This window comes from Rhamphochromis sp. 'chilingali' (genome assembly GCF_963969265.1).
Source record: "Rhamphochromis sp. 'chilingali' genome assembly, chromosome: 22".
Lineage (NCBI taxonomy): Eukaryota > Metazoa > Chordata > Actinopteri > Cichliformes > Cichlidae > Rhamphochromis > Rhamphochromis sp. 'chilingali'.
In genome coordinates this window covers 13,807,627-13,923,927 of record NC_137950.1, presented here as the reverse complement: position 1 = coordinate 13,923,927, position 116,301 = coordinate 13,807,627, and the positions used below count along the sequence as shown (strand labels likewise).

At 39.5% G+C, this 116,301-nt stretch overlaps 6 protein-coding genes and 1 long non-coding RNA gene across 11 annotated transcripts; 2 read left to right on the top strand and 5 right to left on the bottom strand.

Annotated features, from left to right (window-relative positions):
* Positions 1-3,238: 3,238 nt before the first annotated feature.
* LOC308391005 (stonustoxin subunit beta-like) lies at positions 3,239-6,230 on the bottom strand. 2 transcript variants are annotated; one of them, XM_080873417.1, is made up of 5 exons: positions 6,100-6,230; positions 4,675-4,707; positions 4,473-4,538; positions 4,236-4,378; positions 3,239-4,021 (listed from the first exon to the last, which is right to left on the bottom strand). In XM_080873417.1, exons 1-5 carry the CDS (start codon positions 6,146-6,148, stop codon positions 3,593-3,595), a joined length of 720 nt encoding a protein of 239 aa, XP_080729543.1. In that variant the 5' UTR covers positions 6,149-6,230; the 3' UTR covers positions 3,239-3,592. The 2 variants fall into 2 exon arrangements, with proteins under 2 accessions (XP_080729543.1, XP_080729544.1); XM_080873418.1 differs by having other exon boundaries at positions 4,473-4,535.
* A 2,828-nt stretch (positions 6,231-9,058) lies between these two features.
* On the bottom strand, positions 9,059-28,208 carry LOC308390908 (uncharacterized protein). The gene is made up of 10 exons (XM_080873269.1): positions 28,158-28,208; positions 14,025-14,190; positions 13,525-13,779; positions 13,169-13,414; positions 12,349-12,590; positions 11,383-11,640; positions 11,161-11,267; positions 11,037-11,079; positions 10,156-10,413; positions 9,059-9,762 (listed from the first exon to the last, which is right to left on the bottom strand). Exons 6-10 carry the CDS (start codon positions 11,567-11,569, stop codon positions 9,554-9,556), a joined length of 804 nt encoding a protein of 267 aa, XP_080729395.1. The 5' UTR covers positions 11,570-11,640; positions 12,349-12,590; positions 13,169-13,414; positions 13,525-13,779; positions 14,025-14,190; positions 28,158-28,208; the 3' UTR covers positions 9,059-9,553.
* A 3,145-nt stretch (positions 28,209-31,353) lies between these two features.
* On the top strand, positions 31,354-55,668 carry LOC308391252 (myosin-binding protein C, fast-type-like). Of its 4 annotated transcripts, none has more exons than XM_080873815.1 (30): positions 31,354-31,512; positions 34,933-34,947; positions 36,782-36,802; positions 38,001-38,021; positions 44,694-44,762; positions 44,870-45,018; positions 45,119-45,236; positions 45,348-45,396; positions 45,587-45,643; positions 45,756-45,928; positions 46,109-46,241; positions 46,776-46,900; positions 47,040-47,145; positions 48,778-48,944; positions 49,290-49,455; positions 49,568-49,674; positions 49,771-49,800; positions 49,906-50,048; positions 51,278-51,437; positions 51,574-51,678; positions 51,764-51,952; positions 52,064-52,198; positions 52,316-52,483; positions 52,643-52,731; positions 53,011-53,206; positions 53,313-53,452; positions 54,350-54,509; positions 54,904-55,040; positions 55,128-55,314; positions 55,509-55,668. In XM_080873815.1, exons 1-30 carry the CDS (start codon positions 31,491-31,493, stop codon positions 55,529-55,531), a joined length of 3,360 nt encoding a protein of 1,119 aa, XP_080729941.1. In that variant the 5' UTR covers positions 31,354-31,490; the 3' UTR covers positions 55,532-55,668. The 4 variants fall into 4 exon arrangements, with proteins under 4 accessions (XP_080729941.1, XP_080729940.1, XP_080729942.1 ...); XM_080873814.1 differs by having other exon boundaries at positions 37,998-38,021; XM_080873816.1 differs by lacking the exon at positions 38,001-38,021.
* Positions 55,669-55,851: 183 nt separating this feature from the next.
* Positions 55,852-63,100, bottom strand: LOC308391253 (testicular acid phosphatase homolog). The gene is made up of 12 exons (XM_080873818.1): positions 62,974-63,100; positions 62,366-62,499; positions 61,215-61,310; positions 60,175-60,261; positions 59,067-59,213; positions 58,730-58,828; positions 57,731-57,826; positions 57,157-57,289; positions 56,841-56,923; positions 56,620-56,726; positions 56,174-56,355; positions 55,852-55,967 (listed from the first exon to the last, which is right to left on the bottom strand). The coding sequence occupies exons 2-12, from the start codon at positions 62,453-62,455 to the stop codon at positions 55,858-55,860; spliced, it is 1,230 nt and encodes a 409-aa protein (XP_080729944.1). The 5' UTR covers positions 62,456-62,499; positions 62,974-63,100; the 3' UTR covers positions 55,852-55,857.
* An 11,661-nt stretch (positions 63,101-74,761) lies between these two features.
* On the bottom strand, positions 74,762-85,280 carry lrrc4bb (leucine rich repeat containing 4Bb). The gene is made up of 3 exons (XM_080873478.1): positions 84,818-85,280; positions 80,263-80,864; positions 74,762-80,144 (listed from the first exon to the last, which is right to left on the bottom strand). Exons 2-3 carry the CDS (start codon positions 80,503-80,505, stop codon positions 78,168-78,170), a joined length of 2,220 nt encoding a protein of 739 aa, XP_080729604.1. The 5' UTR covers positions 80,506-80,864; positions 84,818-85,280; the 3' UTR covers positions 74,762-78,167.
* Positions 85,281-90,368: 5,088 nt separating this feature from the next.
* On the bottom strand, positions 90,369-93,976 carry LOC308391371. Its single transcript, XR_013970601.1, has 4 exons — positions 93,884-93,976; positions 91,483-91,671; positions 91,217-91,389; positions 90,369-90,772 (listed from the first exon to the last, which is right to left on the bottom strand). It is a non-coding gene; the product is annotated as an uncharacterized lncRNA (long non-coding RNA).
* A 3,130-nt stretch (positions 93,977-97,106) lies between these two features.
* LOC308391166 (heparan sulfate glucosamine 3-O-sulfotransferase 2-like) lies at positions 97,107-101,392 on the top strand. The gene is made up of 2 exons (XM_080873634.1): positions 97,107-97,627; positions 100,752-101,392. Exons 1-2 carry the CDS (start codon positions 97,131-97,133, stop codon positions 101,368-101,370), a joined length of 1,116 nt encoding a protein of 371 aa, XP_080729760.1. The 5' UTR covers positions 97,107-97,130; the 3' UTR covers positions 101,371-101,392.
* Positions 101,393-116,301: the final 14,909 nt, after the last annotated feature.

The following is a 116,301-nucleotide window of genomic DNA, read 5'->3' as shown; positions in this document are numbered from 1 at the left end:
TTTGAAAACAGGACATTGGAGAAAATCCAACTCTCATCATATCACGCTCCTACGGGAAGATACATAAAACGTTCTAACATTCAATTCAAAAATATTTAAAGGGATATTTTAAATTCTGTCTGTATTGTTTGCAAAGCATGTTCACACAACAGCAGGGATTGCTGGTCATTCCTCCCACCCTCACCCTGCATCCTCCTTATGCCATGCTATATGTGTGACCATATGTGCCATTTGCTTTATAGCATATATCACTTTGCTCATTACACCAGCAGAGAGTTTCCACTCTTCCAACTCTCATACCTATCATATGATCACATATACACATCCAAAACACGCAGTGAGGTGACACCGTGGGTTTTATTACTCTTGGATCCAAGTCTCCGGTTTCATTTTCTTTGGTCAATGATGGATGTTTGTACCTGTCATATCGGTTTAACTGTACTGGCTGTAAATTCTTATATATACTCATCACAAGAATCACACTGAAATAGCCTAAATAAACTAAGCTAAGCTCAATTTGGTTGGTGTTTAACTGCCTAAAGCTAGAGGTGCAGTTTTTGAGTATTACTAATTAAGAATAAGTAAATGGATAAAGTACAGAAAGCATTGATTTGACTACACGTGACTTCATTTTGACCCCCTTTGAAGAGTGAGATTTCTACTGACCTGCTTCTGGAAGGGTAATGTCTGTATGTCCTCTGCTGTCTCAACGCTGACATGACTGTCATTGTATGTACAGTATGCAGAAGCAATGACAACAGTTTAAGTGTGTCAAATACCAGTGGCGCGGCTGCCCCTCTGTTGGTCTTCCATGGTCTCTTGTGTTCTGGGGGCCTCTGGATGTCTGGAGTTTTGATCTCCTCCATACCCGCTTCACACCCTGGAGGACGGGGCTGTGGCCCCCCCACACTCCCTAGCAGATCATTACATGGAGAAACCTTTGGAATGCAAGCATGCTGATCCACATAGGTATGCACACATGGGTATTCACAGACGCGGACTAAAGCTTTCTTGGCTGCTGCCTCAAAGCACACTGTGCGCTGTCTATCTTGCGTGCTGCACAATATCGTTTATTATTTAGTAAATATTGATATCTATGACTAGCTAGTTTATTGTGATGGTGCTTTGTTTTCTCTATTATTATGTTGCTCTTTGTTGTTTGCTGTCTCCTCTGTTTGTTTTTTTTTCTCCATACAGGTGACCCAGGAGTTCTTTTTTTTTTTCTCTCTCTCTTCCCCCCCCTTCTCACCGTCTCTTCTCCCTTTTGGTTTTCTTTCTTTCTCTCCCCCTCTTTCTCTCATTCATTCCCCCTGTCCTATTTATTAAAAAAAAAAAAAAAAAAAAAAAAAAATGACAAAGGATGAACTGAAGCTCTGCCATCACGTAATGTCGCATACTGCTGTTTCTGATGTCATTTAGAAAAAAAAAAAAAAAAAAAAAAAAAAAAAAAAGTGTGTCAAATACCTGATTGACTTGAATGCATTGCTTACTGGGGCTTTTCTTGGCACTTGTTAAATCTATATCAATATGTCTAACATCCAACTGGGGTCTTCCAAGGGGTCAGTATCTCTGTCTAAATATTACATTACATTAAAAAAATTGCAGCATATTTAGCTGATATACCACTGACGTCTGTGGGTGCCTTGTGGGCAGGATAACAGTTAAATGAGTGCCACTTTTAGTTCCTATTAAGCTGATGCTTTAGTTTTGAAAGCAGTGGGAGGTAAGGTCAAGCTGTCAAAGACAGAAACTAATGTTCGAGCTGGAGCATCTCACATGTCAAAGTGAGCCCCTTTAAACTCCAGGGAAGCAGTTTCTAGTCAGTCTTCTTTACTGAACAACACTGAAGGAGTTTTATGTTGTGCAAACTTAACACTGTGCATACGACTTTATTTTAACTACTTAAAAAGCTTCAGACATTTGGTTGGTGTTTAACTGCCTAAAGCTAGAGGTGCAGTTTTTGAGTATTACTAATTAAGAATAAGTAAATGGATAAAGTACAGAAAGCATTGATTTGACTACACGTGACTTCATTTTGACCCCCTTTGAAGAGTGAGATTTCTACTGACCTGCTTCTGGAAGGGTAATGTCCTCTGCTGTCTCAACGCTGACATGACTGTCATTGTATGTACAGTATGCAGAAGCAATGACAACAGTTTAAGTGTGTCAAATACCTGATTGACTTGAATGCATTGCTTACTGGGGCTTTTCTTGGCACTTGTTAAATCTATATCAATATGTCTAACATCCAACTGGGGTCTTCCAAGGGGTCAGTATCTCTGTCTAAATATTACATTACATTAAAAAAATTGCAGCATATTTAGCTGATATACCACTGACGTCTGTGGGTGCCTTGTGGGCAGGATAACAGTTAAATGAGTGCCACTTTTAGTTCCTATTAAGCTGATGCTTTAGTTTTGAAAGCAGTGGGAGGTAAGGTCAAGCTGTCAAAGACAGAAACTAATGTTCGAGCTGGAGCATCTCACATGTCAAAGTGAGCCCCTTTATACTCCAGGGAAGCAGTTTCTAGTCAGTCTTCTTTACTGAACAACACTGAAGGAGCTTTATGTTGTGCAAACTTAACACTGTGCATACGACTTTATTTTAACTACTTAAAAAGCTTCAGACATTGACCACAGACAGAAAACGTGCAATTAATTTCATTTTCAGTATAGAACCAAAAACAAATCTCAAAAAGATGAATTGTATGTAATCCCGAATTTATCCAAATTTGAATATGCTGCATGTTTAATTAATTTAAATTATACCGATTATATTAGATAATAGGAATAAAGAGAAAGTCTTTCTGCCAGGTAAGAAAATAAGCTTTAATTCAAATATTTAGATTCATCATTTTAATTCTGTTGCAATATCCCTTTTGGATTTTATTTATTTATATTTCATTTATGCCAATTGAAATTTTACACCTACTACACAGTTAGACACCAGCCTTATGTAATTTCCATAGCAGCACTCTGGGGAATCACAATTAGATTTGGGACTTGGTCTGATTTTACAATGAGTCTAACATGCACCTTGTGAGTGTACTACTGTACTGCTTAAATCCTGATTCTGTCCCTACTTTTTGTTTTTGTTTTTTTGCATATTTTTGCTGTCTTCATACTATAGCAACATTCACATTAGCAAAAAAAAGAAAAAAAGTCTCCTTTTTCCATACTTTATTTTTGATTAACATTTTTTCATATTTAACATTTTACATACACTTATGTCTAACTAAATATACATTCTTAGCAAACAATAACAATAGAGAAATACAAATACACACATATATATTAGTATAAACCTTGAGTGGTCCTGTGTTTTCAGAAAAATCCAACAGTGTGGACAACATTCAGAAGGTGACTCCTTTCTGAATATCTTCTAATTGCACTTTGCTCCCTTGATTAAAATGTTTTTTTTTTTTAAATTTCTGTTTTCCTCAGAGATACTGTAGTGTTTTGGTAAAATATAAAACAGCCTTATTGCAGCTTTATTGCAATAGGATAACAGCTACTTCACTCCTCACCCAACAAGAGTTCAGCTCCACTCAATTTTAGATATGATTATAATCTGCCTCTATGCTTCCACTCCTTTATTCCTCCTTCTTTTTGATTACACAGTCAGAGTTTGTTCCTACCCATAAACCTGGCATCATTTTCTCCTTTAAGGAGCTCTTAAACTGCTTCAAAAGTTTAACCTCCTTTTTCCCATTGCGTTCTCCTCCCTCAATCACATCCTCCACAGCATAAAAATCAATGACACCAACAGGCTGGTCAACATATACACCTATTGTGGAGCACCTGGGAAGCTCCACAATCTGTGTAATGCGACCGTTGTGCCAGGCATGATAGCTGGAACCACTCCAGCCGACACCCCAGGACTCCTCGTTTTCTCCCAGGCCACAGGGCCCATCCTTGTTCCTTCTTCCAGCTCCTTCGTATGCGACTCCAATCACAACCCATCCAGAATACTCCATTTCCCAGTAGCCTCGTCTTCCCAGGATTCCCTCTTTGCAAAGAACCTTATGCACAGAGGTGATAATGTCACTATAATACAAGCAGCATTGCTTTCTCCTTTTGGAAATACAACACCAGTAGGTTCAGGTTTGAAATAAACTTGGGGTACATACTGTTTCCAAGCACATCTAATTTTACACCATTGTAAACATTTAAAATGAGCAGAAAATACATTTGTAATGTATGCCATTTCTGGCTAAATGCATCCTCATACTCTACCTGTGGAGCGTACTCATATCGCTCTGGTCTGTCCAAGACAGGACACGTGAGGTTATCAGTCATTCTGGCCACTTTGGCACCACCTTCTGTGATCCACAGCATTTTATTGGCTGTTTTGTCATCCAGAGACAAGTTAATCCAATCTGACAAAGCAAAAAATAAATAATAATAAACAATAACTTAACAAATGGTGCTTGGAAAGAATTATAAAAAAAAAAACTGCACAATCAAACTTACATTTGATAAGATCAGCTCTACATTTGGGTTCAGGGATATTTGTCTCATACCCTGGGATCTTCTCTGCTGAGTAAAATAACAATAAATATCAGGAGATACTAAACGTTAGATGAACCATAGTGGGGCCAGCCTTTAAAGAAGGCATGATTTAAAAAAGAAAATCAAAAAGATAATCCAACCTGTGGTAGGATTCAAGTCTTACCTGTGGGCGTTTTTACCACTTTGGCCTTTTTTCCTGAAACCAAAGAAACCTTTATTAACATCAATATTCTTAACTGGTATAAATATTAGGTGACAGGTGCATCTCAAGCGGTGATGAAGTGAACCACAGGAAAACTGGGTATACTTAGAAAAGCATCTGCCTTTGTCAGATCATCACATCAGAGATTGCATGCTTTCCAGAGTCAGTGGTGGATTCATGCCAGGCAGTTGGAATGACCAAGATATCTCAGATGCTGTTGGGGTTGGCTTCAGTCACACTAGAGTGCAGCGTGAAGCTCAAAGCAGATTATGAGATGAGAAGAGTGACATGATCTGTCTGTGCAAATCAGATAAGTTGGGGATCTAGATCCTAAGCTAGCTTATTGCCACAAGATCATAGGAAAGTCATCCAAGTGTCAAGTCACACCTAGCTGAATTAAAGTCAGAGTTAATGTGAAGATAATGGATTGCAACACATGCAACATGGGCATCCCTAAAATTAATAATGCAGAAGGCTGATCTTAGCAAAATCACTTCCCTCTTAATTTCTAACTGATTAATTGTTGCATAACAGGCACTTAAGCCAGATATGAAAGTGATATTTTGCTGTCACGCATAAGGATGCAGTCTCAGTGTTTTGGTAAGGACACTTAATCTTCACTGCATTAAGATATGAACCTTCAAAAACAAAAGTAATGGGATGTATTTATATCAACACGCATCATCTCAGAATATTAATCTACAAACATGTAGCTGCTCATATTTAAAATATCTGCTGCAATATATCTGAAAATTGTGGTGACAGAAAACAGACTAGACAAAAAACAGTAGATGATACCTGGAATTGTAATACATGTATTCTTTTTGGTTTTTTCTAAATTATAGTACTGATTCATTTACTGTGTTTCTGTCGACCCTTTGACTTTTGTTTTGCATTAGTTAAGATGAGTACAGACAAGTTATAAGCTATGATAAGATCTGCAAAGACACTATTTGTAAAGACAGTATCTGTTCAGTGGAGGCTGAAAACATGTGACCATTTTCGAAGCTGTTCTTGTAACTTACAGTATAATACATAAATGCATTCCCATGGGTTACATCTGGTTCAGGCAGATGATGCTTTTTGTTTTTAAACCATTGCTCCCAGGGAATAATACCATTATAAACCCATCAACAACAAGCAGAAATGTGAAAGTATTGTAAATAAATATAGGTTTTTTTAAAGACATTTTTATACAGACAAACTCTGGTCAACTGTTCTCTCAGGATCTGCCTGTGAGGATGAAAAACACTTCACTGCTGAAAATGCAGTTTGGTTCACCTCAGTGAGTACATTTAAAGCATATCACTGTAGTATGTACATGCTGGAAAAAGGAAAGGAAAAAAAAGTTATATATCTTTAGATTAAATATATTTAAAAAATCACCTTTTTCTGCCTTCCTCGTCTCCGAAATGATTCTGTTGGTGTTAGGCATCTTGATACCAGCTTGCTATTTGAGTAGCTTGAGTCTATCTCGACCTGATGTGGCTGGTCTCACTGAGGATGAAGAGTATTCGTTGACTGGACTATGTGACAACTTAATGCAGTGCTTATATACCTTTGGTGCAGGACAGAGATGAAGGAATCATCATTGGTGGTGACATAAGAGATAAAAGTTACCAATAGAAAAGAAGGGGAGGCAGGAGGTTTGTAATGAGAGCTGTGTATGTATGTTTTCCTTTTAAAGTATAGAAGGATTCTTCGGCGTCTCTAGGACGCCCCTTTTACCAAGTAAACCCCACCCTATTCTCTCTACATCACCTCCAGTGATCTCTGTACATTGCCCACTGACAGTGCTGATGTACTTATGGTGGATGTATGTGGGAGCAAAGCTATGCAAACGCACACACATACAAATTCTAAGTACCAATCTAAAAAAAACAACTTTAGCTTTTAGATATGATACTTTATGTCCTTACAGCAATACAAATAATAATAAAAAACTAATAAATTCAGTTACAAGTAGCTTTAGATATGAATTTAACTGTTTTAAATTATTATCATTACGAAGGTTGTTACTATGGTAAAATGTTCTTAAAATTCTGTTACTTAAAATACTAATGCAACCTGAAAAGAGGATAGATTCTTTTTGTTTTCACTTTTTAAAATGCATTTACAATTGCTATGCAACATCCATATCACTGTACATATCAGCACACATGCAAAACTAGTTCAAGTTCAAGTTTTAATCCTGAAAACCGGATTTAATGTGACTAAGTGTGACCCAAATACTGCGACAGGGAGTTGCCTGAGTGGAGGTTCCTTGGTTCATCGTACCAGGCTCAGCTGTGCTCATGCCCCACATCACTTCCTCATAAACCGTTCACCATTACAGATGCCTCAATGTGAACAGGTCGGGTTAAAAGAAAAAAGCATGTCGCTGATTGTAAACCCGTTCTTGTGATCATCTCTCTGCTCTCCACGGCAGACTGAGGTGTTTACTGTTTCCGGCAACCTGCCAAACCTCATGTCAAGGCTGCCTCATGATTCTTGTGTTCCTGCATGTGCAAGCAGATGACTCACTGAAGCGCTGATTGCAGTGCTGACATTAAATAGTACATGCCGTGCCTGCCATGCACTGTGGTGTCAGAAGTGTCCCAGAGTGCCCAAGTGTTTACATCTGTGTCTGAAATACTTTGTTTCATCAATCACATGATGATAATAAACCAAATGCATTGATCATTTGAAACTTTTAAATAAATAAATATAAGTATGTTTTATTAATGTTGCTTAGTGGGAAAAGACCAAAAATCTACCAAAAACAGTATATAAAATGGGAACACAAGTTCTATATAAAACTAGTAATAAAGGAATAAAGAAAAATGTGTTTACTTTAAAGTAATGTTTTTAAAACAACAGTGGAATCTGGTTCCACTTCAAATGAAACCAAATAAACCAGATTTATCTTTTTATCCATCTCCATCTCTAATAGGCCCCCTCTGTTCTGGACAGGATGAGCACATTAATGAACATGATGGTATTAATTATATCTCTATTATGTAAAAAAAACAACAAAAAAACAAAACAAATCAAAGCAACTCAGCTTAGAGGTGGAAACGTGGACTCTGGAAAAACCCGGCACTCACCCGGACCATGACAATCAGTATGTAGTGTCACTAACACTGTGGGCCTCTATAGGGTTCTCTGGTCCCTTCCTCAATCTTGTCCTTCAGTGCTGCAACCACTGCATGTCATTAACGTTCTTCTCGTTCCAGGAGATTTTCCCCTTCTCTATACTCTCCTGGGAACGTTAATCCATCAGTGTCAGATGAACTGTTCAAACTGTACCTCAGCTGCCTGACCTCTTCACTCTTAACCTTACCTTGTTAACAGGAAGCAGGGGAGTTAGTTAGAGGATTAGACGGGTGACATGAAAGCAGATCCTGAGAAGTAATGAACAAGGCTGTACGCGTGCACATAGATATGATAGGCGGTAAATTAGGCAGAAGGTATGGACCCAAACTTAGTGCTGACATATGTTCATAACACTGGAATAAGGATCAGTAATTACAGGATTGCACTGAGAATTTTCATGAATAAACTGCACGGGGATCTGTATGAAGTCTAACTGAAGTCATAATCTCAGCATTATTATTATTATTATTAGTAGTGGTAGTAAAACCAACAAAATAACTTAATTAAATATATCTTCTTTTACTGCTGATACTGTGCCATTGTGACTCCTACTATAAACTGTCAAATAGAAATGTGGACCATGCTTTATTTGTGGGTAAGGAAAAGCTGTCTCTGTCTCCCCCTACTGGTTGTCATTAGGAACAACATATCCCAACAAATCTGGAAACTGTAATAGCTCCTCTGCAATACAGCCAGATGTTCAGCAGTTGTTCGGCTTGGATGGACATATTTTTGCACCATAGATTAGTCTTTAAAAATAAAAGCAAACACTACAAACTAAAATTTTGGATCATTTGAAGACATCAGGGGTTTTATAACAATATTACATAAAAGTAAACTCCTATAGAGCCGATTTGGAACAAGTTTTTCATCATATTAATGTTACATGGTTAAACAGATTTCTTGAACATGAGAGAGCGCATGCTTTTTAACTGCTTCGATTGCAATTTTTTCCCCCCTCTTTGAACACAGGGTGAACTTTTACAGTAACATTCCCATCTTACTGATCACAGGACATTCATTCTAATGCTTCTAAATTTTTCTTTTTTTAAATCTATCAACATGCAGTGTTTGAACAAGGCTCAGAAGGTGATAGATGCAAACAGAGGACATGGGAAGTATCATGAAATTTGCAACACTGAGGGTTATGTGGAGAAGTAACACAATTGTCTAAAAAAGGAGACAGTGAGACACAATCACGAGCAAAAACAAAAGGTTTTTATTAAAGATGAATCTTAAAGTAAGTGCCGGGCTGCTACTACTAACTAACACAGGAACAAACACAGCAGAGACCGGTCAACAAAGCAATTCACAGATTCTCCTCAGAGAAAGCCTAAGCGGTCACAAACACACACAGATCACATGAAGCAAAGTCAAAAGGCACTTTGGCACTGGCAGTGTCTTCTGCATCAATTTGTGCCAAAGCTAAGTGCTGACAGGACAGCTCCTCAGATTACATTTCCTCCACGGGAAAAAGTGTGGTTTCTAAGACAGGGCAGAGAGCGCACTAAACTAAACTAAACTAAACTAAACTAAACTAAACTAAACTAAACTAAACTAAAACAATACTTTCGCCATATGAAACTAGTACTTTTCTTGCCTAAAAATGAGTACTTTTTAATCTAAATTGAGTACTTAGAGTACTTAGTAGAATATTTTTTATCTAGTTTTTAAACTAACCAAGTACATAACTGGTCTCTTCTGCTTAGAAGTCATGCTCGGTGCCAAGCACTGTGACATTGTCATAGTCTTCATATAATTCATCTCCTCCTCCATCACACTTGGTCATCTCCATGGAGACAGCTGGATTGTTTGTCATCTTCCTGCTCCAGTAGATAGACAGAAGCAGACCAGTAGAAAAGCAGTAAGGACTGAAGACCACTAGATGGCGGAAGAGTCTCAGCACAAATGAACCTGAGTGGGCGCCAGTTAAATTTAAATTAGGGATGTTTTGTGTTGTAGCATTGAGACAGACTATTTATGTTTTGTCAAATTTAATAGCTGTGTCAATGAAATGGCATTTAGGGACAGTATACAGTGCTCTCTTTATGACTTCTAAGCTTTTTGCATATTTGTTAAAATGAGGTTTTTCAGATCACACATTTCATATTAGACGAAGATAACTCAAGTAAATTAACTTCTAAAGGGAGCAAAAGCATTATTAAAATACAACGAAGTTAAAAAATGTAGAGGTTTATTTTTAAACTTGAGTGAAATGAAACGATTTGTAATCAAGTCAAAGTTGAAAATACTGTATGTTGTTATGATTACAAGCAGTAACATGGTAATGTAGTTACTTTTACTCACCCCTTGGATCAGTTTGGCAGTAAAACACATGCGGTTCAGAACTCCTCACCCCAGACAGTGAAGTTACAGACACCTTATATTTTTTGGCAGGTTGGAATCCATCGATTATGATCTCAGTTTCAGGACTAGCTACTGTGTGAGTCTTTCCAGCCACATTCACCTCCGCATTGGTCCACTCGCCCTCTGGAACTGTCCATTTAATAAGAACAGAGTATCCAGCTGCCCAGTACTCACAGTGAGCATTTAGATTAGGAGGAACTGAGTAAAACAAGAAAAAGGTTTTACAGTCACAACTAAAGCAGAAAATATATGACTTACAGTGAGTATAATTAAACTTTTTATACTATAAAACAGAGTCTATGAAAAGTGCATCATTTTAAAATTTGTTCTCAAATAGAAAGATTATTTGTTTTACTTTTAATTCAAAGCAGTACCCTACAGTTTATAAAGTTTATTATATTTTTGGAATTTTCATATAAAAACTAAAAATAAAGACCTCAACATTGACACATTAGATATTGAAAGAATTACTCATTTTCTGTTTTAACCTTTTTAATTTCTTGAGCTAATTCATCAGAATGAATTCTTCAGTTAGTAATAAAATGATAGTTAGTTAAAGCTCATATATTAATACTGAATCATATTATGTAACTGTGTTAACCTGTGGTATGTAGGTATGTTAACAAAATTATTTTTCTGCAATAAACCTTTTTAAGATTAAAAATTGAATGCAAGGGTGAAAACTAAAAATTAAAAATTAAATTAAATAAATTCACAGATAACCTTTCTGTAACCAATATGAGTGAATACTTTAAGATCTTAAAAACTAATTTACAGATTAAAAATATGCTAGTCCTTCAAATGGTTTCTGTTGTACTCACGAATTGTTAATTTGTGTTCACACTGCAGGAAAACTCTGGAAGACTTTTCATAGACAAGAGAGATGTTATAGGTGGCACCAGGGTAAAGTCCAGTAAACGACACATTTTCACGTCCATCACTGACATGAACGTTAGATCCATTACGGGCCGTTGCGGTCGAAAACAAGCCTTCAATCTTTGCTTTGATTGATGAGTTGGTAACTTTCCAGTCTGCACTGGCACAGTCTATGGCTGAAATAGAGGAGAAAACAGTTATATGCAAGAACCTGCTTCTTCTTTTTTACACAACTCATTGAAAAGAGACAAGAAAAAGTTATAAAAGTCTAACAGAGATAATTTTTTTTACCTGTTACTGTGAAATTCGTATAAGGAGTGCTCCTGAGTCCAGCGAACACTGTGGTTAAGCTGAAATCATACTGTGATCCAGGCTGAAGAGATGTCACTACTTTTCTGATTGTATCTGAGGAGACGTCTGACACACTATCTGACACACCACCATTGATTTGAAGCTCGTATTGCCAGGCTTTATTCATGTTCTCCCACTCTAGAGTTATGCTGTTAGCAAATCGTTCAGTCACACTGACCCAAGGCACCACTGGTGGAACTGAAAAAACAAAACTCAGAAGTGGAATTTGTTCATCTTTTTCTTTTAAAATGAAATACGGGAGCATAGAGCTAGTTCAGTTATCACAAGCTTTTACATACTTAAGTCTGAGTAGGTGTGTGAGCTAAATGGCTCAGCATCAATGTATGTTTCCAATCAGGTGATCAGATCAGTCAAAATTAAATAAATAAATAGTGTGTACTAATAATATAATAATTAGATAATTATTGTATAAAATATAATAATTAAGCATGCTGCTCGCTAAGAGCACATTATCCATATTTGCTGCTCTATCACAAGCACAAGCCTATCATCAGGGTTAGATGCACACTTCCTTCTTCACAGAGATATGGTTGGTGGGTGGAGCCAGGATGAATAAATGGCACTGCAGGCCAGAAGGAAAATATAGAATATCGACTTGGACTTATATTGTCCATTTAAATATATTATATCAGGAGCTAAAGATGAAATAAAGACAATTTTACAAAGTCTGATTCACAATGTTTCATCCTTAAGTAACCATTGATGTTTCCTAAGCCTTTAGAAAGTATAAAAGTTAAATTTCAAATTCTAATGTCCCCTGTCTAATGTTATAAATGTACATCAGACAAAAAATAGGAAAATTTAACAAATGTTTATGTTACGAGAAGCTAGTATATAAGCATGTTCCCCCAAAAAATGAGAAAATATAGAGAAATTACATCTCACCAGTGACTGTGATGCAGTTTACTCCACTGCTTCTGACATTTCCAAACACAAGAGAGTGAAATTGTATCTGGTTCCACTGGTCAAATTTAACACTCTGTATTCTTTTTCAGAATTACTAATGTTGATCTCTCTTTCATTAAACACAAGAATATAATTGTCGATGTTGGGGACTGTTTTCCACTCCAGAGTTATGCTGGTCTCATCTTGTCCATTTTTCTTAAATTCGTCAGCATTACGAGGAGCTAGAATAGAAAAACGCACAAACAAGAAACTGTAACAACATTTTCTGTCAGAAACAGAAACATGGAGCGAGGCTTCAGTTTCAGTATTTTTATCGGTCCTTTTGAAAAATATTAGGTGAGCTACACTCTTCTGTTTCTGAGAAACCTTAAACATCATTATAGAGCTCTGCCCTTGTTCATGTTGTAGAGGAGCATCAACTGTGGAACATTTTAAAGGACTATGACTGTTTTAGATGTTTTTAAACTGTTAACCTCCACCAGGTTAGCAGTAAGCAGTCTAGGATTATAGGTCGGGTTAGTATTTGACATATTCAAATTGGAAAATTTAGCAAATGTTTATGTTATTATTCTGTAGGATGTATTCTGGGATGTTTTTAACCTTGTCCCACTCCAGTGGTATACTCATCTCATTTTGATGCACCACAGTCACATTATTAACACTTTGTAGAGCTAAAGATAACAGAGGAAAGTGGCTTTGATTAAAAAAAAACAACAACTCTCCATCAGCTAAAGTTTCAAGTACTAATGAGCCGGTCCATCCTGGTTTATCTGTCTATGTTAGAGAAAATATATCTTACCAGTGACTGCGGTGCAGTTTACTCCACTGCTGTTGACATTTTTAAACACAGTGAGGAGAGTGAAAGTGTATTTGGTTCCATCGGTCAAATTTGAGACTGTGTATTCTTCTGTAAAAGTCTTAATGCTGATCTGTCTTTCATTAAACAAAAGAATATAACTGTCACTGTTGGAGACTGTTTTCCATTGCAGCTTTATGCTGGTCTCATTTTGACCAACGGCCTTGAATTCTTCAGCATTACGAGGAGCTACAATAGGAAAAACACACACAAAAGAAACTAAAACAATGTTCCCAACAACATCTTGTATTTTGTTTATGTTTTAATTAGACTGAATGTTTTGTTCAGTGCTCACTAACCTGTCACAGCACTGAATCTGTATCCACTGCTATTGAATCCCTCAGACGTGGTGAAGAGAGTGAATGTGTAGTTTGTCCCAGCAGTCAGAGAAGTGACCACATGTACTATGGGTCCTTCTTCAGTTTTATTAATATCTTCTGTTATATTACCATATTGCAGTATGTATGTTGAGATGTTGTTAACCTTGTTCCAGGTCAGAGTTATACTGTTCTCATTTTGTGTGGTCACATCCACTCTGGCAACATTATTTGGAGCTGGAAAAGAAAAGAGGACACACAGTGGTTGTAGTTACAAAAAAGTTTTAAAAAGAACAAGAACTGAAGCACTGACTATACTGCTTTCATTCCTTTGTACCACTGTGCCTTTTGTTACATCATCAGGAGCTGTGATGAGTTGAGAGTGGTGTTCACCTTTTACCACAATAAAAACCCAGAATGATATTCACTTCAGTTTTACCAATAACCAACAAAAGTTAAAAAAAATAGTGTTTCATTCTTACGGGCTTTTGCTGTTGTAGATGTTGTTTGTTCTGTTGAAGTTTGTGGAGTGGGACTTGTTTCAGCCAGTGGAATAAATTTTTGTGTTGTTTTTGCTGTACTTTTCTGTCCTGCTGTCACTGTCGTCGTCACTGTTGATGTGATTGTTGTATTGGAGTCAGTTGTGCCCTAAAAGCAGAAAAAGAGTGAAAACTACAGAATCTAAAATCTGTGAAAAAAAATCACCATTGAATACCCAGTTAACACGAGTCTGTGGCAGAGTCACAGAGCGATGTTTGCTGCTTTTAATTTCACATCTACATTATATCATAAACATTATGTGAACAGTAATACTTCGAGATATCCTCTGAGCTTTCTGCTTTATAAGAACAAAAACTTTCACTAAAAATAAAAAAAATAATGTGCAGGAAACACTTGGCTGAAGCTAAACCTTAGCTAAAAGCCTACCAGCCATTTGGCAGCTCTCCGGGTTTTATAGGTAGAAAAGCCAAATGGCTGGTCTCTGGGAGTTTAAGTATTAAGTCAGTGTCAAATTATTTTAGCATTTTATGTGTCAGCTTCTACAACTAGCAACATCTGTAACATAAAAATCACAGAGCTGGCAAAAAATCTATTAATTAAGTGTTTGCTTTTACTAAAAATGCAAATCATATGGGTGGTTACTGTCCAACACAGACTGTAATTCTTAACTATGCTCCTCTTGTAACCATATTAGCAAGTGGTGAAGTAAATAGCTGCTTCTCCTTTAGGGCCTCGCATAAATACAGAGACCTTTGCCCCGCCCATTTCTTCATTATTAACTGTCTGCTGCTTGTCAAGGGTACATTAATCAAGTTGTCTGTTTTATGTGTTTATTAAAGGTAATCACTTTACATTTTCTGTAACTGCTAGTTCATGCTGATTGTGTATTTAGATATAAATAAAAATGGGTTTTTACTGGGTGTTATTTTACATATTCTTTGATTTAGTGTTATTCATGTCATAGTCTTGTTTCTCAGTTATTCTTTGTAGTTTCTAGAATTTAGGTTGTGTTTCTGTGCCTCTCCCCTGTGTTCTTTCTTTCATACCTAGTCGTCCTCGGTCCCAGTGTCAAGTCCACATTTCAGTCTGTGTCTCATGTTTTCTGTTTTATTTTGATAGTTCCTTGTCTGGTATGTAGCATGTTCAGTTCTGAACATGAACATGTTACACACCAGCAGTATATGTTTGTTGTCATGAGCAGTGTTGGGTAAGTTACTTTAAATTATTAACTCAGTTACATTACTAGTTACTTCTATCAAAAGTAACTCAGTTACTTCAAGTTACTCGTTACTTTCAGAGTAACTAGTTACTAGGGAAAGTAACTTTGGTTTTACTCAGAATTCTCTTGTTAATGTGTTGCTTCCGTAACTGGATACCCAGCAAGATTGCCAGTCTTCTAGCTTGCTTACTTGCCACAAGTGCACTGTGCCACCTACCAATAGAAAGGAAAAGATAATGTGCACATTTCCACGAGAGAAATCCCACGCCTGATTCTATCCTAGCCTGCTTTTTACATCCAACACAAAAACTGCAGTCGTGGTGCTTTCGATTGTACTCAGAACTCGGAAATTCTGCCTTCCGAATAGGAAGATGTAGGTAACACCAGACTGCAGATGAGCTGCATACAGGGCTGGACTGGGACAAAAAAATCGTCCCGGGCATTTTGACTAGAGACCGGCCCGCCATTATAGGAAAAATCATAAAGCCTTTGAATGAAAATAAACACTGTTGTGACAGTGATGTACACTGTTCTGATGGTATATATGTATCAATCTATCAATTGTTTGTTGTAAGACTCAGATAATTATTTTTTTAAAAGTGAGACATTTTAAATGAGAATAAGAAAGTATTTCCTTGTGCCCCCCTTTCCCTTTTAATTCCCTACATGGACCCCTGGCAACACTTTGCTAGATCCGCCCCTGCACAGTTACCAGCTGTCAGCTACTTAGAAAAGGATCCTGGTGTTATTTGTCTCTCAGAAACAGTTCATAACTTCCCTTCAACTCATTCATGTTAACTAAAAGGTAAACCTGTTTCTCCATCACAGCTCTGATGATTCAGTAAGGACATCTCCTGGTTTCATCTTCATGTTTCCCTCTCACCACATATTCAAACCGATATCATGACCAGCAGGTTTACAGCTGTGGCTCCAGTCAACATCAACTGATACTAGAAATTAATATTAAATAAATTCTAACAACAGCTGATCAAGCTTAAAAGTGCTGCTGTTGTTTATCGCGACATCCGCTGGTTTCCTCTTTCTGGCGCAAAGTGGGCGATAAATACAGTGGAGCAAAAAAGTATTTAGTCAGCCACCGATTGTGCAAGTTCCCCCACTTAAAATGATGACAGAGGTCAGTAATTTGCACCAGAGGTACACTTCAACTGTGAGAGACAGAATGTGAAAAAAAAAATCTATGAATTCACATGGTAGGATTTGTAAACATGGAAAATCTCTGGCTCTCACAGACCTGTAACGTCTTCTGTAAGAAGCTTTTCTGTCCCCCACTCGTTACCTGTATGAATGGCACCTGTTTGAACTCATCATCTGTATAAAAGACACCTGTCCACAGCCTCAAACAGTCAGACTCCAAACTCCGCCATGGCCAAGACCAAAGAGCTTTCGAAGGACACCAGGAAAAGTATTGTAGACCTGCACCAGACTGGGAAGAGTGAATCTACAATAGGCAAGCAGGTGAATGACCTGCAGAGAGCTGGGACCAAAGTAACAAAGGTCACCATCAGTAACACACTACAACGGCAGGGAATCAAATCCCGCAGTGCCAGACGTGTTCCGCTGCTGAAGCCAGTGCATGTCCAGGCCCGTCTGAAGTTTGCCAGAGAGCACATGGATGATACAGCAGAGGATTGGGAGAATGTCATGTGGTCAGATGAAACCAAAGTAGAACTTTTTGGTATAAACTCAACTCGTCGTGTTTGGAGGAAGACGAATACTGAGTTGCATCCCAAGAACACCATACCTACTGTGAAGCATGGGGGTGGAAACATCATGCTATGGGGCTGTTTTTCTGCCAAGGGGACAGGACGACTGATCCGTGTTAAGGACAGAATGAATGGGGCCATGTATCGTGAGATTTTGAGCCAAAACCTCCTTCCATCAGTGAGAACTTTGAAGATGAAACGAGGCTGGGTCTTCCAACATGACAATGATCCAAAACACACCGCCCGGGCAACAAAGGAGTGGCTCCGTAAGAAGCATTTGAAAGTCCTGGAGTGGCCTAGCCAGTCTCCAGACCTCAACCCCATAGAAAATCTGTGGCGGGAGTTGAAAGTCCGTGTTGCTCGGCGAAAGCCCCAAAACATCACTGCTCTCGAGAAGATCTGCATGGAGGAATGGGCCAAAATACCAGCTACTGTGTGTGCAAACCTGGTAAAGACCTATAGTAAACGTTTGACCTCTGTTATTGCCAACAAAGGTTATGTTACAAAGTATTGAGTTGTATTTTTGTTATTGACCAAATACTTATTTTCCACCCTGATTTACGAATAAATTCTTTACAAATCCTACCATGTGGATTCATGGATTTTTTTTTTTTTCACATTCTGTCTCTCACAGTTGAAGTGTACCTCTGGTGCAAATTACTGACCTCTGTCATCATTTTAGGTGGGGGAACTTGCACAATCGGTGGCTGACTAAATACTTTTTTGCTCCACTGTAAACAAGAGACAAAAGCCGATCAGCTGATCATTGATCAGTTTCATGATTGAAGTAGAAACAGGAGAGGGGGGAGAGAATGAGAGGAGAAGAGGCAGCTGACAGCGTAAAGACGCAGAAAAACTCCAGCTTTGTGTCTTTTTCCATTCTAGCTGAAGTCCGGGACAAACTGTTCCTTTTCACCTCAATAAGAAACGCGTAATATTTTCTCTGAATAGAGACGATTCCATTTTTTACGGGACGGTTGGCAACTCTAATAATTAACCTTATGAACAAAATAAAGTTCAACATCAGTAACATAGCACCCACCCAGCTGTAAACTCCGTCATGCTAGCTAGAAAAAGTCAGCACAACGAAAATAAACTCCACCTAAACTTGGTTCATATCTGACCCAGATGGACTGCAGGTTATAACTTCTTACGTGAAGTTCAGTTCACCTGACACTCGGACCAGTGGCCGCTTCGGGTCTCTCCTCTTACCTCCCTTTTCCTTCATCCACCTGCTGGCCTCCACCACTTGCTAATGTTATTGAATCTGTGGAAGCTCCGCGATAGCCACCACACGAAGTAACGAATAACGAGCCTATCTAAATCCCAGTAACGAGTAACGCGTTCCTGGTTTTGGCATAATAACTAGTTACCGTGCTCGTTACCACAATAATAACGTAGTTACTGTAACGCGTTACTTAACTCATTCACTGCCATTGACGTCTATAGACGTCAATTACGTTTTTCAATGGGAGGGGCTAGAATACATTTTATTTTTTCATATATTTGTAAATAAATTGTTTTGATAAAACATAACCTTTCTCAGTGTTATTTCTGTTTTATAGAAGTGAATAACTATTTTATATGTTAGAGGTGTCACAGAGCAAGAAATATTAGTGTCAAAGGCACTTTTCTCCCTTTTTTTGGTCAAAACAGGCATTTTTGGTGGAACCCACCTCTCCTCTACAGCTGATTACTAAAGAATGGAAAATGGTAGAAACAAGCTTTTTTTTTTGGATGAAAGAAGAGAGTCTGTTCTTCATTTTGGTAGGTTCAGCGTTTATATGATCATAACACACAGTTTTCTGTGGCTCTTCAAAAATGAGTAAAAATGCTCAAAAACCCTGGCAGTGGGGAGTTACCTGATTTGAAAATGGCTGGCAGTGAATGAGTTAATAACGCGTTAGTCCCAACACTGGTCATGAGTTTGTTTTGGAGTTTGTTTCTACAGCAGTGAAGCTGCCTACTTTGTTGAGTCCTGCGTTTGGGTCCCCATCCTGCCTGCTACAGCACTGGACATGACACAAACAAACATTATGCATTATTTTGATGCCATTGCCATTATATTATATATTTGGATCACAGAGAGGTGTGGAATGGAAAACAGCAGACATCACTCTGACTTGATGGAACAGAGTTTATTGGCCAGTCTTTTACACCCACACACAGAAACTTCCAAAATGGCAGCCTATCCATTTCTTCTTCTTCTTCTTTTAAGTTTTATTGGCAGTTGGCAAACAACAAAATGGTGTATTACCACCACCAACTGGAGTGTGGACTAAAAGAGGTGTTGACTCCCAAACGATTTTCTCTCTTTTCTCTAAGTCCACCTTTATACCCTTTCAGACCACGCCTTCTCAGTTCAAACCGCCCCATGACATAATCCTTCCAGAGAGGGACAAACAAAGAAGATTAGTTTTCACAAATAATCCTAACATTATCAATCACTTGTCAAAAATGAAAGTAGACGTGTCATGTATGAAAATACATATTTTAAAGGTCATTTTACACATCTCTAATGACTAAATTTCTGCAAATGGTTGACCAACCAAACTCCTACTCTTGCCAGCCCATTTCCTATAAAAGAGCTGCATTTGAGGCAGTTTTCCTCTTTACCACCAAGACAAGATGGCCTCCAAGGAAATACAAGGTCTTAAATAATCAGGCCCAATCTTATCTTAATAACCTTGTAGTACCATATCACCCTATTAGAGCACTTCGCTCTTGCACTGCAGGCCTACTTGTTGTTCCTATATTATTTACAAGTAGAATGGGAGGCAGAGCCCTCAGTTTTCAGTTCACTTCTGTGGAACCAGCTTCCAGTTTGGATTCGGGAGACAGACACTATCTCTAGTTTCAAGATTAGGCTTAAAACTTTCCTTTTTGCTAAAGCATATAGTTAAGGCTGGACCCGGTGACTCTGAATCCTCCCTTAGTTATGCTGCGATAGACGTAAGCTGCCAGGGGATTCCTGTCATGCATTGAGTTTTTCCTTTCCAGTCACCTTTCTCACTCACTATGTGTTAATAGACCGCTCTGCATTGAATCATATCTGTTATTAACCCGTCTCTCTTCCACAGCATGTCTTCCTTCTCTCACCCCAACCGGTCGCAGCAGATGGCCGCCCCTCCCTGAGCCTGGTTCTGCTGGAGGTTTCTTCCTGTTTTTCCTTCCTACTGTCGCCAAAGTGCTTGCTCATAGGGGGTCATATGATTGTTGTGTTTTTCTCTGTAGCTGCTTTACAATATAAAGCATCTTGAGGTGACTTTTGTTGTGATTTGGCGCTATATAAATAAAATTGAATTGAATTGAACTGAATTTATTGAGCTGGGTAACTTACAAACATTTTGCTTTTATCTTGGTGCACAGAGGTGTGTTTACACATTTAAAACAAAAGCCACCATAGGTGAGATGGGGCAGGACTTGGTGCCTCCTAGCAATGTTATCCTGAGAGTTATGCTACTAAAAACGAGGAAAAAAAAGTCAACACCACATTTGAAGCATTGATTATGCTGCTTTCATTGTTTGTTTCACTGATTACTTTCTTACATTACAAAGTCCAGTAGATTTCACTATTGGTGTATTTGCTGCAGTGGGGTCAGAGGCACCCTAAGAGCAGAAAAGGGGTGACATATGTATACGTTTTCCTTTAATATCCAAATTAAAACTCCATACTGATTAATTCTGCATAGACTACAACATGTAAGTAGTCTTTAAGATATCGCTGCATTTAGATTTGACATCATTTCCATGTTCATGCTCTTTTTCTTCTTAGAAGAAAGGATAGTAGATTAGTGACACTGAGACAAATTGTTTGCACTGTGTAACACTTCTTTGTAAATTGTTGATGCATTTTAAACACCAACTAATATTTAAGAGATCATCATTTTGACTGCATAAGTTCCTCTTAGCAGGGTAACTGACAGTGAGCTTTATCTGATCATCACGATGTGTAAAAACAAAGTAGATTCAGGAAGTTACACAGCATCAAGTGGTCACAACTGAAAGATAAAAGCTTCATATGAATCTCAAATGACACCACATATTTTGAACTGTACAAATTCCTTTGTTTTCCTAAGATAACCTTGAACAAGCTACATGATATTCTAACAATAATAATTTCTCTGATCCTGGGATATTACAGCTCAATTGTTAACTTTATAACTTTTGGTCTCTTTTATTGGCAAGTGACTAACTAAATAGTTACTTCTCCTTCCGCGCCTTGAGATCTTTCACCTCCATCTGCTCATTTCATGTTTATTAGTGCTAGTTAAATTTGGTGCCAATATTAACTTATTTTCATATTACATATCTTTCATATTTTTAAACAATTTTAAAAATGATTTGGGTCTAATGGCTTCTTAGGAAAGTAGAATGTGGTGGAAACTAAACTGTCTGGTTTACTCTCTGTGGCTGGTTTCTCTGACGCTACGGTGAAACGTGTTAACTTTTTTTTGTACAGTCTCAGCAAGCAGCAATATTTATAGCACCCTTATGCTTGACATCGGTAAGCTTTTTTTCAGTTCCTCCATTTTGTTCATGCCATGCATAATACCCAGCTCACTACCATCTTGTAAACTTTTCCTTTTACTCTTTCTAATCCCTTTCTGTCACAAATCACTCCACCTTGCCTGTACCTGTCATCTGTACTGTCCGTTGCTTTGAATGATCACCTCCAGATATTTTAACTTATCTTAGATCAAACATATGGGTAATGTTTGAGGTCTTCCAACAGTGATATGGACTAACTTTGGAGAAGACTGAATGCAATATAAAGGACAGGCAGTGTGTTCTGAAATGTAGCTGTGTGGCTGACCACATGGTAGTGTTATTGTGAGAGAAGCTGAGCTGATTGAACCTTTTAAAAGTGGTTTCTAGGAGATGTTTCAAGAGTCAAACTTGTTTGGAACAGGATAGAGCATTTCAAAAGTTTTTTAGTTAACCATAGGAAAATAATACAAAATATCAACAAATCACACAAACGTGCAAATTGGGACAAGAAAACAGGGTATCTGTTGATATGCTTTGTCAGCATTGGATGGAATATGTTAAATGGAGAGTCAAAAGTATGTTTTGTCCAAAAGGTTACACTGTTAAAAGTGGGACCTCCACTTTTTCTCTTGTATTGGAGTAAATGTTTTCTTGTCTTAATGAATCGAAGTGATACTAAACAAGACTAGAAAAAGTTCCTGTGAAAATGCAGCGTGAATGCAGTGTAGCGGAAATTATCTGCCGAAAAAAGCTGAAAAAGGAGAAATATCTGCCGAGAAGAGGTGTAGAAGCTGAACTGTTTGCTGAAGACAGCTTTATTTGAAAGGGTAAAGTGAAGAGTGTCAAGAATGCAGAACGAGCGCTAGCAAGAAAGCTGTGCAGCAACTGCCACGAGCAGTGGCGGTCCTAGCCTGTTTGGCGTCCTAGGCGAACACTCCCTCTGGTGCCCCGATACCCTCCACCCCACCCCCCAACCACACATAAAACATATTAAGGATTGTACATTAACATATTTTATTGTAAAAACTGTTGTCAGAACCATACTGAATTTAACCAGAGAAACACACACACACACACACACACACACACACACACACACACACACACACACACACACACACACACACACACACACATATGTATGAAGAGAGAGAGAGTATGCATAGTATGCAAACGGCTAACAAACAGCCGTCATAATTCGTCACACAATGAGAATAGGACAAATCAACAACTGACAATCACTAATTAATATTGTGCTGAACACAGTCCGAAAGATTCAGTAGGCTACATCAGTGTCTACTGTTTACTATCATAGCCAAGTGGCTAACAAATGTAAACAGAAGTTTTCACTATCCCTACTATTTAATGTTCTATCTCGGTTGTGGTCAGTGCTATCCTCTATGCTGTTACCTGCTGGGTCAGCAGGTTGAGGGTCACAGATGCCAACAAACTAAATAAACTGATCCTAAAGCCCAGTAATGTTGTGGGGATGGAGCTGGACTCTGTTAGGGTGGTGTCTGAGAGGTAGATGTTGTCTAAGATAAGGACAATCATGGATAATACCTCCCACCCACTCCATGACATGCTGGCTACTCACAGGAACATGCTCATGAGAGACTGAGATTACCAAAAAGCACCACGGAACAACACAGGAAATCATTCCTGCCTGTGGCCATCTCCCTGTACAACTCCTCCATCTAATACACTGTAAACACTGCAGTAGTTACACCCTTTTTACACACGCTCTTTTCTACTCTGTAATATTCTTGGCAATTTTCTTGATATTTATTTATAATCACAGTCAATCCTGGATATTTATAATTGAGTAATCTGTATATATTATTGATATTTCTTAAATGTCTAAGACCTGTAACATAATGTATTGTTTGGAGTTTTATCTGTTACTGTTACTATTTTTACCATTTCTTCTTGGAGCAACTGTGACCCACATAATTTCCTTAGGGATTAATAAAGTATTCTGATTGTGATTCTGATTGTTTCAGGATACATAACTGGAGCCTCATCGTCTCGTCTCTCTATGTACTGTACTATATGAAGCGGAGATGACAATACAGTTTACTTTGACTTCAGTAGCAAGCAGGCGCACCGAAGGCTCTCGCGCTCACTTTTCGCTTATAGAATTTCGAAAAAACATCAATTCAAATTATAAATCTGTATCATTATGTCTCGTGTTTGTTGGGTTTTATTTTATTTTGTTTTATTTTGCGGGTAGGCTATTAGATGCTGCGAATCCCCCGGCGCCCCGCCCTCTCCTCTCTGTGCCGCAAGCAGCAGGCGCACGTCGCAAACGGAGGGCACCCTTACTCCCAGCAAATGGGTGATAGAAAACTGATCCGTGCCTATGCCATCCCCAAAATTCGCTGGCATGATTTCAGGGCAGCATGAATACGAGCGACTTTTTTTGCCCATGTCCTTGATGCCACCCCCACCACGATGCTGCCCTGGGCAACCGCCAGTATCAAAAACCGCTACTGACCACGGGTAGGACTCGAACCTGTGTCGACCAGAATCAGGGCAGCTGCTCATCTCAGTGAGCCAAATCAATTCACATTTCAAAAAGAGATATGATGACACAAAAAATGTGCAGGGTGCAGAACAACCTGAACTGTCTGCTGAAAACAGTTGAAGAAGCTGAAATCATAAAAACTTTGCAGAATTTTAATAAAATAGCAGAAATATTAAACAACCAAAACAGTCCGCTAAAACAAGCTGAACAAGCTGAACAAGCTGAAGTTCCATTTAAAGTAGTAGTTGCTGAAAGGTGAAAAATTGGCACAACATGAAGAAGCTGAACTGTCTGCTGAAGACAGGTGTAGAAGCTGGAGTCCATATTAGAAAAGTTGCTGAAATCATAAAAACTTTGCAAATTGTAATAAATTAGCCAAAATCCTGACCAAGCAAAACAATTCGCTGAAACAAACTGCACAGGTTGAAGTTCCTTCAGCTTGAAGAGTGCGCTGAAAACATGCTGCCATGGGCAAGATTCGAACCCGGGCCTCATGCTCTTAGAAGGGCTGCTCAAGTCTAGGTAACATTGATGAGACCTCATCCACACCCTTCTTCCTGGGCAACTCTAACTGTAGGCTGCCTCCATGGGTGCCGGATAGGTTTAGATATTTAGCATCTAATGTCGGAAATATTGTATTAAAGCCTTTTATGGGTGTGACTTCAACAAAACACTATTTTAACCCCATGTAATAGTACTTGCATTTTCATCTTGGATTTTAAACATCTTTTCTTCCCTGGCAGCTCCAGGACCATTGCATTTCATGTATTAAATGATTTTTAATAAACTGTGCTTCATCAGCATGAATGTCCCATATTTGTCAATCTGTAATAAAACTGGTTTGTTACTGCAGATGAGTAATTCCCCAGAGAGCTGCAGATCGTTCTTACTATCTTACTATTTTAATAAGATAAGATAAGATAAGATAAGATAAGATAAGATGTCTTTATTAGTCCCACAAGGGGAAATTTCATGTTAAGGCTGCCGACCTTTTGCACGCAATGGAGGCGCCATCTTACCCTCCGACCATACATGCATTACACAAAAACATCACATGGGGAAGACAGGTCAGAGAGGTATAACAATGGAAAATGCACCACATGAGGAAAGATAAGGAGAAAAAATAACTCCCCCAGACTGAGCTCCAACAGGGGGTTCAGTTTGAGAACAGAAAAAAAAACACCTCTGCACATAGCACATGAAAAAACTCTTAATACACCAAAGAAACACATGACAAGCAACAGGGGTGGGTAAAGGGTGAGAGACAGCCAGTGTAGACAGTGCATCCGGGCCTGCAGCATAAGCGCTGGCCTCCTTGATCCACCGTCAGCATTGGAGGGGATTTCTCTCTCTTCACCGTGTGTCAGATTCGGTAACTTTCTGAGATCTCTGGCTCTGCTGTACGACTCTTTTCAGGTATTTGGGTTTAAACATCAAAATAATATTGGGATAGTATATTCTTTAAAAAATAATCCAAATTGTTTTTTGCTACTGTTGGAAGGCTTCAGGACCTGCTGCTATAGAAGACACTCTATAGCAGCTTGCAGGTGCTGTGGAGGCACCTGTCTGTGAAATACAACATGTGACAACTCTACAGCTATAACCATCCATCCAAGGAGGCTATCCCAGCACTGCGACAGACTGGCGACCTGTCAAGAGTGTACCCACCTTTCGCCCTATGGTGCTCTAATGACAACTAAATGGACTAAATTAAGTGATGCAGATTCAAATGTATATATTGCGAGACATGATTTTTGATAAGTGCTTTATGGCTTCACAAAACATGAAAAATGCATCAGAACAACAACAAATAAAAATTATAATTCAGCCCTGTGCTTTTAGAAAGGGACGTGGGCAAAATTGAAAATTTGGTTACTAATATTTGTAGCATCAGATTTTTATTTTGGAGTTTCACTTGATGTGCAATCTTACTGCAGGCCCACAATTATTTTATTGCAAGAAAATGCTCACATTTGTTCAGTCAAATGCACAAAATGTACTTAAGTTCAGGCTGTGAATGTTATGTATTTGTATGTATGTGCTTTACCATAATAAAGTTAAATGTAAAACGAAAGTAAAGTCTAAAGTATTTGTTTGTGCTTGTGTTTTCAACTGAGCACCATCATGCAAAATATCTTGAAATTTGAATCTTGATAGGATGAAGCCCTTGCAATTGAGCTGTCCGATGGACATTTAAATTCACTCAAATTACTCAAATCTTTCATAACTATCACTGATGTACTGTCAGTACTTTCAGTCACCTGAGTTGAGTTCTTCATAGTTGTATTTGACATTTCCTAATATTACCACAAGATGGAGCCATCATGCCACACATTAGCCGGAGGTTAACACAATGAAGCCTTTAACCAATAATTTTGCAATCATTTGCTGGGATTGTTTCAATGTTATGTAAAAATAGTGGGATTATAAAAAGACACTTTGAACTGGAAGATACAAACTCAGACATTTTTAATGCCCCAAGCTGTTGACATATTTTCCAGATGACTGACTAATGACTCTGCTAATGAAAAAATATTGATATCAATTACATTTAATTTAATTACAAAACATTTCAGGCAGAAAATGCCATTAGACTTATTGAATGTAGATGACAGAGTGTTCATTATGTGAATACTTGTAACATAAACCTTCATTTGTCTTAAAGGTACAGAAAATATGGGTTGCTCAGATTGTATATAGTATTAAGACACCCCGTGAAAATAAATAGATTTTAAAAAATATATATTTATATGCACTTAAAGTAGGGAGTTACCATAACAAAATAAAATAAAACAAACCCTAATATATTTATATTGCCCACCAGGCAGTGAAGTGATTGGTCAGTCTTTAGCGTAAATTACCAAGCTGCTGCAGTGCAGGGAAGTACTGCTACTGAATTTTATGTTTAAATTAAGCCATCTAATTACAGACGGTACAAAAAAGATTCTGTTCCTGTTGCTTTGAAATTAATTCAATGTGTAGAAGGAGTTAGAAAAAAAAATTCATCTTTAGGCAAATCTTTTGGCACGACAGCCATAGATTACAGTTATTTGTGTCTTCAGCAGTAACCACGGGGCTCCTCATAAAAGCTTATCAACAACTGCAAGTCAGACAGCTAAAGCAATAAAATCTGGTAAATCAGAGTGATAATATATTAGCAGATGTTGAAAGATGTGCTTTTCTTTCAGGAGAACGAAATGCAAATTACAAATTACATCTGCGACTGTCGATCAGTAAAAGTCCTTAGATAGTTCAAGTTTCCCTCCGTTTCATTCTCTTATCAGATTGTTGAGAGTATTTGAAGAAATCTTGTATAAGTTTAAAAATTATTGCCGTAACACAAAGTCACGAACGTCAGAATCATCTGCAAACTTCTGTGGCTCTAGATTAATAAAAGGGGTAATATTAAGTATGTCAATATCTGCAATACAGTTTACACTGTTTAGATAAAAACAGTGAAGCATGCAATTCAACATGTAAGAAGGTGAAAAAAACCTAACAGGAATAACACAAAGCCATATAAGAGAGCATCCCCGGCCTCCTGAGGGTTTTGTCAGTTTAACAGCTGTTGAATGCTAGAGGCATGAAGTGGTAATTTCAGCATTTCTTCTTAAATGCTGCATCAGCTAGAATGCTTTCAATTCAAAATTTAAATTTCTGCTTGCAGACACTGCCTCAAAAACTCTATCACATATTCCTGAATAATCACTGACTAATAACATTAGCTACACTGGGTGCTGAGTGGGAAGGGTTATTTTCATGTTGCCAATTAATCATCTCATCACTATTTAAAATGCTTTTTGCAGCGCTAAACTGCGCAAAGTGTTCTCTGAGAAACTTAATATACATGCTGGACTTATCTGTCTCTTACTGCACATGCACACAGTCATTCTAGCTGCCAAGCGCAAACTTCTTTGTAATTTTATTTCTTGCATCAGGGTTATTTTAAACAGCACAGTCTACTTTCCATGCATGAGCTTTACTATTCACCACTTACATGCTGTTATCATAGTGCAAGGAACTGTACTCAGTTATATCAGCTTTTGACATTATAAAGAGTTTAAAAAAACAATTGCTTCAATATTTTGTAAAATAGGTATCAGCATAAAGATGCCCTGTCCAAAGCCAAATAACCATACATCAGATAAATTACCTGAGTCCAATGATCTTTTTCCCTTTCTAGAGATATGCCAGCCTCTACTGCAGAGTAGGTACTAAAGTTATATTAGGTTAGGGACCACCTGTCTTACCACTAGGCTATCTAACTTGCAGACAGTTGGGCCCACAGATGACATTCCTGTCCCTTTCAGGGATTCACACTTTGACCCCAGGGGCAGAGGTCTTGTCTCCAAATTGACTCTAGCTGATGCATGCACATTTCTGATAAATGAAGGAGGAGAAGGCATCCATTGATGAAGATATATATAGTATCTGAATCTATACAAACAAATGTATGGGAAAAGAAGATGCTGCAAAGGGTAACTCTATAAACCCTATAAAAGCATGCTGCAACTGTTCACACCAACATGTAAGCTTCAGGTATTGACCTGTATTTTAAGTGTTGCTTTCAGTTGTCTTGAGGGAAAAGAAAAGCCACGTTTTGGAGCACTACAATACAAACTAACATTACTTTAGATGACAACATGTTGGTACCTTTGCTTATGTAAGAACTTGAGCGCAATTCTTGAGGGAAATAAAAGGAGATGGCTAATGAAAGGAATGTTAGCAAAGGGTTAGCTTAGCTTAGCAGGAAAAAAAATAGCTTGAGCCTCTCAGTAGGGGAAAACATAGGGTTGCCAACCGTCCCTTAAAATACGGAATCGTCCCGTATTTCGAAACAAAAGTACACGTCCCGTATTGAGCTAATAAGGGACGCACTTTGTCCCGTGAGAATCAAAAGTAGTCTATAACTTTTAATGGAATTAACGCTTTGTTTGAAAACATAATTCCCAGCCCCTCTCCTGCTTTGTGACCAATGAGCTGACAGCACACTTATGACAATTCAGATTACCGCTCATCTCATTGGTCGAGGAAAGGTCGCTTACGGAGAAAATACCGGAAGACAACAGATGACCACAACAAGAAGCATGGCCAACAGGGAAACAAACGCCGACACGGCGGTGCAAGTCTCGGACGACAGTACACCTAAAGCTGGGCAAACACTGTGCGATTTTTTCAGTCACGTTATTCAGCTCCTGCTCAAACTGCACGATTGACTCGCAGGGGTTAGAAGTTGGTAGGTCACGATGCAGGGTCTCACACTATACGGCCCGATGCTCTGATGCGACCTGAGTGCTCACACTGTGCCTCCATAACATGAAGGTTATAACAGAAAATCTGTCGCTCGCTCTCTCTGTCTTTCACTCACACAGACACACACACCACCACCATCAACTTTGCTAAATTGCTAATGAAAAACATGATCAGGCAGCTGTGATTGAGCAGCAGTGTAAATCCAACTGTTTTCACGGTTGTTGTGGTCGTGATAATTTTGTGATGCCACATCGAAAAGGCTCGGATGAGCTTTCCAAAGTTCTACAAGTTGTGCCTCCATCGCTTGTGTCCAGATCACACGCTGCACAGCCGTGCTGCTCCATCTTTTACACCAACGTTTACGTGTTTGCGCGCGAGCAGTGTGAGCGGCTGTGATGAGACCCTCACGAGCGATTGATGATCGGGAGCTGGTCGTGAGGTGTTAATCACTTCTCGTTACCCCACGTATACTACACGATGCACGATGAAGGCCAAAATCGGTCAAAAATCGGCTCAAAATGGGCCTAAAACCGCACAGTGTGAGCCCAGCATTAGAGCAGCAATGTTTGTTCCCCTCAGAGAAAGGGAAGAATGGGAAAAGGAAAACACCTGGCTGGAAAAAGTTAATATGGGCATGTGCAATGAATATCAGCGCTATGTGGCCAGAAGTGTGATAATATAATTTATTTTGTGTAATAAACAACTGCAAGGATAGATGATTACAACAAATAGATGACTAATACATAAAAGTAATACATAGATGAATAATGATGATGAGTTAAGATGCGTAATCATGGGAACAAGCGGGTTTACAAACAGGAGCAGCTGATTAGCATTAGAAAAGCTGAAATAATATTTCAACTGAAGCCGATTGTACTAAATGCACTAAATGTGCACTGTTACAAGAATATTTTTCTTTCTATTGTTTTCTATTATTTTAAGTTAAGCAGGACAGAGTTCTTTTAAAGAAAGATTTACTTATATTCTCAAAAGTTAAGCATGACAGGCTTCTGTTTAAGAAGGAGACCTGTTTTATGTGTTAATGTTGTCATTTTGAGCTAAAAATAAATGGCTAAATGATCATTTGTTTCACATGTGTTCGTATCACAAAGAATACACATCTACTTAAATCAAATTCAAGTCAAAGGGTTAAAAAAATAATTTCACACACAAAAAAAGAGCTAGAAAATTCACCACACTGGGAAGGGTGAAGACAACTGGGTCGCCCGGCCCTGGCCACGAGGTGTCCCTTATTTATTTTTCAGGGAGTTGGCAACCCTAGGAAAACACCAAACACATGCCACTGCTAATAAAGAAACCACAATTTTTTTATGCTTACTTTATATGCAAATTGTCTTGATTTTATGAAATTAAAGACAAATTGTTTTTCCTTTTTGTTCTATCTTCGTGCTAAGGTAAGTAGCTTCTCTCATATTTAAAGGAAAGTAGCTTCTCTCATATTTAATGATTTTGCACTTTCTCTAATTGTCTGCTAGAAAGCAAATGAAGTATATTTTCTAAATATTCTTACACAATCTTATAAATAGTTGTACTCAGTGTAAAAATTTGCAAATTATTTAGGTTTTACAAGGATGCAAGGCTAGATGATTGCTAACTTGTTAAATTCTGAAAAACTGTAGGCATCTATCAAATATATATAATTTAATGTATGTTAGGTGGGTCAGCCATGTATTACCATATATAGCTACATAGCTTACATCTAAGGGAGTACAGCATATCTAACAAAGTATTAAGTGAGGTAAAATAAACCTAAAGATAATCTTTCAAATGCTTGTTGATCTCAATTTTAATGTGAGCATAAAAGGTGATAAGTGAGAGATTAGTCTGACACTGCAAGGAGCTAGATAAAGTGTCAAAAACTTAATCGCCTAGTACTCGTTTCAGTGTATTCTGTATGTGTCCAGCAAAGTTTCAAAAGCTCAACAGGTTTAGTAAGCCTATTAATCTCGTCATCCTGCAAATGTGACCCTTTTCAACATCACATTATCCTCTTTTGTCTCCACCTTAACAAGGTCTCACTCAGGGTGCGTCTCTTTTTGAACTCCCCAAGGGTGTCATATCTCCAAAACTCTTCGCTCACTGGAGGGCGTGGGTGACTTGAGTGCCAGGAAAGCTTTGAATAACAGAAAGAGAGAGAGGGGAGAAATAAAAAGGAAAAAAGCCCCACAAGCCCTCAGTCTTCCAGCAGCAAACAGAAGACACAGGAATAACCATGCCTGAGCCAGTCCCTGAAGGTATGCAGATACTTTTTGTAACATCATACTTCATTGTAATTAGTTTAGAGAGTTTCATTATACTGAGGTGTGTTGACTTGAAAAATATAAATAACAGTAAATTCACACGAATGTTGTAGAAATTAATGGATAATGTGAATTGTTCCCTATATTTTGTTTTCATTTTTTCAGTGTTAAATATATAATCATTACATAGTGCACTAAAACTGAGAAATTTTATTTTAAAAATAATATATGCATATTTATTTACACTACACATATCCTATAGGTTGTGAAAAACAAACAAGAGTACTATGAAAGATGGTTTTGTAGTATTTTGTGCAGCATGTCTGCTGTTATGGCAGAAAATACAAGCAGATGACCAAACTTAAATGAGGTGAAAGTGGCTTTGGTATTAATGTTATATATATTACAAAGCGATTGATACAAAATATGATGGAAAATAGCCATCATTTTTTATTGATAAATGAAATAATTCACTATTGATACTACGCATTTGTCAAGGATATTCCCATTTCACCTGTCTGCTTTCTTGTTATCTGTCCATAAAGAAGATTTGAGACGGAGTAAATAATGACGTAGCCAGTTGTTATTACATCACTAGACTGAATATCTTTATGACATCAGAGCACAGATTGCTTTCTTGTTGGCTGAACTGGCAAGCTTCCAGCTGCAGCAGCTCCATAAGCAAATACTGCTGGAGCTTTACGTGAGTCCTATATGAAGGTCAGCTTGTGTCACTGTAGCTGACTCACTTCATAGAACATATACACAGTACTTGTTTTCAATGCAGCATTCAGGGTAAAAAACTGTTGTTGCTATTATATATGATAATCTGCATTTTGGATTATGTAATGCCCAATAGGATAGGGATTTGACATCCTTGATTGCATCATGCCTTCTCATATATAATTGCCTGTTGACCTTCACTACTATCTTCCACATTGACCCATTCAGTATCACCTTAAATCAACCGACTAAGCTGATAGCAGGCTCAGGTTGCAGACAGTCTCAGTTGCCCTGATAGATCTCTTGGGATAGCCGAGTTTTGTAGGGCAAGATTGTGCTGACGGGTGTTGAGCCTCCCAAACCCTTTCCCCCAAGGGGTCTCCCGCTGACCACATTGTGATAGTGAAAGTCATAGGCTTTGCTGGAGTTGTTCACACATTATTCTTAATTCGACTGTGTAATATTTGATTCTGTTTCCCAGCATCTGTCCTTGCCCTAATCCTTTTAAAGATCTAATCATGGCCCTTTTATTTTTATCCCAGAAACCTAACCAGGCACTGCTGTTATTCACCATATAGAGCCAAAGTGTTATGAATATGATTCCACTTTGCATACTCTGCCTGCACCACCCACTGCTCTGTCATTCCAAGCCAAACTTAACTGCAAAGCTTCAAATACAAAGATCAGATAACCTGGCACTTTTTCGTTTTTAAGCTGTGCTTGGTGCTTCTAGGAAATATTTGACGGAATATATTTTTTAAATACTTTCTCAACTAATACTCTTGTTGAAAAGAATTTTGGTGACATTTTGTACCTAGCGTGCAACACCACTATTTACCCACAAACTGAATTACCTTTCACATTTCCACATTAGTTCAAAGATTTTCTGTGCTACTTCACTTAACAGCACTCAGATCACACCCTCAACTAACAGCTGAAAATACTCTGCAGTAAGCCCTGACCTTTTCTACTTTCATAGAGTTTCACACACCCTGACGTATCGGGTTTTGCCTAACAGTTTTGGAGTCCCGGCTGAGATAAATCATTATGTAATCTGTCATTTTCACCTAAAGAGTTCCTTCTTGGTCTTCAGGTCTGATGCCCTCTTTAATGTGGCACTGCTCCAGAGCAGTCAGTCAAGTGTGTGACAGTTTTGTAGTCAGTGGTTGGAAGCAATGGTATGATCCACAGTCATAATTCCTTTCATCGCTGTGTCCTGATGAAACACGATGAGCGCAAGCTGAATCAAAACTGCTCTGTGAAGTTTCTCCAATCCCTCTGCGCTGTTTATCTTCAAAAGGGTTCAAAAACCTCAACTTAAAATGATGAAATGATTAATGTCCACTTGGCGAATGAATACATTTGTCTTTAAGTCACTCTTGATGGCAAAATCTGTGATTTCATAATCCATATAATAAAGTACCACCACTAGAAACCACTGTCACTTCCTCACTGAGTGGCAGAGCTTTCATTAACTGCATATATAACACAATAAGCAGCTTAATCGTCAAAATTTAGCAAGCACATGCAGATATTGTGGCATGAGGCAAGAAAGGTTTTTTTTTTTATCTTTCCTGGCAGCAGTGCTGAAGCAAGACATCAGAGAACGTGTTTGACTGCCTGGTGCAGGGAAACGTCCGGGTTATCCATTTATTATCCATAACCATTCACCACAGTCATTTGGACGACTTCTGCATCAGCTGATGGAGGAATCCAAGCAGTGCATTGATCCAAACTGAATTCAAATAGCAGCAGCAGTGACGGGAAAATTCCCTCTGAAAGTAATACAGTGGCATTCCACAGCTAGCTGTTCAATTTCCAGGCCCCAGAAATCAATTCCTTCAAAGTAAGATGTCCGTGAGTATAGTAAGGCTAGCTACTGAAAAAAAATTATCAAGCTGTCTCATTTTTTCCTTTTGTTAGAACAATGTCATATGAGATAATGCAGTTGTAGCATTAAATATAATGTTGTTATGAGGCATGCAGGCATGTATTAGTATTGTATTCTACACATTTAAGATCTTTTAAAAAGAGAAACACAATAAATCATGATTATATTTTCTGTCACAACACCTGTTTTATCCAGAAATTTACAACATGTGGACAGTAAACCACACCAGGTCAAGTTGGAGTGGCTATTCAAGGAAACTTTGTGTAGCTAAGAGAATATGGTATGACTTCAGGGAGGTCATAAGATACCATCCCTGGCCTTTAGCAGCTACTCCAGTGACCCCCAGCAAGACACTGTGGAAGTCGGGTGTATTATAAGCCTCTATTTCCATTGACAAGTTGCTTTTACCATATTTAGGCTTTAACAATCACATTGGATGTGATTGTTAAAGCTACTTTTTAAAAAGTGGCTACTTTGTATGTAAAATGTATCTTCTTACCGTATGCCATATTTAAAATTTACATTCTGGGATTAGTAGCTTCACTAATAAATAAGATACATGGTAAACGTCATCATTTTGTAGAAAGCCATTACCCTCAGACAAACAGGACCTTTAACCATCGTCAGACTAGGTGTTATTAAAGATGCAAAACAGTAAGTCTACTAAAGATATCGTTTTCCCTGAGAGGAAGGATCCTTTGAAAACAGATAAAGGATTCTTAAATGTAACAGATCACAGTACATTTCTATAACTTCTGAATATATTTTTCTAACCCTTTTCCCCTTTTTGTGTTTTTCAGAGAAACCAGCGGTGGGTAAGTAAACTGCTCCACAACTGACCTTTTGCGTGTCTTACATTATCACATGGTGACATGATTATAGCTCTCACATTTTCACTTTTCACTCATATATCATGTCAACTGCATGTATCAGACAGAGGCAGGCTTCAGCTTATAATGGCGTGTAATCAGTGTCCACTGATATTATTTATTCATAAACTTTTTATCAAGCGAGTGAGCATCTTCATTTTATTCCTGCATGCCTACATGCGACTGTGTGGTCTCTATTTTTATCTTATAGTGTTTGAGAATATTTTATGAAATGCATTATGAAATTGTTGTTTAACCAATGTCTTCAAATTATGTAGCCATACAGAAAGAGCTCTGGCAGAAGTGCTTTGGTTTCCACAAGCCATATTTTAGTGTGGCCATGTGTCTCTAATGTTAGTTTTCCTATGGGACTGTCATGGTTTTATTTTTTATTTTTCTATGTCCAACAAACATCCACTAATTGTAGCCCCAGTGGAGGCCGATGAAGAAGAAGAAGAAGGACAATGACTTTCTTTGCTTCTTTTTTTGAGACTTTTGAGGATTTGTGCATTGTTGATAAGTGACACAGAGTGGGTTTGAGTTGAACTGAGTGTTGAAAAATGCATTTTAACTAATCTGTAAAACTAATTACCTGATGAATACAGAACAAATGGTTTTGCTATTGCTAGATAATGAGTTGAGCAATTACTGAGTCAAGAAGACAGGCCTAAAATTCAATCACATCATGAGACAACAGGAAACTGCTGAATGGAATAATGAAATTGTTGTGCCACTCCCATTTAGTGTGTTTGCGTTTTTTAGCTGGCCTATCACATCTCATCACCAGAGCTAACTACAAGCAGACACTTTAATATTACACTGTGATTATGTAAAATCAAGGAAATTACACCATGTTATCTGCACATGAATGCAGTGTATGTCAAAGCAACATGCTTGTTTGTTTATATTCATAACCATTCTAATTAGAAATAATCATCGTCTTTACTCCTTCTTTTGCTTTTCCTTTTCAGAACAACTGTTCTTTTCTTTGTTAATATGAATAGTTTTGGATTGTACAGAAATGAACTGTGTGTGTGAAGCAGACAGGACAAGCTGTCTTTGAGGATTTTAACATAGTTCATTGACTGACTGCAACTGGATGCATTTTCCACATCTGTAGACTCTGAGTTCTCACTGTGACCTTTGGTTTGCATTTCACTGCAGGCATGCACTGTATGAGTTTTTGTGAGTTTTTGGTTTTGTTACATTTGCAGCGTTTCCAAATATAACATTTTCCAGGTCTCAACATTTGTTGTTATTAGTTACTTAACCATTATTCATTTTCCCTCTGCCACATCCTGAAGAAGATGTGGTGGTCTATTAGTGTCAGGGAATAATACACTATAAGGACTAAAGTATATCCATTCATCCAGCCATTCCTTTCCTTCCTTTTATGTAATTCAGGGTCACGACACAAAAGCACATACATTATATAATGAAGTATAAAATCAAGGACCTAGGAAGGACATTTCTTACCTCCTGGATAAACCATGATCAACTGTAAATAGTATTATTGCAAAGTCGGGTCGAGTAGGGTCACCGAGTTCTGAGATTGTGCATGAAAGTTTCCATAGCTCTCAGTAGCTCCCGAGCTCCAAATCTCCTCTGCCATGAACATCAGCATAAAAACTGCGCACCAGGAGCTTCCATGCCCTGTAGGTGTAATGTGTAGGTGCCCCAGTGTCTGTCTAATGTACAAAGACATTCTTTTTCACTGCACCTAGTAACTATTTCTAGTGTATATTGGAACTCCAAGTTAATGTCCCTTCATTTTCCTTAGATGCACCTGCTGAAGATGGAGGTAAGGCAGAATCGTGGGAATGAACTGACATGGAGGCACTAAATTTACCTTGAGTGTTATATTTTAATGTATATGCCTGTGGTATCAATTTAATGTCCTCACATATGAGTTCATATGTGACATAATGTGTGAAAATTACAGTATGTGCATGATTCCTTCAGGTTGCAAGTTTGTAGGTTGGTCTCAGGTGATCCTCGCAACTTTTTGTTGTGTATTCTCGAAATGGGCTAAATCTTCTTTTTTTCACAAAGATTTTTCTTCACAGAACTAAGCGATACGTTACCGACTGTAACATATCTGACTGCTGTGCTGTTATGACATGAATAACAGGATTATTCATTTCACATGTTGTGATAATTTTTCTTACCTGGCTCTTTTTTTAATACACTTTATATACATATACCTTATAGTATATGTTATGTGTGAAATTAAAGTGGACCTACTATGCTTTACTTTTTGCCTCGGTACATGGTCATGGTTTCAAATACCGAGGTCACCATATGTACATGTAAGCAGAGCTCTCTAAACTGCTCTGCTATTAGATCTGTATGATGTCATAGGAAGGAAATACACTGCTCTGGTAGTGAGCACACCAGCTCCCACCTGCTTTTCAAATCTTCTTCTTGCAAGGATGAGTTAAGCATTAGAAAGTTTTCTTAAAGGGAGGAAGGTGTTAAAAAGGGAGGAGCTGCTTCAAACAGAGGGTGACCAATGTGGCTGCACCAAGGCCTAGTTTGAAATGAATGAGGGTTGTTTTGAACCATGAAACATGTGGAGCTACTCTAGAAGAGTTTGAAATAAAGCTGGTAATGAGCACAATAGGTCGACTTTAACCTTAAGCTTTATATGCTAAACATGTGAAACACATGTAGCGAGTAAAACTGCACAGTTTTGTTATTTACATCATTTAAAAGTATGTTTCTGTTTCTATTTTTTTAAAAATTCCATAGTTAATGTGTTTATCTACCTAGCAACTCTGAATGTGTTAATAGGAAAATATTTGAATTTGCATATTCAAGGTGGATTGGATGTTAGCGAATTTTAATGAAAAATGTGACAGTGCATGGTGCTTGTGTTACAGCCATGTTGCTGTGTTGCTTGGTCTCTGTTGCAGCAATAAGTGGTTTTTGTGCAACAATAAGCATTTTTGCTTCATAGCTGCTTTTTTCAGTTTTGTTTGCTTCCTTGTCTGCAGCAGATACAGAAACTGATGGAGATGGTAAGAAAAGAGCAGCATTTTATGTTGATGTGTTTGCTGAAACTATAGTTTTCTAAATCATCTGTTTGAGTGTTAAGATTAATATCAGTGAAATATCGGTATTATGTGCTAGTCAAACTGTCACATAATATATCGTTTAGTGAGCCTGGGTCCAGTTTATTAGATGAAATCATTTGATTACTTCAGTTTGGACAGATTTAATGCTTTTTTTAAATTTTTGGAGGTTATTTGTTTTCCTAGCATTTGCATGTGCCTCATTCTGTCTGTAAACGCAATTCTGATAAAACTATGTAGGGTTGTAGAGTTGGGTCATGTTAACAGTCAACAAATGTTTTTCTTACATCCACCAAGGCCTTCAAAATAAACTTTATGATTTCTGGATGAAAATTGACAAAAAGCCTTATAACTTGGAAAGTACAAATCTTAAAAGTATTGTCGACAAAATATCATGTAAAGATTTCACCTCTGACCTCTCCTTTAACATCAATAGTTTGATCTGAAGATCAGTCATAATTATGCCATACAGAGCTATGCTTTACTTTGACCTCCAACCTCTTCTTTAAGTTCAATTAAGATAAAAAATTTCATAAAATGTATTTTTTTCTTTAAGTTTGTTTAAAATTCTACAGCATAGTTATTATCCAAATATTATGTCATATTTGACCTCTGACCTCATTTTGACATTTCACATCTGCCTTTCTTTCAAGCTGCCTTTAAATGTGCTATATCTTTAAAGAAAGTTAGAAATATACTGTAGTATAATATTTGTTTTTATTCACGTCCAATTATTTACAAATTAATATCTATTAGCCATTATGTGCTCCTCCAAAATATTTATATCAAAATACAATATTCCCCTAAAAGAAAACACTGCCTAGAGAGGGAGCTGCATTGTTGGAGGTTTTGTGGTGCTTTTTATTTTTTCAGTTTTACAACATATATTATTAAAACCAGTTGGTTGCATACAAAACTTCTTTGGATTGAAGTTGTTTGTACACAAGGTTCTTGGTCTGCGATGAGACTGCTGTCTGCCAAGACAAAGTATCACTCACTACAGACCTCATAAAATGTGCATGAAGCTGTTTGACCAAAATTCTGTGGTATGCCACAGAGCTCCTCTTGGGGATTATAAAAAGAGATTCTACTTCTCTCAGTGCTTATCAGCCATAAGTTTTAAAACAATAACCTAATATTGTACAGTTTCCTCCGACCTGTCATGGGATAGACTTAGCAGGACGGATTCAGTTACCTTCAGAGATCCTGAAGGCACTTGAATACCTTGCTCCTGTCAGGTATAGTAGTAAAGTGTGAGGTAGGGTCTTCATAGTTTTGACTTGTTTTCTGGGTTCATCCCACAGATGTTTAATCAAACTGGGAACTATGGAGTTAACACTCAAAACTCCAATGTTTAATTCATGAACAAATTTGAACGTTCTGCTGTATGCAATGTTTGCCTGAAGGTTTGCCACTTCTGTCAGGTAATAACATTACCATAACTTGTTCTACTTTGTCTGCAACAATGTCGATTGACGGGATATGTGATACGAGTCAAACATGTACACGAATGACACATTTTCTCATCAGAACATTGCCCAGAGCGTCACACTATCGCCACGGGCTTAGCTATTTCCCATGGTGCAGGATTCTAACTTGTCTTCCCGAGAGAAACCCAGACAAACAGATGGTTGCTCGTGGTTTTTTCTGTTTTTCACACACTTTTCACTTTGACTCACTTATTAGGTTTAGGCACTAAATGCCACATATTTATCTTTAGGTAACTATTTGGTTAAGGTTAGGAAAAGTTTAAATTCACCCCATCACACTAGATGGGAGTGACAGGCACAAATATTTGTGCATCATCCATCACCTTAAAGGGCACGTTGTGTCTAACTGCATGGTCCAACCTTCACTCTGTAAGTGAACCTTGGGTGCTAGAAGGTTGTCCTTCTCCTGAAGTCATTGGTTACACTTTGTTTGGCAACCCACGACTGGATCCCAGAATGCTGTCATATTGGATATGTTGAAACCCAGTCAGCTTGGCTCCTTTTTATTTTCTCTTTTCTTCTCTGCCAGCAGTATGTCATCCTGATATGTCAGATCATTTGGTGCCTAACTTTTTCTCCCAGTGTTTTTAAAGATGGCTTGTCTGTGTATCTATCTCAGTAGCAGCTTCAGAAAGAGAAAACACTGTAGGCATCCTAGTGTGTGACAGCGTTCTTATGTCATTCATCCATTTCTGTCCCCTACTGGTGGTATCCACTGATGCTACCAGACAACTCACAGACAAATTATTTTGTTTATGTTCTTTCAGCAATTTAGAATTTGTTTCTCCATGTGAAAATTATTGTCTCTCCATCTGTGACCTATGATACCAACCCTCTTGTGCTTCTGTCCCTCAGGCAATTTAAACAATGAGAGTGGAAACACAGCTGTGGTTCGTGTGCGGCACTCATTGGGGCACAATAGCAGCTGTTGCTGTTAACGTGCCAAGTGTCATCTGATGTTATGACACTTTTTATGGTTGCTTCTCAAATTTAACATCATGCTGTATTAGGAAACTGCAAGGAGAGGTCAGGTAGTGAGGTCATCCAAGACATTATCAAACGCAGTTCCTCCAGAGAGCATGTGATCTGCATATAGGCTCATGTGTTGTCAGCTCAAAGGATCTGAGATGTTTGACTAACTAAACTTCGTTAAAGTGTCATAAAGGCTAAATCTAAAAGTGTTGCTACAGCGCTGCAGCTCAGGTTTTACAAGAAAAATTTAAGAGCTCTTGATACAAAGCTGTCCCCATCTGCCTTAGTGATGCCAGAGTGATCAGTTGAACGTCTGCTCTATTTTGACTAACTAGATCAGGGGTGTCAAACTCAAATACACAGTGGGCCAAAATTCAAAACTGGAACAAAGTCGCGGGCTAACGCTAATATTTATTGAAAAACAAAATCTTCCTCCAGGTATAAGAATGAATCTTTTCTTATGGACTCAAACAAGTTTTGCTGAAAAACTGAATATGGAACAAGCAAAGCTTAATACTAAACGATATATATATTAGCTGTATAATACCAGTAGGCCAGCTCTAATAGTAATTTGGTATGGCTTCGCGGGCCAGAGTTTGACACCTATGAACTAGATGGAGATTGCATGGAATGGTTCTGGAAGGGTGAAGGCCCCAGGGAGCTGAAGGTTGCTAATTCCTTGGTGTACTTTTTCAGACGTGTGCAAAATGTCCAAGACTTGCTGTGCTTAACAGGGAAACACAGCACTTATAAGGGTTTTCCTTTTCCAATTTGAACATCTATGTGTTCTTAGTATGAGGTAAGGTGCAGCATTAGTGGCAACTGAGAAATGTAAACTCTTTCCTGCGGTGTATGTTGTCATATGTTAGGAATATGTTTGGAGTTAAGACTGGCAGACTGGACCTTGGGAGCGATGCCAGTATTACCAGGACGATTGCCAAAGTGTTTCTTTTTTGGACTGTTGGAAATACACAGATGATGGACGTGGAGGTATGCAAAGGAAAGATGAGAAGTCACAGACTCTATCAAACGTGTCAAGACTGTTTTGTGTCCTCACAACAAGGCAGCCATGTAGGGAAGGCTGGTTGCTGTGCTGAATCATACCAGAAAGTAGTGGCCTGCCAAGCAAAAAGTGGGCTAGAGAGTCAATATGAGGTCATGAATAATAAATTGGGCACCTCTATAAATTTCCTGTCAAATGTGGCCAGCGGTGGATGTATGACCACAGCTTTTTCCTTTCCTACCATTCATAAGTGTGCATCTCCTCTGATGTCATGAATGCCCATCGCTGAATGTGGAACTCAGCAAGCTACTCCTGCTGTGACAACATTTGCCTAGAGGGAGGAAAGGTACATTGTACTGCAGATGATCCAGACACAGCTCAGCATGGCACATATATAAGAGAAGAAAGGGTAAGCTTAGTGGTAGAGTGTGAGTGGGAAAAACTGGAGCATGAAACAAAGACAAAAAAACCTTGAACATGTGCAAAACCTTCAAAGGGAAACATAAGAACCACTGATCTTAAGCTGTCGGCCATATTTCACCCCAACACTGGGAGTACAGTTTCTCATCATCACCATCGTCCACCACGAATCCACCAAGCCACACCATTCTGGTTAGCAATACAGACAAACGCAGCCAGGATGAAGATAGAAACAGAGGGAATCTGAAGAAATGTACCAAAATCAGCCTAATGTAGAAGCTATGATGTCTATATCAAATTCTAGACTAATTTATCTTAATAATTCAACATAATGTCACTAAAAAATATATTTTTCATCCTCATTAAGTCAGATCTGAGAAGTCTTTTTTTTTTTTCAAAGATCAATGTTATTAATACATCAGGCTGAACAACATCATTGACTCAACACTGTGGCATATGGCTGAGTTTGTGCACTGATTTAGTCATGCAGTAATTACTCAGGGCATTTAAATTTAATTTCAAAGAATCATCAGGGGGGTCAAATATCTTTTGTATACAGTCCACATTTTAAATATAGATTTATAGATTTTTAAAATATTTTCAGGTCTGCCGTTTCTTTGATCCCCTGTCCTGGCTACAGAAAGTTTATTCCACTCCTCTGAGTTGAGTTTGCCTTTAATGTATCTCTTAAGAGTCAATTTCTGTGTGGGAAGTGCTTATCATACCAAGGCTGTTTAAAGCCATGCTCACAGGGGTATAATGTGTGGGGGGATTATCATCACTTGGCCAACTGCAGTTTGTTTCGGGGCTCTCATACTAGTAATGGATGTCTGCAAAAAAGTTACTGCCAATTAAAAAAAAAGTATTGGAATCCAACATTCCCTTGGCTGAATTTATTGCAACAAAATTTATACTAAGTTTATACTACGTATTAGATTTATAACTTATAAGAACAGGATATAAAAATAGATTTTTAAGTTAAATCTAAATCACACCTCAATGATTTATTTGGTGAAGTATGTGAGATTAATGTTGTCGTTTGATTCTATTTAAAAGCAGTATATAAATTATAAATTCAAGTTCTTTTAATTTTTGCATTCAACATTTATTCACATTTAACCAAGCGCATTTGATCAACAACACCTGGTTGCTACTTACCATCTTAATTCCCATAGAAGCACTAAGGTGGCGCTTAACAAATTGCTTCTGCTTTTTAACTTACTTTTTACAAAAAAGTAAGTTAAAATGCCTTTTTAAATTATTATTTATTTAATTAACAAATTGTGGGACACTATAATATGTCATTAGTTGTATTTAAATAATTTAAGAACCTGATATGGACTGTGTTATTTATAATTATTATTATATAATAATGTCCTAATAGATAAAACCTTAGCATGTGCTTTCTGTGCCACTTGACTGGACATCACTTCTTCTCAGTTGACCGCTGTAACCCACACCTGGATTCTGATCTACCTTTTTTCCCATAAACACTTGAGCTTTTTTTTTTTTTTTTTTTTTGTAAATACTAAGCAGTTTGAATGTGAATTAAACTCAGTGCTGGCTTGGGATTTTTGTGTAATATTTGTGGGGGGGGAGGGGGGGTGTTGTTATTCAGGCAGCATGGGGTGTTCTGTTGTTGCTCTGTGTGGGGTAAAGTATCTGATTTGATTGCAGCCTTGGAAATCAGTCCAGCTGAAGTAATCAAGATAATTTCAAATATTAGATTCGATGTTTGATGATTAAACTGATTATTTGAAGCTCAGATCATGACTACTGAGATCATGATCTTATCATTATGAGAGAATCGTTGCATTTTACTGTGTGTTGTTTCGATGCAATGACTCTAAAATAATCATTGTGTAACTGTTGTTTACTTACCTTGAGTTTATACAGACTTATGGTACAGTATAACTTAGAAGTGTTATACTTTCAAATGTGAAAGTGGGATAATTGTTTTTTGTAGCAGACCCTGCACTGGAGGGAGAATGAGGACGATGTGAAAGCACAGTGCAGGACTGTGACAATGCAATGCGTGAAAACGTGATGAAATTCAGATGTGTGCCAGCTATGTGTTGGTCATGCTCAAAGAGGAGATTGTATTCCTGAGTAGCTTCTCATGGCTTCCAAGCCAAGTCTTGGCTGTGATTGTTTAGTAAACTGAATTTATTAGGCACATTTATTTTCCCTGTCAGAAAACAAAGCAGAGAGCTGCACTGTAGAGTAGGACGCAACAAAAGAACCTAATGCCAATTACAAGTGTGCATTGTTTATAGAGTAGCACCTTGAATGCCAAATCTTGGATGATGGTAGAAAAAAGCTGATGCATAAAGGACACCAGGTGCATTTGTTAATAGTTTCAGATTTTTATATAGTGATTGTGTATTTCTGTACGTTTTGCTTGCCTGAACAAGCAGGACACTTCATCTGCTGTTACTGAGCTTGCTCTATCAGCAAGCAAGTGTCCAAAAAGTGCCCCCATCGTGCATGGAAGTATCATTGTTCAGAAACAATGTGACTTATACTGTATGTGTTTTATATGTACTTTAGATCCTCCGTATAAGCAAAGATATATCCAAACCATTCACCGTGTCTCTTGCATTTTGGCATTTTGAACATTATTTTTTGTTGTATGTTATTTTGCAGCACATGTCTTAAATGAATCTATAAAAATGGGCTCCAGATTTTAATGATTTACTGATTTAACAAATCTTTTTTACTCCTTCTTTTCAGAGCCTCAGTCTACTGAGCTCACTGGGCTCTTTGTGGAGAAACCGCCGGATAATGTAGTCGCTGTCGCAGGTTAGATACACAAATGAATGCTTGTGTTATTGCTGTCTCCAGTAATCCGTAATATGCAATCTGAGTATATAATGTCATGTGAATTAACTGTTGCTTGTGAATGGCAGGAACGGATGTCACTTTCATAGCCAAGGTCGACTCCACCAACCTGACAAGAAAACCCACCATGAAATGGTTGAAGGGCAAGTGGCTGGACCTTGGCAGCAAGGCTGGAAAACATTTGCAGTTCAAAGAAACTTACGACAGAAATACTAAAGTGTGTGTCAAAGAGAGACATAGATATTTTTTTTGTACCGTGTTGGCCGATCCTCTTCCTTCAGAAATAGCTAAGAACTAATGAATATTTTCTCCCTAAGATCTATACTTATGAAATGAAGGTCATCAAAGTGGTCCCTGGAGACGCTGGTGGTTACAGGTGTGAAGTGACTTCAAAAGACAAATGTGACAGCTCCACCTTTGAGATCTCTGTTGAGGGTGAGTGAAAACAGACTCGCGCCTGCTAAGGCTGCCACGGATTCTATACATACTGATGTTTTGATCTGATCCAGGAATAATGTGCGTTCTCTGCAACTTCTCTTATTACAGCTGCACATCAGGACGAGCAGGCAGATATTTTGTCTGCCTTCAAGAGAGCGTAAGTGCTCTGGGGTTTGTGTTTCATCGTGTGGAAAATGCATGCATAGACTTTTTAAAATGTTTTTTTCTGTGTATATATGTGTGAACATGTCTCACAGCACATTGGTTTGACAGTATAGTACACTTAATGTTGTGCCATGGCAAAATGCATTATGTGTGTTACAGTTAGTCTGATTCTGTACATGCAGTGACGCTGGAGAGGATGAGGGAGATCTGGATTTCAGCGCTCTGCTCAAAGCTGCTAAGTGAGAATCTTGACATTGTTTTGTTTATCGAGGAGACAGTATGATTTCCTCATTGTATTTTGTGCTTCTTCTGCCCTACCTGTTAAGAAACCCCCTTTTATTTCTCTGCCAGGAAGAAGAAGAAACCTGAAAAAGTAGAACCAGAGATAGATGTGTGGGAACTGCTTAAGAGTGCCCACCCAAGCGAGTATGAGAAAATCGCCTTTGAGTATGGCATCACTGACCTGAGGGGCATGCTGAAGCGTCTGAAAAAAATGAAGGCCGAGCCTGTTATACATAGCGAGGGTAAGTCGGGTCAATTAACGGAAGGGAGGGGAAGAAGTGGAGGAGTATTGCAAATATGATTGAGAGGAAAAGGATAGAAAGAAGAAGGCAAGAGGATGGGCACTATGAGGCTGAGCGGGTATGACATACGTGAGTTAATGAGTTAATTTAAGGTTTTTCTCTGTGTGTTTTCAACTACAGCTTTCCTGAAGAAGCTTGAATCTTGCTACTCAGTGGAAAAGGGCAAGAAAATTACCCTGAGGTGTGAAGTGGTGGATCCCAATGTTCAGGTCAAATGGCTGAAGAATGGTCAGGAGATCAAACCCTCAGCCAAGTATGATTAAAAGCATAAACACACACACACACACACACCAGTTATCCACACGCATCTTTTTGTGTGCTTTGTACAGGGTACGGCTTAATTAAACAGTAGTGTGTCATATCATCAGATCATCAAGCTTAGATTGACTTGGTGGGCAGTGCTTAAAAATATCAAGCTAAAATTATCTGTGCGACACAGTCAGAAACGATGCTGCCATCAACATGTTTTATTTTTAGGCAGTCATAAGAGGCCTCCCAGTGGGTTAAAGCAAGTCATACTGCCAAGACATCATATGCCCCAAATCCAGAAACTCAAGCAGGACAAAGATCTCTGTTTCCTTAAATGTCCCAATGTGGGAAAAATACTGTATCCTGGCAGAAAACTGTAATATATGTGTTGGCTTTGCTAGACAAAATATGTACCACTGCAACTGTCATAAGATTGATTCAAATCCACATTTTAAAACGGAAGGATCTGATACTATACAGTAGTGGAAATACTTTCAGAGGTGCTTTCTTTTTGATGAAAAAACACTGTCTTTTTAAGGTATATCATGGAGGTGAGCGGCAATGTCAGAACACTCACCATAAATAAGGCAACCCTGGCAGACGATGCTGCATATGAGTGCGTGGTTGGGGAAGACAAGTGTTTCACAGAGGTGTTTGTCAAAGGTGCACTTTCTCTTCTGCTTGTTTGGTAACAGTAGCGATCTGAGAATACAGTAAAGCAGCACGTCTTGTCCCAAAGCATGAAAAGTGAAGTTTCAGTGCTTGGTTCATGAATTGTAAAATCTTCCTCTGTTGTGTTCAGAGCCCCCTGTGACTATCACCAAGCTGATGGATGACTATCACGTGGTTGTGGGAGAAAGAGTGGAGTTTGAGATAGAGGTGTCGGAAGAGGGTGCCCACGTGATGTGGTGAGTGAAATTCACATTATCAGCAATAAAGATTCAGGTTATGTACATATGCTGAAAGTTTTTTAACTTGTTCTTTTTACAAAAGCATTTAAAGCAGGGGTGGGCAACTCCAGGCCTCGAGGGCCGGTGTCCCTGCCGGTTTTAGATGTGTCCTTGAACCAACACAGCTGATTTAAATGGCTAAACTAGCTCCTGCAGTTCTCCAGAGGCCTGGTAATGAACTAATCATGTGATTCAGGTGTGTTGACCCAAGGTGAGATCTAAAACCTGCAGGACACCGGCCCTCGGGGCCTGGAATTGCCCACCCCTGATTTAAAGTCACATGTAGAAAACAATAGTTTTCACAGGACTCCATAAAGTTCTCCAAAAAACGTAAGAACACCATTACCGCGTGCATAAGAGGACAATACACTTGATTAGTTATCAATTAGTCATCAATCAGCAAGTGTGAGCGCTATAAAAGAAAAGATTTGGCAGTTTGGTGATCTGAAGCATTCAGATGTACATTAACACAATGTCACAATCTTCCCAGGAGCAAATGTCTCAGCAAAGTCGCCCCAAAGTTAGTCCATGCAATACTCAAACCTGCAAAAGATGAATCTACAGGCCTCTTTTAGCACCTAAAATGATAAGATTAATGAGAATAAGATTAGAGTAAGATTGAACAAGTGTGGCTTGTTTGGAAGGGTTGCCAGGGGAAAGCCTCTAAAAACAACATGGCAGCACAGCTTAAGTGTAAAAAGTTGCATCTGAATCAGCTACAAGACTTCTGGAACAATGTACACTGTACAAAGGCCAAATTGTAGATGTTTTGCTATAATACACGGGGCCGTGTGTGGCAAAAACTAAACACAGCATATCAGCACAAACACCTCAAACCAACTCTCAAGCACGGTAGTGGAGGGTTAATGATCTGGCTGACCATGAACTCATCTGTATATTAAAGTATTCCTAAGTCAAATGTGAGGTGACTTAGCCCAAATTTGGTCATGCAGCAGGACAATGATTCTAAGAACAGCAGGAAGTGTTGTAATGACTCGGTCAAAGTTCAGACTTCAACCTAAAATGCTGCGCTGGAACCATAAGAGAAACGTGACCTTCTCATCTTCATATCAGATGAAACTATATTGTAGGAAATCTTGGTTCTGGTCAAAATGTGTGGAGGCTATTTGATCTGCTTGATTCAGGAGATTTTGTCACAAATTCAACCAAATGTGTAGATTTTGATATGGAAGTTAGATGGCTTTGAACATCGTCAGTCAACAAAAGCATTTCAAGCTCAAATTCTGAAGTTTATTTCAGTTTGTTTCACTGGAGTTTTTATTTTTGAGATAATTTTGATACAGCGTCGCTAAATTTAATATTGTGTCTTCTTATTTAAAGGTGCATTTTGAAAAACCTAATAAAAAGCACAAAGAGCAAATGAATGAAATTAATTATATTTTTAAAAACGTGGTATACACAGCTAGATTTATATTATCTTGTAAAATCTTGATTAATCTAAAATCATACATTTCCAAAGTCATTTTGCAGTGTGACTTGTAAAGTTAGAGCTGGTTTCACCTTACAGTTTGTTTTTAGAGAGTTTTAGTGACAACTTTTAAAAAATATCTGTTTTATATTAATTTCCAGGTTTTTTGAAGACCAAGAGATTCACAAAGACAAAGATTCAAAATATCGCTTTAAGAAGGATGGAAAGAAGCACACACTTATCATTCATGAAGCTACACTGGATGACATCGGAATGTACCACGCTTGGACAAATGGGGGTCATACCAAAGGAGAACTGGAGGTGGAAGGTACCACATGAAATCATAATAATCTCACGTCTTTATTTTAGTTTTGAGTGAGAGTAAAACATAAACTTTTAGAAAAGCCAAGCTAATAATGATAATATTTTTAGAGCATTCACACATGTGTATCAAAAGGTAATATATATACAGTAGCCAAGGGTTTCTCTCATTTAAACGTTCACTGCAGAAGACTGCTGGCCCAAGGGCTCAGCACCTCTCTTTAAAAACAAAGTAACAACTCATGGCAGTGGGTGTCAAGATGAGTGGATCAGTGGGTGTCCTTATTTCCTCTCCTGCTACACTTACACAGTCTGTCTCCTGCCTGATCTATGCTTTTGTGGCCTTCCTCAGAAAAGGAACTGGAGGTGTTGCAGGACATCGCTGATCTGACAGTCAGGGCAACAGATCAGGCTATGTTCAAGTGTGAAGTGTCTGACGACAAGGTCACAGGAAAGTGGTACAAAGATGGCGTGGAGGTCTTGCCAAGCGAGCGCATCAAAATGACCCACATTGGAAGGTGAAAAGACGATACCAAACGGTTTTGCCTTCATGTGAACAAAGTTGGGGGGTTTTATTGACACAGATGTTTCCATAAAACTACATGATATCTTTTGCACTGCTTGTCTCAGGTTTCACCGACTGGTCATTGATAATGTGAAGCCAGAGGATGCTGGAGACTACACATTTGTACCTGATGGATATGCCCTGTCACTTTCTGCCAAACTGAACTTCTTGGGTGAGAAAGACCGAACAATTACAAAGGTCCTGCTGTGGAAAAATTAGTCACCAGCAGCCTGGATAATACTGTCACCTCTTTTCTCTTTCATAACAGAAATTAAGATCGACTATGTGCCTAGGCAAGGTAGGTACCTGTAATTTACATCTTAATTAAACATCCTGTTTATAGTTCAAACCCAAGACAGCCTACTTGATTGATGACTCTCTTTGAATGCTGTATTTTAACCAGAACCTCCAAAAATCCACCTGGACACCACTGGAAACATGGTCTCCCAAAACACTATCATCGTGGTAGCTGGGAACAAGCTTCGTCTGGATGTGGAGATCACTGGCGAGCCAGCTCCAACTGTTGTCTGGTCCAAAGGAGATAATGTAAGGGCTCCAAAAAATAGCTGCAGTTAACTAAAACTAAACTAGATATATGGACATATAGATTTAGCAAACTTAAAAATGAGATAAAATTGTAAAGGAAATATTCTTAGTTCACTAGCTGGGCCTCATTTTCAGTTTGTCAGCATTTAGGTAGGTAAAGGTGAATGGCTTGGACATGAATTGAGCTGTGGTTTTGGGAAAGCCTCAAAAGGGACTGACAGCGGCTCCTGGGCCTTGCAAGTCCCCATGTACTAAATAGAAGTGAAGAAGTTAAAGAATTGAAAAGGTGAGAGAGGGTGGGGCACGTAAACGAGACGAACAGCTTGAAGAAGGCGTGGTTCTGCTCCTAATAACTAATTGCATAACTTGACAACTTAAATAATAGGACATGTGTGGAAATGAAAACTTTTTAGAATATAATTTAATGATAACATGTGGAGTTATGAGCAGACCTTAGGTGCCATCAGTGTCATACTAAGACAGCTCCCTTCTTCTTATTTTACACTCAACCTAAGTTCAGTCCAAGTGGTCCATTCATGCCCTTCTGGTTTGCACAAGTGCCACCAGCTAACACTCGTTTTAGTTCATGTGCCACCATTTCATCACTAGCAGACTGAAGTGGCAGAACAAGTGGACAGTAAAAAGTGAATAAAAAAGATAAATCTCCCTGCAGTATAAACAATACATTCTTGTAATGGTCACACTTTATGAACTATCCATCCACAAAAAAGATGATGAAAAGTCTGAGATGTCTTCAGAAAAAGAAGTGCAGCTTCATAAATGCGCCATGCCTCAGTTTTTTCCTGCTCTGTCTTCTGTCTTATTACAAAGAAACACTACTGCTGTAACTTTATGAAAAGCACTGGCACAGCTCTTTGGCTTAACCGCCTCACTTCAGTGTGGTACTGCAGGCCCTGAGTAATGTCTTTGGCTGTAAAACAGAGGATGATTCAGACCTCTGGCTTGGATAAAATTAACAGTTCACAGACAGCCCCTTCCCATGATGTGATCCACTCTTAAAGACTTGCAACACAATATTTCCTCGTGCAAAAAACAATGAACAGTCAGAAGATTCTGCCTTCAGCTGGTTTAGATATGTGAGTGGGTTTATTCTGGCCCCGAAGCCTTATGTTTGATACCCCTACTCTAATCTCTATTAGCCCAACTTTAAGTTACAAGTAAACCCTAATTGTTAGGCATGTTTTAACTGCTTTAATATCGTGTGTTAGCCAATCACAGACACTGAAGGACGTGTAAGGGTGGAGTCCAGGAAAGACCTCAGCTGCTTTGTCATAGAGGGGGCGGAGAGAGACGATGAGGGCAACTACTCCATCACTGTCGCCAACCCTGCCGGAGAGGACAAGGCTGTGCTGTTTCTGAAGATTGTGGGTAAGTGAAGGTTTTACAGGATAACATCAGCTGGTTTCCCCTCATAGTGGGCAGCAGAAAAGGGATGTTTTTTTGCAAATACCAGTTTGACCTGTCTTCTCTGTTGTATTTAAATAAACTGCAATCTTTTTATCAGATGTGCCCGACCCCCCTGAGAATATCAAGTGCACAGGAGTGGGAGAGGACTGCGCCTCCATTATTTGGGACCCTCCTAAATTTGATGGCGGTGCACCAGTTAAAGGTGGAACATGCATTATATTAATTTGTTTAAGGAAAACAAAATTATTATTCAACCTGTTCATGTAACTGCATTATTACTCCACCAGGTTATCTCATGGAGAGGAAGAAGAAAGGCTCTTCCAGATGGACAAAGCTCAACTTTGACGTGTACGAATCAACCACATACGAGGCTAAGAGGATGATTGAAGGTGTTCTGTATGAGATGAGGGTGTTCGCTGTCAACAGCATTGGCATGTCTCAGCCAAGTCTCAGCTCCAAACCGTTCATGCCTATTGGTACGTTTCACAGTCGTCCTTACGTCCTCTTTCTCAGTAACTCCCTGTCCCTCCTTTGCTCAGTGAAGCCAGTCACTGATTCTCTTGAGTCTCCTTTCCTGTCATCCTCAGCCCCAACAAGCGAGCCAACGCGTCTGACAGTCCACGATGTGACAGACAGCACTTGCAGCTTGAAGTGGCTCGCCCCAGAGAAGATTGGAGCTGGGGGCCTCGACGGCTACATTATTGAATACTGCAAGGAAGGAGGTGATAATGCCGTATATTTACGTGTAATAAATGAAAACAGCTGAATGAATGAAAAAAAGAAAGAGACACAGATCACACTTAGTTTAATTTAATACATGAAGTTTTCTTTTAACGTAGACACTGAGTGGGTGGTGGCAAACCAGGAGCTGTGCGAGAGACAGGGATTTGTGGTGCGCGGCCTCCCGGTGGGAGAGAAGATCAACTTTAGGGTGGTGGCAGTAAACATTGCCGGGCGCAGTCCTCCTGCTATAATGTCACAGCCCGTCACCATCCGTGAGATCGTCGGTGAGTGAGTCAGATTCACAGCCAAATAAAGTGAGCAAGTATAAATGTAAATAGCACATTTGGGTGTAGCATAGTTTTTCTTTGTGTTGACCACAGAGACTCATACTCATACTCATGTTATGATAAGAAGTTTAAACAGGATGTCTGTTTCTTCTTCAGAACATCCAAAGATCCGCCTTCCTCGTGACCTGAGAACAAAGTACATCAGGAAAGTGGGAGAGAAGATCAACCTGACTATCCCCTTCCAGGTTAGAAAGGATGAGTTTCTGTGCACTAATCAGTATAACAATCAGTAACAGTGATATCTTAGTGAGAACCAAATTTAGTTTTTTTCTTATGTTCTAAAAAGCATTAGAATAATAAATTAGGAGCTTACTTTATAAAACAAAACCTAGTTTTTTAGTTTGTTTGTTTTTTTGTTTTGTGCATCGTTTTAATAATTTGAGTATTGAAAGTATGAAGAAAAAAAAACAACCTGAAGCTACATTTTTTAAGTCATAAAACTTGATTATGTTTTTGCACCACAGGGCAAGCCACGCCCCGTCGCAAACTGGTTCAAGGATGGCAAACCGCTTGACGAGAAGATGGTCAACGTGCGTAACTCAAACGTGGACAGCATTCTGTTCATTCGCTCAGCAGAGAGAGAGCACTCTGGAACATATGAGCTGGTTCTGAAGATTGAGAACATGGAGGACAGGGCCAGCATTAACATCAGGATTGTTGGTATGACTCCCAGGACTCTAGACGACTTAGCCCAACGGCACACGAAATGATGCAATATTCATCAGAGTTTAGAAGCTTACACTAATAAAAGTTTAACCCCAAACAGACAAGCCTGGGCCACCTTTGAATGTGAAGGTGACTGACGTCTGGGGCTTCAATGCAGCACTTGAGTGGGACCCCCCCAAGGATGATGGCAACTGTGATATTTCTGGATACACTATCCAGAAGGCAGACATGAAGACCAAGGTGAGAAAGGGAAATGGGGGTGTTTTCAGTCTTCGTCAGCGCCACAGTCACCTGCCAAGATGTCCAGCGAGGACCTGTATACTACGCAGGACGTTATCTCTCTGAATCATCGCTCATGACTCACTTTACCTGCAGGGACACTGCTTTCTTACTTTATTCACGTTTTTATTTAACTTTGTTGTATCTACTGTGGTTTCAGATTAGTTTCTTTTGGCATGGTCTATTCTATTTTATTGTGCTACATATCATTCTGCTTATTTAAGCTATTTGTTATATACTGTTTAACTTAATTTTTAACTTTTGCAATCAAGGATTATTCCTAACTCCAAGTTAAAATAAAACCTTTTAACAAATGCGGCCTTTCTTTTGTTCTCCACATAGACCGTTTTATCGGCATGCTGCCAAAGCCTGCTCAAGCGTGATTGGTCAACAGAACGTGATATACAAGCAAACCAGAAATCTTGGCCCCTGCCTACAGATTATGCAGACATCTGTTTATATAAACAGTTTATAGCTTAGTGGATTTATGAAGAGCTGCAGGTCTTGCGAGTCTGTTTGACCAACCTGCTTCATGCATTCAAAGCAGAGAGATCACAGCTGACAGGATGAAGTGTGTGCTTTGGCTGCATTCGCACAAAAGCATATTTATTTATGCTTTATGGAGAATTACAGAATAACATGCTATTTATCTGATTCACTGATTTGTTCTGGCCAATCCTGCTTACTCTTGTCGTCTTTGCATCAGAGAAGGAGCCAAATCTGAATCTTGGGTTTGCTAACATTAGCTACCAAATGCTGCTTCTTTTACCTTTAGCAACACTTGGTTTGTTCTCCATGCTAGATTTGTGGGGGATTTTGTGGTTTAATATAATATTATCACTTCTTTTCTCTTTCTAGGAATGGTTCACTGTTTATGAGCACAATAGACGAACAAACTGCACAGTTTCGGATCTGGTCATGGGCAACGAATACATGTTCCGCATCTACAGCGAAAATCTCTGTGGCCTGAGCGAGGAGCCGCGCATGAGCAAGAACACGGCTGTGATTGGCAAAACAGGTATGACAGTGTTTCCAATATTTACATGCAGTTGAACACATATTTAGGCCTAAAATGCTGATTTTAAGTCATCTAAATACATCTGAGTTAGCCAAGTTATAAGTACAGTGTAAGCCATTTATTCCAGTGGTGTTTGGTCTTTAGTTCATTGGTGTATATTCAGTTTATACCAACCATATTATCCTTAATGATTTTCTATTTAATAAATAAGTAAACTTTTGATTTCATATACTCATGCTGCATATAATTCAAAGAAGTACTTTATATTTTTAGTGGCAAAGTTGTATTTTTGTTGTTCTTTTTAAACATGTGAGCTGCATGTTTAAGTTCATACAGTTCATTTCTGATTTTTGCAACCTTTTTTCCCTGATTTACTTCCCACCCTCTTCTGAAGGCTTGGAACTCAAATCAAAGCCCTACAAGGAGAAAGACATGTGCTGCTCTCCCAAGTTTACTCAGCCGCTGGTGGATAGAAGTGTTGTGGCTGGTTACAGCACTGCTATCAGCTGTGCTGTCAAAGGCTTTCCTAAGGTAAAAGCACATGTTAAAAATTGAGTCCACTAATTAGCCAAGAAGTTTTAGCTTTAGCTTTCTTAACTCAGCTTGTTCAAATCTTAGCCTAAGATTGTCTGGATGAAGAACAAGATGATTATTGGGGAGGATCCCAAGTACTTGATGCAGAACAATCAAGGAGTTCTGACCCTCAACATTCGAAAGCCCAGCACCTTCGATGGAGGGAAATACTCTTGCATGGCTGTCAATGAACTGGGCAAGGATGAAGTGGAGTGCACACTTGATGTCCGAGGTAAGAACACTGGGCAACCGTCTGAGCGGGTAGAGGAGGACAGATGAAGGAACAGGAGGAACTTTGGTTATTTTAGGACAGGATGAGTCTTGATGGTTCTGCTAAACACTTTACAACAAAACAATGATTGCCATCACACTTGGACTCCAATCTAACAAAAGCTGACAACCACTATCTCTCTTGTTCTTTCACAGTTTACAAAGAGCCAGAGAAGTGAGAAACTGGACAGCAACGAATATGAAATTCAAATTATGAGCCAAACAGTGAATGTAAGCAGTGGACGTCACAATGAGGAGAGCACACTGTCAAGATTGAATCAAATAAAATATAGTGATCCTTGCTGTAAAAGTTGTTTATTCTGATTACATTTTATGTCTGTTAAAAAATTATTTCATGATTATTTATGTATATTGTGTATTCTTTATGAAGGCTCAAATCTGCTCAAGCACACAATAACTATCACGATCATATTACAGTGAACATTAGTTGGGAAGCATTTTTATATTTATATATTTCATGGTACAAGTGTGTCAATCATCTCTGCTACACTTCCCTGGAGTACTGTCCTCTCCGCCTGAGGATTATCACCCCTATACTGAATAACAGCGCCACCGCCAGGAGTCCCACAGCCACTGCAAGAGCTGTTATGGTACCTGTGGGAGACAACAACTGTTTAGCTATACATGGCAAATATCCAAAAGCCTTGATATGTTTAAATGAGGCAGTGTGTTCTGAATAATCCCAGACAATCCCCCCCTCCAAAAAAACCCCCCCAATAATAATAAACATGTTGCAGAGAAACCTGGTGGCAACACCAAATACAGACATAGACACAGATTATAAACTTTATCTTGTTCACCTGTGCTTGACCATTTTGTCTTAAACCCACACTCGGCCTGCCAGTCATCTGCCAGTACGTCCTTCACCAGCTCATTAAACAAGGATAAAGGACAAGGGCTCAACCCGTTACATTCTGGCACAGGGTTGGGGTAGGGGTTGTTCCGAGAGTCATTGTGGTAGTGCAGCTCCACAGAATAGGATCTGGGTAATTATTAGGACGAATCCAATGAGAGGACACACATCTGTAAGTGTTATGCAAATGTATTTGTATTATGTGATGCTTTCACAACAGCAGCCCTGGGCGGCTGCCAAATTTCCTCAGATCGCAAAGGAAAGGTATTTGCTCGGTGCATCCAAACAGAAAACCGCGATACCTCAAAATGTGGTGGGCATCTGACCTACATAGTGTGCTTGAATATGCAAAAGAGAATAGTGCAGGAAATAAAACTGGAAGGAAGTCATTACCCATCATGCTCCTGGTAGAACTCAAAGAGTTGACAGGCAGCGTAAGGAGGAAGAAGCCCGTTATACACGTCCAGAGCTGCCTGGAGGGTGATGAGTGTAGAGTCATGCTGGAACGAGGAACAAGCACCAAAGCAATAAGAAGGCGAGGAGATACAGTACATCAAGCAGCAGTTTACACAGCAGATTATAAATGTGTGCTCGTACACAAGCAATGCACTTACAGCTGAGTACATAATGAATTTGAGAGTGCTCCCTTGCTCTACAGCCTTAGAGAAATTCCTCAGGATGGCATTCAGCAGGACCCCTGGAGAATTACCACAATGTCAACAGTGCAAATTAATTTTTCTCACATACCAAGACAATCCTTTTGACCTTATTGAGCATCCTGTCTTGGCCCTGTAATCATCTTTGTCCCATTAGCTCATATGTGCTAATAAACAAAGCTTCGGCCAGCAGTCACATGAGATAAACAGAGCTTCTTCTTTTTTTTTTCCTCTTGAGTGCTCTAAATTAATTGCCTCTAATGTGAATTCCCACCTCCCGAGAGCCTGGCCTTCTCTTTTCGCTTGTGACTGAGGATGCTGTACATGACCTCAAAGGAAGCTATTCTCTTCAGGGTGTCCAAGACCTCTTGGGTGGCCCAGCGTGGCAGAGTCAAGTTATGAATCCTCTGCAAAAGAGAAGAATGTTCATTACGGCACTGCCTTACGCTAATAATCACATTATACAACATGGCAGCAAATGAGGTTTAAATGGCCGTACTTTATAGTTTCTATTATCCCGTCTATTTTTAGCACCAGTCTGAAGATAACAGATGCTCATTTTGCAAGTTTGAATGAACATATTCAACCTGGCCTAGAATCCACCCATCTCATTATGCTTTAATTATCATTTCAATATGTTGCCCCATTCGTCTTTTACTGTATGTATAAAGTGATTTCCCCGCACTCCTACCCTCGCTCTATTTCTCTGGAGATACTTTGACGAAAGCACATTATTGTTCCTTTTTTGTGTTTTTCTCTGTCACTTCTCTGCATCTGGGTTTTGTAGCAGCTTGTAATGTGCATAATACAGGTAGCAGAAATATTTGTGGGCTTGCTTTAAAGTATACCTCACAGTTAAGAGTGTCGTGGACCCTCCATATTTTTTTACCAACCAGCTTGGACACGGGGTAGCCAGTGTGGTTAGAGAGAGCCTCCACAAAGTACTGCACAGGGAAGAAAAGAATAAGGACATCAGTTTAAACTCTTTAAATAATAAGGCTCAAGGGAACACAACAGTTTAATTACCATTTTTATGAGTAACATTCCATTTATTTATGGATATTTGTCCAGGCACACTGATTAGATATCTATTTTAGGGGTTTATAATCAAAAATTGCATAAATTAGCATTAGTAGTTCATTAATGTGGCGATGACTGTAAGTTTAACCTTTGGTCAGATAACACGGTGATACGTGGCACCAGTTTGGTTCGTGTATATACCTTGCAGGTACTCTGCCTCCAGCAGAGGGTGTTAAAATTCAATGCAGGATGCCCTGGCCTGATCTCAACTATCACCCTAATAGGCCGCATGTGGGACTCCATTTAATTAAAACCATTTTATTGTAATTCTTAATCTAATTCAATCTAACCGTTAATTAGTGTCTCTGAGAATGTGAGAGAAATTGCACTGTGCAGCTTTTCGTAGGCACTGGAGTCACCGTGCCTGAGAAAATCACTGAGAGGACATGATGTCTTCAGCATAACAAACACGTCTACTAGAGGTGCTGATTACGTTGACATCAACAACTGTGAAGTATATACTTACTGAAATAGGCATTTCAGCATGTGAGTTAATTTACAAATTAGGGCCGGGATAAGCAGACCAGGAGAGGCTGAGGTAAGGACACGATTTTGTTTGCAGCAATTTTGATTGTGTAAGCCTGATGATATTAAACGACGGGGTTACAAACAAGTTTTCACTGGTTAGCAGGCACATGACTCACGGAAAAGATATGCTGAACACAAACTGGGCTGTGAGCATTCACGTCACTGAACAGATGCTGATGGGCTACAGAACAGTGTATTTAGAGGTCTGTCTGGCTGTGTGGAGACGGCCTTTGTCTTACCTGGTGAGCTTTAAGGAACTTCTGGTAGGGATGACTCTCGAAGGTCTCCGTCATCATAGCGCTGAACCTTGGACAGTCTTTACCTGGAGACCTCAGCAACTTTAAAACAGCAGTTAAACATCAGTGGAAATAATGAACGTTAACTCGAGGTACTTCTTGTGGGCACAAATGTATGCTCATTTCACACTTTAACACTGTGGGGAATCACAGCTGGGATGCACACAGATGGCCGCATGGAGCTACAGAGAAAAGCCCAAAATAATTTATACAATTTTGTAATCAGCTTTGCGTGGCTGCTGCTGTGAAAAGAAAATATTTATGTGGCTCAGCAGCCCACCTTGTCGAGGGTTCTGGGGATGGTGTGCACTGGAATAGGCCGCCACAGTAACTGGGGCATGATGGGTCTGGTTTGGGGGAACATCCCAGCAAGGCAAGCCTGGGCACTCATCAGAGTGCGGTCGTAGTCAGTACTCCGCACATATATCTGTTGTAATCACAGAGAGTACATGGCATTAAAAAGCATTCATATGCTGGTACTGGAGTGGTTTCACTGATCCGACTATGTGCTGTGTTCTGGGGTAAATGAGGCTTACGTTTCTTTTCTAAATTTAGAAATCTCATTAAATTTTTTGCCTTTATTTTTGCAAGCAGTACTCATCCCAAGTCAACTGAGGTACTTCCTTAACCCAAAGAGTCATAGAAGAGTCAAATGAATGAGAAGGAAAGGGGAGGGGGGGACAATCTGTCTTGCTGTGATCTCTTCTGACATCAGTCTTCCCTCTTCTATAGCTCTCTGTCACTCTCTATCAGGTTTTTACACATCATAAATCAAGCAGATAAGGTTGGATGTTCTTGTGATACCAGGAGTGCTTCTGTTTTGCCCCCCTTTTGTGAACGTAAAACAGACATGGCAACACGCGAAAAGGTATGGCACAAGTTCACTGAGATTTAGGCAAGAGATTGTCAGTGATAAGTTCTGAGAACAGCTGTCATTAGTTGTGGTAATTGTGTTTTGTTTAAGAGAGAAAGACGAGCACTTAAAGCAAGAGAAAAAGGAAGGTAACGAGTATGACAAAGCAGAGGCAAAAAAGAAATTACAAATCTCTTATAATGTCAGTGTGTTTAGGATCCAGCACACAGAAGCTGCATATTTGCTGACAGCTGTACTTTACATGAAGCCCACGGGCTACATTACCCTCCCATGTTTAGCACACTGCACGGTCATGACAGTGAGTTCACCAAAATGAGTCAGGCTCATTAACTTATTGTATGTTTTTACAGACGTGACAGATGGTGACTGCTCGTACGCGCACTTGATTTTACAGGGCACGCATGACAAGAGGCTTAGGAAGCTCACAACAGAGTTCACCTAAACAAAGATGGGGAAGGAAACAGCAATTAACACGCAGATACGCATATGTGTTTGCATACACAGATACACCTACCTCTTTGCTGTTATAGTCTTCACTGAGGAAATTTCCGTAACGCCTCCTTAGAAACCGGCCGAGTTCAAACTGCTGTTTCATGCCCAGCTGGAAGGAAAATTGCCAGCATTTTACATTTTTAGCAGAATTTGACCTTTTGACTGAAAACGCTGCAGATTTATGGTCCTAATCAACCTTTTTACATAGATAAGCAACTTTTACCCTGTTACCAGTGTTTCTCAAAGACAAAATAATGAGTTTATACACTGTAAAGCAGCTAATTGCCCGACAACAGAACAAAGTCACAGGAGGAAGGAATTTAATTAAAGCCCGAAGTCTGTTAAAAGTGTATTTTATAGTGAAAGATTTTAAGTAAATGAATTCAGCAGTTTTTGAAGTACAGTGATGCATTCATTGTGTTAAGCCTGTGATCCTCCTGTTTATGAATTTCTTGTCAAATTATAAGCATAAAGTCTCTATTATTATTTTTCTTTTGTTTGACTTTTTCACCTATATTTTAGTGAACTGTGTGTCACCCCAGTTCAAGTATGGTGGCCTTAAAGCGCAAAACAAAATAACATTAAAGAGAAAACTAGAAACATTTAGAAAGGACATACTTTGTAAACTACTGAAATGTAATTTTCTGTTTTGTTATTAATTTTAAATGTCAGTGGTTTTTTTGGGTTTTTTGGGTTTTTTTTTTTTAAAAAGGTTTATGTAATATTCTTGTGTTCTGTTGTGTAACTTAATTTTTTTTCCTCTTGGTGTTATTTTCTAATTTGTTTGTTAAGATAAATAACAGCTTTGACTGTTTTGTTGTTTGTTTCTTGCTATGCTGTTATTATGTATTTTGTTTTATTCTTCTCTTTTCTAAAATGCTGCATTGCAATTTCTACAATTTTTGTTTCTTCTGCACTGTAGGGCCTCCGTACCACAGCCCAAATGATTTTGTGTAAAACAAGAGCTAGAGTAAAACTATTAGACAATTCAGTTTATACAACCAAAATCTCTTCACGTGTTTTGTTAACAACAAACCAAAATGTCAATGACAAATCAAGTACCTCAGTCAACTGTCCGAAACCCTGAGCCCACACTTCCTCCCCATATGGATCCCTGGGATATGACTCAATAGGTGATCGATCTCCGTGCCGGAACACCTGAGCAGCAAAACAGATATTGTCACATGATGCCATGCTGCTGTGTTAGCATTACACTGCACACTTAAACAAGATTATCACCCTGAGACAGAGGTAATAAATAGAGATCTGTGACTGTGGACAGCGTGGGCAGGATTTGAGGCACAAGTGTCATTCTGATGATGTCATCAAGGCACAATCGTTAGAACTGTTGCATTAGTGTTATTACCTGACAGCTCACTTTCTGAGCCGTGACATAACAGAAAGGTTGAATTAACGGGATTGTGCACACATCTGATTCACTCTTGTTGATCCCACAGTAATTTTACAAACCACTCGAGTGAAACACATCATAAAAATAACACAATAACACAAGCACAAGTCAGCAAAGATCCAAAGGCTTTTGAATATAATTGCTGCACAACAACATGAGATTTTTTTTTATGTATGTAAAGTAATTAAATCAATAACTAAAAATAATAGTTTTCAAAAAAAAAAAAAAAACCCAAAGATTTGTGAATCTAAACTCAATGAAATTCAGTGGAGCTGTATACGAGGTTGCTGAAGACTAGCAGGAATTTAGTGGATTTAGCTGATAACACACTTTTACTGTCAAGCAGTTGGTTAAGCCGTAATAGTTATGTAGCAGATATATAATTTTATTGTATGCTGTCCCAAGGTAAGTGGTTAAAGCACTTAAGCAACATACACATACAAGTTTTTTTTAAAGGATACAAAAAAATAAAAAATATGAAACGCCAAATCATAAGAATAGTGTGATTTCTTTTTCTTAAATCATTCAGTTGGGTAATAAGGTGTTATGTAAAGAGGTTTATGTATAAAGCTGCAGTGTGTGGGAGAGATATGCTAGACACTGTTGGAGTTTAGGCTCAAAGTAATCCTTTGTTACACAAAAAAGTGCAAAAACAATAATACTGATCGGGCAGGAAAACTACAATGCAATCAGTAACCATGCACAGCAAAGTGTCTTCCAGATTATATAATAATCACAGGATTCAACAAAGAAATGCTGTCAAACATCTTGTGGGGGGGAGGCGACAAATGGGGGAACTTACAGCTACAACAAACTTCAGCACCCGGCATTCAGTCAAACAGATGCAGCAGAAAAGGAACAAACAGCCCAAACTCTTCTGCAACTTCTGCATCTTTTCAGCTAGTCGAGCGTCACCTGCTTTACAAAATTCTTTCACTGAAAGACGAAAAGTATCAAGAAAGTTAATCTATAAAATCACAATTTCCCATTAAATAAGGGAACAAAAAGAAACAGAAACAGTGCAGTGATGGAGATAAAGTGGGCTGTGTGTACCAGTCATGATCTTAGGATATGGTTTATATTATTATTATAATATTTTACTCGAAGTACATGTTGACTATGATAAGAGGAATCAACTAAGCATGTAACATAATCATTGAAATATATATTTTTTTTAATTTGGGTTACTTTGTTCTTAAAAGTTGAAGTCACTTTCAGTAAATTTCCATAATCTTTTAACAAGCTGAGCCACTGATCTGTTGATAATAGTGTTCTTTCTTTCCAGTTAAGAGAAATTATTATTATGTTGTGATTCAAACATTAATTAAAACCTTAAAGCGCAATATGCAGCGTGCGCATGCATGCAACAAAATGCTTTTTTTTTTAATATAAATGAAGATTTGCACTTACCTCAGCTGCTTGTTCACATATTTTGGTGTTGTAGTACAAATGATTCGCAGACATATAGATATATATATGTGTGTGTGTGTGTTTGTGTGGGTGGGTGTGTCAAATCCTCACTCACACCCAGGCTGACACTAAGTGCATGTTTCAGTAAATTTAGGCAGTGCTTTTATAGCCTCCCTACCTGGCCTTGCGTGGGTGTCGCTCTCTCTCTCTCTCTCCCTCTTTGTCTTTCTCTCCACCTCTCCTCTGGGATTATTGGTCCCAGTCTATCTCCATTGTCAACTGGAGTCCAAGTCACTGTCTCCTTCTATTCCCCGCTGCGCACATGACATGACAGCCCGCCACGGCAGGCATTTTTGTGTCAGCTTCTGATCTTATGAAAACGTGTGACCCTTGTGTGGATAATTTCACTTTAAAAGCACCCCCACATTTAGATGCTTTACAATAGCACCATGACAAAGTGTAGATGCACCCACCTGGCTTCTAAAATTGTACTCCTGCATGCGTAAACACACATGTCCTCACTTAAGCACTGGCCCAGAGCCACAAACACTCATTATAACTTGCTATGTCATCCACTGTTGGTTTTGCCCTAAAATTACAGGGCCTGGAGTGTTTTCCCTTACATGACACACATGTAAGTATCTGTTAGTATCAAAGTAGCTTTATGAGATACAATGGGATTAGTAAGTGTAAAGATTTAGAGCTATGCAGCGTTGCCATCGTGTTTGATAAGTGTAAGATAGCATCTTTTGTAACAAGCAATTTAAAGTATTCACTGAGGTGGCGTGTCAGAGTAACATTTTAGATACTAAATTAGGTTTTATAGATAATGATCTGCAAAGAAAAAAAGAGCATAACTGGCAGCTTGTATACTGAGCGAGAATCCCGCGTACTTTGTTAAAACAACAACAAGATTAAATGTGTCCAGTTCTGCTTTTAGTTTGGTGATAATTTATATCTTTATTCTTCTGTTTGTATAGTTCACTAAAGTGTTTTCTAAAGGCTTGTAGATTTTATCACAATGCCACTTCAGTTGTTTATGTATGCAATGCTAATTATGTGTACTTTATGCAAAGACTAAAATGCTGTTAGTTTTTGTCCTTTTAATGCAGACTGGGATTTATTTTCAAGAAGACAAAAAAATCAGGTATTATTATTTCTTTGCCTTATAGTAATTTTTACAGTGTCACACAGTATTAACAGAAACACACTGGATTTAAAGTATTTTTAGTTGCCACAGTTTAGCTTGTAACCTTAGTGTAATTGGTTTTGCCCTCATGTTTCGCGTATTTTACTTTTTTTCTCTGCTTTCCATGTTTCGCCTCTCTTTGTCTTCTTGTTTCTCTGCGACTTTATTCTTTTCTGTTTTTTCTTAATTTAAAGGTTAGTCCTTCACATGCTTCTGTGCTATTACTTCCTCTCTTTGTTCTCTTCACACCCACTTTAGCGTCTGATTCAGTTCACCTGAGCCTTATTAACATTCTCCCTAGTGTGTAATCTGCGTGTTTTCCGTCAATCTTTTCCATATCATCATGTGATCTACCTGTTTATTCCTGGTTATTTTGCTTTCCTGGTTTCCTTGCTCCCTTTCTGGAAACTCTGCGAGACACTTGAGAGTTCTGCATGTTCCTGCAGAGCCTTTTGTTCTGTATTTTTCTCTAAGTCATTAAAGAACATTTTATTTGACTGCCTGCTTGTTGGTCCTTTTTAATGTTCTGCATGGGGACCATTAAAGAACTTTACCTTAAAGAACTTGTGATAAAGTCCATTGTAGCAACTATAATGCCAGCTTTTAAAACGTATATGTGCACTGACGTTCAGCATATGTCGGAACTAATTTAGAACTCTGATACTGTGCAGTGGTCTGTGTGTACATCTGTTTAACCCCTTCAATTCCACACCACAGCACTACACAGTAATCCACTCACTGATACACAAACACAGACACACACGCATGGGGGCAACATGTGTGTGATACAGACTTTGGTACAAGTTGGCTTTGAAAAGCACCCCTTTAAAAATGGGTCAGCGAGTCCACCTGCACTCATCTCACAGTAACATATACATATATTTGCATATCCATTTAGGGTTTTTAGTGGAGGATAATAAATGCTTTTTACAATATGGGGCCAAAAGAAACTCATATATAATGTAAAATCACATCACCACATTTGCATATTTGTTTGAAAAATGCTAAAATTCACACACTGGTTCATTGAAGGGTCGCAAAACATGCATGTACACGCACACACTCTCTCCCTCTGTTGCTCTCATAAACATAAAGCACCAACACATACACACAGGCAGACATCTCTCACTCGATCAGTTTCCCTCCCCCGAGTGGCTATAGTGTGGTTTTTCCCTTTTTTTTCTTCTTTTCTTTCGTTTTTTTTGTCTTTGCTGAAATAATTGCAGCGATTTTCAAGACCGTCGCCATGGCAACGCAGAGGCTGATGCGTGTTGACAGAATCTGTTGCAGGGCGACCGAGAGACTGAAAATGGGAGATAAGAGGTGGGAGGAGATGTGATGAGTGGCGTGTATGCGTGCGCATGCATGTGTGTGTGTGTGTGTGTGTGTGTGTGTGTGTGTGTGTGTGTGTGTGTGTGCGTGTGTACGCACTTGTGTGTGTGGAGCTGATGATGGTGTTGGCGGTATTAGTGCTTCAGTCCATATGATGAATGGAGACGAGCAGTATGGGACATCTAGAACGAGCCTCAAGATCAGGAGTGAACAGTTATGAGTGTATGAGAGAAGAGCTGGTGGTGGGGGTTGGGGGGAGGAAGGGGGTGCTATTTTAGTCTGGGCGTTGTCATGGAAACTGCAGCCTCACTACAAATGGAGACATCCAGAACACATGGATCGTCAAACAAATGGCGTGCGTAAGGCTCAGCGTGAATCTACGCCATGGCTGTGCGACACTATGCCATCTGAGTCGAACCCACCCCCACCCACACAGACACTCACACCCCTCTGCAGCCTGATAACAGTGGCATCTTCTTCATCGCAGAGACTGAATATCAATGGGAGGGTGGTGGTAGTGTGTGTGGTGTGTGTGTGGTGTGTGTGTGTGTGTGTGGGGGGGGGGGGGGGGGGGGGTTGCTTTTAGGGGCCAGAGGAGATGGACAAACGGTTGGAGTCACTAAGTGAGTCAGGAGTCTCAGTGACAGGCAATGGTGTCCATTCAGTGAGTCGCAGCCCCTCTCTGTCTGTCTTTTAATTAACAGTCTTCCCTCCACTCCTCTGCTCTTGTCTCTTCTTCTGTCTGCCGCTTAACTCTCCGTCTCTCTCCCATCCTCTTCCTCTTCGCCTCTATCTCCCCCCTACCCCTCCTCCATCCCCCTCTCTGAAGGACGGAGGTATTCCCACATTTCTCCGTTGCTATAGCAACACTGCAGCGAGAACAGGAAAGAGAGGACGCAGAGGCAGGCAGAGACGAGGGTGGGGGTGGTGGTACTGGGAGGGTGGAGACACGGTCAGGAGTTGGGGTAGAGAGGATGAGAAGGAGGGGTGTGGAAGCGGCCTAAGATGAGGGGATGTGTGAACAATGCCAATGCTAATGGTAGCAGCAGCAGCAGCAGTAGAGCAGCCAAGTGATGGTGAATTCCCCTCTCGTCATGCTGGGTGCAGACTCACATGCCACAGTCTCATTTGCATAAATGTCACTGAGAATCTATTTTCTCTGTATGTTTCTTATGATCACTGATGCTGTGCACAAAGTGATACTGAAGACTGTGTCCGCTTGGCCATTTGTTTTTTTTCTATAGAAGTCGCCTCTAGTTTCAATCATTTCTCAGGCATTGTTAAGAAGAAAAAGGAAACAGACTAGCCTACCTGGTGTATATAGCTGGCAATGTGCTACATGCTTATTTCACTGTGATTCAATCAGCATAAACTGGTGCAGGTCAAATGACCCATTAGACAAAGATGTATCTGTGTAGATCACGCACAGAAGCCATGTGAAGACCACAGCTATTTCATATCGATGTCATCATCCCCTTCAATCAGAACAGAACACAATCTCATTATCTCTTCATATATATCGTAAGCCAACAGAACAAAGCAGTGTTGCATCAATTTCCCAATATGTAAAGATGTGAAGCAAGCAAAGCTCATGTGGCCTGCAAACAAGCGCCCACATCCTTCCCTTTCCTCTATAAAATTTTGACTGCTTGTGCAAAACTCAGTAGATCAGCCCTGAGTGAAACAAATATATCATATCAAATATGTATCATGTAACCCACAAACATGTATGACTGCTTAGACTGTTAGGTACCTGGAGTACTCTGCTGCATGTCAACAACCTGGCTGTCTACTCAGTCAGTAACTCTTCTTGTCAATATTCTTAACCCCCTCAGGACAAAAACGTCCATCTTTAGGAAAAACAGAGAATAAGCAAAATGGGCATCTAAAATCTGGAGAGGTAAGTGTATTCTATTCTCCATGAATCATCTTTTTAAATACCAAGAAAAATCTCATGTTTTTGATACAAATAAAAAGACAATCCACCTTTTCTTAGGAACTCTTTTCATGCACAAACACATTTTCCTCTGAACATATATATCAAGTTTAGAAAACACTTTGCTAATATCAGATAGAAAAATGCAACAATGTAACAATTTTGCTTACATCATTTATCTTGGAGTCAGAGTGAATCTCTTTGGGCATTTTAGAAAATAATAAAAAAAACTGGACAAGCAACTGGTCAGTTTCAAAAATATCTTCAATACAAATTAAATTAAAAAAAAACAATTTCTGACAAATTAATTTACAAGGAAATTAATTTTTATATTATATATTACTATATAAATAATGTATTATATTCATTACTTATATTCACCACCCACTAACTCTCACAAAAGTCAGTATATCTTTCATTAGAGAAATTACAGTCTTGTACATTTTGATCACCGTATCATATTTTTGGTACACATGGAAGTATCTGTTTATATCTGTGGGCATCGATGATATCAATTTTGCCTGTCTATGGAGAAATGTTCTGCTATTAAATTATTGTTTTCATTTTACTATTTGTGTAATCAAACTTCAAATCATAACCCCCTTTTCTGAAAAAATGGGGCTGATGACCAGTTTAAAGGGTTTTCCACACATTCTGACTAAACAAAAGCTAACCCATCAAAAGGAATCCTTAAAATTGCCAGGCCCACAGTTGGTACTACTGCAAGAAATGCACCAAACTAGAACAGGGGTATGGTATACTACAATGTTCAACACAACTGGCTTGACAATGACCCACACCTCAGTTGGCAATAGTGGTGGCAGTAGTTTTCATCTTTCTCTCTTAGTTCAGGCTTTCTGCTTCAGGCCTCACATAAAAAGGGGGCATTTCACAGGTCACATGATTCTTCATGCACACAAAATGATGCCTATGAGTGTCACCTAATTATGATAACATGTTGATTAAAATCTATAAAGAACATAAAAAGTAACTGCAAAAATGTGACACTCTTACAAAAAAGACAAGGTTAACTCTGCAGAAAATTATGACATGCGGATTTAGTTCACACAGTGGTAAAATAAAAATTTTAAGTTAATTATTTTATCACTGAGTGCGCTTTCAGTGCTACTGTTTATGTCCAAGGCGACCGCAGCAAATTAGAGTTCTGAAACTTTAAAATGGATCCGTTTAGTCATTAAAAGTTACTGTCCCACAGCCTAATAAAGACGACATTGAAATCACTTTAGTTTGTTAGCAGATCAAAGTGAAATTAATCTTAATTTGACTGAATGGATTTAAATGTGTGTCCTGTTTCCTAGCAGCTTCCAGCAGTGTAAAACAGATTAAGCAGCAGATTAGAATCAAGAATAAAAACATTTAGACATTTTATGAATAACAAAATGAATACATGCACATTCTAGTGGCAATGCAATTGAAAAAATTCTTTAAACAAAAGAATCTTTGAAAAGGTGATCATTCGAACAGAAACTCACGATATAAACTGAGGTTGTGTATTCAGTATAATTGATCACAGTGATTTATCCAGGTAAAAAGAGAGCCGCTTTCATAACACAGAGAATTCTGACTTTAAACTCGACAAAGGTTCCTAATCTACTGGTTCTTAAGGCAGCTCCCTAACACGAGAAGAAATTTTTGAGCACAAATCTGAGAAAACTGTGTTGTTTGTTGTTCTTCTACAAGCTTAGCCCACACTTTGCTGGAATGACTATGGATAAGCAGACTTGGTCACATGTGTGCTGCTGCACTGTTGTATTGTTGGGCATTTATTATAATTTCTTCCACTGTTTGGGAGATCAAATTCTCAGGTCACTTTGTTGCTTAACATTAAGATGGATCTGTTTTGACTGTGCTTGTCAGTTGGGCTTTCTGTCTAGTGTTTGCATTTTCTCCCTCAGCTTGCTTAGATGTTATGTCTTCTTTTATAACTCCAAAGTTACATGTTGTAGGTGATTCAGTGTTGCTAAATTGGCAGTATAGTATTAGTGTAAGCAAGGCAAGGTACAAGGTGTTATCTCAGAGATGACAACCTGTCCAGACATGTCCATTGTCACCTGGGTTGTCACAGTTAACATAATAATTAGGCTATAATTATTAGATAATATACTGTATTTTATGCTAAAAAATAAAACTAGGATTCAAGGACATAGTTACAAGTTTAGCTTTAAACTCAAACTTTAAAAAGGGAAGCAATTTACGGTAATTGTATACGTCATTTGCCACAAACACTGAATGTTTTTTAAGTGCATAATTGTGCATAACAATTATGTATAAAAATATTTAATGACAAATGAGTGTACATCAAGCATCAGCTGTGCTATTTCTTACTCTTGCTAACTAAGCTAGCTTTGTAGGGCTAACCACTGCTACAGTGTGTAATTTTTCCACTTTTGAAAAAAAAAAAAGTATGAATTCAAAGATTTAGAAGTTATTCACCGAATTCATGAGCAGTGGAGTAGCAGGTGAGCTGATTTTACCTTTGGACAGGAGATTCAAAATACCATTCCCTGGCTCATGTCAAGTTGTTGTGCTAAGCTATCTGCTTGCTAGCTGTGGCTTCATATTTTGCTCCTTCACTGGCTTGAGTGCTAGAGCTGAATATCTGAATACCACTACAGCATCAAAGTAGGCTAAAAGTCTCTACATAATTCATAGTGCTATTAAATGCATAGAGTGCCACAACATTAACAAGGCAAAGTAGAGGCATTGCCCTATACCTGCAGTTACGGCAAATCAATATTCAAGTAAGTGTAATAATCTAATAACAACATTAGCTCCACTGCCTGAAAAATGTGTTAGTATGTGGGAGTGAATGCACTGGGGAACAATTTACTACAGATCTTCTTCCAGTAAATACATAGGATGTGTCAGTTTACGATGTATGCTGGAAAGAGAATATTAATAGGAAAGTACTTACTTTAAACCTCCTCACCCACCATATACCTTCCCTACAGTGTAACAAACACTGGTGAGGTTTCTTTGTGTTATATTGTGGTAGCACATAACATGATTATAAAGCAATATAACAAAGCCTGCTTTGTGTTTTTTCAAAGAGGCTATTTCAGATTGTCATTTGGATTCATCACCAAGAGATATTTTTGTCTCTGACCTAATACAGAAAATTAGACTCTAAAATGGTCTGATGTGTTATTAATAATAGTCAGATTTCCAAAGCACCTTTATATTATTTTTACATTTTGAACAGCCCTACCTTATATACATTATTTTATGCATAAACAGTCGTAAGAAATACTAATTTCAATAAAAGTATTTGCGCATGAGTAAAAACAACTTAGAACACAAGCAAACCAGACATAAGTTGCCATCAGCCTAATTCCCCACACACATAAAGCAGCGGCTCTATTTCCAAACCCATTTGGCAATATTCAGTGGAGAGAAAGATATACAGCTTTTTTTTCCGGGTGACAAGTCTTGTTGGTCAGGTTGAGTGTTTTATCCCCAGTAGAGGGAAAGAACTGTCTGGGGTTACAAGGGCTTCTGAGTGCTTGCAAGTTACACGAGATGGCTATACATGTCTAGCAAAAAGAGTCTCCCTATGGTATGTTTGTTTATCTTCTATGCCTGGATTAATAATTGAGTTATTTTGGGTGAAAAATGAAACTGTATCACCAAACAAAAAAGATCTGCTCAATGCCTCTTAATAATACTGAGGGGGTCTAAATATAGACCAAAATAAAAGCAAAGCACTGTATGTTCAGTACAGTATAAAAAAGCCCTCAAAGTACATCAGTAGTAAGCACATACTTTCATGTAACAGTCAAAAATGAATCTTTAAAGAGCAGACTTTAAATCAAAGGGCCACTGGTTTCCTTTTACCCGTCTTGCATAAACTATACCCAAGTGGGTCAGTGTCACATTTTTCTCATATAATTCCATACAGCTTTTCTCATGCTTCCTTAGCCAGAGTTAAGCCCGACAGTAGTTAGTGAATCTTCACATTACAATGAATAAATAGGTCATAGGTTGTACTTTTTCACACATTCATATCAAACACTTTACTCTTGTGTTTTACGCATGCATTTGTCCCTTCAACCTTTAAAGTGTGAAGAAATAAAAAGGCCTTTGCATTTCCATGGCTCCTCGATGCAGCCCACAGACTCTGACACCTCTGCTTCACAGTGGAGTTTATGTTGTGTCAGGTTCCCCACAGATTCTGCAGTCTGTCTGTGGGCCAGGGGAGCTGGGGGAATCCCTGGAGAAACACACAGCTGGGAGGTTATTGGATTTGAAGGGAGAAGGGAAGAGGAGAGGATAGTGCAGGCACAGTGGATTTATAGGAAATGACTGCTCTACAACTGTGCAAAGGAGATGTGATTGCACAGGGAGAATTTTGCAAACAGAAATCAGGTTTTCCTCTTTCCCTTTTAATAGAAAGCACAGTTTAAAATTACAAGTGGAGATTTTTGTTGATATATAAACCTCCTGTGGACTGTGGTTGTTTCTTGCTGCAAGGGATGAAACCGGTATTTTAAATTCCACCTTTGCTAATTTAAATGTACCCCTCTTGCATTACATTATATGCACGCCAAGATCACAGAATGCTAAAAATGTATTCGCTTTTGAGCATTTCTCTTTCATCTTCGGCACATTTTAATGCATTTTTTTCTGCAGCATACACACTCTTTTCTCGCTCTCACACCCCCCTCGCTCCATGTGAGTATTGCTCTTTTCAAACATGGCAGAAAAAGGACAAATTCAAGTCAAGTCTTGCACATTCTCCGTACCATATGTTTGCTCGCTATTAATACAAGCTGACAAACAGGAAAAATGCTACAGAACAGATAATTATAATATGCTTCAAGATGTGTCATCTCATGGTGTTCTCATGGTGTTACAGAACATTTCTTTTGATGTCTTTACTGGCTTCAGAAATACTTCAATAGAGCCTAACCATATTATACTGAAGCTGTGTTGTCTATTGCTATTTTGGTGTGCAAGCCTTTAACATTATGTGTAAGACATCTCGTGGGGACTGAGGTCTCTGGAGACCGGAGTACAAGCCAAGGACAATTACATTCAAGAAAATGACTTTACATAGTGCCCCCAAAGATATTTCAGATACAATCTCCCCGATGTAAGGTCCAAACATTTTATCTAAACACATTCAGATTCATGGTTATGGCTTATAGCTGATGCAACACTTATTGCAATGCTTATTCCCTTGAACTTGTTTTATAATGCGGCTTGAACTTATGATACATCTTGCAGACAAGACTGTGATTGCGTATACAGTCTCACCTCATTTCACTTAGCTTAAGAACACTTTACAACACACAATCAACCCTTTCAGAAAAAGAAGTAGTGATAATGATGCAGAACAAGAAGAAGCCACAGTGTCAGGCGCATAGTTCTGTTCATGTTGGTGTCATAGCCACTGAGTCGTTTCACAGTTGCCTTGCATGGAAAATGTCTAATCACCGGAAAGAAGTGATTGTTTGTTTGATTTCCCTTTTTAGCCTGTTTGTAAGTAAATTTATACTAGTAATAAAAATTGGCAGAGTGGGTAATTTATAATTACCCTAATATAACACAAAGCACCAGTTGATTTACTAACGTGGTTTCCACGCTATAGTGATTCCAGAGTTGTTAGTTTTTTTTGTTGAATTTGTTAGATTGTGATTGGCACACCAGCACCTCTTATTCAATTAGTACACCTTAATTATGGACTTAGTGGTATGACCTTTGTGTATCTTCTTTTTTCTGTATAGCTCAGTTAAAGCAAATGCAGCTAGTATGAAGTGTGTGTCAGTTGTACTTTGATGTAGGCCAACTCTAGACTGCAGGTGATGTTGTGGAGCACTTTGTGTTAAATGTTTGTTCTTTAATTGCAATGTTGCTAGAAAGATCATTTCCAAAATAAATGATAAAAATGTATCTGTTTTTATGATTTCAATCAGCAAAGTATAACAGATCATTTTTCACATGGCAGCACCTCAACTCATTTAGGTGTAGACATGGTCAAGTCAACCTGTTGACATTAAAAAACAAATATCGAAATATTAGAGAAAAGTGACTTAAGTAACTCTGAATGTCCTTTTACATGGTTGGTGGTGCCACGTGGCTGGTCTGAGTATTTGAGTATTTCCTGGGGTGTTCTAACATAACCATCTCTATGGTGTACAGACAACGGTCAGAAAAAACAGAAAATCGTTCATTTAGTTCTCAGGACTGAAATACCAGAGGTCAAAGGAGAATGCCCAGACTGCTTTAAGCTGGCAGTAAGGCTACAGTCACTTAAATATTCACTGATTACAACCAAGGTATGGAGTAGAGTGTATCTGAGTGCACAACGCTGTGAAATAAGCTTAAGCAGCAGAAGAAACTGGAAACTGAGGCTACAGTTCACACAGGCTCACCATAATTGGAGAATAGAAAATTGGAAAAGCATTGCCTGGTCTGATAAGTGTCCAATTCTGCTGCAACATATGATATATATCAATATAATAGGGTTTGAATTTGGCATAAACGACATTGCTCATGGTGGTATAATGGTGTGGGGGATATTCTTTGTCACACCTTGGGACCCTTAGTACACACTAAGCATCGTTTAAAAACATCACAACATACCTGAGTATTGCTGCTGATCATGCCCATCATATTATAACCACAGTGTATCCATCTTATAATGCTGCTTTCAACAGGATAACCTGCCATATCAGAAAGTTCAAATCATCTCAAAGCGGTTTTTTTGAACATGAAAATGAGTTCACTGTCCCCAAATTTCAAGGTTTTGGAATGTGGTTTCACATCATCATCACCTGTGTGATGTTTTCATGTCAATATGGACCCAAACCTCTGAGCAATGCTTTTAGCATCTTGTTGAATCTATGCTATTAAGAATTAAAACAGTTCTGAAGACAAAAGGTGGTCCCAGCCTGTACTAACTCTAATAAAGTGACCAGTGAGTGTATATAGCCATGTTTGCTATAATTCTGCAAGAAACAAAATTACATTTCCGTACTAAAAGATACTTCTAAATGTAATTATTTTTAACATGACTGGGGCAAGCCATAGTGTTGATCCAAAACCTTATTTTGAAAGTATTTCCTCTTTCCTGATTAACCTCTGAAAAAGCAAACGTGTGTAGTAAACGAAAAGTAGGTCAGAAAATAAAGTTTAAACACAATTATACTTGACATATTTTTCCTTTTATATTATAAAAGTTCACGCAATAACTTATTTGAAAGGTCATTTGTCATTTTAAACTTGTTAATGCATTTCATATTTAGAATAGTTGTGGTTGTGTTCTGTAGAATGAAATCACAACAAAAAAGGAAAGTGGTATGTTTCTAATAAAAGACTATATCCTTACAGGAAGCAGAAAACTGAAATCACACAAATAGTAAACAGCGAAATAAAATACCTCTCAGTCACTGCATGACAGTCATTGAAGTGTAAATATTGCACATGTTGATTTTGCTATAACTCAAGAAATACACTCTTCTGTCACACTGTGTACCTGGATGAATTTCTGAAGGGGAAAAAATGACATTTAATGACAATCCATAAAGGCCCAAACTGATAATACCACATACTAAGATACAACCAACAACTGGAAATAAAACACAAAAGAAAAAGAAAAGAAAACACATGACATTTTTATATATAGTTTTTTTGTGTAAAGGAATCTAAAAGTTCTGTTGCTTTGCACATTTCTCTTTCAAATCTTTTAAAGCAGACTATCTTTTTAATATTGTTTTATCAAACAGAACAGCTTACCTTTAAAGAACCAAAAGGTCAGTCCACTTTCTTGTCTCGCAATTTGGTGTCTCAGATACCATAATCCATTTCATTAAGGAGTTTTGCCTCCAACAAACCAATAAATGTCACTTGGACAGAAGCATCCATTGTAAGCAATGGGTGATGCAGAGGATACAAACATGTCAGAACTCCATCTGTAGCCAAACTCAATGCTACAGTTAGGTACAGATGATCGGTATGTACAGTCTCAAGCTTGTCAACTTCATTAAAAGGGGTCATATAGTTCTGAACATTACGAGAATGAGCTTTCTCTGCAGTAGCATCGAACACAGAGTACAATGGCAGCCACAATACTAAGATGCAACAAAAGCCATCTGCGTTTCCTTCAAACGTTAATAATAACGATGATAACCTTGCATGTCGTGTTTTACGGATGCTCAGAGATTTGAAAGGAACATTTCCATGCTGATTAGGTGAGTCATCATCATCATAATAAAACATTGCTACAGTAATGTTCAGGTAAAAGATTTGTTCCACGGTTAACGTGGAGAAATGTACCCTCATTCCCGGCACACAAGGAGGTATCTAGTATGCTCTTTGAAATTTGACGACGGAGCACCAAATGTAGCACATCAAGGGGGCAGCCATATGTTACGTCTTTAGAATTAATTTAGATTCTTTTTGTGTCTCTGTGGGGATACAGTCAAATCCTGCCCTCTAAATCTGTTGGACAGGTTGCAGATTTACATTGACTATATTTTTTTTTTTAAATTATATTTATGACCAGAAATAATAACATAAGGTTGAGAAATAATAGAGAAATGGCTGCAGTTTAGACAATCCAAGTTACAAAAAAATCAATACATATGTTCAAGGCATACTTGAAAAATGCCTTAGCTTGCTAGCATTAGAAGATGTTCCTTTCACAGATATAACAATGTGAGAGCCGATTCTGGATTTTGTCTAGCAGCATCACTCTTATTATCATCACTGTTACTATCAATACTTCATTTTATGCCTTCTTCCAGAACGCATGAGCTCATTGCTAATGGCAAAATCCTTCTTTTGAATAGAAAATACCTCATATACAATGTGTAGCTTTGAGGGACACACACACACACACATCCCAGCAAAATTAGACCTTCATTACAGTCAACACTGATTTTCCATTGTCTGGAATAACTGGTTACTTGTCCAGTTTGCGCTCAATTGCAACAAACATTACTTTTCCTTAATTGTCTGTTCACATTTCAAACTTTGTCAGCACAAGAGCAGAAGAATTACCATGGGCGAAGACTAATTTTTGACAAACCCGCCTTCATTAAAGGATTAGATCATGAAAACATTCATCTTCCAAAACCAGAAGTGTAGCCCATCCACAGGCAAGTCGCTAAAAGCCTGTCTGACCGCGTTAACAGGACAGACAGTACGTGTCATTACCAGGGTGACTAATGGCTAAACCACTAACCATACATTCAATCCAGGTTTTAGCACAGAGAACGGCACAATGTCTCACTCTTAACCTGCGTGGTTGCCATATTGACCCGATACAACCCAATATATGATTGATTTATTTCACACGTAATGATACATGGCTAGACAACTGTACACATTATATCAAACTAACAAAAATAAAGAAATACATAGTTGAAACGCAAGAAGCGTAAATGGCATTTAACATATGAAAGTTACACTTTAAAAATGTGGATCTTACAATTGTCATACAACCAGACATTATTATTATTAATATACTGTACATTTCCTTTCATTCCAATCTTCTTAAGATGGATGTTCACTCCCTTCTTGAAAGCTGCTGCAGATAGATGTCGACTCATCCTTATGACAGCATTTCATGGCATGATTATGGTAACCACGAGCAAGGAGATCATATCAAATTCCAGTCTAAAAGCAAATATCTGGCTACTGATCTGATTCAAATAACACATTGTCAACACTTTAATTTACCCTTACAGGTCATTGCATTGGATTACCTGTTCGTGTTTGTTTTTACCATTAATTGATGCTGGCATTTAAGTATCAGAATTGTCAATTCAAATACCAAGAAGCTGGCTTTTACAAAATACATAATACACTTTCAGAACACAAAAGTTTGTAATGATTATTACTGAAACAACAGACAAAAGTTTGTCAAACAGAGATCTGCATTTACTGTAATACAACCTAAATGGACTTTATGCCACAAAGCCAATTCAAAGATTCACAATGAGTGTTGCAATTGAGCCCTTATGTTTCTGAGAAGTAGCCAAACTTAAAACATATCATAACAAACCTCAACTATCGCCGCCCCTGATTATTCACAAAGAAACAAACTATACCAGCTTATACATCCACCCCAAAATATGTCTGCATCAGAGTCTGCAATGATACATATTTAGATGAAAATATATTTATATAATTTGTGGATTTTTCACAGTAGTTTGCACTGTACCCTTTTGTCCATCTATTTATGCCTACATAATTTTCACCTTGAGGGAGTCTTTTGAGTCACTAGAGAGAGAATGTGGCTCGTGGTTTTTTGAGGAAGAAAAATGTCTCTTGGATTTTATTCTGCAATATCTCTGATCTTCAGTGTGGCAAGTGCTGTGCGTGTCTTTCAACTCTGCTGGCCAACAACGGTTTGGGGACTGATTACTCTGAAAGGCTATTTTTTTTTTCCTATGAGGACACAGCTTGTAGAAACTGCAAAAAACATTTGCTTTGGCACAGATTTACATTGTAGCAATGTCCATTCCTTGATCTCCATGGCCATGATCGTTACTACAAACACAAGTGGGCCATTGTGGTAATCCTTGGCTCAGTACACTGTCACAGATAAGTCTATGTGTTTGTGTATTGCCGTTTCAGTCTATCCTCTTTCCTAGTGTAATGTCAGTGCACTCTAGTGTCTAATCATTCTGCGCATAAACCCAAGATCAATCCCCTCTCTGTCGTCAACTCTCTCTCACTCACTCTCACTCAATACTCTCACTTTTGCTGTTAGATTTGAGTCTCTTGTACATTTTCCTTCGAACTCCCCTTGAAAAGAAGAGGTTCCATTTGTGGATTCTGGCTTTGGCCCATGAAACCCTTGATCGATCCATGTAAGCCCATGGTAGGCATAGGCAGAGACATGGGGAGTGGTGGGGACATCGAACTGGGGATGGTGTTGGTGCCGTTGCCTGATGAGGTGAGCAAGTTGGATGTTGAGATCGGGACAGAGGTACAGGAGATAGGAATATCTTGACCTTGCTGGCTCTTGTTACTCAGGATCCCTCCTGGCCCCATCCCTTCAGTGCCAATACTAAGACCCATCACATTGTTGTTAAAATGATGTGTCTTGTAGTAATGGTTTAGCGTATCGGTACGACCAATGTTGGGAAGGTTGACTATTTCTGGATGATGTATCCGTAGGGTTCCTTCTCCACCTGTTCCAGAATTCATTGTCGAACCACCTGAGATGCCACTTCCTGCTCCGGCTCCGATCTCATCCTCTACATTCACAATTTCAATGGCTCTGGCTGGGCCGTGGTGCTTGTGTAGCTGGTGTTGCTTACGGAGTTTATAGAAGACCACCAACATTACTGCTGCCATGAAAGTAATGGCCACAAAGCAACCAATGATGATCTTAGTTGTTTTCATTACATCATCCAGGCCTGGAATGTTAGTTACATGTTCTGGGGGCTCAGTCACTGTATTTTCAGGAGCTCTATTGATTCGTGGAGACAGTGAGGAGAGAGAAGAGAGAGAAGGCGTTATAGTAACACCAGGTTGGTGGACAGTAGGATTAGGAAAATCTATGAAGGTCTCGTTAATATACTGTCTTGCAGACTCCTCCTCGTCTGTTCTTGGCTCTAGTGTTTCCACAGTGACGGTGGTGAAATAGCTGTAGGTGTTGCTGGGGTCCGAAGCAGATACATTGAGAACGGCGGATGCAGTGGTATTTCCAGCAGAGTTGGTTACCATGCAAGTGTACTGTCCTGTGTCTTGCATGGTCACATTTGTGAAGTTCAGTGTTCCGTCATGGAGCACTGAGATCCTAACTCGGTATGATCCGTGGGTCATCAGCGTGCCATTTGGAGTGAACCAGTTCACGGAGGTCATTGACGTTCCAGTACGACATTTCAGCTCAGCAGCCATGCCTTCAGTGACATTGAGGTCAGTGGGTGGCTCAACAATCACTGGGGCATAGCAGGTAAAGTGGCTCTGGTCTAGTTCTCCAATGTACTTGCCCTTTAGACCTGGGGGTGCGTGGCAGCGAGCACAACAAGTGGTGTTGCTGGGAACTGTTTCTTTCAGCCACCAGCTGAGCCAGAGAACGTCACAGTTACAAACCCAAGGGTTATGGTTTAGATGTACCCTCTCCAACTGGTGCAGAGGGGTGAAGAGGTCATGAGGCAGGGAATGCAGGGAATTGTGAGAGAGGTTCAGCTCCTCCAAGTTTTTGAGATCATCAAAGGCATTGCGTTCAATGACTGACACTCTGGAGTGCATTAGCCACAGCTTGCGAAGTGAAACTAGACCCTGGAAGGATCCAGGCCGGACTATCCCGAGCTGGTTCCCTGATAGCTCCAACTCCTCTAGTCGCACTAATGGGGTGAGGTTAGGTATGTCCTTCAAGCCACACATGCCAAGATTCAAGAAGCGCAAGTTTATCAGACCTTCAAAGGCAGCCTCTGAGATGAAATCCAGCTTCCTGAGTTCCCCTAGGTCAAGACGCCGTAAAGAGGGAACACGATGAAAGGCAAACGCCGGCAGCGTCTCGATTGGGTTGTTTCTTAGCCATAGTTCCCTTAGCTTGCTTAGATACTCAAAAGCTTGGGATGGCACCACTGTAAGACGGTTGTCAAAAAGCTCCAGTGTATTGAGGTTAGGAAGACCATTAAAAGCTCCCACCTCAATCTGTCGGATGTGGTTCTTTGAGAGCTGGAGGATTTCCAAATGTCGCAGATGCTTAAATGTATCAGACTTGATCACCTAGTGTGGAAACAAATAAAAGGGAGGCATATTGTAGCAAAATTAAACATAATGCTCTCAAGGTATCTATCTTTAAAGTCTTAATGTGTTTTCCATTTGTGGATGAAACCAAAATTACCTGAATTGAGTTCTCTTGTAGATTGAGGTATCTTGTGTTCTCTGAAATACTGTCAGGGATTTGATCTAAACTCCTCCTTGTACAGATGACACGGCTTGCCTGATTGGAGCAGATACAGGGGGAGGGGCACGGGGGTGCTGCCTCTGTCAGCTGAGGTCCATGGTTGTGAAACCACAACAAAAGTTGGACCAACCAGAGGAGGGGGAAAGGGGTACCTGGACTGGTCACCATGACAACACGCATGGCAACTGAGTCATGACCTACCCCTATTGCTAAGAAGTTGATAGGTCACCTCCAATCAAGCGACTTCAGGTGCTTATCTTGATGTTCATATTTAACGCTCTGATTCTCTTTTGCTCCTTCAAGCAGCCACTTAAAAACTGAGGAAAAAAGTGCAATGCTATATTAAAGACTTTATCAATAATAGATTCTTACTTTGCTTTTGCTCATAGTTCCTTGGTAATCAAATACTTGGGCTTTCTCAATTTTTCATTTTAGAGAACTCTGCATTTTCTTCCCATGACAATTATTAGAAGAGAAATCAAATTTAGGGGAGGATTTGCTTGTGAAAGTGTTGTCACGATGGAGACTGTTGGTTCTCCCTGTAAGGGAAGAGACAAAAGAAGAGAGAGGAAGGAGGTCAAGTGAGTGCACAGTGCAGAAAGATTTACTTTACAAGCCTAGCACACACATGCGACTATTTGCAGAACTGAACTGAAAATCTCTAAATATCACCAATATCTCCTCTGGAATAATGGTACAATTTTCTATTCTAAAGACATGTCTATCAACCACTGAGTCAGCTGCCATTTAGGTTTAAACCTAACATCAGGGTCATGGTCTGAAATGGACACAAAATTCTAAAACTGCAAGTTGGGTCACAGGTGCTGCAGCATCCACTTTATGATACTGGCATTCTTCAAGCCAAATACGCACTGACAGAGGTAGACTCTCACATTCCCAAAGAATGCAAAGTGGTTGTATGCAGTTACAAGTCCATGTGGCCATAAGGTTAATGCAGAAATTCATGCAATCCATCATGAATCAGCAGCACAGCATTACAAATGAGGTAACAAATGATGCCTGCATGCAGTAGTTTAGAAATTAAGACATGAAGGAATGATTATTGACTCTTGACATTTTACTGCAATGCACATGCGGTGCCCAATATGCCACGCTAAATCGGACAAGATTCCCCCAACAACTAAAACTGATGAACCAGACATGAATATGACAACTGGATTATACAGAAAGAGGAAAAAATGGTGCAAAATAAGCCTTTCTGTTTGTTTTGGAGGGGGGGGGGGGGGGGGGGGGGTTGAATTCCTGAATGTGCATTGTGTTTTTCAAAAGCCTTGTTTTTGGTTAATCGAGTGTCACACACACACATCTTGCAACAGAAATGGCTGCGAGCATCAGCAGACTCACTAAATTTAGAAATGCTTGGGCTGTTCCCCTTATAATGATTAGAAAGAGAAAGTGCTCATTGTTTTCTCAAGCACATAATTCTCGTCACTATGACTCTGGCAGTCACAAGTCTGTCATGTCTGAGAACAAATGATAAAAGATCCTTGTTTCCTGACACTAATATAAACACAATGTCACCTCTATCGATATGGCATTTAAAATAACTCTTGGATGCATTTTAAAAAATAAAAGAATCTCTTATTAATGTAATAAACTGTTTATTCTTTCTTTTTTTATGAAACAGCTCCATGGCAGTCCTTAGCATCTCCTCTCCTATGCAGCGACGATGCATGCGCCTAGAAACACTGTTGCTGTGGCAACCTGCTCACTCACCATCTTGTGTTTTTACTGTCCAGTGCCCTATTCCACATTACTGTGTTTAGCTGAGCTTGATCAACATTTTGTGTCCAAAATGGATAAACAGCGCCTTTGCTGTCTAAATCAAAATGCATTTAACTCAAAGCTTATAGTGTATGCTTGCAGTATTTGCTATTATAACACACTCGGTAAGAAAAGCCAAAGCTGAATTTTGGAATTCTGTTCATAGGAGATAGAACAGGGTTGAACTTTGGCCTTCAGCATAACAACAGCAGGAACAAATCTGCAACGAATCTTAATGGTCAAGGTCTGAGGATCAGGTCAACATTGGTTTTCATCTAAAACATACTTCGAAGAAGTTAAAGCAGCTATTAAGAAAGCTCGTAAGGGAATGTACGCTAAAAATAGACTTTTTTCAGATGCTTTGCACATCCCACTGACTCTCTCGCCCTGTCTCATTCTCTCTCTTCGACACATGCCCACATCCAGATCTACGACCATCGTAACTGTAACTGACATAAAGAAATGACAGCACATACGTACATCCCAGATAAGCTAATGAATGTAGACGTGTGAATACAAATAAACCTAAATATTACAGTAAGCAGCTCCTTTGCACCAGTCCTCATTATGGTGCTCTTTACACTGTTGTCCTTCCTTGAAGAGTCTCCCACTCATCCCCATCTCACAGCTAATTATGCATTTCAATAATCTGACTGGCTCTCTTAGACATCAGAATTGTATCTGATTCAGAGTAGAGGTCTGATAGTTGCAATGATTCATGAAAGCATCAAAGCAAAACATCATTAATATTCAGCCGGCCAAAGAAGTACCAGTGTTTCATACGCTGCTACTTCATTAAAAACACACAGCGATGGTGGTGCTATGCCTTTCTTTCCTCCCTTTTTTTTCCTTTTAAATTGAGCGGTGTACAAAGTATCATATAAACACAGCTGGATGGAAAGTATTTCCAAATTCCTCCAGCCACTTTCATGACACTTGAAGTCTAGAAAGAAATGTAAGCTAATGGTGAAGTTTTGGCCCCACACACAGCCTTTTGTTAAAACAAACTTGCTTCCTTCATTGCATCACTGAGGGAAAGATGCATTCCCCTTGAATTAAAAACCAGCTGGCCCTTGTAATCAATAAGTTGTTTAATGCAGCATTTTTTCCCTTAAGTACAGTTAAGCGCTTGAGCTGCATTTGTTCGTTGCATTACATGGGAAATGTCACTAAATGAGGTGGTGCAACCAGTCAGCGGAGAGCACCACATTGTATTGTAAAGAGCTGTATTGTGGGAGAGACCTTGAACCTGCAAACATGCCTGTTGACTTCACCTGCCATCTTTAAGTTCTTGACAAAAGGAGAGCTCGAGAGCTACAAAATACACTGCGATGGTCTTTATTTCTAGAATCTTGGCCCATCTGATCCTGTCGCAGTTGGCCTTCTTTCTGATCTTTGTGCAAAATGTGTTTTCTAGGGCTTCTTGACATAGCTGAAACACTGGCCACATTAAATTCTTCAAGTCAATTTCACTTAAATGAATCTCTCTCTCTCTCTCTCTTTGTTTTTTTTGTTTGTTTTTTATTTTTATTTTAGCCCTTTGTGTTCGTGTCAAAAGCAGATTGCAACGATGTAGATATTGATTATTCGATCAGGCCTGAGAGATCGCTCACTCGTTAAAAGACAAATTAGCTAAAAGCTGCTGACCAACTGCTACAAACCAATCACATCATCGCGAGTGCCTGATTGTATCAATGTCTTCCACTCCACAACTGTCATTAAGGTTTATGAAGAGGCCAAAAAACAGAAAAATGGAGAAAAAAAATTGTGGTGCTGTTGTTTTCAATATAAACTGAGGCTGTGGGTTGCTTTTTTGAATACAAGCCCCAATTAGACCTCATGTATTTACAGATGCTCAAGATGAACACAAAGCGACACAGGTGCAGCAGGGCCAAGATCATCTACTGTAACTATGACAACACCAGATTGATTCAGGACGTGGGAATTGGGGTAGGATGGATGGGACGCATTTCACCAGTATGGATACATCAACCACTGTTAGAGAGAGGGAGAGAGAGGGAAAAAAAAGACAAGCTCGTAGCAAACGTCTTCAGACTTTTAACAATTGCAAGTTGTTGTATTTTTTTTCTTCTTCCCCCTATTTTTCTTATTTTTTTCCATCACATCTCAAAAACCCATAACTTGCCCATGTTTTTCTACCCTGCAGTCGCAACCTCTGATCTGCAATCTCTCCTCATCATATAGCCTGTAGCATAATATCTCCTACAATTGAACAGAATGGCCTTATTCATCTATGCAGCTGCGCTCACTACGGCGCACCTTCTCGGGAACGCAATTGAAATTCTGAATAGGCCTAATTCTGCACATGCTGCATTACAAAATGGCTTGCATCCATCCTCTCTTCGGCGGCATAACAACACGACTGCACGCAAAATAACCTTTAGGTTCATTGCTGACTGGGAAATATCACCTGTGTAGATGTGCAATACATAGGTTTGCGCGTAGAAGCGATTCCTTTTAATGCAACTAGCACAGATTTATTCCACTGGCATCGACGTGGACTGTGTGCTCATGTTAATTATTTGCTTAAATTGTTATGCATCTCAGCTTTTTGCCACACTCAATTTCTTGTCCCCTCCTTTGGCATCTCATGACTGTTTTCAGCATCACTCTCGATTAGGTAACAAATGTAATAATTACACCAGCCATTTCCCTCCCTTCTACCTGTACAGCCAAAATAGCCTACCTTAATGTTTCGGCGTCTGCGGCGTGAGGTCGATGTTTTCTCTCCCCCTCTCCGATCGTCAGTTTCCCAACCTCGCTATCAGTCTCTCCTCTTTTTTTCCCCTGCTCTTCCCTAAATTGATTCGCTTGTTTCCACGGCTGTGAGCTGGCTCTTGTTCTTGTAGGCTAGATCCGCAGCGCCAACGCAACGCGGGGGGCTACAGTGATGGCAGGTTAAAGATGAACACAATCCACACACACGCGTGCGCGCGGAAAAAAACAGAGATCGGCTTCGGGATCGCCGAGGAAAAAAATGGTGTTATAATTATGGCACGGAGGAACGAGGTCGGGGACGAGTGCATCGATGCGCCTTATCATCCTTGGAGAGGAACGCAGGTAGCAAACGCGACGGCGCCCGCTGGGCAGAGCAGTTTGCGTCCAGCATAAGCGGCTCTTTACGCACATTCCGTATGTTTCAGTCTGAATCCGACTAAGACAGCATTAGGAGAAGAGACGAAGGAGCACCGACCCGTGGATGTGGCTGCGTTTCTTTGGGTGTATTAAAGTGAACGTTCAGAGCCGGATTCCAAAATGAGAGATATTTCACGTGTTTGCTTTCCGCGTGTTTTGTGTCTCACATCCCCCGGTGAAACTTAAGCTCTGGGCTTGTTATGAGTAGCAGTGTAGTCACATATTTATTAATATGACTCAGCAGCACTGTATGATCGGGAGGGTAACCTGAGTCAGTTCGTTTCTCCCTATCAAGTGAGATTTTGAGCATTTATTATTATTATTATTTTATTATTATTTTATGGGCACTTTCTTTTAAAAGCCACCAAATATTAACAGAAATAAACCTTTCTGATTCACTCAAAGAGTTTTGTAGACTCTGTAATGTTCCCGTAGCTAGCAAGAGCATTTGTTTTTGTAAGATTATATCTAGCAAATCAATGAGGCCTGCTTTCTGCAGACTGTGCATATGGGTGTTTACTCCAAGCCTTCCCACCCTCTTGAAAGGCTTCTGTATTGGACTTGTTAGATTTAAGCTGTAAATAAGGAAGCCACCAGCACTATTACTTCCTGTCAGCACCCAAACATGTAGAACACATACACTGCAGGCCTGTGAAGATCCTGACCGTGAATTAAACCATACATCTGAGCCTTGCAAATGTAGACGTGAAATATTTTGTTAAGGTTTTCAATTCATGTAATGTAATTAGTGAATTGAGAACAGTATGACCAAGTAAGTGGCCAGTTAAAGAGATGTTAGCTCACAAGTGATTTCCCTCCATTGAGCATTGTCATGTATGTGTCCACGTGTCTGAAGTACAGAAGAAGAGAAGCCCCCTTTGCAGCTTTACAACTACCAAAGACTACTTTGTGGGTAAAAATAAATCTCAGTGCATCTTTGCTCTGTCTCAGCTCACACTAAAGGTCAAAGGACAGAAAAGGCCAGTGATGCTTCAGAAAGACCCCCGAGATATATGCACTCTCTCTTTCCCTCCATCTCTCTCTCGCGCCTTCCTTCCCTCCCTCACCCTTTCAGTTGCTCCTACCCTCCCTCTCGGTGAATGCCGTAGTGAGCATTGTTCACAACCACTAGCTTTTACTGAAAGCTGCACAGCAATGAGGTCTCTGTGCCTTTTGCCTCTCTATTCCTCTACCCTCCCCCTCCTCTGGCTCTCTCTCTCCCACCCCTCTACCTCTCTCCCCTTCCCTCTCTTTCTCACTCTATCTCTCTCCCTCTATTAAATTTCCAGTCACACAGTGGTGCAGAGGATATTCCTCCTTTCCCTCTTTCTTCCTCTTCCCTCATTCCCTCTCATTCATGTTAAAATCTTAGCCCATATTCCGTCTCTCATCCAGCCCTGGACGCCTTTCACTGCTTTTCCACCACTCTCGGCTCCTCTCTCCGTACATCTTTTTCGCCTTCCATCCCCCGCACCATTTAAAATGATTCCATGCCGCCCCTGCCAAACCCACCCTGTGCCTTTGCTCTCCTTCTTCCCCCCACTTTCTACTCTATGTCCTCACTGTGTCATTGCACATTGTATCTGATATTCCCTTTATGCATGTATAGTACGCTTGTGTGTGCGCAGGCACCCTTGAGCGTGTGTGTAGGAGCGGTGGACTGGAGAGAGGGAGAAGGACATGTATTTGTGCACAGTAAATGAACAAACGCTCATTGCTGTATTGCTTGTGTCATCAGTGCAGGAAGGCTCTCGGACGCGAAATACAGCAGAGAGAGCTAATCCCGCCATCCAGAAGACGGGCACATGGCATTTCTAATACAACCCAAACCCCATAAACTCTTAATGCTGTGTTAGGAGCCACAGGGGAGGAGAAAGGGAGGGTGAAGAGGATTTGGCAGCAACATGCTACTGCCAAGACATATGTGGCATGCTGATAGCACTAGAGAGGTGCAGCTCACACTGTGTGGAAGCTTTGGAGGGGTGCTGATACACATCAGTCACTTGTATCATTTTAGGAGCGACAGGCCTCGCCGGTCTGGAAGTGGGTGACTGAGTAATTGCACGTAGTTCAAAGCGAAGAATAAAAATGTTGCTAATTGTTGGAGCAGCACCTCTGACGTTTGGTTCAGTCGGAGCACACAGGTGATCTGTTTAGTGGTCCCAACGGCATTCAAGTGAAATTTTAAAACAACTTATATTTCTGTTATTTTTAGAGATTTTATTGAAAGAAAGAAAAAAAAGTTGAGTTGGCGCTCATTGCCATCTGGTGCCAGAGAATAAGAGCGATACGAGAGAGTTTCTACTTATTCGTGGCGATATCCCTGTGTGTGCGTGTGTGTGTGTGTGTGTGCGCGCGCGTGCTGGAGAGGGAGAGGGAAAGAAAAAAACACAGAGAAAAATCCTGGTGTCACAGTATCTTAGCAACTGCCTCCATCTCCTTGGAGACAAGAAGTGACATCACTTCCTGTCTGTGAGAACTCAGTTTTGGTTTGTACACAGTGTGTTTGTGCATATGATTTGGAGGACTTGGATGTGCGCTGGCGTGCTGCCACGTTCGTATGCAGATGTGGGCCCACAGTGTGCGCGCTAATCCAAGGAGGAAGTAATCCACAGCTTCACCGAGGGCGAGAAGATTAACTGAAAGAGGAAAGTTAAACTTCTGTGTTTGTTTTTCAGTCACTGTTTTGTGAATTTGGGTGTAAGATGCTAACATCAAGGTGGATACTGACACAACGTTTAGGTCCAAATATTTGTTCAAGTCATCCGGTTTCAACTAATTTTCATCCATGAATATAATTTGTAACCTATTTAAGATAATTATTATGTTTATTTTATTTTTTCCTTAAACATTGTCACTTTGTAAAACACTTGCATTTTCTTAATTTCTTTCCTCTTTTTTATCTTTACTGCTAAAATACCAAGTTTAAGAGTTTTCTTCTGTTTATATTGGCCTCCTAAACACCAGCTGAGCTCCACTCAGAGAAAACATTATCTTCAACTGCCATCTTGTGAGCAACAGAGTGTAGTGCAATTACCATTCGTTATGAGTGATTTCCTTTAAGGAGTTTACCAGCAACATTTTGTACTAAATTTCATTCATTTGCATAGCTAAAAAATATCTTTATTCCATGCATGGCCTTCAGCCTGACCATCGGCACATACAGTAGAAGGTTTAACGTCCCTCCCCCTTTTTGTTTGGGAAAAAATTAAAAATGCAAAAAATGTCAAAATATGGAAGAAGAAGAAAGTGTCATAATAGGATGCCATGAAGTCTGCTTGGAGAATCCAGTCATACCTGTCTTGCCAAATGCATGCACATTATCAGATGTTGCATGTGTGGCCGATTTCTACCTATAGGTGGAGCTAAAGTGGTTGAGATACACAAAGTTTGAAAAAACAGTACTATTCCTGATCAGTGTGCTAACTCTCACAACCTTTAAGCATACAGCTATAAATTCTTTCAAATTTAGAAAGAAAAAATAAAGTCATCTTCCTTTGTTTGTTTTCAGTTTGAGTCGCTGCCATTTCATGTAACATAACATGTCACACATTGAGAGATGTGCCTATGCACTTGGAGGTTTGATATAGACCATATATTGCAGGAAACATGGTACAGAGAATCCTGAGGCAAGTCTCAAGAGCTGTGTCAAGAAAATTTGGCAGAGTGACTGTAAAATGTTAAAAATGCAAAATGACTGAATGAAATTGCCAAGAAAGATCATGACATAAACCACAGACCCTGCCAAAAATCTGGGTCAATACATGAGAGAATACCGAGCTTTAACCTTCCGCGAACAGATTATTACTATGCAAGGCCTCCGTGAATCAACAAAGTCAGCAACACACAAAGACCATCAAACAGATCAGCATATGATTTACAAGATGTCCCAGGGGATATCAGTGTCCTGCGTGTGCCAAACCTCGGCAAATGTTGCACACTTCAGCAAGTCATTCTTATTCCGCTACACATCTTTATCATTAAAGCTTCCTCAGTCAAAGGGAAGAGTGGAGGAGAAGTCAAAGGCTGCAAAGTCACTGCTGCAGAAACCCAAGCCAGAAAAGCAGACATCTACACATGCAATGCAACCTGGACATTTCCAGACATTACACAGCAGGCATGACAATGTATATGTCTGTCTTTTCCTGTCAGCTCCCTGGACTTTGATGTGATGTAGAAACTGGTGATAGTCTGGTGCATTCACAGCCAGGGTGATTGTGATTGAAGGAAACAGGTGATTAAATATTCTATAGTACTATAGAAATAGGCAGCACGGTGGTTAGCACTGTTGCCGCACAGCAAGAAGGTCCTGAGTTCAATTCCACCATCAGGCCGGGGTCTTTCTGTGTGGAGTTTGCATGTTCTCCCCGTGTTTGCGTGGGTTCCCTCTGGGTACTCTGGCTTCCTCCCACCGTCCAAAGACATGCAGCTTGTGGGGATAGGTTAATTGGATAATCCAAATTGCCACTAGGTGTGAATGTGCAAGTGAGTGTGAATGGTTATCTGTCCTTGTGTGTTAGCCCTGTGACAGACTGGCGACCTGTCCAGGGCGTACCCTGCCTCTCGCCCTATGACAGCTGGGATAGGCTCCAGCACCCCCCGCAACCCTGAAAAGGATAAGCTGAAGCGAATGGATGGACTATAGAAATGCAAACACTGGAAAATTTGCTTTTGTAATTTTGTAGATAAATAAAAAATTAAAAGCAATTTTCATAAATTTATAACCAACAGGTGTAACATTACAAAGCTCATGTCAAGTCCCACCTTAAATCCTATAAAGTGAAGTTATTAAGAATACAGTTCAAATCAATCATTGTATTAAATATTAATGGTTCTAAGAGGGTAAAGTCTTATTCTCTTCTGTTTGCTCCTTATCTTTACCTCACCACTAGGTTTACAAATCTCAAGAGTTCTTGAATGGACAGTATTTACATGAATTTAGCTTGTTTCATCAGCTAATATATGAATACAATGATTTCGACCAAAGGTTCATCAAGCACTTTAACATAATGTTTTTGGACATGCTAGCATGTTGACATTAGCCTTGTGTACTGTGAATGAGGAAGTCTAATAGATGACAACAGAATCAGTTTAAGCCTGGATCATAAAATTCCTTTATTAAGCCATGGTAGGGCTACATGTGATGCAACCTTTCTGTACATTTGAATGAGCAGAATGTGTCACGAGTCAAGCTACAATGTTTTGTTCAGTAACAGAGCAACAAATAAGCTAATTGATCAGCCACAATGGAAAGGAAAAAGGATAAATAATGAGCAATTAAATTCATGCAGACTCATTAATAATATAGTACAATCGGACCGAAGCTGAGTAAGCAATTTACAAACGTCAGTCCTAGAGGAAGTGTCTAAGCAATTATTTAAATTTATGCAGATTATTTTTGGTTTTTTTCACTTTTTGTCTTTTCTTTTTTTCCTGATTTTGTGGTCTTTTCTTGAGGATCTTTCTTTGATTTGTTTCTTTGCCAGAATTTTCCTGGGAGGTTCAGCTGCAAAAAATAAATAAATAATGAATGCATCGCAGTTAGTACAGGGTAAATTAAACAACAACTAATACTGCTGAAATTACTGCAGGCAGTGAGAGTGTTCCCATTGGACATGTGTAATTTGGAATATCAGAACTTTGATCCAACTGCACTGTTCAAATATTCCAAATGGGAAGATCTTATATGCAAGCTTAGATTATTTGGCTCATATTACAGAAAACATCTGGTGGAAACTGCTGTTTCCACCTCTGCCTGTGGGCGTGAACATACAACAACATACTGACCACCTGGCACACAGAGCCAGTGTGAAGATACCAGTATAGTCTGGTCTGTATTATTGTTGACCAATACATGTAAAAGTGATGCAAATCCAGATGAATCCATGTTTATTTGTATCTGCGTATCCAGCACTTTTTGCTTAAAAAACAACGTAACTTGTGTAATTACCTCTTCGCAGACCATCTTCTTTGCCTTTTTGTTGCAAGGACATGACAGAAGTCCTTTCTTCTCATAAAACAAACAGTTAACAACGAGTTTGTCGTCCATCTTTCTGTTATGTGGCACAGTGTAGTTTGGGTCATAGGTGTGATGCAAGGCCACCACGATCACCTTTTTATCTCCTTTGAGACAGACAAACAGAAAACACGAGTGATAACGTGCAGAAAAAATACCAAAACAAACAAAACACTTATCATAGATTGTGGTGTGTTTACCTGAAATGTTTGATAAAGCTGAATTTATGTCCGTCTCAAAACGACTGACAATGGGAACGAAGACAATAACAGCCTCACTATCATCAGCTTTCTCCACTTTTATTGCTCCTCGTTTGAAGAGTTTTTTGAGAAATTTCTCATGAGAGCCCATCGTCTGTCCATCAACATGTGAATAAATTGTTACTTTTTCTGTTGGAAGAAAAAAATGAATAGCATCAGATTTCAGATTATTCAAGGCCCTGTTGTTCTACTCTAGGATCCCAGAGATCAGGGAGTCTCAAAAGTACACACAACTCTTATACTTAGCAATTTAATCTTTTGTATGACTTTTCACTTTCCAAGATGAAATAATGTAAAAGCAAGGAAAAAATTAAATAAGTGGCAGAATTTACTGTAACATAGGCAAAGATAACTGGAAATACAATACATAAATATAATTGTAACAAGCTTGAAAGTCAATATTTGGTATGACCGCCGTTATTCTGCAACAAAGTCTGAACTCTCTTAGTCAGCTTTCTCTTCATTTGTACAGTTAAATAGTTCTCCAGACTTCTTGAAAGACATTCAAAGCTCTTCTTTGGATGATTCTGTCTTTTTTCTGTTCTCTGCCAAGATGATCCCACACTGCTTCAATAATGTTGAGGTCCAGGCTCTCGGGAGGCCAATCCATGACAGATGCTGTTCTAGTGTGTATTTTTCTTTGGAGTATTGTAGTAGTGTATTTTCTAATGTGCTTTTACTACATTGGCAGTGTTTGGGATCATTGTCGTACTGAAAAATGAAGCTGTTTTAAAACAGTGCTTTCCAGATGGAGAATCAAAGTCTGATGCCACTTTTCTACAATTCTAATTGCATCAATTTTGACAAGACCCCCAACACCAGGGGCTGAAACGCAGCCCTAAATCATGACAGAGCCTCCACCATGCTTTACAGATAAATAGATACAACTCACCGTTTCACCTCCTTTTCAATTTTAAATCATGCTTTTTATTTGTTTTTGTTTTTTAATGTCTCTGTAAAGCACTTTGAATCACCTTGTTGTTGAATTGTGCTATATAAATAAACTTGCCTTGCCTCCTGACCTCCTCCATGATTTGATAATGATTTGAACCAAAAATTTCAAATTTGGTGTTACGTTCCTTTAAAAGGGGTCCAGGTGATAAGGGAAAGTAACAAAATTTGATTTTGAATTTGAAAAGTGTCCGGGTCAGAAAAAGGAGACAGAGGCAAAATTGTTAAATTAAAGAGTTTTATTAAAGTTTCTATTTATAACTCAACTAAAAGAGACGGGCAAGCCGCTATCACCATTTAAGGAAACAAACAAAAACTCAGGCATCGGTAAGTTAACTGAAAAGCAAAGAACAGTTTAGTGACCAAACACACTCCTCTCCACCGAGCAGGAGCAAGCAATCACAAAATACAGCTCACTAGCTGCAACCACCAAACACACACAGCTCTCTGGCACCAGAGCTCACCTTTCTCTGGGCTTAAATACCTTTAGTTGCTGATGTGAGTCAGCTGTACAAAAGAAAAAGATGGCACCTAAGGCATGAGATGATAGGACACACCCACACAGGCAACTGCTAGGGGTGTAACATTTGGATTCATCACTCCATTAGACCTGTTGCAGCTGATTTTCAGTCCAGTTCTTCAGTAATTTAGCATACCTCAGCCTTTTTTTCTCTATTTGCCTTAGAGTAGATGGAACAACTGAGGAGCCAGATGGATCTCTCAGGTCATGTGTCAGGTCTTGGCTGGATTTTTTTTCCTGTTTTAAAGGTATGACTTTCAGATACTCATCTTCCTGTTGTATATAGGTTTTGCCGCATATTCTTTTGTCCTCCACTCATGTAACAAGTTTTTAGGCAGTCACATAGTTGGTGCAAAAATGCCATTTTATGTTGTTTAAGCTGAGTTATCTTTGGCGTGTTTCAAGGATTAAATTAACAAAATGGGAACAAATGCTGTGTTTTGGAACAGGCACCTATTAACAAGATACAGTGACTTTATTTGCTTCGCTTTCTTTATGTGTTGGCATAACACCAGTACATCTCTTGAGTTAGGTGCCTTGTTAATGCTTGCTAATGCTAATAGGTCGGTGTTAGGTGGCATAAACAAAGCTTTCCAAATGGTCAGCTACAAAGACTGGACTGAAAATGAGTGAAAAGCAGCTACCGTCAAAAGAGAGTTATGGCTTAAGACCACTTAAGACCAAAAAAGAAAATACATGAAATCACAGCTCTTTGGAACAAAATTTAAAGAAACGGGGAGGCCCAAGACTTTTGCACAGTATTGTAGTTTCACTTTCACACATATATTCTATAAAACAATTTATTCAAGCTCCTTGGTGGTAGTAACCTATTTCTGATTAGAAATTATATATATAAGCAGTTAAACTTACTTTTATTCATGTTGTTGTTCTTCCGTTCACTGCTAGCCTCTGATACAGGAACCTGACGCTGAGGACTTGCTTTCGTTTTCACTTGCGATCTTATCTGTTATGGCGCACTTTGTAATGCCAAAGTGTGGCCGGCAGATGTCAGTGTTGTGTCATTGCTGGGCATGCTGAAAGGAAATAGATGTCATGTAGAAATGTTATCCAGTGATCCTTATATATTTGACAGCTGGAGAAAACTGGATGCCCTTTTTAACCCCTAAAAAAGGCATGTTGAAAAAGAAGGGAATTTGAAGACACAAAAATACACCAGACCAGTTGCAGTGCATGATGCCACCTGCTAAAAATCTGGAATCAGTCCTTCAGCTGTGTTCAGAATGGCAATTTGCATGTCTGAAGTCAAGAATAAATTCTTCCTTTCAAGCCGTATATTAAAAAAGAAGATAAAAATGTTGTTAATTGGCCTCCTGATATACAAGCAACACTGTGTGACTACATGTTTGTCACTTAACAAAACAGTTCTGTGTGTGCACTTTTTTTTCCAAAGAGGGTGTGAACGGAAACTGTGGGAGTGATTCTTCACCCATCTGTAATATAAAGTTGCCTGGCTCATCTGTATCTTCCCCCAGTGTCTGATCGGAGTCAGGACAAGCCGAGGAACCCTCCCTCCAGGCTTCGCTTGCCTCTGACAAATGAGCCGTGCCTCTGATGGAGTGAGTGGTCATTGGCACCCGTATTCAGTGAGCTCCCAAAGACAATCAAACACTTTAAGAAATATGTTGTGCATTTACAGACACATCATTCATTCCTTAAACATAGATCATGACTCATGCTGTCAAGCCTGACACCCCCACCGCTCTCTCTGGAATCTCAAATCTAAATATGAGTCTTAGTTAAACTGAATGGCTAAGGAGGGGAATGTCTCACTCTTAAATTTTCTCCTGGAAAGCCCGGGTGGTCTTTCATATCTTTTTTTTCCTTAAAAAATGGCACTGACTAGATTGTTCCACATTGCACTTCTGTCATAGTTTATATCAGTCAAAAAAAAGTTGTCCTTCTCTGTAATGAGCTAGAACAAGATAAACCGTATGTTCAGTAAATGAAACTGAGGTTAAACTGATTTTCCTCAACAATATTTTTGATTGTTCCACTGAAAAGTCAAGCTGTGCACACGGCAGAGGTGATTATAACGTTTAATCACTGCGCCCCATCGCTGAGCATAGCAGGCTTCTCACCCCGAGGTTTGATTTACCCGCCCTCTTCCTGAGGAAAAATCTCATTCACTAGACGGATTGCTAAGCGGGTCTCTCCAACCAGCCCCTATAAATCATTCTTTAATCAGAGGCTTCTCAGATTGGGCGCAGACACCCGCAGGAGCACCACTGTGACACCTCAACTCCTCCCCATGCGTCTCTGCAGTCCGGGGAGCTTTCATCCTCTTCTTTTTCCACTGTGAGCTTGTCTGCATTTGTTTTTGTCATCAGGAAGTGTATGACCACACAACGATGCTTTAATGCCTACTTGCTACAAGGAGAGGGGAGGTCTAACAAGATCAGGAACAAGACTACTGATATAGAAGCTGGGAAAAAATACAAGGAGCAAAGTGGACAACTAAACCAGTCCAAAGAGGCCCTGAGACCACAGAAAGTCCAGTCTTACAACATGTGTCATATTGCAAATATTGGTATCGATCCCATACCAAGTAAATACAGGGACAGTATTGTTGATACCAATATCGATACCGATACTTTTAACCTATGAAGGCAGCTTATGTATGAGAGAGCAGTTGTTATGATTTATGACATAAATCATCATGAATTTGCAAATTCTGAACACATGTTAATGATCACTAAATCACTGTGAGTTTGGCTTTTCACAATAATTAGTTAACACATTAAAAAACACCTTTTCAGCTTTTCATGTATTTTGAAAGTAGGGTTTATTTGTTTGTTGAGACCTGAAATGTAAATGTGTGTGGGTCAACTTCTGTTTTTACAGTGTGCTATAGGCTATAAATAAAATAGGCCTGGCAGTCAACACAAAAAGGCTACATACTTAACTTAGAGGATGGATACAAAGTATCGATCCACTCGTGCTAGTATCGAGCTGATGCAAATATCAGCGTTGGTATCAATAGTATCAATATTTGGATCAATCTGCCCACCCCTACAGCCAGATTGTGCTAATGTAAGGAAACTTTTAATTGGGAATTCAGGACACAACACGAAAGTTCAGATGGCATGACAAGTTGGATCATGCTTTATCAGATGAACGAAGACCAGAATAGTTATAAGACATCAGTCTCACATAGTCCTTTTTTAACTTAAAAGTGAAACTGATTATTAGTAGGTGGTGATTAATTTTCCCAGTAATGGAGTGTGAGGTAAATTCTCACATTGGGACTTTAGAGAGTTGATTTTATCCAACCTTCTGAACACTCGAATGACTCTCTGCTGACTGGATACAGTTTTAAGGTCATGAACCATAAAAAAATGGGGGGGAAAAACCCAACTGTGTTCAGTGTGTTTAAATTTAACCGCATCAGAAGAGATTGAACCAGTGCTGTGATTGGTCCAACAGGAAGAGCAAAGCTTGCTGGATCTTAAAGTGTTAAATTATAGATATTTAAAGATATTTTTACTCTCGTGTTTTCCGGTGTGTTGGTGTAAATCAGCTCTAATACTATTGATTTTATTAACAAAAATGTTTCACTTTACGTTAATAAAGTGCTTCAAATATTAATACTTACAAACATTCTGTATGTTTACCTTTAAATGAACAAAGAGTCGACTAGGTGCTTAGATGTTAGTATGAAACGTGATAAAAGGTAAAGTGAGATGAGCAAGTGGAGACAGATGAATACTTTTTATCTTTTCTTTTTTTTTTTTTACCATTTTTAATGCAAAGACACCGTGACGTCACTGTGTGGAAATATTTTTCTGTCGCTCAGCCGGTTTGGAGCTGACAGTCCGCTCAAGTTGCCAGAGAGCGCGCACAGCTTTTGCATCCTTGCGTGATGGCCACGGACGCGTCCAGGAGTTTTAAAATAGGATGGCTTCGCAACTCGGTGCGCAGGGGAAGATACCTTTTCAGGTAAGGAGCTGAAGCGATGGGACTCAGATGGACTGTGGTAACAGACTTGAAGTCTGCTGTTTTTCTTCTTTAAAGCCCGTGGAGCCGCTAAGACAATCATAAAAGGACGGAACGCAAAAATCAATTAAAAAAATCATGCACTGTTCATACTCATGGAGAGATGGCATGCGTGCTCCTCTTCGGTCGACTTCTCCCCTTCTCACACCGGCTCAGAGGAACGTCCATCTGCTTGTTATCCCTTTTCCTTTCATATTTATTCTACTGCGCTCTATTCCCTGACGGTGCCATCATGCAAACGTCAGGTGATCCGACGCCCAGCTGTCAGCGAGCAGATGGAGCCAAAAGGCGCCTTCAGAAATCCCTCTCCTGCCTTTTACCGTCGGACGCGAGGTTGAGCGCTGTTGAGGCGTCTCGGTTGAAAGCCGACCAAAGACCCCATTTCGCTCATCACACCGCCGGGAACGGCACGCCCAGCCCGCCTATGAGCAATTTAAAGTTCGGCAATAAAAAGTTACCAAATGCCATCATAGTCGGTGTGAAAAAGGGAGGCACGAGAGCCGTCCTCGAGTTCATAAGAATACATCCGGATGTGCGCGCGGCGGGAACCGAAACACACTTCTTCGACAGGAACTATGACAGAGGCCTGGAGTGGTACAGGTAAGACAACGTGTGTCTCACCTGTGCAGGTGCGTGTCCATCTGCTCCACAAATCCCGCAATTTATCAGAAATCATAGTAATAAGTAGGAAATTACACCAGATTGGACTTCAGTCAGCTTTTATTGCACAACATCTGACTTTAAGATTCTTGGTTAAAGTGGTTTTAGCTTAACTAATTTAACTAGTTTATGTAATCTAGAAACTGGTCAAAGAGCAGCCTTTTCTCGTGGCTGCTGCTCCCGCAGAGACCCACGAGTGTGTCTGGAAATTTGTGGCTTCTAGTCAGCTGTGCTTGCATAATTCTGCATATCTGATTAGGCCGTTTCTCTCCCACCAAACTAAATGTTAATGATAGTAAATTATGGAGAATGATACACTATATTTCCAGCTTCGTTTTCTAAAAGGTCATAACGATTGCAGGCCAATATAACCGTGTGCCTTCACATGGTACATAGGGAATTACAGTGGAATTCAGGTAAGCGGTGTAGCGCCTCATTTTCTTCTGTTTTATGCCTGAATCTGTTTTCTCCCCTCCGTCCTGGTCTAAATTCTGCAGTGGTTAAATTTACTTACATTTCCTACAGAGAAAAAAAATTGAAAAGGTAAGGAATCATGGGGGGAAAGAGACAATATAATATAATAACAGAATGTAAAATCATCTGATTTCCCTAAAAAAAATCAGTGATGAATATGAACCCTCTGTTTTGGTGCTTCTTTGTGTATATCAGACTTGGAGCTGGGTAAACATGCTGGATGTGTTTTCTGCAGTTTATTGACTCACTTCAAGCTTTATTGCAGGGAAGTTCTGAGGAATGTGCTGTGTTTATACTGGCAGGAGAGTGGCGCGCTCTCTCTCTCCCTTTTTATTCTTCTTTTGACATACTGTAGAGCAGTTCATCAAATTTCTCATAAAATCCAACCTCTGGAGGCGAACAGTGCAAACAGCGTCCTGCATGCCCGCTGTAACTCCTAGACATCTCAGCTGTAGTCGTGTTTGTTTATTATAATATTTAAACATGACAGCCATGAAAGGGAATTATTTATTGATTTTTCAAATGCTACCCAAGGCACCTTAAACTACAAGGGGCACTCAGACAGCGCATCCTCAGCCAAGGTCAGTGCTCCATTTCACAAGTTAAAAGGAAGCGATTCAAATCTGCTCCAAAATTTAATGGGTTCTTCCTTTGCCCGTGCCCCACCAATTCTCCGAGTTTCATGATTTTCACCTTGGTAGTTTATTGGGGGGGGGGGGTAATCTTTCTGACTGGTGATCAAACTGTACTGATCACCTACATCCTCAGCTCTCACCCTGGTGGAGGGACAAAGTGCATCCCTAACAAACTGCTTCGATTGACTGATGATCAAACCGAATAGCCATAAATTAAACATGCACATAATTGCACAGATTTAGAGGAAGAATATGTATGCAAACACAAGTTTATCTGATGATAAAATGAAAAAACATGCATACAGTAACTCTCATGCATACAGTAACAGACGAGCAATTACGCAGAGATGCGCTCTCGTATTTATCCCCCGGTTCTTTCAAGAGCATTTCATGTTAATGATAGACTGTCATGTAAGCTGCAGGAGGGATGTGTATCAGTAGTATTATATAATAATTACAGACTCAAAGTATCTCCACTAATTGGCACTCTTCACAATGGTTGGCAGTTGAAGCCCTTTTATCTCAGAGATGTGTCTTCCAGATGTGAACCCTCGCCCATTACTGCAGGTTGATTGTCAGCTGTCAAAGCTGTTGAGAAAAGGTCAGACGCCGATTGCTTTCAAAATAAAACAGCTGCTTCCCGGAAGCTTCCTTGTAAACATTCGTTCATAAATCAAAATGAATGGTGTGGACTGTCACCTTGAATTTGCTAATTGATTGTGCCACAAACATGTTTTTTTTCAATGTCTATGCAAAGGCAAAAATAACAAGAAGAAGGACTAAAGATGTCTGAAGTGATCTTACTAAGCATCAGATGGTGGCTTGGTTGGCCATGTCTCTACAGCTGAGACAAATTTGCTGTCAATTTTGATGTTGTCATATGTCCACGAGCTTGTTAGTATTATTGCCGTTTATTTATTTATTTATTTTTTAGATTTTAACATTCTTTGAAAAATTGCAGCTAATGATAGAATAAATACAACCTCAGATCACTTAAATGGATGGTTTGAAAGAAGAGCCTTAACAGAAACATAGACTGTATATAAAAGATGGATGTAGACAACATGATATCACCCACTGGCTTTTTGATGCCATCTTGACAAGCAAGGAGTTGCTCTGACTGAAAAATTGAGGAAATTGCCCCAAATCCACACCAAAAAGATCCTTTGTCAGATTTTTGTTTAATGTAAATGCGCCACAGCAATAAAGAGTGAAAACTAGTCATATAACTGATCAGAAAATATTTCCTAAGGTTTTGAATCAAATTTGAGTCTTATAGACTGTTAATAACAAAAAGAGAGAAGTCACCCTCGTGACCACTGGAAAAAATACAGGTTTTGAAATGGATTAGTTGGGGAAACAACAGAAGTGAAATAAAGATTAGCAAATTAATTGACAATGAAAATAATCATTAACTGCTCTCTCCTCTAGAACTTCCAATCAATCTTCAAGTTTTTCTCAGCGAAGCCCTGCTTGTTCATATCACCTCTGTAAAGAATGGCCTAGTTTGAAGAAGTCACCGAACAGAGTCGCTGCTATACGTGTTCTGTTTGCATTCGTGGTGATTTATTACTCCTGAAACATTCAGGCCTGATGCACAGGAGAGCTGTCTGTGAGACAAGTCTCCAGTGACAACAGACTACTACAACTTTGCTTCAGTGCTCCTATTATGATTTTCATCAAGAAATTGAGTTCACGGCCAAACCGAAGCTCACTTAGGGTAGCTTTATGCCTTTACAACTCACTTGTGTAATCCTGCCCTAAATAGATATGTTACATAGATTCTTTTCTTTACTTTGACAAAGGAAATGGAAGGGCATTGTGACCTTTCCTTTGAACCTGTTAGCTTTTAAGGTTGCTTAAGCGCTCAAATGTTTAGTATTTTTTAAAAGAAATCCTAAATTAAATGAATGTAAATGAGAAATGTCTATTCTGTGTTTTCATCTTTCATTCAGAGGTTTAATGCCAAGAACTCTTGAAAGCCAAATCACAATGGAGAAGACACCGAGCTACTTTGTGACAAAAGAGACACCACACCGGATTTCTACCATGTCCCAAGACACCAAGCTCATAGTGGTGGTGCGAGACCCCGTCACTCGAGCAATATCGGACTACACTCAGACGTTATCCAAAACGCCGGACCTGCCGAGCTTCCAGGACCTGGCCTTCAGGAATCAGAGCCTGGGAATCGTTGACATGTCCTGGAACGCCATTCGGATCGGCTTGTATGCTTTGCACCTTGAAAACTGGCTCCACTACTTCCCTCTGGCTCAGATCCATTTTGTGAGCGGAGAGCGTCTCATCACAGACCCAGCAGGGGAGATGGCTCGGGTGCAGGACTTTCTTGGGCTGAAACGCATCGTCACCGACAAACACTTCTATTTCAACCGCACCAAGGGTTTTCCCTGCCTTAAAAAGCCGGAGAGCAGCGGCTCGCCCCGCTGCCTTGGCAAGTCAAAGGGGAGGACTCATGTGCAGATAGACCGAGACGCTATTGAGCAACTGCGAGACTTCTATCAACCTTATAATGTCAAGTTCTATGAAATGGTGGGGCACGACTTTAAGTGGGAGTAGAGGTTCGAGATGTATGTTTACGTGGTGCTGGAAAAACTTAGCTATTCCAAAAATGTTCTTTTAAAGTGGTTTGCCTTCAGTAATGTGTCAAGGCTAAAGTGAATAGCTAACTATCAGCAGTCTCTAGACAATTTCCGAGCGAAGCAGCCGAGGCAGTACTTTCCTTTGAAGTGACTCTAATGAACAGAGAAAAATCTAAGACGACATTGCTTTTGCACTTGTAATGATCAGTTACCAGCATCAGCACCCTGTTTGTTGCCAGATATAGGCATCATTTTCAGATTTCCGTTTGTGTTACTCTGTATTATTGCTGACTTTATTGCTGACTGCTTCATAAAAAAAAAAGAGAGAAAATTCGAAGGGAAGGGGATTAGTTCCTTTTAAAATCTGCTTGACTAATCAAAGTAGAGTTTGAAAGCAAGCCCTTGGAAAATGTCAGTGAAGTCTTCAGGGAGAAGAGAATTAAGCTGCACCACTGTGGCGGTAAATCTAAAATGTAAAGCCATAAGGCAAGTATGAACCACCTGATATTACTTACTCTTCTTTTTTTTTTTTTTTTCAAAAGGTGAAAGATATTTTCTTCCGTTCTTTCCGACATGAAGCAGACATGTGCTGTAACGAGCATTTCACTCTGTACTCCGTGCTTTGTTTCCAAATCCTGGTTTATGTTTTTGTTGCAGAAGTATTTAATCACTGCGTTAATCACAATGCTTGTTCATAAACTTCATTAAATGAAACGGAAGCACAATTTATGAGATTATTAATTCTGTTGCTTCTAAAGCACATGCTGTACACTGATAAATTGCATTTTGTAAAAAAACAAAAAAACATCCTATTTTCTGCTTTTGCTCGATGTTTCGAAAACAACACACCAAACGTGGAAAATTCACACGGCTCTTGCCCCCCCACATTCCTCCTTTTCACATCTAGTTTGTACAGTTATGTTTTAGACCACCATCCTTTGAGGTTTATTGCATTCTGTAAGGTTTGTTGTGTGCCTCTGTGGTGGTAGGCGCATGAGTGGGTGTAGGTGTGAGGAATTTCAATCACTTTTCAAAGACAAAGCAGGGAACACCTATTCGTGGCGGGTTATCAAATAGATTCCGGGGCTGCATGTCACAAGATTGCAGTGAAAAGTTTGGATTTGGCTACAAGCTATGAATACTAACGCCAGACTGTCTGAGCTTGAGCCAGATTGATACACTGCTGCAAAATAAAGGAAGAAAACACTTTGTAATACATGAACAGTGAGTATGATTTGAAGCACTGTGTAATGTATGATGAGGTGTTCAGGTTCCATATCACAAAGGACAATATTGTGGGTCTTGTGTGTGGTAATTTATCCTTACTGTTGCATTAACTGTGCCATTAGCCATATCTTAGTGGAAGGGAAGAAGACTAGCTGTATGGAAATAACTAGCTTTTCTTGTTTTTCATGTTATCAAACGAGGTGCTACATAGTGTGGTGGTTTACATTTGCCTAAAAAGCAAACAATCCCCAGTCTAATCTTGGGAGGAGACAGATCTTCTTGGGATTGTGTGAGGAAGGGCATCCAGTGTAAAACTGTGGGGATTTGTTGTGAATAAGGGAGCTGAAAAAAGTAATCTCCCAATAATGTTATCAACCGATTACAAGGCAGAAAAAAAAAAAAAGGGTGGTGCAGTCATAGGCTGTATGTAAAAGATGGACAAAAGATAGTGACATCATCCAGATTAGTGAAGTCGTATTTTGAAACTTCAACTTGTACTTCCTGAGGAGTGGATCTGACTGGAAACTGGACACTGCAAACAACTACAGCCCAATTTATCAGTGGACCGATGTTACCGATCGATATCAGATATTTACTGATCTATAGATGCCTGCGTTTATAAATAAAAATTAAAAGTAAAGAAGAGACAAGAGGAACTCCTTTCAACCATGTTATGAGCGTTAATGTTGCACAGTTTGTCCACTGGAGGGCACTCTGCAAAATAAAACACCAATAAGCGCAGTCAGACAAAACGTAAATGAGTAAATAAATAACTATAAATAACAAATGTTAGAAAATCCATCTGTTTCTGTCGCAATGAAAAAATATGAGCAGATACATCGAAGTATCCGATTTTTAAATCACTTAAAAATCAGAATTGTAGTAACAACTTAAACTATTACTACTTTCAGTACACCTTTCGAAACTACAGTTGCACGGTGCATCACAGAAATGTGTTTCTTTATGGGCACAGATTTTTTTTTTTTTTTTAAATAATCAAATTAAAGATGGGTTTTCAATAGTTTAAGAGTTCTGAGACATGAAGTGGAGCTATGTAGCGCACCATGCAGAGGTGGGAAAATAATCAAGTACAAATACTTTCTTAAGCCTTGATTATACTTTTGCTGTCAGTGTGTTCGCTAGAGCCCACTCAGGTCTGAGTGACGTAAAGTTTGACATCAGACAGTGAGCGGACGTCCGCATGCCCGCCTGTTTTTGTGACCTGTGGAGAATTTACATTACAATGCGTCAACCATGCATCCGCTCAGGCGGCAGACTTCAAAGAAGTATATCTGGAATGATTACCCGGTCTTCAGGCCTCCAGCTGTCTGCATCTGCAACAGAGGATAATCAAAGCTTTATTGTACTTTTCAGGTATTTTTACTTTGCTTGACTATTTATTTGTCTGTCAGCTTTTTACTTTTACTCCCTGCATTTTAACAAAAAGATAACTCTACTTTCTACATTAACAAAAAAGGCTTGTTACTGTACAGGGTGGGCCATTTATATGGATACACCGTAATAACATGGGAATAGTTGGTGATATTAAAGTCCTGTTTGTGGCACATTAGTATATGTGAGGGGGCAAACTCAAGATGGGTGGTGACCATGGTGGCCATTTAGAAGTCGGCCATCTTGGATACAACTTTAGTTTTTTTCAATAGGAAGAGGGCCATGTGACACATCAAACTTATTGATGTCACAAGAAAAACAATGGTGTGCTTGGTTTCAACGCAACTTTATTCTTTCATGAGTTATTTACAAGTTTCTCTTTGTTCACAGCCATTGACATGTCGAAGAGGTTAACGCGTGAGGAGCGGATCGAAAGTGTGTTGATATCTGGTGAACGCAGTAACCGGGTCATTGCAGCAGATTTCAATGCAAGACACCCTACGAGACCACCCATCTCCCATGCTACAGTTAGCAAACTGCTTGCTAAGTTTCGTGAAACTGGTTCAGTGTTGGATTTGCCAAAATGTGGATGCAAGAAAACTGTCACTAATGAAGAAACATCAGTGGCTGTCCTAGCTTCATTCAGCAAGAGCCCACAGCGTAGCACTCGCCGCATGTCACTGGAGAGTGGCATTAGTCGAACATCCCTTCTTCGGATATTAGCTGCTCACAAATGGCACCCTTACAAACTCCAGCTACTGCAGCATCTCAACGAGGATGACCCAGATCGGCACACAGAATTTGCAGAATGGGCAAAACAAAAATTGGAACAGGACCCTCAGTTCATGCAGAAGATTTTGTTCAGTGATGAGGCAAACTTTTATGTGAATGGTGAAGTTAACAAACAAAACCACCGCTATTGGTCTGGCACTAACCCACATTGGATGGATCCCTCCAAGACTGTTGGCACAACAAAAGTGATGGTTTGGTGTGGTATATGGGGTACAACGATAGTGGGTCCATTCTTCATCAATGGAAACCTCAAGGCCACTGAATATTTGAAATTGCTACATGATGATGTGTTTCCCTCTTCATGCACTGAAGCTGGCACGTTCCCTGAGTTTTTCCAGCAAGATGGCGCACCACCACATTATGGGTGCCAGGTCCGAGCATTCCTAGATGAACAGTTTCCTGGAAAGTGGATTGGTTGTCGTGGGCCAGTTGAATGGCCCCCAAGGTCTCCTGATCTGACCTCCTTAGACTTTTATCTTTGGGGTCATCTGAAGGCAATTGTCTATGGTGTGAAGATACGAGATGTGCAGCACCTGAAACTACGGATACTGGATGCCTGTGCTGGCATTTCTCCTGCGGTGTTGCTATCAGTGTGTGAAGAGTGGGAGAAGAGGGTTGCATTGACAATCCAACACAATGGGCAGCATATTGAACACATTTATAAGTGGTCAGAAACTTGTAAATAACTCATGAAAGAATAAAGTTACGTTGAAACCAAGCACACCATTGTTTTTCTTGTGACATTACCAATACGTTTGATGTGTCACATGGCCCTCTTCCTATTGGAAAAACAAAAGTTATATCCAAGATGGCCGACTTCTAAATGGCGACCATGGTCACCGCCCATCTTGAGGAGTTTGTCCCCTCACATATACTAATGTGCCACAAACAGGACTTTAATATCACCAACCATTCCCATGTTATTACAGTGTATCCATATAAATGGCCCACCCTGTAGGTTATATGCATTTGAGGGGCCTTGTTGATCGTTTTGTATCGCTGGGTGCCTTCCTCACATCAAACTGTTTTGAACCTAAATGGAGGAAACAGTTACCCAATCTTACTGGTGTATCCATCATCGGTCCTTAAAGAGACTTACAACCAGTTTTGGGACTAACGCGTTATTAAGTAACGCGTTACAGTAACTACGTTATTATTGTGGTAACGAGCACGGTAACTAGTTATTATGCCAAAAACGGGAACGCGTTAGTCATTACTGGGATTTAAATAGGCTCATTATTCGTTACTTCATGTGGTGGCTATCGCGGAGCTTCCACAGATTCAGTAACATTAGCAAGTGGTGGAAGCCAGCAGGTGGATGAAGGAAAAGGGAGGCAAGAGGAGAGACCCGAAGCAGCCACCGATCTGAGTATCAGGTGAACTGAACTTCAGGTAAGAAGTTATGACCTGCAGTGTATCTGAGTCACATATAAACCAAGTTTAGGTGGAGTTTATTTTCGTTATGCTGACTTTTTCGTACTGCGTACTAGCTAGCATGACGGAGTTTCTATACAGCTGGGTGGGTGCTATGTTACTGATGTTGAACTTTATTTTGTTCATACGGTTAATTATTAGAGTTGCCAACCGTTCCCTAAAAAACAGAATCGTCTCGTATTCAGAGAAAATATTACGGGTTTTGTATTGAGGTGAAAAGGAACATTTTGTCCCGGACTTCAGCTACAATGAAAAAGACACAAAGCTGGAGTTATTCTGTGTTTATGCTGCACAGCTGCCTCTTCTTCTCTCATTCTCTCCCCCCTCACTCTCCTGTTTCTACTTCAATCATGAAACTGATCAATGATCAGCTGATTGGCTTTTCTCTTTTGTTTATTTATCGCCCACTTTGCGCCAGAAAGAGGAAACCAGCGGATGTCGCGCTAAACAACAGCAGCACGTTTAAGCTTGATCAGCTGTTGTTAGAATTTATTTATTACTTTCTAGTATCAGCTGATGTTTACTGGAGCCACAGCTGTAAAGCTGCTGGTCAGGATGTCGGTTTGGATATGTGGTGAGAGGGAAACATGAAGATGAAACCAGGAGATGTCCTTACTGAATCATCAGAGCTGTGATGGAGAAACAGGTTTACCTTTTAGGTGACATGAATGAGTTGAAGGGAAGTTATGAACTGTTTCTGAGAGACAAATAACACCAGGATCCTTTTTTTACTTAGCTGACAGCTGGTAACTGTGCAGGGGCGGGTCTAGCAAAGTGTTGCCAGGAGGGCCATGTAGGGCATTAACAGGGAGAGGGGAAATACTTTTCTTTCTTATTTTCATTTAAAATGTCTAGCTTTTAAAAAAATAATTATCTGAGTCTTACAACAAACGATTGATAGATTGATGCATATATACCATCAGAACAGTGTACATCACTGTCACAACAGCGTTTGTTTTCATTCAAAGGCTTTATGATTTTTCCTATAATGTCTCTAGTCTCTAGTCAAATTCCCCGAGATGATTTTTTTTGTCCCAGTCCAGCCCTGTATGCAGCTCATCTGCAGTCTGGTGTTGCCTACATCTTCCTATTCAGAAGGCAGAATTTCTGAGTTCTGAGTACAATCGAAAGCACCACGACTGCATTTTTTGTGTTGGATGTAAAAAGCAGGCTAGAATCATGCGGCGGTCAACGACGGTCCAGGCGTGGGATTTCTCTCGTGGAAATGTGCACATTATGTTTTTTCCTTTCTATTGGTAGGTGGCACAGTGCACTTGTGGCAAGTAAGCAAGTTAGAAGACTGGCAGTCTGGCTGGGTATCCAGTTACGGAAGCAACACATTAACAAGAGAATTCTGAGTAAAACCAAAGTTATTTTCCCTAGTAACTAGTTACTCTGAAAGTAACGAGTAACTTGAAGTAACTGAGTTACTTTTGATAGAAGTAACTAGTAATGTAACTAAGTTACTAATTTAAAGTAACTTACCCAACACTGCTTACAACATATGCAGGGAACACGACAGCAAAGCAAAGACATGTCTGTAACAGAGAAAAATACCATGAGTCACATGATGATAGAAAATGAATATAGGTTTTATCAAGAATCTCCAAAGTGATTTGGGGTCAAACCAAATGTTTTGTTCATGGCTGGCTGGTTATTTACTGCTTGTCTTGGTTTTGTTGTTTGTTATTGATCAGCACAAATACTGCCATCTAGTCTGTTTTGGTTACAGTTATCGGCTCTAGTTTATTTTGACATGATCATACAATTAATATGATGTTTTTTAACATCACAATTACATTCAAACAACTATAACATGTATACAATGTTTTAAAGATGAATCACTCCTCAAGATTTTAAGAGCACAGTTGTTTGCTTGTCCCTTAACACTGACCTGTGAATCATTCAAGCATTAAAAGAGGCACCAAACCAGGACATTAAACTGTGTTGTGTCAAATCATAACAGACAACTTAGCAAAGAACCCATTTTAAATTGCATCTTTAGGCGCTCTGTTACCAGCAGCCTGTCACATTCCTTTAGGTAAATCTTTGCAAAATGCCAAACTTAACAGGTTGACAGGGGAAAATAGTGTTTTTACACCAATAAGGTGATTCCTAAACAACTTTTAGCTAAAAAGTGGTCAAAAGTTAGGAGTTAGGTAGGTGCAGTTAGGTCCTTAACAAGGAGAAAGAAACACAGCAAAGACCAGACACAGGACCTGAGAGGTGCATCTGGACCTTCAGTTGATCCATCTACTGTTCACTCATCAGAAAAGGTCTCAGTCGAAGGGTGACTCTCAAGAAGCCATTCTTAAGGAAGAGAAACAAGGGGGAAAGGCTGAGCTGTGCCAAATTACACTATAACCACATTGAAAATCAGTTGCAACTGCTCTGATGGAGTGAAGAACTGAAATTTTAACATTTTTCAAATTGCCTTAAAAATGTATGGAGGACGTCAGTAGAGAGGCAGAACAGTGAGTATTGCACTGTCACGGTTGGAGCTGCATTTCAGCTGGTGGTGCTGGAGATCTTGTCAAAATTGACAGAATTATGAAAATAGGAAAGTACAATTTTGATCCGCCATCCAATCAAATACAATCTAGAAAACATCTGATTGCAACATGGAGCATGACAGTGATCCCAATCCCAAACCGCCAGTGCAGTAAAATCATACCTGGACAGAAAAACACACAATGGGACACTATTAGGCATGGATTGGCCTCCTCAGAGGTCGGACCTCAAAGTTACTAAAGCCCCGTGGGACCATCCTGATAGAAAATGTGTCCAGACATCTCTGCTTATGCCTATGTTTCCATGTTTCAGTAAATCACTGCCCCTAATTCCTATTTTCCCAGCTAAATATAAATAAATGAGGGTTGGCTTTTGCACAGTACTGTAGACAGAGAGTTTGGCTGACAAGCTCATAAACAGCTACTTCTTCACCATTTTATGTGTTTCTTTTAATATCACAATTTAGACATATAGGATCATCAAGAACTAATCCTCATTAATAACAGTTTTCGCACCCAGCGAAAATATAGACCTCACTGCTCCTCTATCTACATACCTCAGAAGAAGCCAGATATTTTTATCTGTTTGAATGCTTCATCTGAAGCACTCATGAAATTTGCATTTAACAGTGTATCCTTTGAAGATTTCCTTGTGTTTGACATGAGAAAATCCAGAAAACTGAGCTCAGGGAACATGTTTTTGTCTTCACTATATGTTACAACTGTCATTCTCCTCATTCCTTACCGCTTCTGCAAATGGTCACAGAGCATTGTTAAAAGAAAAAAAAAAAAAGACATGAAAGATGCTCCACTCTCTGTGACCCCCCCCAACCCAGACGACTGCCTTTCTCTCTGTGTGTCTTTCTCTCTTTCTCCTCACAGCCGCCTCTGCCTGTCCTAACATTCATTAAACCCGCACGACCTCCAGGTGGGGGAGTAGCCGGTCTGGCTGCACCACCTCCGGCGCATCTCTTGTCATCATGTTTGCAAGCGACTCATTTCTGTGGCTTAAAGAGCACGCACAGGTGAGCGTCTATCCAGTCGTCACTGTGAGCAGCAACTCTATATGTTACACAGGGGTCCTAATTAGGCTTGAGGGCTGGAGGAAAGCAATCCCTAGAACCAGCATCAGCCAGACTCTGATTAGACCCTGCTAGCAAAAACGGCTCTCTGGAGAATGCTGGCAGGTCAGATCTCTTCTTCTTCTTTCTCTCCCACACTTGCTCTCTCTCACACACACACACACACACACACACACACACACACACACACACACACACACACACACACACACACACACACACACACACACACAGCTTTTCTTTTCCAACAGGAAATCTCCCAGGACCCAGTCCATGCAAATCACGAAATCCTTTGCATTTTGTAGCACTACGATGTGACCTATTTGCACTCGAGCTAATGGGGCGCTTGTTAAGCTTAATGAGTATTTGTTAAAACTGATGAGTGATCATGTTGATTAATATTTCTGTCTTGTTGCTGTAAAACAGAGAGTTTTCAAACAAATCATAAAGCAAGGTTATGTTTAATGTGCTGGGTGATCAAACAGTTGTTATTTTCCCCACCCTCTATAGCAGATTTCAAATCACTCCATCCCCCCCGCGGAGCTTCCTGGTAATTATTAAACACTCAAAATACCTGAAGGAGCTGAAGGGGTCGGTAAATACGTCAACACGCTGTTGATAAGCACTAGTTATTGCTCAGACTAATAACAAGACTTCAAGGACAGGCGTAGACGCACCATGTTCTTTTTTATCTCCCGCTCTCCAAGGAGAGTTGTAGGAAGAGGCTTAGAGTATTTGCTGTAATAATTTGGTGATCTGATATTGATTAAGGCTAAAAGCAGCAGTGCTGTTTTTAATGTAGGGATGAAAATCTAAACAGGAACGCTTTCCTCTAATGCACCACAGAATAACTAGACAGAATTAAGACAGCGGGCTGAAGGCCAAGTATAAGCAGCGAAATGTCACAGTGATGTTCTTTGTGCAGATGCCATGTAATGTGGTTCGTCTCCTGCTGAAGCCACGGTTGCTTAATGTAGCTTCAAACATCCATCCCTTTGGATTTTTAATGAGTATGGAACTAAGAAGAGGGGAAGGATTATTTCCAAAGGAGTCCTCCCCCCTGAAACCTTGATATTGCAGTTGTTTTCATACGAAGCTGTTAGCCGTGCACGTGCACGCTCTGTTTAAGCTGCACTGAATTAAGGGTACGGATTCACACACAGCCGTCCTCGTCCTTTGCTCAGGATGTCCTCATGGGATGGAATGAGCTCCTTCGGTATCTGAGTGAGACAGCAGCTGACACTGCAGAGGCAGGGATTCAGCAGTGCGCCGCGTTCACTCCTAATGCTTCAGAATAGTTTAACTTCTGCAGCCGACAGGATGTCCCAGTGGTCGAATTCACCGGTGGCTTAGGAGCCAAATTAAAATGAAGTGCTGACAACTGTGGCACAGTCTCAAGTATGTAATGATATATGTTCTACAACTATTTGCAGACCAGTGTTTGAACTGCAGTCTGTGGAGATGATAAGGTAGGAGACCATTATAGAGGAAGCTATGGAAGTGAAGAATTTAAGTGTACTAAAAACAGACTTTCAAGTGACATGTAATTTAAATATGGGCTCTTGTCCGGGTGCACCAACTGCAATATGCGCAGATAAAATGAGAGACATTTTATCTGGCTTCACATTCTGATTTTTATTTTGCATCTCTGCTCGAATCAGCAGCCACCTGCACGGCCCCCTTTTTAACTCGTCTCCAGCAGGGAGTGAGAAGAAGATGACAAAGATGTGAGACAGCGTTGGGCGGGTGCCCTTTCAAGATTCAGATCAGTAAAATTCAGCAAAGTCCTCCAAATTAGAAACAGTTGTTTAGTGCCATCTCCCTGTTGTTGCATCCGTTTGTCAGGCGGGTTGAGAGCCTGTTTTCGGCGGAGTAGCTAAAGTGCGGCAGAAAGCTGATTAGATCGGAGCAGTAGTCAAACCCTCGGCGTCTCTCTCACCAGGAGATGTGTTCTAATTAGAGCTCGTGCCTCGTGTCTCACTGAGGAGAATAACAAGTCTCATCCCAAGGCTGCCTCCAGATGAACCTCGCATCCACAGCAAAGCAAAACATCTCTGATGTATCAGCAAACCCCTGGACTTCCAGACCACACCTGAGTCGACATGCTGCGCATGAGGATTTCAGTGGTGGGGAGGGGGTTACGACGAAGCCATGCAAAGCTGGAGCTCAGCAATGAAAGAAACCAAGTAGAGCGGGTCTGTGAGTAGGTTTTAAGGTCCAAACTGTTCTTTCGGGTAATAAATGTATTTCTAAACACTTTTCAGTGGGAAATAGGTCATTAAACCAGTGAAGATTTGCACTTCTCACAATGTAGAACGGTTGTTTTATACCTCATCGTTTCAGCATTTGATCGGTGTGAAAGGAGGGACCAGCTGAATCCTGGTGTGAGATTGGGAGATTCTGCATAAGCCTGCTCCATATGCACAGTTATTTCATTTTGCTGTGTGCATTAACCCCTGCACATATTGTGTATATAAAGGTACAACCAATTATGTTATGGAAAAGAAAAAGAAAACACAAACTAATTATATATTTTGAAGTGGTGTGTAATCCTCATGATTTTTCTATCATGCTGCTTTTCATAAAGTATTCTGTTTTTTTTTTTTTAAATAATTAATTTTAAAAAACCAATTTATTTCAGCATCAAGTTGTTGATTATATTTCACATCATTCATGAAATTTGCATCTTAGTCACAGCTTAAATAAGTAAATCAGAGCAATATTTGATACAGATACGCTCATTTTGATCAGCAGCCCTCTTTAATCATTACAATACTTAACTTAAATGTTTGGCTTCTGAATGTAATCAAAGCAGCAGCACATAATCTTTAGTTCTCTAAGAAATACTCGTACTGTGCTTTCCATCACAAAAAATGAAATTCTACTCCATCACACAGTAACACACACACACACACACACAAACTCAGGGTGGAGGATGGTCCAGACTCCCCGGGCGGCTTGTCTCAGATTGGATGTCAGATGCTAGAGACAGCTGCACTCATCACAGCTTTTATGAATACATTACCTTTTATGTTCATCCAAACACTAATTTATCTTCCTCTGAAAATCAAGCAGGACAGGCTTCCGCTCATTGGTCATCAGGAAAATTGCAACTTTCAGAAACTCTGCGGTGTGGAAGACAAATATCCACAGACAAAAATCACAGCAAATCTTTCAGCTGGGTGGTAATTCGAAGCTCGACTTTGACAGAGTATATGTGTGGATATTTGTGTGTTTGTAGCTGCGTATGTGGTGTTTATACTGCCGCTTTTTGCCTGCATTTTTTTTTTTTAAAAGCAGAGATGGTTCGTAAAATATCAAAGTGTGTTATTTGCCTCCATGAAAACTCCCCAACATCAAAGACTTCCTCCGTCTCCCCCAAGAACCCAAAAAACCTCCAGTTTTTTTTACCCGTGCAGTATCGCCTGTCTTCCATCTCAGCATTGCTCAAAAGGCAAAAGCCTCTAATGACACAAGAAGGAAGATGGAGAGACTGCTGCCAACAAAACAGGGAGAGAGAAAAAAGGATCATCAACCAAACAGACACATTTTAGCTGATGATTGACATCCCTGCATCTTTTTATTATTCCTGTGATGTTCGTCCAGACGCACTGTTGCCAGAAACTGTGGCCTCACACTTTGGCTGATGCAGCAATCTGGTGATATGCGCCTCTCTGCCTGCCAACCACCTGGCTGAAAAAAGCATAATCAACCTCTCAGTCAATCACTCCTCGCACAGCCAATGGTGTAGGATGGGTGTCAAAGGAAGCGTGGCAGACATGCGCTGGCTTTATGTCCAACTTTGACACTTCACACCTTGCTCTCCAGCATCCTGATGAGTCCCTCTGTATTAGAACGGCCTTGGGATTCCAGCTACCCACTGCCACGCATTATGTAGGAGAAATAAATGCTCTGCCTGTGGGATGAGGCTGCTGGGTCTCAGACATTTTACAGGTTGCGGTTTTAGCGACTGTATCGTCTTCCAGCTTCTTCCTTCATAAAGAGCACTCAACTGAATGTCAGTGAATTAATTACTCAAAGAAATCTGGGGGTAATTTACGCTAGAATTAAAACTATCTTGCAGTTAAGACTGAGCTGATAATGTGCGGAGTGATGATGGGGATTATATTTAGCAAGATTATTGTGCTGCATTAAAAAACTGCACATTAATCCTGTGCTGCTAGAGAAGGGTACAAAGATCACCAACCCTGACAGTTTGTGGAAGCTGTCTCTAGTCCAGAAACAACAGCAGAGTCTCTTTGGGTGTTAAAGTTGTTTTCAAGACACAACTCACTGCTTAGGGTTAAGTAATTCAGCCTTAGATATCCCACAAGACGCATCATGTATATTGCATTGCCTAAAAAGCAGCTCGCTCGCTCTCCAATGCACTCAAGGCTTACTAGGTTTTTCATATCCGATTAAAGGAGAACTAAAGTACTCCATCACTGGGCTCAAGAGAAGAGAAATAACTGACACGCTCGCTGCTGAAACAAGTGAATGATTTAATTTGTTTCTCATTTGGCAGGGGGGGAAACAGCCCTACACTGAGAACACATTTGGTGAAGCATAGGTTGTTAAATTTTCACTTTATGATTATGAATTGATAAGGGTTGAGTAGAAAATGTAAAAAAGAGAAAATTTAACAGTTTCCGTCTTTTTCTTGGGTACTTAAGGAGATGCAGTTTGTTAGCATAGATAGATAGATAGATAGATAGATAGATAGATAGAAGCTTAAGAAATTTGTTGAGCACTAACATTTTTAAATGTGGACTGTGAGTCACACTGGTGTAAAATGGTGCTATTTTTTTCTGATTTAGCAAGCTTGAGTATGCAACACCCTCAACATCTGGATGATCAGTTCTGAACTACAAAGCAGTTGCACAGGTTGCCTGGTGGAAGGCAACCTGTCTCCAAATTGCGATCTGATTTGGATGACAGCAGTCACTCTCAGACAGAGGAAGGTTTGTAAATAACTCTTGTCTAATTTATTGCAGACGAGTTGCCAAAATGCTGCAATCAGTCTGTGCTGGTGAGTATAACTCATCTATACTACATCTGCTTTACTATTAAAGCCAGGTTGGCCAGCACCCAGGTTTTCACAGGTAGATTGGCATCCTGCAGCAATCACGTCATTATTTGTGAAGGAATTTGAGGATTTTTGTTTCACATCAATGAGGTTCCAGCTGGACTCTAAATGTAAGTATTTAACCTGAAATTCTGTTTAATAAAATGAATTGTTATGTTGACATGAACTGGTTTGCAGTTTTGGCTGATTTATGACAGTTTTACCTCATTCAGTCTTAAACTGGCAGCAGACTGACTCCATCTTATTGCCACATGAACCAAAGTTGCTTTACAGATACCAACTGATTGTAAGTGGTCGCAGATCTGGTCGCCATCTTTGAAGCAACCATTTCAAAGGTAGTAAAATTACAAGCTCATTGAACACAGTCCCATTAATTTTGGTCGTGTGGCAGTCTCCAACCACCGTTTTCTCCAGTGTGACTGTGACAACAAATAAAAAATCACAGCAGTGATGACAGTCCCTCTGGTTGATCCAATCTAGCACCGACCTTAGGTATACAATAACAACATCTGTGCTAGGAACTCTATTTAAACTGCTCTGTCTTCCGCCCTTTTTCTTCCTGTTAAAAGCAAGTCGCCAAAGCGTTTGCTCATATGAGGTCATACAAGTGTTCAGGTTTTCTCTGTTTTCTCTGCATTATTGTAGCGTCTTTACCATAAAATATAAAGCATCTTGATGCCACTGTTGTTGTTGCGATTTATAAATAAAACAGAATTTAAATCAATTGAATTGAATATTAAAATGAGCAAAGCATCATTTCAACAAAAGTGAAAAAAACAAAAGTGGTTTAAACCAACATTTCAAGGGTAATGCCAGTGGTTAGACAAAGAAGTTAAATATTACAGTTTAGATCTGTTGTTAGTTTCAAGTCTTTTGGTCCTCTGAGTGTCTAGAAGGAAGTAGGACATGTTTTAGGGTGACCCTAACTGGCAATTGACAAGTTGCTCTCAAATGACTTTTTATAGTTATCTTTAAATCAGGTCCACCCCACACTCATGAACTCTGGTAACAATGAAAATGTTTGGCCTGAGGTTTGAAAAACAGGACATAGAAAATCACTGGTTGCCTTCCTGGTGGCTATTTTCATCTTTTATATACAGTTTATGAACTGACAGAGGGAAACCAAAAACACAAGAATAAGTACGAGTTTCTTGCCTAAAGTTATTTACACATTTTAAATGTAGAAATGAAGAAATCTTGTGAATGAAACTAACTTGTGAGTGCCTTCATGTGACAATACTGGTTGAAAAGCTAAAAATGATTAAATTACATAAAAGGCTTTTTTCTTTTACAAAGAAAAGAAACCCTTTTAAATAATTCTCTGATCTATTAATACCAAGATATCTGACTTTAGGATTAATCAGTTTAGCTGCTACCACAGGCTT

Bases quoted from the DNA above. Each gene is read 5' to 3' on its own strand.
- LOC308391252 (XM_080873814.1), top strand. From the start codon at position 31,491: ATGCCTGAGCCAGTCCCTGAAG. The intron at 38,022-44,693 runs GTAAGAAAAGAG...CCTTCTTTTCAG, and splicing joins TACAGAAACTGATGGAGATG to AGCCTCAGTCTACTGAGCTC. The intron at 51,438-51,573 runs GTAAGTGAAGGT...TCTTTTTATCAG, and splicing joins GCTGTTTCTGAAGATTGTGG to ATGTGCCCGACCCCCCTGAG.
- lrrc4bb (XM_080873478.1), bottom strand. From the start codon at position 80,505: ATGCGTGTTGTCATGGTGACCAGTCCAGGTACCCCTTTCCCCCTCCTC. The intron at 80,145-80,262 runs GTAATTTTGGTT...TTTCCACACTAG, and splicing joins TACAAGAGAACTCAATTCAG to GTGATCAAGTCTGATACATT.
- LOC308391166 (XM_080873634.1), top strand. From the start codon at position 97,131: ATGGCATGCGTGCTCCTCTTCGGTCGACTTCTCCCCTTCTCACACCGG. The intron at 97,628-100,751 runs GTAAGACAACGT...TCTTTCATTCAG, and splicing joins AGAGGCCTGGAGTGGTACAG to AGGTTTAATGCCAAGAACTC.
- LOC308391253 (XM_080873818.1), bottom strand. From the start codon at position 62,455: ATGCAGAAGTTGCAGAAGAGTTTGGGCTGTTTGTTCCTTTTCTGCTGC. The intron at 56,356-56,619 runs GTAATGACTTCC...ATAATTACCCAG, and splicing joins TTCTACCAGGAGCATGATGG to ATCCTATTCTGTGGAGCTGC. The intron at 55,968-56,173 runs GTGAACAAGATA...TGTCTCCCACAG, and splicing joins GACAAAATGGTCAAGCACAG to GTACCATAACAGCTCTTGCA.
- LOC308390908 (XM_080873269.1), bottom strand. From the start codon at position 11,569: ATGAATAAAGCCTGGCAATACGAGCTTCAAATCAATGGTGGTGTGTCA. The intron at 11,268-11,382 runs GTAAAAAAAATT...CCTCTATTTCAG, and splicing joins TACGAATTTCACAGTAACAG to CCATAGACTGTGCCAGTGCA. The intron at 11,080-11,160 runs GTCAGTGATGGA...GTCTATGAAAAG, and splicing joins GTAATGGATCTAACGTTCAT to TCTTCCAGAGTTTTCCTGCA.
- LOC308391005 (XM_080873417.1), bottom strand. From the start codon at position 6,148: ATGCCTAACACCAACAGAATCATTTCGGAGACGAGGAAGGCAGAAAAA. The intron at 4,539-4,674 runs GTAAGACTTGAA...TATTTTACTCAG, and splicing joins AGTGGTAAAAACGCCCACAG to CAGAGAAGATCCCAGGGTAT. The intron at 4,022-4,235 runs GTAGAGTATGAG...TCTGTGCATAAG, and splicing joins GATATGAGTACGCTCCACAG to GTTCTTTGCAAAGAGGGAAT.